At 39.3% G+C, this 144,179-nt stretch overlaps 3 protein-coding genes, 1 long non-coding RNA gene and 2 other non-coding genes across 7 annotated transcripts; 5 read left to right on the top strand and 1 right to left on the bottom strand.

Moving 5' to 3' along the window:
* Positions 1-36,536: 36,536 nt before the first annotated feature.
* LOC110873113 lies at positions 36,537-40,943 on the top strand. Of its 2 annotated transcripts, XR_002554949.2 has the most exons (4): positions 36,537-36,874; positions 37,638-38,157; positions 39,226-39,995; positions 40,506-40,943. It is a non-coding gene; the product is annotated as an uncharacterized LOC110873113 (long non-coding RNA). The 2 variants fall into 2 exon arrangements; XR_002554948.2 differs by having other exon boundaries at positions 39,226-40,943.
* Positions 40,944-41,676: 733 nt separating this feature from the next.
* Positions 41,677-43,685, top strand: LOC110873115 (peptidyl-prolyl cis-trans isomerase FKBP17-2, chloroplastic). The gene is made up of 3 exons (XM_022122037.2): positions 41,677-42,092; positions 42,984-43,028; positions 43,161-43,685. Exons 1-3 carry the CDS (start codon positions 41,752-41,754, stop codon positions 43,516-43,518), a joined length of 744 nt encoding a protein of 247 aa, XP_021977729.1. The 5' UTR covers positions 41,677-41,751; the 3' UTR covers positions 43,519-43,685.
* A 4,718-nt stretch (positions 43,686-48,403) lies between these two features.
* LOC110873117 lies at positions 48,404-49,636 on the top strand. The gene has a single exon (XM_022122041.2). The coding sequence runs from the start codon at positions 48,439-48,441 to the stop codon at positions 49,552-49,554; it is 1,116 nt and encodes a 371-aa protein (XP_021977733.1). The 5' UTR covers positions 48,404-48,438; the 3' UTR covers positions 49,555-49,636.
* Positions 48,784-64,766, bottom strand: LOC110873116 (potassium channel KOR1). The gene is made up of 12 exons (XM_022122038.2): positions 64,600-64,766; positions 54,216-54,440; positions 53,986-54,049; positions 53,527-53,866; positions 52,915-53,210; positions 52,336-52,416; positions 51,973-52,071; positions 51,538-51,759; positions 50,990-51,178; positions 50,645-50,720; positions 49,983-50,277; positions 48,784-49,863 (listed from the first exon to the last, which is right to left on the bottom strand). Exons 1-12 carry the CDS (start codon positions 64,752-64,754, stop codon positions 49,770-49,772), a joined length of 2,136 nt encoding a protein of 711 aa, XP_021977730.2. The 5' UTR covers positions 64,755-64,766; the 3' UTR covers positions 48,784-49,769.
* Positions 64,767-80,622: 15,856 nt separating this feature from the next.
* LOC118481470 lies at positions 80,623-80,729 on the top strand. The gene has a single exon (XR_004865679.1). It is a non-coding gene; the product is annotated as a small nucleolar RNA R71 (small nucleolar RNA).
* A 25,305-nt stretch (positions 80,730-106,034) lies between these two features.
* On the top strand, positions 106,035-106,140 carry LOC118481373. The gene has a single exon (XR_004865580.1). It is a non-coding gene; the product is annotated as a small nucleolar RNA R71 (small nucleolar RNA).
* The last annotated feature ends 38,039 nt before the right edge of the window (positions 106,141-144,179 follow it).

Here is a 144,179-nt window from a genome sequence, read left to right as displayed (position 1 = left end):
AAATTGCGCACCTTCAGTCGTGGTTGGCAGCGAAGCAAAGGCACCATCAACCGAACACATGAAATTGCCCTTGATCTGGTCATACCAGCTCTCCTCGTCATCGCGCAATGGGCGCACGCCCATAGACCCACCAAACGTGGCGAAGGCAGCTTGATACAGTTGCGCCTCTACACGTGAATGCAAATAAGTAACAATTAAAGCAAAATACTTGGAAAAAGAAAAAGGAGATAACTGACCTTGATCGCCGATCTTCAGCACTGGAACCTCCTTGCTGTTGGGTGACCACCGGTCACTCATCTTCGTTGCCACTAACACGTTTTCCCCAAACACCCGATTTGGGGTTGGGTTCAACTGTTGATACCACCGAGCATTCTTAGGGATCGGAAGGTCTTCCTTTGGTATCGCTTCAGTCCAATCCCGGAACGGCATGGCAATCGGCAACACTTCCTCACGGATGAAGAAAAATTTGGGTTTCCAGTCATGGAAACTCTTAGGAGGGTTTAGCAGAATTTTCTTCGCTGCACCTCAACTTGCAAAAGAAAAGAAACCCATCGTTCTTTGCAGTTGGTAGAAGGCTCGGAACTTCTCCACCGTTGGCTCGATGCCATGAGATTGGCATAGAAACTCAAAGTGACGGACTCTGACCATCCCAGGTGGGCTCATCTGAGAGAGATGGAAGTTGTAATGATGTAGTATACTACCCATGAAGTTTGTAGCCGGTAACCTAAAGTTACCCTGAAGAAAGAAATCTTCATATAGGGTAATATAACCCGGTGGTGCATCAGCTGCGGTTTGGCCCTGAGCCGGATACCGGGCGTCCCACTCCGGTGGGAATCGGAAACTCCGAACAATCTGTTCGAAGAGCCCAAGATCCCATTTGAGGACGGGAACGGGACCCTCCTCAGCAGCAACAGCCTCTTGATGTTCCTCACTCATTGTATCGAAAGAATTTCTGGAAAAAACTTGAAGATTTAAAGAAATCTTGAAGACTTGAAGAAATAATCTTGAAGTTCTGTGAAGACCACTTTGAAGATTCAAGAAGAAGAGGAGAGAATGGGAAATCAACGAAGAGAAGTGAGAACCTCTCACATCTCTTCGGATATATATACCCATCGCATTTAATGCGATGGGTAAACGTGCCGCTTTCGCCGCTAGGCTAACCAACGAGAGGCTGCCACGTCAAGAGGAAAACCAGGAGTGACGGTTACCACGCGCGCGTGGGCCTCACTCTCCTGACACGAAGTGTAACCGTCGCAGTCGGCATGATGACATCCGTGCCAGGGGTCAACTCAAATGTCGCACTCAACGACTTATCCCACCAACCTGTCAGAGTTCAAATTTCGAAGTTTCCCGCCATAAAAATTACAAGTAACTTTAGGCAAAAGTCACATGAGCCGCGCAAGCTAAACGTCGCCTTTAATAACCTTGCGCTTTGATCGGACAAACAATAAATCCCTCAACACCCGCCTTGGTAGCTGCGCAGTTGGAAACAACAATTTCCACATGCGCCACACCAATCAAGATCAAAAGAACATTTCCCCTTTACTCTTATTTCTCTTATTTTTATTAAGTCCAGAGCTCCAACCACTTGCGTTGCGCATGGTGCAGCACTGGACTGGGGGGACTTGAAGGGGTATGGTCCCAAAAAGGCCGCACAAACCTCCGCTCAGGTTGCGCGTGAGACCATACTCCTTATTTCAGTAACTTATTAATAAGAGCCTCGCGCGGCCTACACCACGCTCTAATCTATCCCGCGCGAGGCACGGCCCACAAGAGGCTCAGATATCAGCACTTAGCATAAAACAATGGAACAAACGAGCATACTAACCCCACGCGGGTTAGTTTGCTGTCCAACAAGAACCACACAGTAGGGAAGCGCACGGCTACCTACAGTGGTACACAAGGTACAAGTGGCAGTAAAAGGAGCCAATGAGCGTCCAGCAGGCTCTGGTCAATCGTGCGCCACGATCGCCTGACGAGAAGTACACAAGGACATCTACGTGGCACCAATCAGAGGACGGAGACAACTGTCCCACGATCTCCACTTGTCTGCTGATGGCAGAAGGACAGCAAGGCCGACAACAATGACACGTGGCTCCAATCAAGGTGCGCCAGCACCGAGGAACGTCTAGAAGCCACTAAGCGGTCGACGCTAGCGAGACAAAGAGCATATCCGTTATGTTGTCCGTTTCCGGCCCAAGGCCCATCAGCCCATAACCTCTTACACCTCTCCGGCTATAAATAGAGACCTCATTCCACAGGTTAAACATTCTATTCCCTCTACTCTCACTCTTAGCACTTAATTACTCTCAAAGCAGTTGCTTATTCTCACGCCGGAGCCTGGTTAAGAGGGAAACCCCCACATTCCCCTCTTAACGAGTAACGGTGTTCTGTTTTGCAGGATCAAACCATTCAGGTCGGAGCTCAAATATCCATAAGAAGATTAACCTCTATGATAGAAACATAAACCAAACCGATTAATTCCCTAATCAGTTTAGTGTTTCTTCAGACCCCAAAAGTTCACTAGTCCTATTAAATAGTTTTTTAGGACCCTCTTTTACAAACGTCCCACAGAAAAGGTCCTAAAAAGCCATTTTTGTTGTAGTGGATGGAGGCATTAGAACTAACCCTTTTTATTTATACACTATTATTTTTCTTTTTTTACCACCTACCCAAAATCCCCCTAGTTAACCTCTTTGAGCCTAAACCTTTTCATTTCTTAACCCAAAACAAAAACCCTTTTACCCAGCTAAACCTTTTTCATTTTAAACCCTTTATTTTAGTAACAAGGCTCGGTTTTTCTTATGACTCGCTTATGAAAAAAAATTGATGATGAAGCCAAAAGAAATAAACAAACAAGTTTATCAAAAACAACTTTGTTTGAAAGAAATGCTTCATCAAAATAAAAAGTTACAAAATAATAGCAAGTCTTACGAAAACCGACGCTTTTTACGCCTTTCGCCCTTTTACTAACCACTAACCCAACCACCCACCTTTAGCCCAAGCCTAACCCTTCACCCAAAAGTCCTCTTGATATTTACAAATGTATATAGTTAAAAAGGAAGAGGATTGATTGCTTGGCAAGCTAATGGTAGGAGTAAGTTCCATGTCGCTCTCGAGTGATTCACTAAAATACATCTTTGACCGAGTGTTGAGTGATCCCCCGTGAGGTATGTGAACTTGTATATAAATGGAATTTTAAAAAGGCATGTTATGCCCTAATAAGTAATTTATCTTATGTAATCTTTTTAATAAATCATGACGAATAGGATTGTAAATAAATAAAAATAAAACTTAATAAAGAATCTTGGAAATCCCGACACTCTATGACAAGCCCAAAAACCTTCTCTTCTACCCATTCCATTTGGGAGTGTAAAGCCACATTATAAAGAGTTTTGCTTGAGGACAAGAAAAGATTCAAGTGTGGGGGTATTTGATGTGCACAAAATGCAATATATAAATTACATCAATTGTGACATAAAACTAACTCTTTTTAGCACTAATGATGGAAAAAGCGTGTTTTTGTCTTCCTTTTGTATTTTCAGGATTAAATGAGCTCAAATGAACAAAAGAAGCAAAAAGGCAGCTAAATCTAACATAAATACAAGAAAAGGGATAAACATGGCATGCCCGACCTCCCCGACAGCATCTTCCCAAGCAAAACAAGAGAACAGAAGGCTGAACACGCCCCGTGCTCAATGAGCACGGGGGCGTGCCCAAGTGTCAGCAGAAAAGACAAAGTTGTAGAAGCTTGTATCGCCCACCACGGGGTCGTGCTCAGCGGACACGGGGCCGTGGTCAACTCTAAGATTCGCAGAATCTAGGGAAATCTTGATAGTACAGATACGCTTCTGCACACGGGGTCGTGCTCAACGGACACGGGGGCGTGGTCAACTAATGCAGATAAACTGCAATTAATGAAGAAAGAAAAGGAGGATGGACACGGGGCCCTGCCCAATGGACACGGGGCCGTGTCCGAGCTGCTGTTCAGGCTATAAATAGGGGTGCTTGGCTCATTTGCAAACCATCCCTTGGCACACCACCTCTCTCACACTTCACCCACCACCCACCACCATCACAACACCATCATCCACCACCATCATCCATCATAGAGTGTGTGAGTCGTCTCGAGATCTAAGATTGATCGTAAGAGTTCTTGACAATCAAAGGCCATGTTTGCCTAAGTCTCTTACATCACTTGGTGAAGACAAGTGTTTAGTGTAATACTTTTTATTTTTAATCTTTTCGCACTTTTAATTTGCTTATGTATTAATGACTTTAATAACTAGTTTCTTATGTTGAAGGTGATTCTTCCTTATCGTTTATCCGTGGTGTCTTGGCATTATTTTACTGTCTATATAAAATAAAAGATTTTCACAATTCATATCTCCACTGTCTATACGGAGATATGTTGGCTACCTGGTCGGGAGTTAAGGGGACGGTTTGGTGAGAGTCATGCCATTGTTCAGTGTATAGATCCTGCAAAGGACCTAGATCAAATTTAGTAGGACCTCCTTCAATACCCACCGGTATTGGATGGCGGGGGTCCAAACTCTTTGATCCCCTCATAAGTAAACTTCTATTAAAACTTTAACCCGGCTACTTAGGACTGTATCCCTGCCGACTCAGACTACTTAGCCGAGGGTAACGTCACCTTCAAAAGAGGGGCCTACCACAATATGCATTAATAACTTAATTAATTATCTTTCAATAATCCGACCCTTTAGGATTGTATCCTTGCTGACTTAAACTACTGGGTTGAGGGTAACGTCACCTTCAAAAGAGGGGCCTACTACAATAACTAAGATAATCTCTTAAAAAGTGCAAAAGTGCGGAAATAATCAAAGGTTACACTACACACGAGTCAGATCCAAGTGATTCATCTTGTCTATCTGTTTTTACTTTTATTTTACTTTTCAGCATTTTAGTTAGTTTTATTTTTCTAGTTTAAAAACCTTTTTTCTAACTTTTGATTTGATTAGACGCTGAGGATAAACCGGTACTAAAAGCTCTTATGTCCTTGGACGAACTCGGTATCTTACCAACACTATACTACGTCCACGATGGGTGCACTTGCCCATATGTGTGTTTAGTGTTAGTAAATATCGTGTTTTATAAATTTAAAACTGGGCTAAAAAAGTGTAAAAGGGCTTAAAATATACATTAAAAATCTATTACACTACACGCACATTAAGCTTTTGGCGCCGTTGCCGGGGACACAAGGATTTTAAGAAAGTTAGGAATCAACGGCCTAGTCGTTTTTTCTAATTTTTCTGTTTTTTTGGAATTTTCTTAATTTTCAGCTTCTGTAGAACTCAGCACGGGCCATGCCCGCTGAACACTCCCCGTGCCCAATCTTTGGAACTGGCAATCCTGTTTTAAGTCAGATAGTAAGCTTAACACGGGGCCGTGCCCACTCAACACGCCCCATGCCCAAGTTTCAGTTACTGAAAACAGAACCGTAAGATCACGACGGTTGGTAATTTCTGACACAAACATGAGTGATACTGATATTTTTTACTTTCGGCACTCTTATGGTACGTGGTGTCAATTATGTGGTGGCTCAAATAAAGAATTAGAATGTTATTTACTAAATTATAAGCCCCACTATATAGACCCAATGTTTTCCTGTAGCCTTAAGAGGGGCGAAAGTAAAAATAATCCCTATCTCTCCCTCGAATGCTCTCAACGGACCTTCTAGAGAAATGCTTCTTGATAAACTATTTCAATTAGAAAATCTAATTCTTAATTGGTTAAAAGAAATTAATATGGATTTCATTAATTCATCTCAAGACGATACCCAAGAAGAATTGTTGGGATCGCATTCGAATAAAAACAACTTCGTTGTTCCCGATAATACCTTTAACTCTAGTGAAGACTTGGGCGATAGTCGTCCCTGTATCGATTGTGCCATGAAGGAATATCCATCGACTTCGTTCGGTGCATACATAGACCTGAACGATTCGGAATACAATTTCTTTAATGAGAGCCCGGGAAAGGGTTGGACTTGTCCACCTACATTTAGCATAGGAATCACCCTCACCGACAACCTCTTGCATTCTCGTCTAAGTCTAGAACAATTTAGGTATCTTAGGCACTTTGGGGTTGTTCCATCTAGTAAGGAGCCGCCCGATCTGGATAAGTTCCTTAGAAATAGACAAAACTTCATAATCAGCCTTTAGACACGGGGTCGTGCCCAGGTCAACACGCCCCCATGTCCACCAAAAGATTTCTTTCTGACTTTTTGTCAGAATACGGACAAAATGTGTCAGGATCTTGCCTACACACGGGGCCGTGCCCAGCCGACACGAGGCCGTGTCCAGCGTGCTGTCGTTTTCTATAAATGCAGACAAGAATCCTGCACATTTGGACCATCCAGGGACAGAGATTTGAGAGGATCTTCTCACGTACCATCCTAGGTATTTTCTAAAAGAAGGTTCCATCAACCATCTTGTCCTTTCCTCTTTTATCCATTGCCTTCTTCTTCATCTTTCTTGCCTCAACACCTCCATTGAAGCTTGAGATCACCATGATTCCAAGCTATATTGTGATGTTTGTTATGTTTTTATTCAAGGAATCTTGTTAAAAATAAGTTGTACAACATTGTTTTAAGTTATTTCTGCTAAAAAATGCTTCATAAGTTGGAAAAATGATTTGAAACTCCAAGATGCCTTGATCCAAAAATTTGCAGAAAGGTAAACACGGGGCCGTGCTCAATGAGCATGGGGCCGTGTCCGAAGTTACTGTTTCATTAAAATAAACTATTTTTGGTTTGTTTTCGTAGAATGTCTAGTCAAAACAGTGGAACCTCTTCTACACATTCCAGAAACAGTAGAAGGGAAAGAAGGTCTTCAATTGAAGCAACTCTCGTACGCTACCTGTAATGGCATTACGTGAAGCTCTTGACGAGAGACTTCGGTAGAGGAGGTCCTTATAGACCGTATAAATTATCTTACGGTGGGGCAGGAAAACAGTTTTCAAGAAATTAACCTCTCGCACCAGAGGTTAAACATTCTTGTAACACCTCCCATGGAACCAATCCTCCCTCTAGAGGATTGGAACCTAGCACTTGGAATCAACAATCCTACCGGGTGGGAAGACGTTCCAGCAGAGCCTCCTCTTGAAGATCTACAAGAAGTCCCGGTGGAGGTTGCACCCCCTCAAACCGATGCCAATGAGCCCGCCTTTCTTCTCCCAAGGGAGATAGAGGAGTGGCTCGCCGACGTGTGAGGGACCCATGCCCGGAGAAAGAAGTTCTTCAAGCCGCATCCAACCAAGAGAATTATCTCTTTGGAAATTTTGCTAGTAGAATAAATGTTAGGCTAGAACTTCTTGGTTTAGATTTCATGTGCTTCTTTGACCTATTTATCTAGAATTTTAATTTTTAGGATTATTATGTAATTCTCTTTATGTTTTAATGAAAGATGGTTTTAGTTAATTTGGTGTTTGGATGATGTTGTAATGGATATAACACACTCGAGATGGTGAAGGATAACAAGGGAAACTTGCACCAGCACCCCATGCATGAAAACAGGGCCATCCGACAAAATTTTCTTCATTACAGCAAGTTCAGCACGGGCCGTGCCCGCCCAACACGGCCCCGTGCTGCACAATCTGCAGAAAATGCCCAGTTCAGGTAACTGGACACGGGGTGTGCTCACTGAACACGCCCCCTTGCCCAGGCTTCTGTTTCTTTTTACAAACTTTTGTTACTGGCGATCTGAACATGGGGCCGTGCCCGGACACCACGGGGCTGTGTCCAGACGCCCAGTAACATAAAATTTTGCTTTTTCACACATTTTTACACATTCAATCAACCTAAAAACTTATTGTTGGGACACATTGAGGACAATGTGTAATTTAAGTGTGTGGGGGGGGGATGCTAAAACCTTGAATCTTGCAAGTCCTAAATACAAGTCTTACACAAAACTCTATTGGAACCGCTAATCACCCCAAATTTTTTCAAAAAAAAAAATTCATTTTTTTACTTGTCTAGGTTTAAGTTGGGAAATTCAAGTTCTAAAAAGGTTATATTTTTACAAATTTACAACCGATAGCGTCGTGATAAAAAGAACCAACATAAGAAAATTATGAAACGGCATGACAAGTTTAGTTAAAATTTGATTATATATACTTGATCACATAAAAATCATTCCCACAAAAAGTGAGTTTTGAGCCTTTATTGAGCATACAATTACATATCTTTAAACTAAATGCTCATTTTTCGTTTCTTGTGTGAATAACCACTTGGTTCTTACGACTCTAGAACTTGCCACGACGATACATTCCCGGTCCTTAACAACTTAAACCCGAGTAAGTAAATGATGGAGGCATTAGGACTAACCATTTTTATTTCTACACCATTATTTTTCTTTTTTTACCACCTACCCAAAATCCCCCTAGTTAACCTCTTTGAGCCTAAATCTTTTCATTTCTTAACCCAAAACAAAAACCCTTTTACCCACCTAAACCTTTTTCATTTTAAACCCTTTATTTTAGTAACAAGGCTCGGTTTTTCTTGTTAGTGCATGCATCTGTCGACTTCGTCTTATATCGAGTCTTAGATTAGAGTGTATAGATCAGGGCATGTAGAACGAGAAAATGTCAAGTTTTATGTTGTGAAAATGCTGATTTCACTCGAATGGTTAATTCCGCTCGAAATGTCTTTAGACACTTTCGAGCAGAATCACATCATTCTAATTCCGCTCCAAATGGTCCTTGTATATTTTGAGCGGAATCAAGGCTAGTATAAATAGTCATTTAGAGCGAAATCATAGAAACAGTTCATGAATTCCATACCGAAGTGCTGCCGGTGTGAGGACTGATTGTATTTGCTGTCAAATCAATATAATCAGTGTTTAAAGTGAATTGCTTGCTGTATCTAAGTCTATTTCTTGTTTTCCGCACCTGAAATATATCAGAACCTCTCTGAACGACTCATTCGGGTTAATCGCACGATCCTACAAATGGTATCAGAGCTCAGGAGGAGGAGTTCTGCAGACTACAGCTAAATTTGATTGCATTTTCTATCTTCTACACCTTCTTTCTTCATCAGGACATGTTTTAACGGTCAAAACCAGATCAAATTTTCACAGATTGTATAAAATTGAACATAGACAAACCCTTGAAAGTTTCATGGTTAAACACGGCTTAAAAATGGACAAAATGGACCCCCGAACTGATTCCGCTCGAACAGATGCTTTCTGATTCCGCCTGAAATACTGTTTTTGGTGGACTAATTCCGCTCGAAATTGAGGTTCCGCTCCAACTAAGTGTTTGATTCCGCTTCAAGCTTTTGTTAATTTCGCTCGAGTGTACCAAATCACTGATTCCGCTCGAAAATTCCTGGTAATTCCGCTCCAGAGTGAAAGTTTGAGATTCCGCTCCAGAGTGAAGGTTTAGGATTCTGCTTGTAATCAACCTTTGCTATTTCGCTTGAAAACAAAATTCGGCTTCCGCTCCAAATTGATATTTGGGATTTTGCTTGAAAGGTTGTTTGCTATTCCGCTCGAAATTGTATCTGGGTTATTTCACTCGAAAGTTACTGTTTTTGAAAAACGTGATACGTAATCATGAGTGAAGAGTTCTACAACGCATTTGCTTCATCGACTACTACGGCTGTCATTGCTCAAGCCATGAATTTGGAGAACGAGACAGGAACTACTCAAAAACCCCCGAAGCTAATGAGCATTGAGGAGTATTACGGATGGAAAGATCGCTTCGAGAACTGGGTTCAAGCAAACCATCTTAGGTCATGGGAGTGTATATTGAAGAAGTATGTCTTGCCTAGAACTGATTTGCAAGTCGAGAAAGAAATATCTGAGTTTACAGTTCAAGAACGGGATATGTACAAAGCCGAGAAAATGATGATCAGTCTATTACAGCAGGCTATCAAAGAAGATATCTTCATATTGCTTCAGCACGAAAAAACTTCAAAATCAATATGGGATGCTCTTCGTGTCAAGTTTGAGGGAAGTGAGCACATGATTAAAAGCAAGAAGGCATTGCTTAAGAAAGAGTTTGATCTGTTCAGTAGTCTACCGGGTGAAGACACAAAGAAGCTCATTGAACAATACTGCCACTTGGTGCGATCCATGTCAATGCTTAGTATAACAAAAGATCGTGAAGAGTGGGTAGACAAATTAGCAGACGCTTTACCGCAAAAAGAATGGGGAACATACTTGATGATCTTGAAAAACACTGGGGTGTATGATGGGTTAACTATTTCTCAGTTTATTGAGAAGATTGAAAGTCAGGATTTGGAACAGCAAAAGATTGCGAGGATGAACAGTCCAAGTGGTCAACATGATGTAAAAATGTACTACAAAGGTAGTGTTCCACAAACTGAGAGAAGTCCGAAAATCCAGACTGCGTTTAGTGCTGGGGATTCAACGGAAAAAGCTGATCAAAGTTCAAACAAAAGCAGTGGATTCTCTTCATACCCGAGTGTCAATCCAAAAGATTCAACATCAAACTTCCATTCTCAAAGCACAAAGACTGGAAATGGTTATGTGATACAATGTAACATTGCCTTGAATCTTCCAGAGGGTCAAAGTTTTTCTGAAGAGGTTGCAAAGGATCATATGGCATTACTGGGTTCTGTGTTGTTATCTTATGAAGGTTTAGTTGCTGGAAGGATCGGAAATCCTATGCTCACAAAGGAGGATTAGGATCAGATAGACGTCGAAGAGATGGAACTAATGGATATCAAATGGTGTCTAGCTAGTGTTCTTAGACGAGCTGAAAAGTTCAAACTGATTACTGGGAGAAATGACTTTCTTGATGCACATGTTTCTACTTTAGGTTTTGATAAATCTAAAGTTACTTGTTTTAAATGCAGGGAGAAAGGCCATTTCAAACGGGAATGCAAGAACAGATAGGCAAATGATCCAAAGAATCCATTTGGAAAAGATGACTACTACCGGAAAGCCATATATCAATAGGTTGGTCAGCAACAACAGCAAGAACCACAGGTGGGTCATGGTAGAAAAGTGATCGAGGATTCAAAGAGAGCATGTCTGGTGGATTTTAACTGGAACGAATACATATCACCTGAAAGCAAAGTCTGTTTAGCCGATCAAGATGATGAAAGGCTACCTGAAGGCTTTAGCTGGGATATGTTTGCTGATGAAAAAGGAGAATTTAAAGCGTTCATTGCTAAGATCGTTAAAGAACCAGATATGTTTGCCACATGGATGAAGTCTATTGGTGAGACTGTGAAGAATGTGGAGGAAGAGTCTGTTGTATATGATGAAAGTTCACAAAGTGTAGATGAAAGTTTGCAAAGTAATGATAGTTCAGAAAAAGAAATTGTTTTTTATCAAACTCCATCTGATACTGGTTCATCGGATGATAGTTCTGAAAAATCTGTAGAGTTTGATCAGTCACCAACAGATGACAGCAGTGATGATGAGGAAGAGAAACATATTAATATTGCAAAATCTCATCTGTCTCCTGAAAGCTTTCATTTTTATTTTGCAGAGCGCCTTGAAAAGCTAAAGAAGAAACGAGCTGCAAAAGGACAACAAGAAATGAAGGCTGAAAGTGTTGCTCAAAGTGATGATGCTAAAAGTGTTGCTGAGGAGATTGTTGAGACTGAGCAGGTAGATGAACCAGAGAAGGTGACTAAAGCAGAAAAAGTGGTTGAAGTGGAGAAAATCGTCGAAGTAGAAAAGATTGTAGAAGTCTTCAAACCTTGCACAAAGTGTTTAGAATCATGCAAAGAATGTGCAGCCAAAGATGAGAAGTTGGCAGAGTATGAGAAGATGAAGGAGCAGTTACTGTTCAATCTCAATTATGTGAAAGAATCTTATGATGTCTTGAACAGAACGGTAACTGGTCTTCAAAAGACAAACTCTGAGAGAGAAGATGCTTTGACGATGATGAATGCTGTGATGATGTCAAAGCAAAAAGCTATCAACTTCTATATTGAAGAGAGTGCTAAGTGGAAGCAAGAGTTGGAAACAGAGAAAATTGAGAATGAGAGAATTAGACGTTTATTACAAAGCTATTCTAGTTCTGATTATCTCATTGATCGAATTTATCCAACTGTTGCAGGTTTCGAAGCTTTCCAAGATGACAAGCAAAAGAAGAAGGATACTGGTAAGAAACTGACTGTTAGCTATAACAAGTGTCCGCCTCCAATGTGGGAAGGTTATTCTCCCAAGAAACCAAACGAGGAGCAACTCGAAAAAGCAGTCAATATAAAGTTAAAAACCAACACAACTGATGAATTACCAGAAAATATTGACGTCATTTCACATCGTCTGACACTGATCATGAGTCTGAGTTAATCAAAAAGGTGGTCGATCAGGTGTTGGATACTGATGAGGAGTCTGAGTCAAAGTCTGAGTCTGGAGGTTCATGTCCGTCAGTCAACAGTCCAAAGTCGTCGGTTAAACGGGTTTATAGCAAAGAGTTTCTGTTAGAAAAATCAAACTTGAATGATGAAACATTCGAGGTAGCATATACTTTGAATGATTCTGACAAGCTATATTCTGACAAAGAGTTTCCAATAAGAAGTGTTCGGTTTGACATGATCAAAAAGGTTTTCAAAATGACAGAAATTAATATCTCTGAAATAAAAGATTTAAATCTTACTGGAAAACCTAAAAAATACACTTCAAGAGTTCAACAACATTTAAACAAGAAAAAGGGTTACAATTATGGTTCTGGTTTTCAAAAGAAACCAAACCATAATGGTAGCTACAAAAAGAAAGGTTTAGGTTTTATTCCACCAGAAAATTCTAAAAATGACAAAATTACTAAAACAAATACAAAATTTGTTTCAAGTGGGAGTGCTGAGGAAGAACAGAAGAAACCGTTCTGGAGACAATCAAACCAGGAGTTTTTTGCTGAAAAGAAAAGAAAAGGCACTGGAGTTTTTCATCCAAAAGAGACTCGAACCTGTTTCAAGTGCAATGAAGCTGGTCACATTGCATGTAACTGTCCGAAAAATGCTAAGACAAAACAGGGAGTTTCTGAAAAACCGAAAGAGATAGTTGTTGATGTAGAGCCACCAACCGAAAAATTCAAATTTTTTGAAAATTCAACTTATGAGGTTGGTGAATGTTCTAAAAAGAATTTTTACCAAAGGAAAGCAAAGAACAACCAAGTGTGGGTTGTTAAGAAAGTTGATGAGAAAGTCGGCGATGAATCTGGTTCCACAAAGCCAGAGGAGCCACAAGGTGAGATAAAAAAGGTAAATTCTGTGTTTTCAGTGAGTGATGATGAATTTCCATCACTGAAGTTTGAAGAAATTAAACAGAAAGTTGGTAAGGTTGAGATCTCAGATCAGTTTTATTCTGAGAAAAATGATTTTGATGCCGAGAAAACATTCAAAGGGAATGTTAAGAAAATTTTTGGGAAAATGCTTGATGGTAAAGAAAAAGGGGTTAAAGATTTTTACGCAACTAAAAAGGCAACTTTTAACCCGACTGAGCAAGAGCTAAAAGAGCTAAAAACACCCAAGGTTGGTCAGACTTGGGTGGAAATTCTTTTCCCTTAAAACATCTGACTACGCCGGAGATCCCAAGTTTGTAATCGTGGATCAGGAATCGGCATCATTCTAGTTTTTGAATAGATTGATTGAAAGATTTTGAATAAGTTTAAATTTTACAGGTTGAAGGACTATGCCGGAGCTTCCAAGTTGGTAAGTGCGAAGTAGGAATCGGCATCTTGTTTGGTAAATGATCTAGTGTAGATGTTTTATTCCTACACTGGACAAAGGTGATTGTTTGAACAATTGGTACAGAGGGTGCATACTTGCATATGGTAAATCAGGGACATTAATTTGGACTTGATCTACTACAAGTGATTGTTGAATAATATGATGAACCTTACCCCTAACTTACAAGTGAACCTACAAGTGGTTATAACAAACTTATTTTCCGGAAAAATCATTTTGATTAAAACAAACTTAAGTGTTTTGGAATCTAAATGAGAAAATAGTTTGTTGAAAGGGGGAGTTCTGATTGTTTATGCCTAGTGGATGGCGATTTGATGCGATTCGATATCGGTTGTCACTATTTCGGTACAGTTTGTTTTGAGTTTTCTCTGTAATTGGGTCAAGAGCTTAGATAGTTTTCGAATTTCTTTTAAATGTGTTTGAATTTTAGGGGGAGTAGAAAATTTCAGAAAATACAAAAACATTAGAAAATTTGAAAAAGACAAAAACATTATAAAATGTAAAAAGAGTTTTGTTGTATAAAAGAGGAAATGATAGTACATCAGTGGACTATCATAACATGCTAAAGAAATGGAAAGTTAAGATGTGATAAACAATCTCACTGTAGATGTGTCAGTAGGTTTTTGCACAATTAGTAGATTGTAACAAGATATAAACCTAAAAATTCAAACTTGCTTATTTTGTGGGTAACAACTTCTTGGATATATGGGTAACCCCCGAAATCTTGTTTGAAAGGTCCCTCTTTCTGAGATACTAGGTCTTTATACTTAGTGATATCTGGGGTATTATCTCGGGACTTCTGCTGAATGGAAATTCTGACCTAGTCCCCGTATAATACTTTCCGCAAATGCTTGAAAAAGCGCAGCCCTCAGCAAATTGATGAAACAATAAAATTGAAAGTCATTGCTGTTGAAATAAAAGATCCTCTAAAGGGGACACACCAAAAAGTCGACGCCGTCATCTCTCTGCGTATACGGAAGTATCGACCTGAGCTCTCACGGCCCTCGCACCCAACCCCTTACAGATTTCATCTAGGTATACTCACCTGTAAGACTGAATATTGGGATCTGGATACGGGAGTATATTCAAGTAGTGGGACACGCGAATAAGTTTAAGTTCTTAAGACTTTAATTTCGTATCTCGAAGCAATTGAAATTTGTGTGAAAATTTAAGTGGACAAATATACTGACAATCTAGGTGAATTGTTTAGAACTTAATATGAAATAAAGCTTAACGGTGTTGGTGACTTGTCTCAAAAACTGATATGATCCTCTTACACAAACTCACAAAAATATTGTTTGTAAATATTTATTTACTGCATTTTTTTACATTTCAAAATCCAAAAAGATTTTCGGTGTGTTTTAGCATAAACTTTTGAAAATTCAAAAAGATTTTCGACAACTGGTATTGAAAAGCTGATTTTCAAAATTCCGAGTGCTAAACATGATGAGCAAAATTTGAGGGGGGAGTTTGTACTTTGAAATCAAATGTTTTTTTTTATCAAATTAACAAATGGTTCATCAAAGAGAATGGTTGTTTCTGAGGGAAAGTCTGAGTGAGTGCATGTCTCTATATTTGAAATTTACACATGTATGAAATTTACTTTAAGGTAGAGAATGTGCAGGTGTACGTTTGACCCAGGTGATGATCCTAAGCTGGAAAAGAGCCAGTGACGATCTTGGAACAATCTCCTGAAGAGCCAGGTCATTCGATCCTGTCAAGCTTATGTTTAAAAGAGCCAGGTTACGATACCTGAGGACTCTGATTGAAGAAAGTTAGGCATCGATCATGGACCTGAGAAAGCCAGACAACGATCCTAAAGCTGATGATGCTGATGAACTGAAGGAATGCCAGCATATCGCAAGGGGGAGTCTGAAGACTTGCGAAAGAAGATAGAGAGAGTGAAGCCCAGAGACTGATAAAACTGAAGTTGCAAAGACTCGACACAGTCAGACTCGTCAACATCTGAGGGGGAGTCTGTTAGTGCATGCATCTGTCGACTTCGTCTTGTATCGAGTCTTAGATTAGAGTGTATAGATCAGGGCATGTAGAACAAGAAAATGTCAAGTTTTATGTTGTAAAAATACTGATTTTGCTCGAACGGTTAATTCCGCTCGAAATGGCTTTAGACACTTTCGAGCGGAATCACATCATTCTAATTCCGCTCCAAATGGTCCTTGTATGTTTCGAGCGGAATCAAGGCTAGTATAAATAGTCGTTTAGAGCGAAATCATAGAAACAGTTCATGAATTCCATACCGAAGTGCTGCCGGTGTGAGGACTGATTGTATTTGCTGTCAAATCAATATAATCAGTGTTTAAAGTGAATTGCTTGCTGTATCTAAGTCTATTTCTTGTTTTCCGCACCTGAAATAGATCAGAACCTCTCTGAACGACTCATTCGGGTCAATCGCACGATCCTACATTTCTTATGACTCGCTTATGAAAAAAAAATTTGATGATGAAGCCAAAAGAAATAAACAAACAAGTTTATAAAAAACAACTTTGTTTGAAAGAAATGCTTCATCAAAATAAAAAGTTACAAAATAATAGCAAGTCTTACGAAAACCGATGCTTTTTACGGCTTTCGCCCTTTTACTAACCACTAACCCAACCACCCACCTTTAGCCCAAGCCTAACCCTTCACCCAAAAGTCCTCTTGATATTTACAAAGGTATATAGTTAAAAAGGAAGAGGATTGATTGCTTGGCAAGCTTATGGTAGGAGTAAGTTCCATGTCGCTCTCGAATGATTCACTAAAATACATCTTCGGCCGAGTGTTGAGTGATCCCCCGTGAGGTATGTGAACTTGTATATAAATGGAATTTTAAAAAGGCATGTTATGCCCTAATAAGTAATTTATCTTATGTAATGTTTTTAATAAATCATGACGAATAGGATTGTAAATAAATAAAAATAAAACTTAATACAGAATCTTGGAAATCCCGACACTCTATGACAAGCCCAAAAACCTTCTCTTCTACCCATTCCATTTGGGAGTGTAAAGCCACATTATAAAGAGTTTGCTTGAGGACAAGCAAAGATTCAAGTGTGGGGGTATTTGATGTGTGACATTTATGCTTGTAATCATTGTAAACAATTCAGTTATCAATGAAATAAAGTTATTTGATCCCAATGTTTGTTTGTTTTTGTTTGATGTTTTTCATGTTTTGACTTTTATCCAATTTCAAACTCTATATCGCTTTCTGGAGAATTATACGCAAACTGGTGCGTAAACGTACTCAGTTTAATGCGACAAATAATCCGGAACATCAATTTATGCTTAACATACCTTAAATAACCTCTACATAACTTAGAAATAAGTTTTGAAGGCTTTGGTATAGCAAAATCAAGTTTATTCGCTTACAGGGACTAAAATTGACAAACTACGAAAGTATGCCAATTTGAACTGTAACAAACATTCCGGAACATGGTCATAAGTTAAACACACCCTAAATATCCTTTACATAGCTTAGAAATAGGCTTTGAGGGATTCGGTGTGCTTTATGCCCATTCAGGGACTAAAAGCGTCAAAAGTGCATAAGTTTGCATTTTCGCGCATAACTTAAGTTCTGAATACATCCGGTCATCCAAAAATTTATATAATCATTAAAATATTATTTTTTAGTGATTGGCTTGTCAAAAATCCATTCGTCGTGCAATTTGGACCGTTTTTGCGTCCGTTACGACTTCCGTCGTAATTAACCGAATAACGCAATCGTACGGCCAAACGAACCGACATCCGACATATTTTTGAGCCCATTTTAAGTTCCCTATACTTTAACTTCATATTTGAGCCTTAAAATGAGGTTAACGGGGCTTACACGTGTCAAAACGCATCAAAAACCAAGTTTGGAAGTGTAGGAGCCTTTTGTTTACACATTACATGACTTACACTTAACTTGGGTTATACTATGACTTTTGATTATTGGTTTAAGCATGAACATTATACATTGGTGGTTTGTTTGGGTGACTTGAATAACGAGACGCATGTAATATAATACAAGCATGGTGGATACGCCGCTGGTACTTCCTATATATAAGTGCTTATATGATATTACATATCGTAGCATTATTTATGCCATTCAGTTTAGACATGTTACTTTTACAACACATTTTCACTTAAACATTGTTTTACAAATAACTTGGTTTATACAACCTCTTTTTACTTGGTTACTCTTTTTAAACCATACGTTATTCTTTTACAAATACTTATCATCTGATTTTGCTATCGTTTTTCAAATGATTTATAAAAGAAAATACTTAACAAGGTTCATGACTGATTTTTATTAAACATTTTCTTTAAACTCAAGTCATGAATCCTATTTTCACAAAACCTATGTATCTCACAGGCATTTTTATGCTGACGTACCTATTTTCACATGTGTTTTCAGGTGTTGTTGCTTAGGATGATCATGTCATACTAGGGAGGACCTGTGCCTTAGAGACTTAAAATGAAGATAGACTTAGTTTAATATCGTGATGTACTTTTGTTTCTTTTATTTTAAGACAATGTGACTTGTTGGTTCTTGTTTTGAAACAATGTATTCCACCCTTGGGTGATGAATAAAATAGTATTTAATTACCATGGTTGTGGAACAATAATTCTGTTACATCACTCCCCAACGTTTCCGCCACGATTTGATATTTTACGTGGTCGGGGTGTGATAGAAGAGTTGGTATCAGAGCCAATGGTTATAGGGAATTAGATTATTAGTAATGCTTTAACCTAGACTATAACCTGTCTAGGACCCCAACACAAGTTGCCATGTGTTTAGATCTTAAAACATGCACTTTACCTATCCTTAGGTGATCACCAAAACAAGAACCCAGTTTTCTGAAACGATTTTTGAAAAATAATCTTCTGTTTTTAAATGATTTATTATATGGTTTTGAACCCCTTTTGATTTTTCAAATTGATTTTCAAATTTTAACATTTGTTTTTGAATGATTCTTTTGGCCTTGTGCCTTCCAAGTTTTCAAAATCTCGTCAAAGTTTTGGGTTCTAAATAGTGTGAACACGTGCAAACTTGAAGGGTGAATGCCTGTACCCTGGGTTTTCTGTCTAAGGCTAGAGTGTTCGTACAAATCCACATAATCGGACCAGTCACTCTTACCTGGGAACTCTTGGGGTGAGTGTTCACTTATAGGCGAGCATGTCTTCGTTAAGCATTATTTGTGGACCCATTTACTTTGATTAGTCACTGTGTGTCATTTGTTTGCTTTGTGATATGGACGAATGACCACCATCCTTGCTTTTGTTGATTTTGTTTCATCTCGTTCTTTTCATCTAATCATCTCACTCGTTTCCTCTCATGTTTCCTCTTTTTAGCATGCCTCCTCGACGTGAAAACCCGTTATCTAATGCCGAAATGGCAGATATTCTGGCACAGCACATGGCTGCCGCACTCCCAAACATTATCGCTCAGGTGAACCAAGCCAACAACAATCAGAATGCTCCTGGTAACTTCAAGAGCTTCAATTTAGCTAAACCACTCAAGTTCAGTGGTACCGAAGGGGCAACTGGGCTTCTTCAATGGTTCGAGAGCATTGAGAGTACATTTCGTCATGTTCTGTGTCCTGAGAACCGGAAGGTCGAGTTCACTTCTAGCGTATTTCAGAAGAGGGCTTTGACATGGTGAAACGGGATTATGAGAGACCGTGGTGCAGAAGTTGCTCTTGCACAAACATGGGCTGAACTGAGAACTCTTATGATGAGGGAGTTTTGTCCTCGTCATGAGCTGCAAAAATTGGAGAGGGAATTTGATGATCTGAAGCAGGAAAGTGGTGAGCACCGGGCGTATACAGACAGGTATGAGGAGTTAAGCTTACTTTGCCCGACAATGGTTACCCCACTCGACAAGGCTATCGAGAGGTACATCGATGGTCTACCTGACTCTGTGCAAGACATAGTTACTGGTAGTAATCCTACCACTGTCCGTCAGGCAATCGAGTTATCTGCAACGTTGACTAAATTGCAGATTCGAAAGGGTAAGTTGCACAGGAAGGGTAACAAGAAGGGTAAGAAGCAAGAGTCTGACAAGAAGGATAGCAAGAAAGGTAAAAACAAGCAAGGTAGGATGCGGGTTCCTCAAAGGGGTCTAGGAAGCGGAAGGCTTCCCAAAATTTTGCCCTTACTGCACAGACAAATCAGCCTACGCAACCGCTTGCCAAGAAACCATACTTTGGCAATGCACCTTTGTGCAATAAGTGTAACGGTCATCATCAACCACATCACCAGTGCCGTCAATGCACTAACTGTGGAAGACCTAGTCATCTTGCTGCTACATGCCGCATTCCTGTTAATTAGAATCGGGCAGCTCAGAACCCGGCTCAACAAGTTGCTCAGCCTCTTGCTCAGCAACAAGGTCAAGCTGCACGACCTCACTACCCACCAGGTTCTTGTTATAACTGTGGGGATCTGACCCACTACTGTAACCAATGTCCAAGATTAGTGAATACGAACCCGGTTCAGGCTCAGGCTCGAGGGCGAGCTTTCAATATGAATGCACAAGAGGCGCAAGCAGACAATGATGTGGTGAACGGTACGTTCTTTGTTAATAATCAACCTGCGTCTGTTCTTTTTGATTCAGGGGCCGATAAGAGTTTTGTGTCGTTATCTTTTGAGCCCTTGCTTCGCGTGTCTAGAACGAAACTAGGTAAGCCTTTGACAATCGAGGTTGCGAATGGTGAACCCGTTGTTCTTGATTCTGTTCTTTGCAACTGCCAATTGAACCTTAACAACCATCTCTTTCCTATTGACCTCACGCCTATGCAACTTGGAAGCTTCGACATTATTGTGGGTATGGATTGGTTAGCCAAGCATCGCGCAGAGGTAGTTTGTTTTGAGAAGATTGTTCGTGTGCCGCTTTGTCTGGTGAGATTCTACAGGTTCGTGGTGAGAAACCTGCTAGTAGCCTCAAGCTTATGTCTTGTTTTCAAGCTCGGAAGTATCTGCGAAAGAACTATTCGGCCTTCTTGGCACATGTTACAGCAGATAAGGGCCAAGGTAAGTCTATTCAAGATATCCCTGTTGTTCGGGATTAGCCGGAGCTGTTTCCTGAAGAGTTACCTAGTCTACCTCCAGCACGCCAAGTGGAGTTCCGTATTGATCTCATATATGGTGCAAATCCTATTGCCAGAGCTCCATATCGTCTTGCACCGTCTGAGATGCAAGAGTTGTCTAAACAGCTTCAAGAGTTTTCTGACAAAGGTTTTATCCGTCCTAGCTTTTCACCTTGGGGTGCTCCCGTTCTTTTTGTCAAGAAGAAGGATAGATCCTTCAGAATGTGTATTGATTATCATGAGCTGAACAAGCTTACCATTAAGAATCGATATCCCCTACCTCGCATTGATGATCTCTTTGACCAGTTATAGGGTGCTACTTGTTTTTCGAAGATCGACCTTCGTTCTGGGTATCATCAACTTCGTGTGCATGAAGAAGATATTCCCAAGACAGCATTCCGCACTCGATATGGGCATTATGAGTTCACAGTCATGCCATTCGGTTTGACCAATGCTCCTTCTATTTTTATGGACTTAATGAATAGGGTCTGCAAGCCTTATTTAGATAATTTCATCATCGTCTTTATCGATGATATCTTGATATATTCTAAGACGCGAGCTGATCATGAGCGACATCTTCGTCTTACTCTGGACTCCAAAAGAAAGAACAACTTTTTGCCAAATTCTCCAAGTGCGAATTTTGGCTTAAGGAAGTTCAATTTTTGGGACATATTGTCAACGAACAAGGTATTCATGTAGATCCCTCCAAGATCAGTGCGATTAAGGATTGGGATACGCCTACTACCCCTACTGAGGTTCGTTCCTTTCTTGGTCTTGCGGGTTATTACCGCCGCTTCATTGAGAACTTCTCGAAGATTGCAGTTCCTCTAACTGCTCTAACTCAGAAGAACAAACCCTTTAAGTGGGGTTCTAAGCAAGAAGAAGCATTTCAGACCTTGAAGCAGAAGCTTTGTGACGCACCTATTCTAACTTTGTCTGAAGGCAATGATGATTTCATTGTTTATTGTGATGCATCGAAATTGGGTCTTGGCTGTGTTCTGATGCAAAGGAACAAAGTCATAGCCTACGCATCAAGGCAATTGAAGGTGCATGAGAAAAACTACACCACTCATGATCTTGAGTTAGGTGCAGTTGTTTTCGCTCTCAAAATCTGGAGACACTATTTGTATGCCACAAAATGTGTGGTTTTCACTGACCACAAGAGTCTTCAGCATATCTTCAATCAGAAAGAACTCAACATGAGGCAAAGACGTTGGGTCGAACTCCTAAACGACTATGATTGCGAAATTCGCTACCATCCTGGTAAAGCGAATGTTGTGGCTGACGCATTGAATCGTAAGGAACGTACTAAGCTTCATTGTGTTCGTGTTCAATCTGCTATTCAAGCTCGATCTGATATCAAAGCACGCATTACTCAGGCTCAACAGTCTTGTGTTTCACAAGACTTGATGGGTAAGGAATTACCCTATCACATTAAACCTGATCTTATTCTAAAGGAAGATGGATCGTATTATTTCATGGACCGTTTGTGGGTTCCAAGCCAAGATGATCTTCGCGCCTTACTTATGGATGAAGCCCATAAGTCTCGTTATTCTATTCATCCTGGCTCAGACAAGATGTATAAGGATCTTCATACTCGGTATTGGTGGCCTGGTATGAAGAAAGACATTGCCTTATACGTTTCAAAGTGCCTTACTTGTCTTAAGGTTAAGGCTGAACACCAACATCCTTCTGGTCTTTTGGAGCAACCAGAGATTCCAGTTTGGAAATGGGAAAACATCGTTATGGATCTCATTACTAAACTTCCGCGCACTAAGAAAGGTCATGATGCCATCTGGGTAATTGTTGATCGTCTTACTAAATCAGCGCATTTCTTGCCAATCCGTGAGGATTTTTCTGCTGAAAGGCTGGCTAAAATCTATGTGGATGAAACTGTATCTCGACATGGTGTTCCCTTGAACATTATTTCTGACAGAGATGCTCGCTTCTCTTCTCGTTTTTGGAGAACCATGCAATCTGCTATGGGGACCCAACTCAATTTGAGCACAGCATATCACCCACAAACAGATGGCCAAACTGAAAGAACAATCCAGACTTTGGAGGATATGCTTAGAGCTTGTGTGATCGACTTTGGTGGTAGTTGGGATTCACATCTTCCCTTGATTGAATTCTCCTACAACAACAGTTATCACTCCAGCATTAACATGGCTCCTTTCGAGGCTCTCTATGGTCGAAAATGTCATTCACCAGTCTGTTGGAATGAAATAGGTGAGGCTCAGCTTACTGGACCTGACCTCATTCTAGAGACAACTGACAAGGTTAAGAAAGTTCGTGATAACCTACAGACAGCTCGAAGCCGTCAAAAGAGTTACGCGGACCGACGACGCAAGCCCTTGGAATTTCAAGTCGGTGATCGTGTATTACTTAAGGTCTCACCTTGGAAAGGTGTGATCAGATTTGGAAAGAAATGAAAACTTGCACCTAGATATGTTGGACCATTCAAGATCGTCGAAAGAATCGGCAAGGTAGCCTACAGACTTGAATTGCCTCCTGAACTTGGTAATTTTCATCCAACCTTCCACGTATCCAATCTCAAGAAGTGTTTAGCTGATGAGAACCTCCACATACCGCTTGACGAGATTCGTGTTGATAAAACACTCCATTTTGTTGAGAAACCTGTGGAAATTTTGGATCGTGAAGTCAAATGGCTTAAAGGCAAGCGCATTCCTTTGGTTAAAGTTCACTGGGAATCTAAACGTGGACCTGAGTTTACTTGGGAACGTGAAGATCAAATGAAGGCGAAGTATCCGTATCTTTTCCCACGAGTTTCCTCTAAACAAATTTCGGGACGAAATTTCCGCAAGTAGGGGAGACTGTGACATTTGTGCTTGTAATCATTATGAACAATTCAGTTATCAATGAAATAACATTATTTGATCCCAATGTTTGTTTGTTTTTGTTTGATGTTTTCATGTTTTGACTTTTATCCAATTTCAAACTCTATATCGCTTTCTGGAGAATTATACGCAAACTGGTGCGTAAACGTACTCAGTTTAATGCGACAAATACTCCGGAACATCAATTTATGCTTAACATACCTTAAATAACCTCTACGTAACTTAGAAATAAGTTTTGAAGGCTTTGGTATAGCAAAATCAAGTTTATTCGCTTACAGGGACTAAAATTGACAAACTGCGAAAGTATGCCAATTTGAACTGTAACAAACATTCCGGAACATGGTCATAAGTTAAACACACCCTAAATATCCTTTACATAGCTTAGAAATAGGCTTTGAGGGATTCGGTGTGCTTTATGCCCATTCAGGGACTAAAAGCGTCAAAAGTGCATAAGTTTGCATTTTCGCGCATAACTTAAGTGCTGAATACATCCGGTCATCCAAAAATATATGTAATCATTAAAATATTATGTTTTAGTGATTGGCTTGTCAAAAATCCATTCGTCGCGCAATTTGGACCGTTTTTGCGTCCGTTACGACTTCCGTCGTAATTAACCGAACAACGCAATCGTACGGCCAAACGAACCGACATCCGACATATTTTTTAGCCCATTTTAAGTTCCCTATACTTTAACTTCATATTTGAGCCTTAAAATGAGGTTAACAGGGCTTACACGTGTCAAAACGCATCAAAAACCAAGTTTGGAAGTGCACGGGCATGTTCTGCCAATTGCTGAAAGTTACTGCCAGCAAATAGGGTCCTTACGGACCGTATGGAGTTGCTTACGGTCCGTAAGCCACTCCCAGGTCAGAAAACTTCATTTTATTAAAACCCAGCTGCTCCCATGGTTGCAAATGGTTTCAAGGTTTCTATGGGCTGGTTTTGAGTGCCCCTAGTTTACCAAATCAGTGTGCCCACTTGGATGGTTGAGATTAAAGCTCGGTTTACGAGAAACGATCTTAACGGTTCAAGGAAATCTATAAATACCCCCACCCATTTCATTCTTTCCCCACTTAAATTCTGAGATTTTCTCTAAGTTGAAGTATAGAACACTTCATACCTAAGAAATACTTGGAATATCAATCTTGCGGGACCTTCTGTAAGTATTCTTTCGCGTTTTTCGTTCGTTTTAGCATTTAAGTCAAACTGTGTTTGACTTTCTGCATTGACCAGTTTATGGTCAACGCGAAGTTCGTTTGAACTTCATAACGTGAGCGTAATCACGATGGTTATAGTCCCTAGTGACTATACCTACTGATTACCACGTTATCAAGGCTCAGTGACGAGTCGTGGTTTCGGCCCAAATGCGTTTTCTCACATATTTTGTAACCAAACTACTCTAGGGTATTAAAACCGTTTGTTTTAATACCAAACCTGTTTTCTAACTTAACTAAACATGTTCTAGCATGTTTAGCTCGTCGCTTTTTAGAATTGTGCTTGTCTAGGGTCGTAAAAGTAAGCGATCTAATCAATCGCTTATACTTTCGAACCCGACCCATTTGGTCGATCATTAGGATCCGACCAAATATTTTAGGTGACCATAGTTGTATATGGAATAACCTTCCGAGGTTATACCTTATGGTCACATCATTTAAGTAGTTATATGATAAGTAGTTCTTATGCCTTAGGAAAATTACCAAAATACCCTTTTTGCGCCAAAATTCATTTTAAGCCTATGTAACATAACTTTTGACATATAAACTGATTTGGCAACAATATTAAACATGTTAAGGCATATCTTGCTTGTCATAGGACTAGTTAGGCATTCCGAACGCGTTTTACGCGGACGACACGTTAAAGTAGCATAAGCTACCTAAACGGGTCGTAATGGGTCAAAAGCACTTAGGATAGGTTTCGTTTTAGTATGTAGGCTTTGTCAAACCATATTACATAAGTTCCCACACTTATTTGGTTTACAAACCCTCGTACTACCCGATCCTCCGAAAGGTCCGTTTATTAATGTAGATACCTATATTAGGTGCCGTTTGAATCCGTGATCTTCTAGCTTTGCTTGGTGGATATCTAAAGTCTATTGAGCAATCTCAAGTGAGTACATAGTACCCCTCTTTTACTGTTTTTCAAACATGTTGGGGTGAAACACATGTGCCTACTTGTTACTTTCATGCTTTCCATGTGTTCACAACCTATGCTTGCTAAGTTCATTAGTACACTTATAGTACATGATTTCATTATGTTTTGCTACGTGTGTTTACTTTACTTGCTAGCACATTATTTTACATTACATTTCTTTTGCTACGTATGTTCATTTAACATGCTAGCACATTGATTTACAAGACTTTTCTGCTTTGTATGTTTACTTGGCATGCTTAGTACATTGTTTTCACATAACTTGTTTACATTTGGTATAACATTTGGTTTGTTTAACGGTTCTTTATTACATTCATTAACACCGATCATGCCACTCGGTAGTAAGTAGTGGTACCATAGGACTTGACAAATCCCGTTCCTGACATCTTAGGTTTATTTGGGTGTAAGGAATGACTGAATCCGAAAACATTTTACTTTGATAACCTTTGCTCTAAGGTTATCCTGCTGTCTCAAGGTTTGGATGTATGTGTTAACTTACCACATAAGTGTTTGTATCAATAAAACATGCAGTTATTTTACAAAACATAACTTTTGATTTATTTCAAATACTTGTTTTGTTCATTTTTACTTATGGTTTAAGTAGTCTCATTTTTACTTACCATACATAACTTTTGTTTACACATTACATGACTTACACTTAACTTAGGTTATACTATGACTATTGATTATTGGTTTAAACATGAACATTATACATTGGTGGTTTGTTTGGGTCACTTGAATAACGAGACGCGTGTAATATAATACAAACATGGTGGATACACCGCTGGTACTTCCTATATATATAAGTGCTTGTATGATATTACATATCGTAGCGTTATTTATGCTATTCAGTTTAGACATGTTACTTTTACAACACATTTTCACTTAAACATTGTTTTACAAATAACTTGGTTTATACAAACTCTTTTTACTTGGTTACTCTTTTTAAACCATACGTTATTCTTTTACAAATACTTATCATCTGATTTTGCTATCGTTTTTCAAATGATTTATAAAAGAAAATACTTAACAAGGTTCATGACTGATTTTTATTAAACATTTTCTTTAAACTCAAGTCATGAATCCTATTTTCACAAAACCTATGTATCTCACAGGCATTTTTGTGCTGACGTACCTATTTTCACATGTGTTTTCAGGTGCTGTTGCTTAGGATGATCATGTCATACTAGGGAGGACTTGTGCCTTAGAGACTTAAAATGAAGATAGACTCAGTTTAATATCGTGATGTACTTTTGTTTCTTTTATTTTAGAGTTAACTGCCATTTTCGTCCCTGTGGTTTGGTCACTTTGGCCATTTCAGTCCATTTTTCAAAAATGCGCCATTTTCCTCCCCGACATTCTGGAAAGGTGCCATTTCAGTCCAAAAATCATAACCCAGTTAAGTCGGTTAGTAAATAAGGACTGATTGTGTAAATTTGTAACATAAAGGACTGATTGTGTAAATTTGTAACACCACCACCACTAGCCCTGCCACCACCACCACTCCGCTGCCACCACCACCACCACCGCCACCACAGCCACTGCCACCACCACCACCACCGCCACCACAGCCACCACCGCCACCACAGCCACTGCCACTTCACCGCTGCACCATCACCATAACCCACTACCACTTCACCGTTGCACCATCACCATAACCCACCACCACTTCATCGCTGCACCATCACCATAACCCACCACCACGTTCCATCGTCTCCTCACCGCTGCACCATCACCATAACCCACCACCACTTCACCGTAAACCACCGTTCACCTCTGTCATCACCTCCGTTCACCGCTGTAAAACCGACAACCTGCAACTCATCTTCATCAATCATCATCACAGTCGGAGAGAGAGAGAGATAACGACGAGAGAGAGAGAGAGAGAAGGAGTGGTGGTGGTGCAGCGGTTGTGGTGGCAGTGGCTGTGGTGGCAGCGGAGTGGTGATGGTGCAGCGGCTGTGGTGGCTGTGGTGGCAGTGGCTGTGGTGGCGGTGGTGGCTGTGGTGGCGGTGGTGGTGGTGGTGGTGGCAGTGGCTGTGGTGGCGGTGGTGGCAGCGGAGTGGTGGTGGTGGCAGGTCTAGTGGTGGTGGTGTTACAAATTTACACAATCAGTCCTTTATGTTACAAATTTACACAATCAGTCCTTATTTACTAACCGACTTAACTGGGTTATGATTTTTGGACTGAAATGGCACCTTTCCAGAACGTCGGGGAGGAAAATGGTGCATTTTTGAAAAATGGACTGTAATGGCCAAAGTGACCAAACCACAGGGACGAAAATGGCAGTTAACTCTTTATTTTAAGACAATGTGACTTGTTGGTTCTTGTATTGAAACAATGTATTCCACCCTTGGGTGATGAATAAAATAGTATTTTAATTACCATGGTTGTGGAACAATAATTCTGTTACAACACTCCCCGACGTTTCCGCCACGATTTGATGTTTTACGTGGTCGGGGTGTGACATGATGTGCACAAAATGCAACATATAAATTACATCAATTGTGGCATAAAACTAACCCTTTTTAGTACTAATGTTGGAAAAAGCGTGTTTTTGTCTTCCTTTTGTATTTTCAGGATTAAATGAGTTCAAATGAACAAAAGAAGCAAAAAGGCAGCAAAATCTAACATAAATACAAGAAAAGGGATAAACGTGGCATGCCCGACCTCCCCAACAGCATCTTCCCAAGCAAAACAAGAGAACAGAAGGCTGAACACGCCCCGTGCTCAATGAGCACGGGGGCGTGCCCAAGTGTCAGCAGAAAAGAAAAAGTTGTAGAAGCTTCTATCGCCCACCACGGGGTCGTGCTCAGCGGACACGGGGCCATGGTCAACTCTAAGATTCGCAGAATCTAGGGAAATCTTGATAGTACAGATACGCTTTTGCACACGGGGTCGTGCTCAGCGGACACGGGGGCGTGGTCAACTAATGCAGACAAACTGCAATTAATGAAGAAAGAGAAGGAGGATGGACACGGGGTCGTGCCCAATGGACACGGGGCCGTGTCCGAGCTGTTGTTTAGGCTATAAATAGGGGTGCTTGGCTCATTTGCAAACCATCCCTTGGCACACCATCTCTCTCACACTTCACCCACCACCCACCACCATCACAACACCATCATCCACCACCATCATCCATCATCCATCATAGAGTGTGTGAGTCGTCTCGGGATCGAAGATTGATCGTAAGAGTTCTTGACAATCAAAGGCCATGTTTGCCTAAGTCTCTTACATCACTAGGTGAAGACAAGTGTTTAGTGTAATACTTTTTATTTTTAATCTTTTCGCACTTTTTATTTGGTTATGTATTAATGACTTTAATAACTAGTTTCTTATGTTGAAGGTGATTCTACCTTATCGTTTGTGCATGGTGTCTTGGCATTATTTTACTGTCTATATAAAATAAAAGATTTTCACCATTCACATCTCCACGGTCTATATGGAGATATGTTGGCTACCTGGTCGGGGGTTAAGGGAACGGTTTGGTGAGAGTCTTGCCATTGTTCAGTGTATAGATCTTGCAAAGGACTTGGATCAAATTTAGTAGGACCTCCTTCAATACCCACCGGTATTGGATGGCTGGGGTCCAAACTCTTTGATCCCCTCATAAGTAAACTACTATTAAAACTTTAACCTGGCTACTTAGGACTGTATCCCTGCTGACTCAGACTACTTAGCCGAGGGTAACGTCACCTTCAAAAGAGGGGCCTACCACAATATGCATTAATAACTTAATTAATTATCTTTCAATAATCCGACCCTTTAGGATTGTATCCTTGCTGACTCAAACTACTGGGTTGAGGGTAACGTCACCTTCAAAAGAGGGGCCTACTACAATAACTAAGATAATCTCTTAAAAAGTGCAAAAGTGCGGAAATAATCAAAGGTTACACGACACACGAGTCGGATCCAAGTGATTCATCTTGTCTATCTGTTTTTACTTTTATTTTATTTTTCAACATTTTAGTTAGTTTTATTTTTCTAGTTTAAAAACATTTTTTCTAACTTTTGATTTGATTAGACGTTGAGGATAAACCGGTACTAAAAGCTCTTGTGTCCTTGGACGACCTCGGTATCTTACCAACACTATACTACGTCCACGATAGGTGCACTTGCCCATATGTGTGTTTAGTGTTAGTAAATATCGTGTTTTATAAATTTAAAACTTGGCTAAAAAGGTGTAAAAGGGCTTAAAATATACTTTAAAAATCTATTACACTACACGCACATCAAAGACTGCTTATTATGGCTCTTATAGCCTTAACCTTTAATTTTGTCACTAACTCTCATGTTAGTTATTTGTTGACTTCTGGTAAGGAAACGTTTAGAACTAGAGTCAACTAATCATGTGTTAATAGGAATACTAAAATTAGCAGACTTAGATATCATTAGTAAGTGACTACCTAATTAACTTATCCGACTGTACTTTTGAATAATGGATAGTCCCGTTGCTTATGCCTAGTCGAATGGCATAATTATGCAGTGAGATTCTCCCTTGAAGAACCTTAGAGTTGGAATTTTGTACTTGTATTTTGACTATGGACCTTAGAACAATCCTCTTTTAAGGTTTCAGTGGTTGTAAGGTGAGTAACATCTTATTTTCCAGTTTCAAACATTTATTTCTTTGTACCTATGTTGCTTACCAACACACTCATTTTTCTTTTGGTACTTTTGACTGTTATAGTTGATTTATAAGGCATCAAATTGTACAAGTGAAAATTTTAGTATGTAATGTACTGGAAAATGTACTTATTTCCATGCGTAAGCCCTTAACTTTATAGGTCATGGTACTATACATTATGATGTATTCATGAATGCCACTTAACCTTATAGTTTAGAGTTTTAAATGAAGGCATGCATCTTAGGAGTTCTGGTGATTATTCCACAGATAATAGATTAGTCTTAGGAAAGACTTAATCTGGAATAACTTTAGTGATAACATTTATGTTAGAATGTTCTTGATTATCATAAGAGACATCATGTTCGATTTATCCTATTCATCATGCTCTAATTTTCTTCTGTAGTACTTTTATCAGAAGAGAGCAATAGGATTATCGTGTCTTAAGAGATAATCAAGGATTTAATTCAAGAGCTAATCTTATAGAAACTTTAAATACAACAAACATATTAGGTTTGGGAATTAGAGTAGATGAGATTTTGATTTATAAAAGAAAATTATAGTGAGTAAAGTTATGGGTACTTAAAAAATTAAGGAGACAAAAAAAATGATCATAAGATTAATGAAGGGTCATTAATATGAGGATCATTATATGAAGAAGTTGTGATATGTCTATTACTAACATCAAAATAATAGACTTAGTTAAAATTCTACTTAAACGAAGACAAATCAGCTTTGGCCAGAAGTGTAATCATTTAAGCATGCGTGCAAAGTAATCGTGACAAATCAGCTTTGGCCAGAAATGAGACAATCACTTTAGTTATGCACTTGTTAAGTATGCTAGACATGAATGAATTAAATCAGCTTTGGCCAGAAATTAAGACATTCACGTTTGTAATGCATACTCAACATAGCTTTTATAATACTTGAACAATAAATAGTTGTATTAAACCAGCTTTGGCCAGAAATGATACATCAGGAGCTCACTCAAGTTAAGCTATATAAATGTGGTTTTGTGAAACGTTATCTGATTCTGATTAAGTAATTAAGTGTTTATAAAACCAAGTATTTTAGTTCACATTAACTGCTTAATAAAGTAATGAGATTTCGAGTGAGTGACTTATGAGATTTCGAGTGAGATCTCGACTCAGTTATGAGATCTCGACTCAGTTATGAGATCTCGACTCAGTTATGAGATCTCGAGTGAGGTCTCGAGTGAGGATCTTATGGTCTCGAGTCGGAACCTCATGGTCTCGAGTCGGAACCTCATGGTTTCGAGTCGGAATCTTACTCTCGAGTTATGAAGACTGAAACCTCATGGTCTCGAGTCGCAACCTTATGGTCTCGAGTCGGAATCTTATGGTCTCGAGTCATGAAGACTGAAACCTTTATGATTTCGAGTCGAGATCTTGATCTCGAGTCATGAACTTTATGGTTTCGAGTCACAACCTTAGTCGAAACCACCTAATTTCGAAACTTATTCTCCAAGTCTCGAAATCTACTGATTAAAAGCTGTTAGTTGTGATAAGTTTGAAATTCGAATTTTTAGGGATTATGGGATTTAGTTTCCTATTTTAATGGTAATCTAAATTTATCAAAATATTTCAAAATAATATCCATTTAACTTTATAACAGATTTCGAAATCTTAAGAGATAAAATTTAGATCAAAACTAGGAAAAACACCCAATAATCTAAATTTAATTCCAAAACTTAGGGAATTTTCGAATTTCTCATAAGAACACAAGATGAACCCTAAAATTAAAAAACATAATTCTGGAATCCGAAATCTGTTATTTTAATGATTCCGGAAAGGTGAATTAATATGTTATAATTTCAGAACAGTTATAAGACATCAAAACATAAGATCCAAAATTTTTTATGAAGAAAAAAACTCGAAACAGGGTTTCGAATTTATGTTTTTTCCAAAACAGTGAATTCGAGATACTTGGTCTCGAAACAGACTTTTAAATTTTATTAAATTTTCAAAACTCTGTTTTCCAGATTTCAATCCTAGAATAATGGATACGAAAACAGAACTGAATTATCAACATATGCTCTGATACCACATGTTGATCAGTTCTGTTTAGACATAATGGAAAACATGAAAACATACCTTTGATTGCATCACTACAGGCCAGCAGAGAATCCAGACGGAGACGCAGCTATAGTGTTTGACATGATTGTCAGCTTGATCTGGTTCCTCCTTAGGGTGCAATCTAATGATGGTGATGATGAAACCGAATAAGGGACTTCGGCTATGGAGATGAGGTCGATTGTGATGTTAAGTTTATTAGGCTATGTGTCTAACCTTAGAACCTCTACATTAGTCTCCTTATATATGCACCCAAGAGGAAACCCTAATTAGTTAACAAGGGTAATTTGGCCCATCAACAATTACCAACTAATTATTTAATATGTTGTTATATATTTTGATCTATATAATGTAAATGATTATAATGGCTACTAGATTAAATATAAAATAAAATATATTTAATCTTACAGTATGATGTATGTAAGCTGGGAACTATGGGTGCAAATAAGTAATTCGAGCCGGGGTTCAATAGCACTTAAGCTTAAACATGTTGGGAATTCTGAACAATAAAACTGATTTTGCGTGCAAGGCTCAAGGAAGGCTTTAAGGAGTGGATAGTTACAAATTATTAAATGTGATTATGATTTAATAATTATTTAGTAATAATCAAGTCCTAGTTAATTGATTAGATATCTGTTTTGGTCAAAAATCTGATTAAGGATAATGTAACCAAATTTGTAAAGTGAGGTAGAGTGCTTAGGTTATGAACAATGGTAAAAATGAATGTTTAATGAATGAAATGATGAACACAATGATTTATACGAGGAAAAGCCCTTGATCACCGGTAGATCGCCGGCATAAAAACCTCGGATAGTACTATCGAATATATTGAACAAAAAAGATTATAACTTTGGATGTTGATCAAGTGTGATACAATCGAATACTAAGTGTATGAGAGCTCTGGTTTGCAGTGTATACGAATGTGTGTGTGTGTGTGTTCGTAATTGTGATTATGTTAACTAATACTTGATCAACCCCTTTTGAATTAACCTAACAACTAAGTCTGACTTTCTTGGAAGACCACGTTCAACCCCCATGACCGTTTGAAGAATTGGCACGTGAAGCATCTCAAACGAATAATGCCCGAGATTCCAGCTGAGACTTAATCCACGTCGTTCATAACCTGCACATGGCTCATTTAAGAATACGGACACCGTGTAAGGTCACTCAGAGGCATATTTTTAGCATGTTGACACTTTTAATCCCTCCGTAGACATAGTTTTCAATTTTGACAAAAATAGTCTCTCTTAGCCAACTTTTGACATAATTAGGATTAGGGACACGTGTCAATACATTATTGGACATGATTTTATGAGGTGTTACAACAGCCAGCAAAGGTCCCGTGCCTCCATGACAAGTAAACCTAGACCTAATAATCTTCACTTCCGAGCACTCCAAATAAGTCTAGTGCTCCACCTAATGCTTGCACGCAGAAGCAATACTAGACTGGGGGACTTGATGAGGTATGGTATTTGACCCGACTTAAATGGTCAGATGTTCCTTTACTTATCACTTTTTATTATGTTATTTATTACTGTATACTAACCCGCGAGACCAAGTGCGATATAGTTTACACGACACTAGGTTGTGGGCTTGTAGAGCCAACTCCTAACTAGGTCTGGTCCATTGAGGTTAGGGTGATATATGTCTCCTATGGTCTTCACCTCATTATTAGGGAAAGAGACATGGGGGCAAACATACTTTTTGTAGCTGGAAAAAGGGGATTCTTCACCTATCGGTCATCTCTACATCTCCACTTTTCTCTCTTCTCCATACAGATCTAGAGATTTAAGACGAAGAGAAAGGTTGGATTCTCGGTCTCTTAGAGAAAGCGGTTCCAATCACCCCGGCGGTGATTCTGTCTTTCTTCAGCCAATGTTTGCCGTCATTACGGTCGTGTTGAACCCTGTTCGAAAGCGGATCACTGACTAAATTAAAATCGCTCGCGAATAGACCACTCGGATTGGCTTTTGACTTGGATTCCTAGATGATGGATATGTTTTGCATGGAGCTTTTAGGAGCTTCTAGCTTTAAGTTTTTTTTAAGAAAAAGCTCCTACTCGATAAAAAGTCTTGTTTGGTTGAAGGAGCTTGAAATTTTTAGGTTAGGAGCTTGAAGATCTTGGTTGAACGCTCCTACCAGTAGCATATAGAAGGAGCTACAAGCTTTTAGTGAAAAAATGACTATTTTAACTAGGGCTGTAAACGAACCGAACGAACACGAACAAGGCCTTGTTCGTGTTCGTTCGTTAAGGAAATAAATGTGTTCACGAACGGTTCATGAACACTTACCGAACGAGATTTTATGTTCGTGTTCGTTCATTAAGGAAATGAGTGTGTTCGCGAACGGTTCACGAACACAAACGAATAAAAATTAATTTGGCGAACGCAACAAAGGATAAAGGTAGATGGCTTAGAGAGTAGCACTGGAACTTGAATCCCTTATTGTGGACCGGAGGTCGACTATATTCGCCGATATAAATAATGAGAAATGAAAAGGAAATGGTGCATAAACAAGGTGAAAGAGAGTTTCCTAGTTTAATTGTTAGGGTAACAAATGAATAAAAGTTTAATAATATAAAAATTATTGATAAAATATATGAAAGTACAAAAATATTCAATTAAAACACAAACATACAAACATAAACAAATGCAAATGAACGAATGTTCACGAACACCTTACCGAACGTTCACGAACACAATCGAACGAACGAGACCTCTGTTCATGTTCGTTCATTTAACTAATCGAACGAAATTTCATGTTCATGTTCGTTCATTTATTAAACGAACGGACATAAACGAACTTCCCGCCGAACGGTTCACGAACTGTTTGCTGAACGTTCGGTTCGTTTACAGCCCTAATTTTAACCTACAAAGACAATGAACTTTTTAATACACCAACTTTTTAATTTTTTTTCTAAAAATAACTAAAAATCAAATTGTTAGGTATCTTTTAAACAAATTCTTTGATTATATATACACGACCTTCGTATGTTGTTGTTCTTATAGGTTCTTCTTCGATCGTTTCATTTATCACCTATTTTCTGGTACGTTATCTCTTCTCTTACACGTGAAAATTTTGACTTTATCTATTACTGGAACTTGTTGTGTGTATAAAGAATATCTTGGTTGATCAATATATAATGTTTATTTGATTAGTTTTTATCCACATTGTTTCATATATATTGCATAAAATGACTTTCTGATAATTATTTAATTTGTATTTAATTCATCTTTAGTTTATTAGTAATAATATAATTAAACACAAATTGACCTATCTAGATTAGATTGTTTGAAATTAATTTAACTATTATATTAAATTGTAAGCAATATTCAAGTTACTAGATGAACTCCAAAAAAGAGAAAGGGTAAAGAGAAAGTTGGACAAAGGAAATGCTATTAGAGTTATGTTTATTTTGATCACACTACAAAAAAAATGCCATCTAGTGGCACACACTTTTAATGACATTTAGCTTTTGTGCCACTAATTTAGAATTTAATGGCACTTTGAGTATGCTGTATTTGCTTACTACACATTTTTAGCGGCATTTAGCTTTTACAACACTAATTTAGGTTTTTAGTGGCACTTTGCATGTGCCACTAAAATTATCGAGCACTTCTTTTTAAACTTTCTTTATTCCCTCCTTGGTCCCTTACCCTAATTTTTATATTTTTCTCTCCAAATAAATTTACAATACACACACATAATACATAAAACTAGGTTTGATGAAATAGGTATACCCATCACTCTATTTCGCTATTGTGAGTATATGTAACTTTTATCATGTAAATTATACTAAAACTTATAATTAATGATTTAAATTAAAAAAAATATTAACTAGACAGGGTTACAAAAATACAAGTTGTTTTATGTAAATTAGATTAAGTTATAAAATAAAAAAAAAATATTATTATAAATAATTAGGTTAATTTTAAATATATTTTTTGTTTTTTTTACTCCTTAAATTTCATCATCCCTCTCCGCAAAAATTTATTATTCCCGCTTGTTTTCCAGCCCAAAAGGCAATTCATTATCCCTCTCAAAAAAATTGTATTCCCGCTTGTTTTCCATCCCCAAAAGGTCAAAACTACCCAAGCTCAGTTACATCCATCTTCTTCCCACTGCACCACATTTATCCTCTCAACCCTAATTGTAGCCGTCGTCAGCCATGGTCGACCCAAATGTAGGGACGTACATAAAAAGCCTAATAATTCACCCTAAAATCGCTCAAGTCGTGGCGGAGGAGAAGCGACATTATTGAATCGTTCTCCAATTGCAAGGTTGGCCAACTCCAATATGAGTAGCAACGCGTCAAATCAACTATTCTTCATTGTTTGTGGTTTTCTCTTAAAAAAATCATCAACAGGTTGTGCACCGGAGGAAATCTGCACCTTCTCTCTGAGGTATCTTATTCTTTGATCTCTTGTTTGATGACATGTTGCTTAATTGTTTTTCTCACGTTTTTAGATTGCTTATTTTTTTCAATTTCGCCAGATGAAGTTTTAGGGTTTATATACAAGAAAATCACAAGTTCTGAATGAAATTAGTGTTTTTTTTTTTAAATTAGTTGATCTTTTCGTTGTGAAGTTTGCCTGAAAACGTAATTGTTTGTTTATAAGTTGTTAACTGATCAATACGTAAGATCTGTAAGGTATGATTGCTCTCGTATCTAATAGGTCAAATGATTTTTGAAAATTTGTGTGTATTTCAGTGGTTAATACGGGTAATGATTGCTACTGAACTGAACCAGTGGCTAACTTTTTACGTTTATTAGAATTCGCAAAACTAAAAGAATTAGAAAAAAAAGGCCTTAATTTTATCTGATTTTGGCCTTTAATTGACTGAGGTTGAAGAAGAGGTGTATTTGGAGTTGTTATATACAAGAAAATCACAAGTTCTTGAAGTATGGTGTTTGCACACCAACTGTTCGACAAAATGTTTCTTATAAAGGGTTCAACCAAGCTTTCAAGAGGTGCGATCGGGATTTTAGCCTATAAAATACACTAAAAAAATATTTTTAAGGGGGGCGCCCACCCATAAACTTGGGTCCGCCCCTGCAACCACGTATATGATATCTTATACAGTAACTCAAGTTTTGGCAGAATTGTTATTATTTGATTTTGAATTTATTTCCCTTTTTGAAAAAGAACTGAAATGCTTCTGCAGATTCAGTAGAATTTAAGTTCGAAAACGAGTTTTTAAGAGATATCCCAGAAATGGACAACGCAGACAGGAAGATATTGTATGAAGTTGTTGTTGAAGGGTGGTGGTGGAAAGCAAAATACATATTATAAATCCATAAAAGTGCAGCCACAGTGGCAATCAATGAAAATGCTGACACGATCCTTCAAATAGCAGTTGAAATGGGGCAGAACTATTTGTAGAAAAACTGGTGGAGTTTTTAAAAGACGTAAAGATACTGAAACACAAAATTCTAAGGGTCAAACAGCCCTACACATTGCGGCAATGGTTGGTAATATGCACGCAGCCCAACTCTTGGTTCAGAAGAAGAAAGAGGAGCTGCTGGTGATTCTAGATAGCAAGGAAGAGTCACCATTAGATATTGCTTATGCCAATAAGAAGATCAATACATATACATATTTCTTGAAATGCCCTGATCTAAGCCTTTCTTCAGACTAGTGTCAGGAAAATGCTATATTGGCTGCTATTTTAGTAAAACAATATGGTGAGTAGCTAGTTAGTACTAGGGGTGGTAATCGTGTTCTTGGGGTTGACTGTTGAAATGGGTTGGATTTTAGTTTCAGGCTCGGGTCATGTAAAGAATCACGTACCACTCCTAGCTAGTTATTACATCGTTTTATGGTAATTTAACGGGACAATAGTCGGAAGACTTGGCATTTATAGCGAAAACGATGTAATAACTAGCCCACTCCTAGCTAGTTATTACATCGTTTTACGGTACCGTTTCGGTACCGGTACCCGGTACCAAATGAAGTTCATCGTGACGTACAATCCTCAAAAAACACTGAACATTTTTTTAAATTTTTAAATTTTTTTTTTTGATATTTCTAATATTTTTTATTTTTTTTTATTTTTAAATGTTTTTGATTTTGTTTTATTTATTTATATTTTTAGCTTATCATGCCCAAATCCATCTTGATAAAACACATCTTGACCTAAACCCATCCTAAAGAATGAATGGTTGATTTAATTAATATAGCTATACAATAGATATTGGGAGGAGATAAAATTTAAGCTGCTATTTTTTTTCTTTCTAATTAGATAAACCCAATGAATTGTGTCAAATAAAGGAAGGGCTATATAGAGTCCATACTATACAGAACTAAAAGTCAAAGTGATTATATTCCAAAACCTTTGGAATATAACACTTAAGCTTTATTTTAGCAATTAATAAGAACCCAAACATGTTTGATCTTTTACCTCTTCTTTTAGTCCCATTAGAGATAGTGATTTCACTTTGGTATCGACTGACTTGAAATATTTTTATTATAATATGTAATGGGCGTTGTGTATTTGTTAACAAGATTAGTTAAAGATATGCCGAATGTGTAGTTTTTTCATAACGGGTTAATTTGGGTTAAACAGCTTTAATGTTTGCATAATGGGTCAATTTCTATTTATATACCAAATTATAAGTTTGTGTATAGTATTAAGACTTGCTAAGCTTAATAGAAATGGTAAAACAGAATAGTTATTTTTAATTTAATCTGGAAATGAACAGATGAAACCACGAGGATCAAAGTCGTTAAACCTGTTTGTTTCATTGTTTGAGGCGAAGACAGGTAAAGAGGTGGATCAGCTATGACTATTGACGATGGGGCAACTATAGGAGTTGCAGCCGTTGCTGTGGATGGAGCAACTGCAGGAGGTGTTGCGGCTACTGGAGGAGCCACTAGAGGGGCACTAGAAATTGCGGTTTCATGACCGGTAGTTACAGACTTACAGGTGGTGGGGATGCTGATTCCGTCTCTCCATCTCTTTAAATAGTAAAAGAAAATAAGACAAAACTTAAAGTAATGTAACAAGATAGGTGGGTTAAGAGTGGTATGTTAGGTTGGGATAACAAGTCCAAACAGGCATCTTTTATTTTCTTTTTTACTGGGCTGGGGATTTAAAACAAACAGGTCCAGATCGACCAAAAACACTCTTATGTCCAAAATTAAAATTTCCATATTTGTGAACAGTATATTTTGCTCCTAAATGCAAAAATTAGAGTGGACGGTGCAGAATGACGGTTATATTATGTCATTTCAACTTATGCACTCTCGGGATTGTTCACATGTATATAAATCTAGAAACCATGGATATTGATGTTTTTTATAGGCTCATTTTTTTGTTATGGAATAGTAAGCAACTGAATTGCATTAATTTTAAGTTTATTTTGAATTTCTGATGAATGCTTGATCATCTTCATCCCTAAATCTGTTTTGCACAGCACACTGCACCCAGCACTTGTCGCTACCACACCCCGGCTTGCTATTGATTTTGACCAAGCGAAACATGGAGATTTTGAATTCGTGACACACATGACTTGTGTCTGAGGTAAATTTTTAATCCTTTTTTTTGCTAATTGTTGAAAGTCATTAGTGTTTCGTTGAATAAAACCTATACCTCATAAATTTGTAGAGTTGTTCATATTGATTTTGAATTCAAGTTTGTTTTCCTGAAAGTCATTAGTGTTTTGTTAAATAAACACTATACAATAGCATCTGCACTTGAAACTTCAAGACCGACATCATCATGGGAAGGTAGAGGTGGCAGAAGGATTCGATGGAATTTTTCTAGGGGTCAAGGTTTTGGACTGGCAAGGGAATCACTTATTTCATACCTTGCTGATGATGATCTGTTTCATCCGCTGCTAATGCTGGGACATGATCAACGGGTCATTGGCAAATTTATCAGATGTTAGTAATTGGGATCATATGAAGTGGCTCTTGGAATGTTTAGAAATTGTTGATACTTCTGTTATTTTATTGCCACTATTTTTTTTTTGGTAATTTAGGACTAATCTTGATAAGGCTGCTGTATATACTGGTATTTTTGCTTTTGCAGATATTATTGACTATGTTTGGAATGGGCTGCTAATTTCTCTGATCAGGTCGATGTAATCTTCTATGATTTGTGAAGGTGAACCCAGCCACAACGCAGCGGATATTACTAGTTATCAACGTAAAGATTCTTATCATGAAGCCTCTTTCCGTTAGGTGATGGCAATTCAGATAACTGTACCCACTCAATCTTTGGTTGGAGAGCTTAAAGTGATGTCAAAGAAGTGAATTTGTCATTTATTAATTGCTCTTACATCATACTTGGCTGATGCGTCGGCCATAAGCAATAAGTGCAGGGAACAACTATATATGAAGTGAGAAAATGATGATTATTTTACTCGTATGAAGATTGTGAAAGAGATTCATGAACGCAATGAAGTTTTGGTATTTTGTTCTAATGTTTATTAATTATTTGTTTTGTATGTTTGATATTTAGACTTAGGTCGACACTTATTAAATATTTATTTGTAAACATTTGGAATCTTTGAAAAATGATTGATTGAACTTTTTATTTGAAGTGATTATATTATGATTTCTACATTTTACAAATTTATTTTTATTATTTAATGTAAATAATAATAAGTGTAATCAATAAAAAATTATATGATAAATGTCAATAGTATTTAATTTGGTATGATTTTTGTGGCAAAAAATATGTGCCACTAAAAGCCCAAAAGTTTGTAGTGGCAGATAAAAAAGTGCCACTAAAAGCCTAAAGACTTTGTGCGGCAGATTGAAAAAGTGCCACTAAAAGGCTTCAGCGTCAGCACTTCTAGCGGCACTTTTTTTGTGTGCCGCTCATTCCTATAGTTGTTTATAGTGGCACTTCTTTGTTAATCTGTGGCACTTTTTGTGTGTCACTAGATGGTAATTTTTTTGTAGTGTCATTTTATACATTTTATTAAAATATTTAGCTACTCTGTCAAACACCTAAATATATCTAAAAAGCTACGGCTTTCAGCCACAAACCAACAGCCATCAGCTAGTTTTGCCAAACATACCCGATATGTAGTTTTATTTGCTTTTGGCTTCCTGCTCTTTGTAAATCAAAAATAGCCAAGTTGATTTATAACTTAATGATTTGAGCAGTTTGTACTCTATGCATGCCCGGTTATACATTGTAGTCCATGCATTATTTGATAAAGGAGATTTTAATACCCTAAAAATCTTATCACAAATATTGAGATAAGGTAGGGACCATTAGTATACATATTGCACCAGAACACCTTAATGCGTTTTCAGATCAACCCATGGCAACTTTCTTTGGTTCTCCACCAATTGTGTCTCCTCCGGTGGTAAGAACTCACCATTTATCTTCATCATCACAACCACCACCACCACCGCCATCTCAGCCACCATCACAGCAGCCATCCCTCAGTAAGAGTTCACAACCACAAGAGCCATTGGTGGTGGCTAAAGATAAGGTACAACGAGGTGGTAATGTGGATTCAACAGATTGGATAGCTTCGAGCTTGACAAGAAGATTTGGTCTTGGTGCCGGGCTGGCTTGGGCGGGTTTTTTAGCATTTGGTGTTGTCTCTGAACAAATCAAGACCCGTCTTGAAGTCAGTCAGGAAGAAGCTAATACAAGGTTTGTTAAGCTGCAGCTTTTGGAATAAACAATGATATTAGGATTCTGCAAACAAACATGAACCTAAAAGATAAACCCGAAACATTCAAGACGTGCATCTAATATATCTATACGGGTATGGGATGAGTACGGTATTACATGATACCTAGTCCAGTTACCCGAAACATAAATACGTGCTTACCCTAATCATACCCTTAAAATTTCTATTTTATTTTTAGTATTTGTCCTTGGATAATAGAGAGATTTGCTAATCCACTGACTTTTTTTTATTTTAGTATTACCAATTTTCATGGCTAATAAAATTTGGAATAGTAAGAAATGAATAACAAATTAACGGATATACCCACTACCAGAAAGTGCACTAATTTTAACGTTATTTTACTAATCTCGTGAAAATAATGTTAGAGGGGAGTGGTTAATCATGCATCATGTGGTGGCGTTGATAGTCGAAAGACAAAGGAGTACATGTACTAATTGGCCTTTGTCTTAATTGCCGAGTGTTATGTGCCTTATGTCCAAGACTTGATGCAAAACTACCATCGAGCCGGGGGTCTTACTGGAAGCAGTCTCTCTATTCCTACGGGGTAGAGGTAAGGTTGTCTACATCTTACCCTCCCTACCTTAGCTTTGCTATTGGTGGGATTTACTGAGTAAGATGATGATGATGACCCACTCCACTACCAGAATGTTGTTGAGTAATATGGTATTCGATGGGTACTAGACACGGTTTAATATTCGAGTATAAGATTGGGATTACCAATGCCCGTGTATATTCATCCCTACTAAGTTTCATCAAATGCTTTGTCCAAACACTATATATTCTGTATTATTTCACATTTTTTTTAATATCTTTCATCTAAGCATTGCATCTTTTTTGTTGGATTGATACAGAGATGTAGAGAAGGAAGAGGAGGTGGTATTACCTAATGGCATAAGGTACAACCATCCCATAAAACATGATGTTGGTTTTAAAGTATTTTATATTTCAAAATAATAATATAAATGTTTTAAAATGAATAATATATGAAAAGATTATTGAATGAATCTACAAGGGTTTTTTTTATGTAGGTACTATGAGTTAAGAGTGGGTGGTGGTGCTATACCAAGGAAAGGGGATTTAGTAGTTATAGATATCAAGGGAAGTGTGGTAGGAGATGGTGGTGTGTTTGTGGACACCTTTGGTAGGGACAAAAAGCCATTGGCTCTTGTGGTAGGATCAAGGCCTTATAGCAAAGGAATGTGTGAAGGGGTGGAAACTGTTTTAAAAACGATGAAGAACGGTGGAAAGCGAAGAATCATAGTGCCGCCTGCTCTCGCCTTTGGAGACGAGGGTGCAGATTTTGGTTCCGATCATGTAAAGATTCCTCCTTCGGCGACACTTGAGTACATTGTGGAGGTTGAAAAGGTTTCAATTGCACCTTCTTGACTGATTTTTCCATTTTTTTTCTCTTGTTGATGATATGAATCTCAAATAACTATCATTTCTAATTCTTCAAAGAAAAAAAATAAGTAAGATATTATGTACATCATGATCCGGTTTGCTAGACAGTTGTAGAAAAACAGTAAACAAAATCAAACAGGTTTGTTGGATAAGGTGGATGGGCCAATACAGTTTGGTTAGATTTTTTTTTTTTTTTTTTTTGTTATTTAAAGTTATTGAAGTGAAATAAGGGGTATATTAACTAAAAGGCAGAATCAATTTATAAAAACTATTATTTACTATATAAGTATAGAGGATTAGAGGGCTGGCTCAACGGTTTCGAAGGCCCAAAGCGAACTAGAGATCCGAGGCCCTACACCCTTGCCAAAATTAATGTTATTATAACCTTAAATTACTATTACTATACAATAAAAAACCAACTTGAGGTATGTTTAAAGATCGCGTCCCTGCTTCATGAGTTAAGAAAGCAACTGACACCGGTTGGCATTTTAAGGCATTTATAACCGTCCAAAAAGCAAAATAGGTTCCAAGTATTGCGTCGGTTCCAATGACGGTTCATAAAAGTTATGTAATACATTAAATTATTAAAAACAGGTTGGTAGTTTCTACCACTTCCACGTATTAGAATTTTAAACCGACACGCCCTTTCAAATAATTAGGATAAATGATGTCACACCCCAACCGATGGAGGAAACATCGGGGCGTGGCACTGAGCGAAACAGATTGTCCAGAAGTTTCCATAACAACTATAATTACCAATTATTTAAAACATCATGTACCATACCATGACATAAAAGTAGTACAATTATTATAGACGAAATCTAGTCAAATTGTTCTGTTCCGACAACTCAGATTTCAAATACAGACAATTCGTTTATTCGTTTCTAGACCTTTCCTAGCCTCGATTTCACAGCAAGCAAAGCATTCAAACATCTTATGCACCTGCCACATACGTTAAAGTAAAAGTCAATACACATAGTGTAAAGGTGAGCATACAAGTTTAATAGATATAATAGAGTTCGAAATCGATTACGCATAACCAGTACGTACACAGTGTGAAATGAAGCACGTTAGTTATCGGCATGAACCTATCGATACCAATGACTGCGGGTTGACTGCCCAAGGCAGTTCGTAATACACACTCACCACTGTGAGCCATGTAACAAATGGGTCCTTAACAACCCCTGAGTAAACAGGTGTTGAGTCCAAACAATAGTACTATCGTTGCTAAGGCAGGTAGACAACATTCCATGTGTAAACATAACAAACAAGCATTCATTAAGTCACGTATAACATGCGGTAACGGTTAGCGTTAAATTCTAGAGTAGTGTGTTCGATGTGATTTAGAATAAGTAACGTATGTAACACCCAAAGGTGCGTAAAGCAAAAAGGTATCGAGTATACTCACAGCGATGATGGATTGAAGGGAGCGCTTAGAGCGAGTTTAGCCTGATCAGAACGATAGCATAAAAGATAAGCGGCGCGTAAACGGAGCAATGAGTCAAGGGATCGGACAGTAATCCGATCGGGTATCAATCCGATCGGGTGGCCGGTCGATCGGGTGACAATCCGTTCGGATGGTCATCCGATCGGGTGACCATTCGATTGGATAGTTACCTCGTTTGGGATGGATGTGTTTGTGTATGATGGCTTGTGCTTTGAAGTTTTCGTTGTAGCATTATGAAAACAGAGAAGTATCTCTACCTTTCAGGTCGGTCGATCGAACGGCGGTCCGATCAGGCGACAATCCGATTGGTAGGACACTTCAGTGTGAACAAGTTCACAGCAGTTTGTCACTCAATCGGATTGCAATCCGATCGGGTGAAAATCCGTATGTATTGAACATGTTGAAAATTGTTTAAGGTGTTGAAAGTCTAAACATTACATAGTCGAGTGGCAATCCGATGGGGTGGTAATCCGATCGGACGGCAATCCGCTCAATGTCAAACCTCAAATATGAAATAAAAGTTAAGTGTGGGGCCAAGGTGCAAGCCGATTGGGTGGCAATCCGATGGGATGGCAGTCCGATCGGGCGGTCACTCCGTCCTGGTCAACTTGATCGTCTTACACTTGGTTGTTTTTTATGGTTTGTAGATTTTCTCGAGACGTTGAGACCACGTGCTAAGCAACAGAACCTCGCCAAGACGCTTGTGGCCCGACCGGACAGGAATCACCCAAATCCGACCCGTTCATAGATCTGTGACGGTTGTTCATGCTTAACCCGGAATCGATTGTCTCGTTGGTAGAACTCAGATCTTCAACCAACACATCACCAAGAAGGAGTAGAAGGTTAGAACAACGTCCGATTCTATCGGTTTTGAGTGCATTGAGTGTAAAAGAGTTTAAAGAAAGTTAGAAAACCATCTTTCAATCCTTTTCACCATGAATATGTGCAGATCTATGCAAGATCTTTGTTTATTTATGTGGAATCCGTTCAGATCTAAGTTGTTCTCGAAGGATTGAAGCCAAAACATGAAGTTCATAAGAACACCATGATGACATCATCCTAGAACACCTCAAAACTAGTTATTTCACGGTTAAAAGTTAAGATTAAAAAGATAGAAAGGTGTAGGAGTGCGTGTAGATTAAGAAAGTACAAGATTTAGGTTGAAAACTTACAAGAATCACGAGAAATCCGAAGAAAAGTGGGCAAGAAGCGCTGGTCGGACGAGAGGTGCAGAAAAGGTAAGTTTGTGATGTTGACAGGGGTATTTATAGGATTTCCATAAAAGGAAAGGGGGAGGAGAGGGCTGGTCGATCGAGTGGCAGCCCGGCCGGGTGGCTGCTCGGTCGGCTGGCCACTCGATTCGAGTGCACGGCGCGGCGAATTTTGCGGGTTCGATTGTGATTGCGAGCGTTGCGATGCGATAGAGTTTCTTATTCAAATTACTTTTAATCCGAACTACTATATCTAACACACAATCATCCTAAATTACTTGCGTTTAGCGATTACGATTCGATTGCAATTGAGTTTCGATTGCGTTTCGATTAATCACCACACATAACATAAATAAACATGCACAAGTAACACATAAGTAGCACACACACGTAAAACAGTATCCAGAATGCGTAATTCGAGTTGCGAGTGCGATTGCGATAACACAAGCGATAAATAGCGATAAACATCGATAAAATCTCGATTATTAATAAGTACTCCACATAATACAACTAACGTAAAAGCATAAAAAGACTATCTACAAGTCAAAGAAGTCAAAACAGGAATTTAGCAAGGAGTGACAGATCGCAATTAGCAATCTTTTCTTCCTTTGACTTAAATCTTGATTTTGACTTTCGAAACACGGGGTGTTACAAATGAAATGCCATTAATTGAAGCATCTCGGTCGCCATTTTTATAAACACCGTCGCCATTGTTTGAATCGCTCTCCATCCATTCCTTCCATCATCAATCATCATCATTTCCATCGAATAATCAAACACACTTATTCAAGTTTTATATGTTCGTTTTTTTTTATTTTGAATAAATGTTGCTTATCATTCAGATTTGTGTTGCTAATGAAGAAACAAAACATCTGCATAGAAATCACTTTAACCAATTCTGAATGTCTGCAGAGGAAAACAAAATCTTCAGAAATAAGAATTAAATGTGAAAGTTTTATTGGAATAAATCATAGCTTGTTTTGTTAATTTGAACAAAAGCGATGCAACCATACAATAGTCCTCTTCTAATGGTATTATGAATATTAGCATCTCGGCGTACGATGATGGTTACTTTATCAGTTATCACCAACATAATTTTACCAACAATCCTCTTCTTCATCCTCATACGCAACATCATCAATAAAGTCGGATCTCTGCCGCTTACAGTCTCCGTCGCCGCGACTGCTGTCGTCATCGTACTCATCTATCCAACGAGAGATCGTGTGTTTGATGATTTTGGATTGATATTGTAGATTGTGGTGATTGTATTGAATCGCTTTGGTTGTGATTTGGAATTTGGTGTGTAATTGATGAAACCTTAGAAACATGAACAATGTATTTAAGCGTGCATGTTTTCAACTGATGAACCGATGTAATTTAAATGCGAATGACATGATTGTGAAAATGTGATATAAGACAATCGCTACATTTGTTTCAAACATCCGATTTTCACACAAAGAAAAGAATGTTTTGAATAAACTTAAGCAAACATCCGATTTTCACACAAAGAAAAGAATGTTTTGAATAAACTTAAGAATTTTAACATCTAAAACAATGATACTAAAACACTCATAATCAACTACCCGTCGCAACGGACGGACTTGCGTTAACTTGTTAAATAACAATAGAAAAAAATTTAAATCAAATTGTTGCGTAGAACTTGTTTTATATAGTTTACGAAGAACATTTTGTAACTTGCACTCGGATAGTAAATTTATTACATTTTATTTAAGATTTAAAGGTCATTTAAGTATTAACAGATTATAATAATTATATTAATAATATATTAATACAATGAATTAGTCAAATACAAGTCAGCTCATCCAACGTCACACACAACTCATAAGATAAGGACGTTGACATAGCAAAATAGATCTTCTCTATCGACATATCTAAGTTAGGAAAATGATCCATTAATTAATAATATTTTTTTATCTCAAGGAATGCACATATGCAAAACGTAATATCACAAGTATAGCATTTATTTTTCTTAAACTATTAAAAAGAAGTATATCAAATTTTATGTCATTTTAACTAAACGGGTAAATGAAATAAACTCAAGTCTTTAACGTGTTTTTTGAGTTGTTGACATAGCCCCCTTTCCTATTGGCCACTAACAGGAACCAAACATGTAATGAGTTTACTTTGACAAAGTCAAATGCATCTAAAGTCAACTCCTCCAGCCTGCCTATAACATTATTCTTCACTAAATGCAAATCACCACCAATTGTAGAGAGAGAGAGAGAGATGGGTAAGTTGATGCACAACACACAAATCAAGCACTCAAGCCACCCTCATCTCCTGCAGTTATCATCCAACCTCCAACTTCAAAACAATATCAGTTGTGCAGGCTGCAACCACCCCCTTACTTCATCAGACCACCTCTACGCGTGTAGACCGTGCAACTTTTTCTTGCACGCGTCATGCTCTAAGTTTCCAGAACTCATCACCCACCCGTCCCACCGTCAACACACACTTTCCCTTCTTCCCACCTCTATCTACCCCGGTGGTTTCTTTCGATGTGATGCCTGCACTCAGCAAGGGACTCGCTTCAGCTATCATTGCCAAATCTGTGATTTTGACTTGCATGTGTTATGTGCTACTAAGCCTCTCTCGGTCAACCACCCGTTCCATCAACACCCGCTTGTCCTTACTTTTTCCTCTCCTTACGGCGAAAAGTTAGGCTTCTCCTGTGATGTATGCCGCAGTGTCGGGTCGCCTGACCAGTGGCTCTACCGCTGTGTTGCTTGTGAGTTTGATGTTCATTTACACTGTGCCACTGCCAAGGCTCTACAGCACAGTCACTCGTATCCAGCTCCAGGTTCTGCCTCCCATCAACCTCAGCCGCTTGCACATAGCATGAGCACAGGTCATGCTCAAACTTACTGGCAAACACCTGTGGGCGTTCCAAGTTACCAGCGTCCCCCGCAGCAACAAGCACCTGCTGGTTTTCAAACTTACCAGGGTCCCCCACAGCCACAGCCACAGCAACAAGCACCTGTCGGTTACCCACAGCCACAGCAACAAGCACCTGTCGGTTACCCACGGCCACTGACACAGCAACAACCACCTGTTGGTTTTCAAACTGCACGACCACAGCAGCCAGCACCTGTCGGTGGTCAAAATTACCAGATGCAGCCGGCACCTGCTGCAGCCAACCAAAGTATGGCAGATGTGATGGTGACAGGATTTGTCGATGGCATGATGCAGCAGATTGGCCAGAATTTTGTACAAAGTCTTACTGGAGGTGGGGGTGGTGGCGGTGATGTGGTCAACGTTAACGTTGAATGCAGTAATACGAATGACTATGAATGCGCTACTGTGAATGACTATGAATGCAGTACTGTGAGTGAAGACTATTAAGAAGTTGTGAATGTAACAAAGTTTGGATTTGTATTCCCTGAGTGTAACCTACTTATGCAAATTTTCTATTCTGCTTGTGACATGATCTTTCTGGTGCAACGTTACCAATTATTCAAAGGCTACATAAAATCTCAAGGGGCAGCTTATTTTACAACACTAAAATTTGATATAGTGAAATACTTTAGAAAATCATTGAATAAATACAGACATAAATATCATGCAACCTTATCTGATATTGCATCTTCAAGTATCTTTATCAGTTTCTTACTTCCGCCTACTCGAGCTTCATCAAGAGGCGTGTTACCCCATCTGCAACCAAACCAAACAGTTATTAGTCACATCTGAATGAATGTTTCAGAACCCTTATAAAAAATACAAGGATCAACTCATGTGGTTTTATGAAAGAATATGTGAAGCTTAACACATACCTATCTTTGGAAGATACACTCCCTCCAGCTTCTAGGATCAACTTAGCAATCGAATACAAGCCTTCTGCAGCAGCAATATGAAGTGGTGTACGAAGATCATAATTCCGGGAGTTGGGATTAACACCGTTATCCAAAACTCTTTTTAAAAACTCTATGTCCCCCTTTGCAACAGCCATACAAAGACAATTCCCAGCATTGTCCATATCCAAAAACGCTCCGGCTTCCACAAGCATGGAAACCACCCCATCATGCCCGTTCTTGATTGCTTCAAATAAGGGAGTATTTCCATTATTATCTACATCACATGTTTAAATTGTTCTTAGTTATATGTCGCATCATGGGGGCAGTGGCGGATCTTGTCCGTTGAACGTGCCAGGGCCGAAAGACACGGGTACTAAAAAAAGCCCGGGCCAAACATAGTATATATAAAAAATCTCCATCAAAATGTGGAAAATTAGCACTACGGCCGAAAAATTTGCCCGGGCCGTGGCCCTGCCATATGCCTACTAAGAACCGCCCCTGCATGGGGGGGTCAAAACATGTTTGGATTGGAACAGGTCACTTTGTTTAGATCGGCCCATTTATAACTAAATGGGCTGAAATTTTCCACCTTGGTTGTAGCAGTACTAACACAACACTCAACACTGCAAACAAAAGCTTGCCTGTAGCATTGATTCTTGCTTCCTTTTGCAAGAGAAACTGAACAAGGTCTGCAAATCCCTTGATTGCAGCAATATGCTGTGAATAGATCATTAGTATGCCATGTTAGACGATTATTAATATACTTGCACTGCTTGAGAAAGAAATGTTTCCCCTTAGCAACAAATCATTAAACACAATTATCAAAATTAATATATTATTGGTAATTGATATAAATCAACTTAAATAAAAAAAGAGTAAATACTGAAATATTCAATGAAATAAATTCACAGAAACTGGTCTAGCATCTTAAATAACTGTCAAATGTGGTATTGAAAATTTAAAAAAAAAAAAATCAGCAAAAATACCAAAGGCGATCTTCCATCATAATCTGTGTTATTGGGATTTATCCCAGATGCAACCAAACGCTTTACACGATAGAGGTCACCACTATAAACAGCAAAATTTAACCTCAGAGCCAACTCAGATTCATGTTTTGCTACATGAAGTGTTAAGTCAGACTCCAATATCTTTTTACGAAGGCGTGTTTGATTTCCCTGATAACAGCAAATGGGATGTTAGACAAGAACTTTTAACTTGAAAGTTTAAAAAAAAAAAAAAAACTGTATATCGATTGTAGTTTAATTTTCAAATACATGTTATGCATTAATGAGAAACGAACACCTGCGCTTAAAAAAAGCTTCTTGCACGGTTGCACTAAATAAAGATTAAGGAAATCATTCACAATGTTTTGGTTGAATTAACTTTCTAAATCAATATTTCTAAATCATTTTACATACGCACGCGTGCGCGCACACACACACACACACATATATATATATACACTACCAAACGTACCCAGTATAATCCCACTCATATATTGCACTGGAGAGGATATTAAACTGAAGTAACTGACCTCAAGGAGGTTATCTAGAATGATCCTCCCATCAGCAAAATGTATCTCCAATATATCTGTAAGAGATTGCTTATCAATGCGCAGTAGCTTTGACAGCTCCGCAACACGAACCGTATCAGGTACTGGAATGTTACAAAGAACAGACAATTCATTCAGAGAGCTGTACATTTCCAATGTCCTAACACATTTTTCTGCTTCATTCTCACTTCTTTCAACATCCTCCTATACAACAATATTATCACAGTTAATATTAGTCCTTTTTATAAAAGACTCACAGATTCTCTGTTATGTTTGACCCGATTCCATTTCAGCGAACCCGTTTTTTTACCCTTTTGACATGTAATGTAACCCGGTTCATAAGAGAATGGAAAACTGTTACCTCCAAAAGAAAATACAAACATTTAATAACCGTGAAGAAATGGCTGAAACACGTACCAACTTCCCGTAACAAACAATGTAAAGCTGGTCTGCTATATTTCCTTCTTCAATAATCACTTCTCCTGGTAGAAAAAGTTCTTCCTGAACTTTAATTGCCTACAAGATCAAAAACGAAATAAGTTATAAGTGAGAAACATGAGTGTCACAAATTTTAATGAGTTAAAATAGTTTTGTATTAATGTTATACACACCCCTAAGAGGGGGCCCACATGTGAAGTATAAACATGCAGATAGCATTTTTTTTATGTAAAACATGACCGGTTAACAGACCTTCCGAATAACCGAACAATAAATTGCATCTTCAAAATGCAGAAAAGAGTTTGCAATCACAATGTAAAATTGTTGACAGAAACAACTTACTATCTGCTTGATAAATGGAAGTGAGCATCCCTTGAAAAGAGGAACTTCTTTGATGTAAGGTTCATATAACTTTTGTGAGATCTGTAAAACACAACTATTAATGCAATAAACTCATCTGATTAGTAGAAACCTAAATCTCACATTCAAGTTCAGAATAAACATTATAAAGATCTAGTCAGGTTGTCAATATGTTGGCTCATTTCGGTTGTATGTTAGAAACAATGGGTAAAATGAAAAAAAAAAAAAAAAAAAAAAGAAAAATCAATCAAGGAAACGGGTCAAATGGAGCAGAGGAGTTAAACGAGTCAAAAGCTTTCTTGGTGCATCTAAAAACTTTAAAACCTCCAAAATCATTTTATTTAAAGAGTATATAGTTGTTTTTCCGTAACACAATTTTTGTAACCATATCTGACTCAATGTTTACCTATAAAATTCAGAAAAATTGACATAGGTCAACCCGGCCCAACCTTGACCAAAACTTAAGGATGACCCATTGTGACCCAACCCGCCCTACCTGTCAATTTTACCAACTTTAGTATATTACAACAACTTTAAAACACGGTCTGCTTCATATTCCACCTTGGCTTTGAAAGTAGCAGGAATATCCTGAAGAACAGAAGCTTCGTTGTAGCTGGTCTCATACTGTAAGCGCACATGGCCTTTGATCTCTTTACTTATCTGCTTCCCAAGATCATGTTTATTCATATATTTTATAATATCCGTCATTTTATCCCTGAACCTTTCTGTTCTTGATCCTTTCACAATTAGTGCTGCCATATTACCTAGTAAATAAGCACCAAGAATCATATCACCCGAAATATACATGATTATGAATATCATTTCCCTATTGTTCACAGCATGTATATCTCCGTAACCTGCAGCATATGCAACAAATTGCAGGAATCAGTTAAATCCAATAAAGAATGGCACCAAATATTTTGTCATATGCTTCGTTCGTGAGACACGTGCACGAGGCGTTGCTCTATGTACAACCAAATAACCTTTATTTGCAACCAAATATTTTGAGGCGTTTTCCATCTCGCCTTGCGCATCAGGCACGCCTTTTAAACCAAGCCATATATACATAATATATTAAAGTAATGGGATAATAAACTAAAAGCAATTGATTTGACAAGGGTGTAAAAATAGCAACAAGCAAGCCATAATAAAAAGGTGTTAGTGTAGGCTGACCAACAGTTGCCATGGTGACAATGGCGAAATATAGAGAGGTTATATAGCGTGTCCACAAGTCTATATCTCGAAATTCGGAATAATTGTAGTCTCCCATCTTCAAACTCCCTATCCATGTGTACCCTTCTTGAGCTGGAGGCAGAGTGGTGGCCAGGTAGTAGAAGAAACAGGCAGCCGTGTGTGTACAATACAGTTCAACAACAAAAAGTTTAATAATTCTTGTAAACAGGTAGTTGATTCGAATATCTTTCTCCAATGCCTCAAAGAATTCAGTCACTCTAAGAGCCCTACTTAGCCTGATCCATAGCAGGTACCTCACAACTTCGTTTCTGTTACAAGCCTGTTGTTCAAATGCATGCAAACAATATACATACATACATATACTCTTGTGAATAGAATAGAATAGAATAGAATAAAATAGAATAGAATAGAACAGAATCGAATGTAAGAAAGAAATACCTTGTAAATGGCATCGAGCGGCAAACAACCAAGAAAGTCAAGTATGAAACGAGATTTTAAGTAGCTGCAATGCGACAGTGTAAACCGAAGGAATCAAAGGATGGCGAAAGGACCCAAACCATGCATTCTCATAACACGAACCATAACAATAACATATATAGGTATTTCTTTTAGCAAACTAACGTGTGTAGACGGATAACAAACATGAAAACTGAGGGATGAGTACTAACCGAATGGCGATTTGATTATGGTTAGAGACAAGGCGATGGGAATGGGGGTCCTTAAAGGCGAGGAAGAAATGCAGGAAAATGTCGATGAAAAAAGCAAGTTGGCCGGCACTGTCCAGGAGGAATAACTTCTCAGGTAACCCTCGGAAGAATCCGAACTCAAGGGGTGTGAAGAAGGAGGAATATACCGCCCATATCAATATGAATTGCTTCCATCCTAGATACCACCTGCATTTTCATTAAGGGACCAAAGTCAAGTGACCGTTTTTTTTTTTTTTTTTCATTTATAAATCACATGTTAATTAAAAATCATTTGATTCACTAGTTTTCCGAACATAGAGCTTTCACGCCCCATCCCACTCCGTCCTTTTTAGCATCATGCCACTTTTTTAACAATTGTTGACGTGGCTTCCACATAACGCTTTATTCCCCATTTTCATACCTCCCGTCACGCACTATTTAGTAAAAAGGCTAAAAAAATGGATATATTAGTCCTTTTGGTTCTCACTCTTCCCATTTTTTAAGATTTTTGGACAACAATGGAGATTCCATAGACGGATCCGGTTACCACACGGACATTTTACATTTTGTTATTTTAGTTTGAATTTGGTCATGAGAATTTGTAACATCCTGTTTCTTTGTAATTGTATATATGAGATTATTATGTTTTAAGAACGAAAAAAGCTGTCATTTATCGTTGTTGATTTGCTATATAAAACTAGTGAATTGCTCCGCGTGTTACGGCAGCGTCGAAACGTAAAGTAACCTGAACTTATATCGTCTAATTGTTAACTTTTCTTAACTTTTTTTTTAAATTGATATTCCAATCAACATGGCAAATTACATAAGGATAGCAGGTAGACGAGTAACAAACTGCGCAGTCATCCCCTTCTGAATAGAAAAACCTAATCTATTAAAAACAAAGTCTCGCCCCCTAAGGGGTCGAAAAGTTGATGTGGACCACACGCTAAACTCTAGCCAAGAACCGAACCGCCTCTGGCAGCAAGGAGCCGAACGTGTCAAACGCCAAGGGGACAAAAGCATGCTGATTATATTTGACCAAACTCGTTTCCGAACAAAAGTTACGTCAAAACGTAGATCAACTGAAAATATATATAAAAATAAGCATGAACGTATTATATTTGACCCCACTTATTCATGAAAGAAACTTACGTTGAAACGTTAATCAACTTGAATTAATACCGACACGTACATCAAAATAAGCAACACGTAAGAAAAATATGTTTTTTAGTTAAATAAAGGTATGGCACGTTGCGGCGGCGGCGAAATGTAAAATAACTTAAATTTATATCTTCTAATGAAAACGTATTATATTTGACCCAATTCATTTTATAACAAAAATTATGTCAAAATGTAGACAAGCTAAAAACGTACATACAAATAAGCACAAAAACGTATTATATTCGAGCCTACTCATTTCTAAAAAAAAATTACGTCTAAACTTAAATCAACTGGAATTTATACTGATACTTAAAAAAAGTTATAAAACTTTTACAAACTTGAGGAGTTAGTTGTACTAAATGTTGTAAAAGTAAAAGAAAAAAACAAAAAGAAGAAAAACAATTACTGTAATATTATATACGTACTTCAAATTGTAGTTATATTTAATGTAATGTAATATAATATAATATAATGTAATATTAACGTTAAAATTGTGAAGTGACCAACATAATCAACCAAAGTCAAATTGTGCAGTCAAAGTTGACTAAAACCAACAAACCAAGTTTGTTTTATTGTTAAATCAAAACCATAAAAAAAATATAAAAAAATAGAGGGGTCAAAGTTAACTTTAAAATTGAGGGGTTAAATCTGTCTTTGACAAAAGGTTAATTCTAGAACTAATAGAATTAAGATAGAAAGAGTGTTGATCGCATCAGACATTCTTCGAAAAAATTAAAGCGTTCAAGTTTACGTATGATTGAATTTCATACTTAAATGATTGCAAACGAAAGATGGGTATCGGTTTCTAGTCTATAGTACAACTATTAGAAAGCGTTTTCCGTTGCAAGTTTTCTTAATTACAGACTCTTCTTTGGTTATAAGTGGGTATTGTGCTTAAACACTCAAAAATGGGTCTTGAGAGGAATTGCGGCGTTCATTAGTCTAAAAGGTTCTTACATGCTATAAATATTTAGCCTTGATTATTTAACTTGTTCAATATTTATTTTTTTTAACGGCTAACGAATCCTTCAAATAGAGTTTTTATTTTTTTTTATTTTTGAACTCCATAGTTCTAAATATGGCATGTTAGTTATATTATTGGTTATAAATAGAACATGGGCAATTATAAATTATAACTTTTCTTTTCAACCTTTCGTAAATGAAAATATATTTAGTTGGTGGAGGTTTACGTCAATTCAACTCAACAATATTAATAGGCACACGTGCATGAAATAGAATGGGCAACCGTTTTACTTCAGTTTTTGTTTGTTGAATATAGTAATTTTAAATTTATATTAATAACTACAAATTTAAGTTTACTTAGTTTATATAAAGTAATGTTTTGGTTTGTATTATAATATAATATAATATATTAAACTACATCATTTTAGCTATAATTAGGTTTTTTCTTTTGTATTTTGGTCATCAAAACTTTTTATTTTTGAATTTTAGCCACATGAAATCCAGGCAATTTTTTTTATATTATATATATACATATATATATATATATAGAATAATTATAGTTTTATCTCATTTTTATTAGATTTATTTATTAACTGTAATTAATTTGGATATGTCACGATTTTACTCGAATTTAATTTAGGCACTAACTTGTTATTTGCGAATATACCGTCACATGTATTTTTATCTACATTTCGACACAGGTGTTTTTATCTACATTTGTACAGTTTTCCTCGAGTTTAATATACGATGTGACGTACCGTTGCAATGTGCGAGAAATTTTGTATACATTCGAATGGTTTTCTTCTATTTGTTACATTGTATTAAATGTTTGGTTATTTTACACATTTATATTTTGTAGCTTTGTACTGGTCTTTACCATTTGGTTTGTACGCTAATTCCCCGCCACAACGCGCGGTGGGAAATTCCTAATTTATTGTTGTTGTTAGTATCATTATTATTATTATTATTCAAAGTTTTTTAATATGTTTGATTTATTGTAAATGTATATAATTAGGTTGCATTAATGTTTTTAGAAGTGTTAAAATCCCATATAATTTTACATCGGTTTTAAAATGAGACCTCAAAATTTATAAATTACAATCATCGTTTCACTTGTTCTCAAACTTCATATAAATTGATCGGAAGGAACCAATAGATATACGCTAATGTCAAAAAAGAAGTTTAATTGTGACCCCATGTTACACATCGTATACTTACCCGTGAACCAATAGTCAATGCTTGAAAAGTAATCTACTTTTAGCATTTCTATTTGACTTTTCATATGTTTAGTAAGCCTGCACGCGTTGCGGCACGGGCACATCGCAAATATCGAATAAATTGGTCCAAACATTATATGACGCGTTAATCATACGAAAACGTGTGTCTTCGACGTATTCAAATGAACTCAGTATAACCTATATAAGCATTGCGATTGGATCCAAACATAAAGTAAATCGAATTAATACTGTATAATCATAACGTATTATATACATATTTTATGGGATATATTAGAGGTTTAAAAAAAGAAAAAAAATACAATTTGACTCTACTCGTTTCTGAAAAAAAATTTACGAAAACATACATAAAAATAAGCATGAAAACGTATTATATTTGACTTGACTCGTTTCCCAAAAAAAGTTTACGTCGAAACGTAGACCAACTCGAATTAATACAGACACATACATAAAAATATGCACATAAAAATGGTTTTAAACGAAAATGTATTATCTTTGCCTGACTTGTCTCAAAAAAAAAATTACGTCAAAACATAGACACACTCAAATTTATATTGATACGTACATAAAAATATGCACGTAAAAAATGTTTTTTAAGTAAAAGAATGATAGAGATAAACAAAAGAATTTAATAAACAAAAGTTATTAATGGAAAATTAAATTAGTAAAAAGGTAGGGGTTAAAAATGCCAAATGCCAAAGTAGAGGGGTAGTAGAAACAACTCCAAGAATGAAAGGGCCAACCAAGGGTTAATGGATTTAATCACCCTCGACTATTGCCATTTGGCCGCTGGCACTCTCAACTTTGACTTTGGCTCACACCACTCCCAACTTAACACATTGTTTGTCATGGCAACCCCCTCGTTAAATAATCACTAACCTAGTTAATAAAATTGGCCTATGTGTCAATTTAAGCTGATGTGGCATGTATGACGTGTCAATTATACTGATTCATCATCTTTAAATGACACGAAGAATCACTTGAACCAAAACTCAAACCAAAACAACACACGGTCACGGTGTCGCCGGCGGCGGCACCTCGCCAGCTCTGCCGGCTCATTCCCTTCTTCTCCGTTCTCGATCAGCCCAGTCTTACCAACCTTATCATCACCTTTAACAACGAAGCACCGCCATCAACAGAGATTTAACACGATCTTTGATTAAATTCGTTATCGGTCAAAGATTCCTTCACTGCCGGAATCAATCTGATTTTGTCAGTGAAATTTGGGGGTTTGGAGTTGTTGGAATCCGGATTGTATAAACCTCATGAAATTTGGGAGTTTGGGGTTGTTGGAATCGGGATTGGATAAACCTCGTTACCGGTCAAAGATTCCTTCACTGCCGGAATCAATCTAATTAAATTCGTTACCGGTCAAAGATTCCTTCTCTGCATAAACCTCATGACATCCGACTGCTTCTTCCTCCATAGCTCCGATACATAAGTGTACGCACCTGTAATCAATCACCAACCAACATTTCATCTGATTAAAACCCTAATTATCCGCATTTAACCAATCAGATCGATCAATCAGTAATTAAACACCCCTTTACCCGCCTGTGGCGCACATCAGCAAACTCGAACCTGCTGTATATAAGCTCCATGTTCGCCGTCGACGCCAACCAGAGGTCGCCGGTGAATTTCCGACGGTAAGTGCCGCCGTCGGCCAGTTCCGACTCATCATCTTCCTCACTCAGCAGCACCATCTTCATAGTCGGCAGCCGGAAATTTGTCATACAAACACCACCGTCATCAGAAAAACGAGAAAGGGGGGCGCCGTTGAGTGTCGTGCCGTTGAGATCCGCCACCGTGAGCGGCAACGCCACTTCTAATCTGCTGGTTTAAGGGTAGCGGAGAAGGATAGGAGTAAAGGGGTGCTGTTGTCGGGGGGGGGGGGTGTCGGCTGGATGTTGGTAGGGATGTTAGGGTTTTCTTCACAAAAGGAGATGAAGGAGAAGCATATAGTGTGGCTGGTTTGAGCGGACGTGGAGCTTATATACATGCTGATGTGTGTGTATATTGGATCCAGCAGCATGCCACATCAGCAAATATTGGCCACGTCAGCAAAAAGAACTAACCCAGTTAGTGTTTATTTAACGACGGGGTGACACAGCAACCCAAGTGTTAAGTTGGGAGTGGTGTAAGCCAAAGTCAAAGTTGAGAGTGCCAGCGGCCAAATGGCAATAGTTGGGGGTGTTTAAATCCATTAACCCAATACCGCCAACCAAAGCCGGTGGAAACCCCACCAACTTTGGTTTTTAAGATATACAAATTCAAATACTTACAAGTATAAAGTTAGGTAAAATTTTAATGTAAAAAATATTGATAAGAATATCTAGAAAAATATTAGGTAAACAAATAATAAGAAATATAAAATAAATATATTCAAGTTAAATAATAATAAAATATAATTAATTAATTTCAGTAAATCAAATATGGAACAACCCATATGTGAGTCATGATCCATACATAAAGAGTGTGATTTACGTTATTGTTTTAGATTTAAATGAAAACGTAAAGTTTTGAGGATGTTAAGGGGTTAGTTGTAATATTAGTATATAAAAGGAAATAATAACAAAAATATAAAGGAAAAACAATGATCTCAATAACACTTAAAAAGGAGTGGGTGATTAACGTTATTATTTTAGATTTAAACGAAAAAGTAAAGTTTTGAGGATGTTAAGGAGGTTAGTTGTAACATTAGTATATAAAAGGAAATAATAACAAAAGTAAAAAGGAAAAACAATGATCTCAATAACACTTAAAAAGAAGTTGGAGATGGGTCGAACCCCTGACCTTTTAATTACAACTAGTAATAAGACCTGCGCGTGTTGTATCGTGGGTACATTGCAAACATCGAACAGATTATTTCAAGCGTTATGTGATGTGTTAATCATATAATAATGTGCGTTCGAAGTTTCCGACTGAACTTAATGTAACCTACAGATGTGTTGTAATTCGATTAAAATGTAGAGCAAATCGAGTTTATAGTGTACAATCATAACGTATTATATGCGACTCGACTAACTACAATGTATACCATCAAGTCAAAACGTATTATATGTGAACCGATTCATATGTAGAAAACATACAAAATAAAGTACGAAAGCATGTACCAAATTTACGTCAAAATGTAAAAAGAAAAGTTTAAAAGTTGAGGGGTCGGTATAAAGCATATGTGAAAAAAACGTAAATTACCAAAGTATAGGTAAAAAATGCAAGTAACAAAAGTAGAGAGTAAATAAAAGGAAAATTCTATATGCAAAAAATATGAATTACAAAACTATAAGCTAAAAGTGGAAATTTTGAAAGTCAAAGAGGAGTGGTTTCACTAACTTTGTACTTTAAGTAATATAAAAATTAGTAAAAAGCTAAGGGCTAAAAATATCAATTGTTAAAGTAGAAGAATAGTAAAGTTAGATAAGAGACTAAAATTAACTACTCTAAAAGTGGAGGGGTCATAGCAAGCTGAGGGGCTTGAAATGAAATATTGAAAAAGTTTAAGGGAGTAGTAAAGGTGAGTGGCTTGAAACACAAAATAAAAAAACTTTAGGGGTGTAAGGCAATACCGGTAGTCACCCTACCGACATAGCCTTTAAAGTTATAGTAGAATTATGACAACAAACCACCCAGACCAGCTTAGTATTTTAGTTTCTATAGTGCTAAACATTTTTATATGTACAATAAGGCGGTGGCATGACAGCCGCCAACTTTTTCTTTTAAGTTATTATAGAATATAACTTAATTAAAAAGATATTTTCTCTAATTTTTTTTTTATTTTCAAAATTTTTGACATCCTACTCTATATTCATATCTCTGTCTTACTTTTAAGAGTAAATTGTCATTTTAATCCTTAAGATTTGTCTTATATTGTCACTTTAGTTCAAATAGTTTTTTTTCTTCTCTAAGTACCTGTATTTTTTATTTTTTTTTCCATTTTAGTCTAACCCACTAACTTCGTTAAAAATGTCAGTTAACTCACACTAAATAGTTTGGTAGTTGCCATTTTCATCCAAAAGCCATTTTTTTTTTCTTTTATTCAGTTATATATATAAAAAAAGTTTAAGTGAAAAACCCTTAAACTAAAAAAAATAGATAAAAATCTTTAATTTAAAAAAAAGAATATTAATTAATATATATTAAAAACCCTTTAATTTTTTTATATATAATAAAAATCCACCAATCCCCAACCCACCCTCTCTCTCTCCCTTTAATTTTTTAAAACATTTTGTATAAAAAGTAATATACAAAATTTTTTTAATAAAAAATATTAAAGGGTTTTTTATAATATAAATAAATTAATATATTTTTGTTTAAAATTAAAGGTTTTTTTTAATATATTAATATGTATTTTTAATTTTTTAGTTTAAGGGTTTTTGGGGAAGGTTCAAATGAAAACCACTAGTTAACGCGAAAACTCGAAAACTAATTAAAAAAAGCCAAAAAAACATGCAAAAAAATTTTTTTTAAAAAATTTTTTTTTTTTCAATCAAATTTTCGCAGGTTTTTTTATTAAAAAAAAAAATTTCAAAAAAAAAAAAAAAAAAAATTTTTTGTGTAGTGCACATGTGTAATACTGCACATGTGTCTGTGTACTACACATGTGTATTATTACACATGTGCACTACACAAATTTTTTTTTTTTTTTTTTTTTTGAAAAAAAGTTTTTTTTTATATATAAAAACTAGCGATTTTTATTAAAAAAATTGAAAAAAAAAAAAAAAAAATTTTTTGTGTGTTTTTTAGGCTTTTTTTAGTTAGTTTTCGAGTTTTCGCGTTAAAAGTGGTTTTCATTTGAACCATCCCCTTTTTCCTTAAAGTTTATATATATATATATATATATATATATATATATATATATATATATATATATATATATATAGGATAATGCTAGATAAAAAACCCTAAAATTCTTAGAAAACTCTGGAAACCCAAATGGGAAGCCATTTTTACCCAACCTCCCGACATTTTTTTTTTTTGAAAAAAATTACACATGTAATATACATGTTTTAGAGTGTTTTGGGCCAAAAAAAACAAAAAAGCGCCGAAGGGATTTTTTTAAAAAAAATAAACAAATTTCAGCTCCTAACACGTGTTAAGCAAAAAATCCATAATTTCGCTGAAAATTGCTGAAACTTGTTTTTTTTTTAAAAAATATCCCCTCGGCGCTTTTTTGATTTTTTTGGCCCAAAAGTCTTAAAAACATGTATATTACATGTGTTATTTTTTTCAAAAAAAAAATGTCGGGAGCTTGGGTTTTCTCGGGTTTTTTATATATATAGGGTTTTCTATCTAGCCCTACCCTATATATATATATATATATATATATATATATATATATATATATATATATATATATAAAAGAAAAAAAATGGTTTTTGGATGAAAATGGCAACTACCAAACTATTTAGTGTGAGTTAACCGTCATTTTTTAACGAAGTTAGTAGATTTGACCAAAAAAATGAAAAACTTAGGAACTCAGAGGAGAAAAAAAATTATTTAGACTAAAGTGACATTTTAAAACAAACTTCAGGAACTAAAATGACAATTTACTCTACTTTTAAACTATCTTACTTTTAAACGCTTTTTTTGTTACTTTTTTTACTATCCACTCACAATAAAATACAGAGGCTTGCATGTAAGTCTCTAAATATAAAAGTGTATTTTAATTTATATTTTTCTCTATTATAGAGAATTCATGTTTTTATTTTAATCTCTATTTATATATTATATAAAATATAAAATGTATCAATATAATTTTTCGTTTTTGTGTATGTTTGTATCTCATGAGCTATTCAAACACTTTACATATGACTTGTGCTCGCAATCAAAATTTGTATCACATTGGGATTAAGTTTTTAAAAGTTTGTGTTACGTAAATACAATATTTTTCCCATACTTTATTTCAAATTAAAACACTTTATACCAGTTCCTAGGAGGGATAGAGTGGGTGACCGTTTAGGACTCGTTTTCTCTTAGGGTTTGAATCTTTAAAATAAATATCTCTATTTTTAAAAAATTATATGTTTTATTTTTTTTATTTTTTAAAGGACTATTTTTTTCTGCTAGCTTCAAGCTCTATGTTTCCGAAAATCCTCGTGGATGGCCTAGTTGTTTTTATTGTATCGAACAAATAATTTGTGGTTCAAATTTTGTTGGGTGAAGACTTTTAAGTGGAACTATGTGTCATGTTCTTTTAGCATAGGAATACTTTATTGGTTTCTCAAATTTAATTAAACAATCATTCCTTATAGATAAATTGATTTTTGTTTTTTATCATCAATAGGGCATTTAAACTTGAGCTTTACTAATTGCGGATTTTATTTCAAGCTTAACCACGGCTTACAAACGATTGATTAATTAATTATTTATTTATTTAAATTTACAACAATACCTATATATTGTTTTTTTTTAACGGCAAACAAATTCAATCCCGAGCACTCTCGGGGCATCCACTGGACAAACGGAGTACTCCGAGAGTAACCCGAGTCTACCACCAATTCCGGGGAAAACCCGGTAACTTACCCGCCCGTAGGCACGACAGTGAAATTACTGGTAAAACCAGTTTGGCTCAAAGATCCAACCCAGGTTTCCCTGGGTCTCCTATTATTGTCCACCAGTACCTCACTCTGAACCAAGTGGGAGTCGAACCTGCATCTCTCAAGAGAAATGCAAGCCCTCTACCACTTGATCTAGAGATCATTGGCTACCTGTATATTGTTAATTTACTTTTTATCCTATTATATTATATGTGATTTGATTCCGTCTTGAACTCTAGCTTGTAAGCTCGATTTGGATTCAAATTTTTATCGAGTTAGTTATGTACATACGTGACTCATTCAAACCAATAAAAGAAACTTTTTTGTACAATAATGGAAGTAAATTAACAATTTGTTTTATCCAAAATTGTTTTTTATCTGCCGAATATTAATGTAACCAAAGTTTTCTCCATGGAAGTTCACAATTTCAAAAGTAATATATCCTAAAGATAGTAGTGGGTGACGTCATACCAATTTTGTGGATGAATAATAAAGCGATTGGTGGTGGTGCCACCATCACTAGGTGGTCGCCACCTCGATGGGCCGTTTTGCTCCTCCTCCTCTTCTTCTTCTTCAAACTCAACTACATCTCTTGTGCTTGACTCCATTTTCAAACCTCTAATCATGATTAAACTTACATGCCCATGCATGCATGCATATATATAATAATTGCTTTTATTAAGAATCATGCTTTTATAAAAGGAGATGAATAAAATATATTCTTAATTAGGGGACTTTGTAGACTCATTTTTATTTTTTTATAGGTTTAATTAATCCATTTAAATTAAACCAAGACTATATTGTATGTTTATATATGTTTTAGCGTTATTTTTTTTAGTGTATCGATCATATATGCCAAATGAAAAAATACATTGTTTGACAACTTTGGAATATTATACTTCAACTAATAACAACGTATTATGTCAATAAAATAATAACATCAAGCTATTTATTGTACGATAAAACTAGTGGTAATTTTGATTGTCTTTGACAAGAAGAATATAAAACAAAATATAGTGGTGAATACTCGTGAAAGAATATATACCCTCTTATCATGTCGATCTCAAATAACTAGCGTGTGTGAAACAGGGGTAACACGTTAGCCTCTTGAGATTTATTATTAAAAAGCTTAAAATAAGCCGGAGGTGACTATCTCCAATGCTATCCTTACAAATCCTTAGAACCCCTAATTTCATCTTTAACTAGTGATGGATTCAGAAATTTTGGTGAGAAAGTGCCAAAACGGGTCCAACCAATAATGTATATGGATTTAACTATGCATGGAGAAATGGTCTGGTCAGGTCACATATCAAAACGGGTAAGGTCACAACATGTCATTTTATAGCGGATTTGGTTATCCGTACATTCCCCCATTTTATTGTACATCCCTCGAACCTTATAGGAATCGTATAGGGCAATACGGTTCCTCTGGGTCCAAGCGTATTGAGCTATACGTGTTAATCAGTTCTTTTAAGATCTAATGGAAACACTTTAGGGATCTTGATATACCTGACAATCCAGTAGTGGTTAAAGATGAAGAGGAAGCCATCTTGATCGGTTCCCGTTTAGAGTGAGCAGTTAGGATGGAGGGGGATGATGATAGCAGTTAGATCATTTGAATACGAATTTGGTTATTGTAGTCAGGGAGGCTGAAATTTAGAGTGTGTATTTAGGGTTCCCCAATAACCTGTATTAATATGCTTCAACCAAGGGAAACCTCTAATTAACTAGTATCGGCCTTTACGTCCATCAAATAAAGCTCTGTTAATTTTATAGGGATATTAAGGTAAATTGATCTAGTTATTAGATAAATGATCAATAAGGGCACCATAAATTATTTATTAAATAATTTACGCTAACATTCTCGCACTTGGCCGAGTGATCACTTATTATAAGTATTAGATAAGCCTGATCAGGAGTTAATACTCATTTTAGTTTTAAACCAAAATTGTAGTAGAAAAATACAGTCGTTGAGTCAGTTATTCAACTCAGGACCCCCATTAATCATACTACAGTCCCAAATTTAAAACCTAAGCAAAGTAAGGATCAATTTACAACTAAGCCCTTAAACGATGATTTGTAGTATAATAGTCTTTACGTCATTAGGCTAGCGAAACATAGTTAGAGATAAACAAATCAAATGAGGAAATTTTTATCATTAAAACGCAAGTAAGTACAATATGCATTTAAATAAGGTCTTTACAAAAACTCATCTTCAAAACATGTTCTTCGAATACTTTAGGTGGGAGACCTTTAGTCATCGGATCCGCAAGCATATTTTTCGTACTTATATACTCAATACAAAGCTTATTTTCCTCAACACGTTCACGTACGAACAAATAGTTTGTATCAAGATATAATCCAACTCCGGTCGAATTGTTACTATTCGAGAAGTTAACGGCAACTGAGTTATCACAATACAGCTTCAATGGTCTAGATATGGAATTAACAACTTTGAATCAAATTCTTTAGCAACATTCCATGACAGGTAGCGTTATATACAACAATGTATTCTGCCATCATAGTGGATGTTGAAGTTAGCTGTTGTTTATGACTCCTCCATGAAAGAGGTCCGCCGGCTAACATAAAGATATACCCTGAAGTGGATTTATTGTCATCTTTGCATTTAGCAAAGTCAGAATCATATAACCAACCACTTCCAAAACGTCACTTCTTCTATAAGTCAGTTTATAGTCTTTCGTCCCCTAAAGACATCGAAGTACTTTCTTCGCTGCTTTCCAGTGATCAAGGCCAGGATTAGACAGATAACGGCCTAGCATCCCTGTAACATAAGCGATATCTGGACGAGTGCAGACTTGAGCATACATGAGGCTCCAAACTACTGAGACATAAGTTATCATTCTCATTTGCGCCTTTTCATCCTCAGTTTTCGGACATTGAAAAGAACCGAAAATATCACCTTTAACTACTAGAGCTACAGAGGGAGAGCTGGGTTGCATGTGTTATATCGACTAAGGACATGATCAATGTAAGCCTTTTGTGATAAGCCCAAAATTCCATTACTTCTATCTCAGTGTATTTCGATGTTAGTAACGTAAGAAGCCTCTCTAAGATCTTTCATGTCAAAGTTATGCGAGAGAGCGCTTCGATTCATGCAACTGATGCGTGTGTAGTGTAATATATTTTTAATGTATAACTAAGCCCTTTTTTACACCTTTAGCCAAGTTTTAAATTTATAAAACACGATATTTACTAACACTAAACACACATATGGGCAAGTGCACCCATCGTGGACGTAGTATAGTGTTGGTAAGATACCGAGGTCGTCCAAGGACACAAGAGCTTTTAATACCGGTTTATCCTCAACGTCTAATCAAATCAAAAAGTTAAAAAAGGTTTTTAAACTAAGAAAATAAAAACTAACTAAATGCTGAAAAATAAAAATAAAATAAAAACAGATAAACAAGATGAATCACTTGGATCCGACTCGTGTGTTAGTATAACCTTTGATTATTTTCGCACTTTTGCACTTGTTTAAGAGATTATCTTAGTTATTGTAGTAGGCCCCTCTTTTGAAGGCGACGTTACCCTCAACCCAGTAGTTTGAGTCAGCAAGGATACAATCCTAAAAGGTTGGATTATTGGAAGATAATGAATTAAGTTATTAATGCAAATTATGGTAGGCCCCGCTTTTGGCGGTGACGTTACCCTCGGCTAAGTAGTCTGAGTCAGCAGGGATACAGTCCTAAATAGCCGGGTTATAGTATTAATAGTAGTTAACTTATGAGGGGGTCAAAGAGTTTGGATCCCCGCCATCCAATACCTATGGGCATTGAAGGAGATCCTACTAAATTTGACCCAGGTCCCTTGCAGGACCTCTAAACGCTGAACAAGGGCAAGACCCTTACCAAACCGTTCCCTTAACCCCCGACCAGGTAGCCAACATACCTCCATATATAATGCCAAGACACCACGGACAAACGATAAGGAAAGATCACCTTCAACATAAGCAACTAGTTATTAAAGTCATTAATACAAAACCAAATAAAAAGTGCAAAAGATTAAAAATAAAAAGTATTATACTAAACATTGTCTTCACCAAGTGATGTAAGAGACTTAGGCAAACATGGCCTTGATTGTCAAGAACTCTTACTATCAATGTTGGATCCCGAGACGACTCACACACTCTATGATGGACAATGGATGATGGTGGTGGATGATGGTGTTATGGTGGTGGTGGGTGGTGGATGAAGTGTGAGAGAGGTGGTGTGCCAAGGGATGAGTTGGAATGAAACCAAGCACTCCTATTTATAGGCTGAACAGAAGGCTGGGCACGGCCCCGTGTCCGCTGGACACGCCCCCGTGCCCGTCTGACACCCTCTCTCTTCATTAATTGTAATTCGCAATTACAATTAATGCGCCTGCTGTACTTTCGCCACGCCCCCGTGCTCACTGGACACAGCCCCGTGGTGGGCAATAGAAGCTTCTACAGGTTTGTCTTTTCTGCTGCTTCTTGGGCACGGCCCCGTGCTGGCTGAGTACGGGGCGTGTTCAGGCTTCTGTTTTCTTTTCTTTGCTTGGGAGGATGCCGTTGAGGGTTCGTGCAATCTACTTTTGTTCCTTTTCTTGTATTTATGTTAGAATTAGCTGTCTTTTTGCTTCTTTTGTGAATTTGAGCTCATTTCATCCTGAAAATACAAAAGGAAGACAAAAACACTCTTTTTCCAACATTAGTACTTAAAAAGGGTTAGTTTTATGCCTTATTTGATGTAATTTATATGTTGCATTTTACACACATCAAATACCCCCACACTTGAACTTTTGCTTGTCCTCAAGCAAAACTCTTTAATATGTGGCTTACACTCCCAAATGGAATGGGTAGAAGAGTAGGTTTTTGGGCTTGTCTTTGAGTGTCGGGAATCCAAGATCTTTATTGGGTTTTATTTTTATTTATTTACAATCCTATTCGTTATGATTTATTTAGAACGTTTCATAAGATAAATTACTTATTTGGGCATAACATGCCTTTTTAAAATTTCATTTATATACAAGTTCACATACCTCACGGGAGAAATCACTCAACACTCGGCCGAAGGTGTATTTTTAGTGAATCACTCGAGAGCGGCATGGAACTTACGCCTACCATAGGCTTGCCAAGCAATCAATCCTCCTCCTTTTTAACTTTATACCTTTGTAAATATCAAGAGGACTTTTTCGGGTGAAGGGTTAGGCTTGGCTAAAGGTGGGTGGTTGGGTTAGTGGTTAGTAAAAAGGGCGAAAAGCGTAAAAAGCGTCGGTTTTTCGTAAAACAATTTGTTTTTAGTGACTTTTTATTTTGAAGTATTTCTTCAAACAAGCTTTTGTTTGCATAGCTTTGTTTGTTTTTAACTTGATCATATTTTTTTTTTCAGTCTCATAAAAAACGAGCTTGCGAAAAATCGAGCTTGTTACTAAAATAAAGGGTGAAAAATAAAAAGGTAAAAAGGGTTTTGGGTAAAGAAACGAAAGGTTTAGGCTCAAAGGGGTTAACTAGGGGGATTTTGGGTAGGTAAGAAAAATTGAAAAATAATGGTGTAGAAAGAAAAATGGTTAGTCCTAATGCCTCCATCATTTACTTACTTGGGTTTAAGTTGGTAAGGACCGGGAATGAATCGTCGTGGCAAGTTCTAGAGTTGTAAGGACCAAGCGGCTATTCACACAAGAAACGAAAAATGAGCATTTAGTCTAAGGATGTAAATTTGTATGCTCAATAAAGGCTCAAAACTCACTTTTGTGGGAATGGGTTTTTAATGTGATCAAGTATATATAATCAAATTTTAACTAGATTTGTTATGCCGTTTCATAATTTTCTTATGTTGGTTCTTGTTATCACGACGCTCTCGGTTGTAAAATTTATAAAAATATAACCTTATTAATCTTGGGATTCCTAACTTAAACTTTAGACAAGTAAAAAAAATGAAAATTTTTTTGAAAAAAAATTTGGGGTGTTTAGCGGTTCCAATAGAGTTTTGTGTAAGGCTTGTTGTTAGGACTTGCAAAATTTCAAGGTGTTAGCTTTCCCCCCACACTTAAATTACACATTGTCCTCAATGTGTCCCAAAAATAAATTTTTAGGTTGATTGGATGTGTAATGTGGTGTTAAAAAGCAAAGATTTATGTTACTGGCAGTCTGGACACGGCCCCGTGTCCAGTGGACACGACCCCGTGGTGAACTGCCAGTAATGAAAACTTACAGAAGGTGAACACGGGGGCGTGTTGGTTAGACACGGCCCCGTGTCTGGCAAATAATTGCAGGTCAGTAACCAAACAGCAGGTCTGGGAGATGAACACGGGGGCGTGTCGGCTGGACACGTCCCCGTGTGGACAGTCTGTAAGCCTGAAAAAACAGGTTTTTCTCCTGGTTTCTCCATTTTGGGCCTATTAGTGCCAAGGTCTAGCACTCTAAGCCTCTGTTTGTACCTGTTTCATTACTCAATACCACACCAAGCAACATAAAACATCCTACATTACCACAGTTAATTGTCTCCAAGCATAAAAGAAAAATAAAACGAAAATAAAAAGTAGTCAAGGAAAGTAAATTGTTCAACAAGTGGCACGCAGGCCATAAATTGTTCGATAGAAAAGGGTACTTAAACCTGTGGGCTCACCATCAAACCGCTCCTTGTCCCTTCAAACCTCCTACTCCATGTCTTCATCGCTATCCTCACCTCCACCCCCATGCCCCGCCATATACTCCCGGATGCTACCGATATCATCTTGTATATCGTTGATGTTGCGCTCAATAGCTCCGACCCAGTGGTATGTGTTGTTGGCGAGATTGTAGGTGTTCCTGGTACACATGAGGTTTTCCTGCAAAAGATCATGTAAACTTTGAAAGTTAGGAAAACCGCCTCCTTGTGAGGAGGATTGACCCGGATCGCCATGGGGTTGGTACTGGTATTGGGGAGGTGGTGCATGAAGAACTAGGGCCTCCTGTGGGTTCCATGCATAGCCTTGTGTTCTTTGGAAGCTCACCGTCCCGTCTTCCGCCTCATAAAGTAAGTTCATGGCTCGGCAAATGTGGTAGTCAACTCGTCCCGACCATGGACTTCTTTCAAAGGACCTTGGAATGTTTGTGAAGTGCTTGAAAAGACGGTACACCCATCCCCCAAAGAAGATAGGTGTTGGAGCGCGAGCAAGGCGATTGAGATGCATGTTTCGCAACAGGAGATATGGAACATCGAGAGGCTTCCGGTTGTGGATGCAGTGAAGGACAACCAAATCTTTCAACCCCACAACGCCACTACTGTCTTGACGCTGGTTCAGCGAGTAGGTGAGGAGCCTATGAATGTAGCGGTATAGCGGGTCCCTCAGTTTGGTACTCTTGGTGCTGCTAGGGTTGTAGATTCCTTCACCGATTTGGGCCCATGTGGCTTGACGTTCGGTCTCATCCAAGTCTCGTAATCCCCCAGTGTTTTCCTCATTTCCCGACTCCTCTTCACCGTATAGTCCTATTATAGATCCAAACTGTGCCATGGAGATTGAGTACTTTGTCCCGCCACACCGAAATGCGACCCCTTCATTGTCAAATGGGTTACACCTCGAATTGAAGGCAAAAGTACTGTAAAATTCCATTGTGCATTGATGCACCGACCGAAGCCGAGTGTTCAATGCAACTGCTAGTGGCCCTGTCACGATGTTGTTGAATCGGTCTAGTTGGTTTACCATAGTTAACAAGTCCGTACATGCTCGTCTAGGGTACTCCTCGGGTCTTGTTTGGAGTATCTCATATCGTGCCCTAGCATCGAGTTCGCTTGCATTGAACCTTGTGAACTTTGACATCTGAAAGAATACACCAAAAGTTAGTACAAAACAAAGAAATTTTTAAAGAAACTGCAAACAGTGGGCTGGACACGGCCCCGTGTTCAGCGGACACGGCCCCGTGTCCAGGCGTCTGTAACCTAAAAACTTCATTTTTCGTCCCGGTTCCGAAAACCTGAAAATGTTTAGCCAAGTAGTTGCGGTTTCCCCCGAAAATGAAACCCTAAGTGTCGTTTTTCCCAAAACAAACCGTTTACCCTTCCAATTTCGTCTTTTTCGGTTCAAAAACAAGGGTTTGAGATTTTAGTAGGAAACCGAACGAATCCATCAACAATACATGTTTATTTACTTCCTACTACACTAACCTAAAACTACTACTAACAGATTGCATCAAAGATTTGAAGTTCGATCCGGATGAACACGAAGAACCCTAGATTTTTCCCCAATTTTTGATGTTTTAACTATATGCAAGTACTAATCTAACTACTAAAGATGATAGAATCATACCTTGATGTTGTTAAACGTGGTAGTGACGTCGAAAATATGCGGAAAATCGCCTGGAACCAGAGCGTTTTCGGCAAAACGGGGTGTATGGAATGAGGTAACTGTTATGAAAAGAGGGTTTTATCCCGACAGTCGCCTCGACACGGCCCCGTGTCCAGCGGACACGGCCTCGTGCCGAGCAAATTTTTTTTTTTGTGCTCGTGTGCATGCCCCTTTTTTTCCGAAAATGGTTAGAAGACGTACCGGTTTTTGATGTACAGTTGCCTGTTCGTAACATGTTGGGTATGTTGTTTGATTTTATTCGTTAACCGTTTGAAGCGAGATCTCCTCTTCCTCATCCTCAATGGATCCTCGGTAGAGTTTTAGCCGTTGGCCATTGACTTTAAATGGTATCCCATTTCGAGCTTTAATTTCTACTGCACCATGAGGAAAAACATGGGTGACGGAAAAAGGTCCTGACCACCTAGATTTTAGTTTACCAGGAAATAATCGAAGTCGTGAATTAAACAACAGAACTTGATCTCCTACCCGAAATTCATTAGACTTAGGGGCTGTTTGGCTAAGCTTATTTTAGTGACTTATTTACTTATTTACTTTTTGAAAAGTTAAAAGGTGTTTGGGTTAGCTTATTATGTGAGAGGAATAAGTAAATAAGTCATTCCATTATGACTTATTTGCTTTTCAAATAAGCAAATAAGTAAATAAGTCATTCCAATAAGCTTAGCCAAACAGCCCCTTAATATATTTATCATGTAAATTTTTCATTCTTTCTTTATAAATTTCGGAGTTAGAATACGCATAGTTTCTTAGTTCGTCTAATTCATTCATTTGACAAAATCGATTTTTACCGGCAGTTTCTAAGTCCAAGTTTACATTTTTTATTGCCCAGTAGGCTCTGTGAGCTATTTCTACTGGCAAGTGACAACTTTTTCCATAGACGAGCTTATATGGGGTCGTGCCTATAGTGGTTTTATAAGCAGTTCGAAAGGCCCATAAAGCATCGTCTAATTTGTCGGCCCATTCCTTTTTATTTAGTCCTATGGTTTTTTCAAGTATTCGTTTTAAACCTCGATTAGTCACTTCGGCTTGCCCATTTGTTTGAGGGTGATACGCTGTTGAGACCCGGTGATAGACCCCATACCTTGTTAATATTTTTTCGAGTTGATGATTGCAAAAATGAGTACCTCTATCACTTATCAAAGCTTTTGGTGTCCCGAAACGAGAAAATAATTTTTTCAGAAATTTTACCACTACTCTTCCATCATTTGTTGGAAGAGCTTCGGCCTCTGCCCATTTAGACAAATAATCGACTGCCACAAGTATATATTTGTTTCCTTTTGACGGTGGGAAAGGTCCCATGAAATCGAGTCCCCACACATCAAAGATTTCACAAACGAGAATGCCATTCTGAGGCATTTCGTTTTTGGAAGAAATATTACCTGATCTTTGGCAAGCATCACATGTCTTTACAAGGTTTTGTGCATCCTTGTAAATGGTTGGCCAATAAAATCCTGAATCAAATACCTTTCGTGCGGTACTCGCGGCACCATGATGTCCTCCGTATGGACCTTCATGACAGTGACGGAGAATTCTTCGTGCTTCATTGCCATGGACACACCTTCGGATAAGCTGGTCGGCACACATTTTGAAAAGATAAGGGTCTTCCCAAAAGTAATGCTTTACATCAGCAAAGAATTTCTTTCTTTGATGATGCGGCCATCCTTTGGTGACTATACCGCTAGCTAGATAATTAGCATAGTCAGCATACCATGGCTCTTGTCTACTCTCCATCATCTCCAAGGATTCTGTGGGAAATTTCTCGTTGATTTGCTCGTCCCTGGTCGCTTCCAAAGCTGGGTCTTCTAGGCGTGAGAGATGATCTGCAGCAGTGTTTTCTGCTCCTCTTTTGTCCTTGATTTCGATGTCGAATTCTTGGAGGAGTAGAATCCATCTGATCAAACGGGGTTTTGCGTCTTGTTTCTTGAAGAGGTACCTGATAGCTGCATGGTCTGTATAGACTACAGTTTTAGAAAGAACAAGGTAAGAACGGAATTTATCAAAAGCAAACACCACTGCTAGTAATTCTTTTTCTGTAGTTGTATAATTTTCTTGTGCATCATTAAGCGTTTTACTAGCATAATAAATTGGGTGGAAGTTCTTTTCTTTTCTTTGTCCCAAGACTGCTCCAACGGCAAAGTCACTTGCATCACACATGATTTCGAAAGGAAATTTCCAATCGGGCGCTATCATGATGGGTGCATTGACTAGCATTTCTTTGAGGGTTAGAAATGCTTGATTGCATTCCTTGTCAAAGATGAAAGGTGCATCTTTTTCAAGTAATTTTGTTAGAGGTCTTGAAATTTTCGAAAAGTCCTTGATAAATCTTCTATAAAATCCGGCATGTCCTAAGAAACTTCTGATTGCTCTTACGGAGGATGGTGGAGGTAATCGAGAAATAGTTTCTATTTTTGCTCGACCGACTTCCATTCCTTCGCTCGAGATTTTGTGAACGAGTACTATCCCCTCTGTTACCATGAAATGGCATTTTTCCCAGTTAAGGGCGAGGTTAGTTTCCTCACATCGGGATAACATTCGTTCAAGATTATCGAGGCATTGGTCATATGAGTCTCCAAAGATGGAAAAGTCGTCCATGAAGACTTCCATTGTCTTTTCTATCATATCATGGAAAATGGCTACCATACAACGTTGGAATGTTGCAGGTGCATTACATAGACCGAATGGCATGCGTCGATATGCGAAAGTTCCGTAGGGGCATGTGAAAGTTGTTTTCTCTTGGTCTTCTGGTGCTATCGGTATTTGAAAGTAACCTGAAAAACCATCTAAGAAACAATAAAATTTATGACCGGATAGTCGTTCTAACATTTGATCAATGAAAGTCAAAGGAAAGTGGTCTTTCCTTATTGCTTCATTTAATCGCCTATAGTCTATACAAACTCTCCATCCTGTGACGGTTCTTGTTGGTATTAATTCATTTTTCTCGTTAGTTATTACCGTCATACCTCCTTTCTTTGGGACTACTTGGACGGGACTTACCCACGAACTATCGGAGATAGGGTAGATTAGTCCGGTGATGTGTGTTGGTGTATATATAATTTATATGTATAATTAAGCCCTTTTTACACCTTTAGCCAAGTTTTAAATTTATAAAAACACGATATTCACTAACACTAAACACACATATGGGCAAGTGCACCCATCGTGGACGTAGTATAGTGTTGGTAAGATACCGAGGTCGTCCAAGGACACAAGAGCTTTTAATACCGGTTTATCCTCAACGTCTAATCAAATCAAAAAGTGAGAAACATGTTTTTAAACTAAGAAAATAAAAACTAACTAAATGCTGAAAAATAAAATAAAATAAAAACAGATAGACAAGATGAATCACTTGGATCCGACTCGTGTATTAGTATAACCTTTGATTATTTTCGCACTTTTGCACTTGTTTAAGAGATTATCTTAGTTATTGTAGTAGGCCCCTCTTTTGAAGGCGACGTTACCCTCAACCCAGTAGTTTGAGTCAACAAGGATACAATCCTAAAGGGTCGGATTATTGGAAGATAATGAATTAAGTTATTAATGCAAATTATGGTAGGCCCCGCTTTTGGCGGTGACGTTACCCTCGGCTAAGTAGTCTGAGTCAGCAGGGATACAATCCTAAATAGCCGGGTTATAGTATTAATAGTAGTTAACTTATGAGGGGGTCAAAGAGTTTGGATCCCCGCCATCCAATACCTATGGGCATTGAAGGAAATCCTACTAAATTTGACCCAGGTCCCAAGCAGGACCTCTAAACGCTGAACAAGGGCAAGAACCTTACCAAACCGTTCCCTTAACCCCCGACCAGGTAGCCAACATACCTCCATATAGACCGTGGAGATATGAATGGTGAAAATCTTTTATTTTATATAGACAGTAAAATAATGCCAAGACACCATGGACAAACGATAAGGAAAGATCACCTTCAACATAAGCAACTAGTTATTAAAGTCATTAATACAAAACCAAATAAAAAGTGCAAAAGATTAAAAATAAAAAGTATTATACTAAACACTTGTCTTCACCAAGTGATGTAAGAGACTTAGGCAAACATGGTCTTGATTATCAAGAACTCTTACTATCAATCTTGGATCCCGAGACGACTCACACACTCTACGATGGACAATGGATGATGGTGGTGGATGATGGTGTTATGGTGGTGGTGGGTGGTGGATGAAGTGTGAGAGAGGTGGTGTGCCAAGGGATGAGATGGAATGAAACCAAGCACTCCTATTTATAGGCTGAACAGAAGGCTGGGCATGGCCCCGTGTCCGCTGGACACGCCCCCGTGCCCGTCTGACACTCTCTCTCCTCATTAATTGTAATTCGCAATTACAATTAATGCGCCTGCTGTACTTTCACCACGCCCCCGTGCTCACTGGACACGGCCCCGTGGTGGGCATTAGAAGCTTCTACAAGTTTGTCTTTTATGCTGCTTCTTGGGCACGGCCCCGTGCTGGCTGAGCACGGGGCGTGTTCAGGCTTCTGTTTTCTCTTCTTTGCTTTGGAGGATGCCGTTGAGGGTCCGGGCAGTCTACTTTTATTCCTTTTCTTGTATTTATGCTAGAATTAGTTGTCTTTTTGCTTCTTTTGTGAATTTGAGCTCATTTCATCCTGAAAATACAAAAGGAAGACAAAAACACTCTTTTTCCAACATTAGTACTTAAAAAGGGTTAGTTTTATGCCTTAATTGATGTGATTTATATGTTGCATTTTACACACATCAAATACCCCCACACTTAAACTTTTGCTTGTCCTCAAGCAAAACTCTTTAAATGTGGCTTACACTCCCAAATGGAATAGGTAGAAGAGAATGTTTTTTTGGCTTGTCATAGAGTGTCGGGAATCCAAGATCTTTTTGGGTTTTATTTTTTTATTTATTTACAATCCTATTCGTTATGATTTATTTAGAACGTTTCATAGGATAAATTACTTATTGGGCATAACATGCCTTTTTAAAATTTTATTTATATACAAGTTCACATACCTCACGGGAGAAATCACTCAACACTCGGCCGAAGGTGTATTTTTAGTGAATCACTCGAGAGCGGCATGGAGCTTACGCCTTCCATAGGCTTGCCAAGCAATCAATCCTCCTCCTTTTTAACTTTTTACCTTTGTAAATATCAAGAGGACTTTTTGGGTGAAGGGTTAGGCTCGGGGTAAAGGTGGGTGGTTGGGTTAGTGGTTAGTAAAAAGGGCGAAAAGCGTAAAAAGCGTCGGTTTTCGTAAAAAAATTTTTTAGTGACTTTTTATTTTGAAGTATTTCTCCAAACAAGCTTTTGTTTGTATAGCTTTGTTTGTTTTTAACTTCATCATCATCATATATATATATATATATATATATATATATTTTTTAGTCACATAAAAGAACGAGCTTGCGAAAAACCGAGCTTGTTACTAAAATAAAGGGTGAAAAATAAAAAGGGTTTTTGGTGCGTAAAAAGGGTTTAGGGCAAAGAAACGAAAGGTTTAGGCTCAAAGGGGTTAACTAGGGGGATTTTGGGTAAGTGGTAAAAAAAAATGAAAAATAATGGTGTAGAAAAAAAAATGGTTAGTCCTAATGCCTCCATCATTTACTTACTTGGGTTTAAATTGGTAAGGACCGGGAATGAATCGTCGTGGCAAGTTCTAGAGTTGTAAGAACCAAGCGGCTATTCACACAAGAAACGAAAAATGAGTATTTAGTCTAAAGATGTAAATTTGTATGCTTAATAAAGGCTCAAAACTCACTTTTGTGGGAATGGGTTTTTAATATGATCAAGTATATATAATTAAATTTTAACTAGACTTGTTATGCCGTTTCATAATTTTCTTATGTTGGTTCTTGTTATCACGACGCTTTCGGTTGTAAATTTTATAAAAATATAACCTTATTAATCTTGTGATTCCTAACTTAAACTTTAGACAAGTAGGAAAAAAAATGAAAATTTTTGAAAAAAAATTTGGGGTGTTTATCGGTTCCAATAGAGTTTTGTGTAAGGCTTGTTGTTAGGACTTGCAAAATTTCAAAGTGTTAGCTTCCCCCCCACACTTAATTTACACATTGTCCTCAATGTGTCCCAAAAATAAATTTTTAGGTTGATTGGATGTGTGGTGTGGTGTTAAAAAGCAAAGATTTATGTTACTGGCAGTCTGGACACGGCGCCGTGGTGACCGGGCACGACCCCGTGGTCAGGTGCCAGTAACAGAAATTAAAGAAATGAAACAGAAGCCTGGACACGGGGGCGTGTTTGGTGAACACGGCCCGTGTCCAGTTACCTGAACTGGGCGTTTTTCTGCAGGTGGCTCAGCACGGGGCCGTGTTGGTTGGGCACGGCCCGTGTTGAGCCTTCTGTGATGGAGATTTGTGTCGGGTTGCTCTGTTCCTTGTGCATGGGGCCATTTTTCTCGTTCCCCTTTTCATCCATTACCACCATGAGTGTGTTTTATTCCTGCAAATTAAAACTAAAAGATTAAACTAAACTAAGGATAGTTCCGCGGAATGCCTCCGTGGTGCGCCACGTTTATAAGGGTCCTTGGCTAGACCCAATGCGAGGTTATATGTTTTCTGAGTGGGATGCTTGGCGTCCCATGTTACACCGTCGGAGAGCAGCATCCAAGCTCGAATCAATAACCTTCATATAGTTGACCGGGTCGTCGTCCTCTATTCTTTTCCCGACTCTGAATGTTACTTCATCATCCCCATATCTCAAAGTGAGTGTTCCGTCATTCATATCTACCACCGCTTGGGCGGTGGCAAGAAAGGGTCTTCCTAATATGAGGGGGACCTCGGTGTCTTCCTCCATATCTAGTATAACAAAGTCGGCTGGATAGACGAATCTGCTTACCTTTACCAAAACGTTTTCGATGACACCTTGTGGAAATTTGACGGAGCGATCAGCGAGTTGTATGCTCATTTTTGTGGGACTCGTGGTTCCCAAGCCGAGTCTTTTGAACATAGATGAGGGCATGAGGTTAATGCTAGCCCCAAGGTCGGCTAGAGCATTACGAACGGGGGATTCCCCTATTGAACAAGGAATCGTGAAGCTTCCGGGATCGATTTTCTTTTGGGGAAGTTTATTGAGTACGAGTGCAGAGCATTCTTCGCCTAAATTGACTAATTGCAAATTTTCAATTTTCTTTTTATGCGTAAGGAAGTCCCTCATGAATTTAGAGTATTTGGACATTTGGGTTAGGACCTCGATAAAAGGAATATTGACATGCAATTGTTTTAATAGACTTTCGAATTTTGCGAATTGCTCATTGGTCTTTTGGCGAATTAACCTACCGGGGAACGGAACGCGAGGAGCTTTGGTAAGCTCTGGTGACGGAGGGGAATTCTTCTCCTGCAGAGGTGTGGGTATTGTTTCTTCGGTTGGCGGCGGCACTTCTGCAGGCCCTATGGTGCGGTTTCGTAGTGTGATGAGGTGAACTTGCGCTTTTGGGTTTGTTTCGGTATTACTAGGTAATGCGCCTTGCGGTCTCTTGGCAAAATTTTGAGCTATTTGATTTAATTGTTTTTCTATGTTTTGAATACTAGCTTGTTGATTTCTAAAATTTGATTCTAATTGTAGAAATCTTTCCGAGTTTTTCTTTTCAGTGTCGGAGATGAGGCGAGATACAGTATCTTCAAGCCTTTCTCTTCCACTTTGTTGTTCAGTGAAATTTTGTGACTCATTTCTTGGTTGTTGAAAGTTTGTTCTTTGGGTTTGTTGGTTACTACTATTGCCAGGTTCTCTCCAACCAAGGTTTGGGTGGTTTCGCCATCCTTGGTTGTAAGTTCCCGTTGGGGGACCCGACGGCCTAGGTCTATTATCAATGTAGTTTACCATTTCTTGTTGATCGTCCTTTTCTTTCATACAACTCCAATTTTCATGTGACCCACCACACCCTTCACAAGCCATAACCGAGACTGTTTTTGTCATTTCCAAATTTTTTATTTTCGAAGAAAGGGCCTCGAATTGGGCTTGTAAAGAAGTGCTTTCATCGACCTTATGGGCGCCTGGGGCAATAGATTTATTCCCCCGGGGGGTGTGCCATTGAAAATTGGTTTGAGCAATTTCCTCAATTTGATTATATATTTCGTGCGGGCGTCGATTACCTAAAAGTCCCCCGGAGCTAGAATCAAGTGTCTGCCTTGTGTGTGGCAACAACCCATTATAGAAAGTGGATACTTGTTGCCATATCGCAAGGCCGTGATGCGGACACTTGCGTAATAACTCCTTGAACCTTTCCCAAGTTTCATATAAGGATTCCCCGTCCTCTTGTGAATATGTATTGATTTCAGACATTAATTTAGCAGTTTTAGCGGGAGGGAAATACTTATATAGAAATTTTTGGGCTAGTTCATCCCAGGTGTTTACCGATCCAGCTGGGAGGGCGTTGAGCCAAGCTTTCGCTCGGTCTTTCAGTGAGAAAGGAAACATACGGAGGTGGATGGCGTCATTTGATGCTCCGTTGATCCGAAAGGTATCACATATTTCTAAGAAATTGGTGATATGTAGATGGGGATCCTCGTCCGCAAGCCCGTGGAAGGTTGCGGAGTTTTGGAGCATTTGTATCAAATGCGGCCGAAGTTCGAAGTTATTAGCTTCGACATTCGGAGCATTGATAGCGGCGCCTAGGTTACCTACGGTAGGTCGTAGATAATCCATGAGGGTACGTTGGTCCGCCATTGGAGGTGGATCACCCGAAACCTTCTCTTGATTTTTAGCTTTTAATCTTTTTCTGAGAAAGCGTTCGCGTTCTTCTAGAGGTTCCTTTATGTCCTTATTAGAACTGGAGCTCATACACTATGTAAGTTTGGCGTCGGGTTCCAAGTCCTGCAATAAAAAAAAAGAATGCTGGTCAGAAGGTTTACCACGGCCCCGTGTTCAGCGAACACGGCCCGTGGTCGGAGTTACAGTTAATGTTTTCCAGATCCCAGTTACTGGAAGTTGGACACGGCTCCGTGTTGCACCGACACGGCCCCGTGGTCAGCCTTCTGTAACCTGAAAAACTAAAAACTGCCAGTAACGATGCTGGGCACGGCCCGTGTCCGAACAGGCACGGCCCGTGCTGAGCTCTGCAGAAGCTGAAAAAACTAAGAAAATCCTAAAAATTAAAAAGAAAAGTAAAAATATGATTAGGCCGTTGATTCCTAACTTTCTTAAAATCCTTGTGTCCCCGACAACGTCGCCAAAAACTTGATGTGTGTTGGTGTATATATAATTTATATGTATAATTAAGCCCTTTTTACACCTTTAGCCAAGTTTTAAATTTATAAAAACACGATATTCACTAACACTAAACACACATATGGGCAAGTGCACCCATCGTGGACGTAGTATAGTGTTGGTAAGATACCGAGGTCGTCCAAGGACACAAGAGCTTTTAATACCGGTTTATCCTTAACGTCTAATCAAATCAAAAAGTGAGAAAAATGTTTTTAAACTAAGAAAATAAAAACTAACTAAATGCTGAAAAATAAAATAAAATAAGAACAGATAGACAAGATGAATCACTTGGATCCGGCTCGTGTATTAGTATAACCTTTGATTATTTTAGCACTTTTGCACTTGTTTAAGAGATTATCTTAGTTATTGTAGTAGGCCCCTCTTTTGAAGGCGACGTTACCCTCAACCCAGTAGTTTGAGTCAGCAAGGATACAATCCTAAAGGGTCGGATTATTGGAAGATAATGAATTAAGTTATTAATGCAAATTATGGTAGGCCCCGCTTTTGGCGGTGACGTTACCCTCGGCTAAGTAGTCTGAGTCAGTAGGGATACAGTCCTAAATAGCCGGGTTATAGTATTAATAGTAGTTAACTTATGAGGGGGTCAAAGAGTTTGGATCCCCGCCATCCAATACCTATGGGCATTGAAGGAAATCCTACTAAATTTGACCCAGGTCCCAAGCAAGACCTCTAAACGCTGAACAAGGGTAAGACCCTTACCAAACCATTCCCTTAACCCCCGACCAGGTAGCCAACATACCTCCATATAGACCGTGGAGATATGAATGGTGAAAATCTTTTATTTTATATAGACAGTAAAATAATGCCAAGACACCACGGACAAACGATAAGGAAAGATCACCTTCAACATAAGCAACTAGTTATTAAAGTCATTAATACAAAACCAAATAAAAAGTGCAAAAGATTAAAAATAAAAAGTATTATACTAAACACTTGTCTTCACCAAGTGATGTAAGAGACTTAGGCAAACATGGCCTTGATTGTCAAGAACTCTTACTATCAATCTTGGATCCCGAGACGACTCACACACTCTACGATGGACAATGGATGATGGTGGTGGATGATGGTGTTATGGTGGTGGTGGGTGGTGGATGAAGTGTGAGAGAGGTGGTGTGCCAAGGGATGAGATGGAATGAAACCAAGCACTCCTATTTATAGGCTGAACAGAAGGCTGGGCACGGCCCCGTGTCCGCTGGACACGCCCCCGTGCCCGTCTGACACTCTCTCTCCTCATTAATTGTAATTCGCAATTACAATTAATGCGCCTGCTGTACTTTCACCACGCCCCCGTGCTCACTGGACACGGCCCCGTGGTGGGCAATAGAAGCTTCTACAAGTTTGTCTTTTATGCTGCTTCTTGGGCACGGCCCCGTGCTGGCTGAGCACGGGGCGTGTTCAGGCTTCTGTTTTCTCTTCTTTGCTTTGGAGGATGCCGTTGAGGGTCCAGGCAGTCTACTTTTATTCCTTTTCTTGTATTTATGCTAGAATTAGTTGTCTTTTTGCTTCTTTTGTGAATTTGAGCTCATTTCATCCTGAAAATACAAAAGGAAGACAAAAACACTCTTTTTCCAACATTAGTACTTAAAAAGGGTTAGTTTTATGCCTTAATTGATGTGATTTATATGTTGCATTTTACACACATCATCCGGCGTCAAGTAGCTTGATGACTTCATTTTTAACCACTTCTTGAACATTAGAATTCACTCTTCGTTGTGGTTGAATTACTGTTTTGTAGTCATCATTCATTAAAATTTTGTGCGTGCACATGGAAGGACTTATTCCTTTAATATCTACAAGCTTCCAAGCGATCGCGTTTTTGTGTTTTTAAGAAGATTAACTAATTTCTCTTTTTCTATGTTACTTAATTTAGAAGAAATAATTACCGGTAAACTACCATCTTTGTCTAGAAAAGCATATTCCAAACCTTTAGGAAGTTCTTTGTGCTCAATGGGTGGGTCTTTAGAAGACACCTTATTTTGTGGCTCATCTAGATCAAGAACCTTAAAGGTTTGTTCTATGACGATCTCTTCTTCAACAAAGTGGTCATCTTCTTTAGTTGTATCGGGGGGTTCAGCTTCATCTTCAATTAGGGGGTCATTATTGCCAAAAGGATATTTCATTGAACGCTCAAGATCTATGCTCCTTTTGAATGCCCCTAACTGAAGAGGTAGATTGTTGAATTTCCGGTTTTCAAAGCTTTATGAGTTTGTACAAAAGGTTTTCCCAAGACTAAAGGAGCGTCATCAAGGATGACAAAGTCGGTTAGGATTACCATTTGATTTGTTTGAACCAAAACATCTTCAACTACACCGATTGATTTTATCACTTTTCGATCAGATAGAAAAATGGGTATTTGAAGTGAAGAAAAACCACTAATACTTAATTTTTCAAAAATGTAGTTAGGCATTATGTTAACACAAAGGTCTTTATCAATGGTGATATTACTAATAAATGAATTTTGAAAGAAACATGGAACCGGTGTAATGCTAATTTCAAAAGGATCTTCTTTTATTAGCGAAGTTTGATCATTAGTTAACTTAACACTCACTATTTCTTTGATTTTAGCACTAGTGTTTAACTCTTTTAAAAACTTGGCATGAAGGGTTACTAAACAATGATTTTCGAAAGTAGGTGACAAGAGATTAATTTCTTTAAAATTAGACTCTTCTTGCATTTTAACATTATCGGACTCACCTTTTCGTTGTTTAACTCATGTGTCGGTTTTTCATTTTCTTGTTCTTCCATTTTTACACTTTCAACTATCTCTACGTTATTATTACAATTTAATTCTTTTCTTGCGCGGGACTCCTCTTCCCTTGCGCGAGATTCTTTCATGTAACGTTCGATAGTTTTAATGTGTTCTAATATCTTATTGGTCACTTTGGTGAGAGAAAAAGAATTGGGATCCTCAAAGCTTGAATCCGGTTGTTCGATCCTTGGTTCCTCATAGTACTCATATGAAGTAGATGGTTCACACCATTGTTCTTCATTGTAAGTATATGATGGATAAGGGTCGAAACTTTGTTCTTCATAGTACTCATATGAGGTGGGTTGTTCATGCCATGGTTCCTCATAATAAGAGTATGAAGGTGGTGGCTCATATCTTGAGTCATCAAAGTATGAGTATGAATGCTCATACCTTGGTTCATCAAAATATGAGTATGAGGGAGGAGGTTCATACCGTTGGTCTTCATAGGATGTGTATGAAGTTGATGGCTCGTACCTGGGCTCCTCATAGTGGTTGTATGAATTGGATGGTTGATATGAGTTATTATATTTAACCGAGCGTGTGTTACGACAATTAGCGCAATAATTACCCCTATAATCATCCTCATCATAGGTGTAGTTGTAACCTCCTGAGTATTGATCCATAAGAATCACTCAGCAGACCACAACTGAGTCTCGTGACCAGAAAACAAAAATAAGGACGGAAACAGAAGCTGGACACGGCCCCGTGTCTGGTGAGCACGACCCCGTGTTCAGGGTCTGTATCTGGGCGTTTTAATTAAAGTTACTGGTCACGTTGGACACGGGGGCGTGTTCAGTGAGCACGGCCCCGTGTTCAGACTCTGTATCTGGGTATCTAACAAAAAATATGCAGCACGGGGGCGTGTTCAGCGAGCACGACCCCGTGTTCAGGCTACTGTAAATGCAAACTAAACTAAAATGCAGAAAAATGTGCGCGCGTTTTGAAAAGGTTTTGAAAAACTGATTAGGCCGTCGATTTTAAGCTTTCTTAAAATCCTTGTGTCCCCGGCAACGGCGCCAAAAACTTGATGCGTGTGTAGTGTAATATATTTTAATTGTATAATTAAGCCCTTTTTTTACACCTTTAGCCAAGTTTTAAATTTATAAAACACGATATTTACTAACACTAAACACACATATGGGCAAGTGCACCCATCGTGGACGTAGTATAGTGTTGGTAAGATACCGAGGTCGTCCAAGGACACAAGAGCTTTTAATACCGGTTTATCCTCAACGTCTAATCAAATCAAAAAGTTAAAAAAGGTTTTTAAACTAAGAAAATAAAACTAACTAAATGCTGAAAAATAAAAATAAAATAAAAACAGATAGACAAGATGAATCACTTGGATCCGACTCGTGTGTTAGTATAACCTTTGATTATTTTCGCACTTTTGCACTTGTTTAAGAGATTATCTTAGTTATTGTAGTAGGCCCCTCTTTTGAAGGCGACGTTACCCTCAACCCAGTAGTTTGAGTCAGCAAGGATACAATCCTAAACGGTTGGATTATTGGAAGATAATGAATTAAGTTATTAATGCAAATTATGGTAGGCCCCGCTTTTGGCGGTGACGTTACCCTCGGCTAAGTAGTCTGAGTCAGCAGGGATACAGTCCTAAATAGCCGGGTTATAGTATTAATAGTAGTTAACTTATGAGGGGGTCAAAGAGTTTGGATCCCCGCCATCCAATACCTATGGGCATTGAAGGAGATCCTACTAAATTTGACCCAGGTCCCTTGCAGGACCTCTAAACGCTGAACAAGGGCAAGACCCTTACCAAACCGTTCCCTTAACCCCCGACCAGGTAGCCAACATACCTCCATATAGACCGTGGAGATATGAATGGTGAAAATCTTTTATTTTATATAGACAGTAAAATAATGCCAAGACACCACGGACAAACGATAAGGAAAGATCACCTTCAACATAAGCAACTAGTTATTAAAGTCATTAATACAAAACCAAATAAAAAGTGCAAAAGATTAAAAATAAAAAGTATTATACTAAACACTTGTCTTCACCAAGTGATGTAAGAGACTTAGGCAAACATGGCCTTGATTGTCAAGAACTCTTACTATCAATCTTGGATCCCGAGACGACTCACACACTCTACGATGGACATTGGATGATGGTGGTGGATGATGGTGTTATGGTGGTGGTGGGTGGTGGATGAAGTGTGAGAGAGGTGGTGTGCCAAGGGATGAGTTGGAATGAAACCAAGCACTCCTATTTATAGGCTGAACAGAAGGCTGGGCACGGCCCCGTGTCCGCTGGACACGCCCCCGTGCCCGTCTGACACTCTCTCTCTTCATTTATTGTAATTCGCAATTACAATTAATGCGCCTGCTGTACTTTCGCCACGCCCCCGTGCTCACTGGACACGGCCCCGTGGTGGGCAATAGAAGCTTCTACAGGTTTGTCTTTTCTGCTGCTTCTTGGGCACGGCCCCGTGCTGGCTGAGCACGGGGCGTGTTCAGGCTTCTGTTTTCTTTTCTTTGCTTGGGAGGATGCCGTTGAGCGTTCGGGCAATCTACTTTTGTTCCTTTTCTTGTATTTATGTTAGAATTAGCTGTCTTTTTGCTTCTTTTGTGAATTTGAGCTCATTTCATCCTGAAAATACAAAAGGAAGACAAAAACACTCTTTTTCCAACATTAGTACTTAAAAAGGGTTAGTTTTATGCCTTATGTAATTTATATGTTGCATTTTACACACATCACAACATATCTAAGATATTACTTGCCAATGGTATATCATCTACGTAAAGGACAAGAAATTGCTCCCACTCATCTTGAGGTAGGTGCATTGATCCACTTGGTTCTTTATAAAGCCTTGCGTCTTCATGACTTCATCAAACTTAAGATACCATTGACGTGACGCTGCTTCAAACCATATATGGATTTCTTCAGTTAGCAGACAAGATGTTCTTGACCTTCAAGTTTGAACCCTTCAGGTTGCTTCATGAACGCGTCTTCATACAAGTCCCCATTGAGGAAAGCAGTCTTGACATCCATCTGATGCAGCTCTAAATCAAAATGAGCTACTTGGGCCAAGACGATCCTTAAGGAATCTTTTTGAGAGACATGTGAAAAGGTCTCTTGATAATCGATTCCCTATTTCTAAGTGTAGCCCATTGCAACCAATCTTGCTTTATATCGTTCAACGCCTCCATCCGGATCTAGTTTTGTTTTGAAGACCCATTTACATCCTACGGGTTTAACACCATCGGGTAATTCAACCAAATCCCAAATGTCACTTTTCTTCATAGAGACAAGCTCGTCAATTATAGCTTTGTTCCATTCAGAAGACTGATCACTACTAATGGCTTTATTGTAAGAGGTAGGATCGGTAAACTTTCCATCATCTAATACGGCTTCAGCTAGGTAGGTTTCATAATCATCAAAATTAGTGGGCCTTTTCGCCTTAGATGATCTCCTAGGTTGATTCTAACCTTCGACATTTGAGGGTCCTTCATTCTCAGGTACATGTGGAGCAACATTTAATTCTGAATGAGTTGGAGGTACTGCAATGACATGCGGTGTAGCATTGAGTACAAAAGGATTAGTAATAGGAGGTAATGAAATGGACGAGTGTCTCCACCCCCCCCCCCCCGCGTCTTGTACTTCTTGTAAATCATTATAAGGATTTTCACTGCTCCCACTGACCTTAAAGTTCTCAAGAAACGCGACACGCTTGGTTTCTACGATACGAGTAACATGGGAGGGACAATAGAATCTATAACCCTTTGAGTGATCCGAATATCCAATAAAGAAACAACTTGTTGTTTTCATATCCAGTTTCTTTAAGAAAGGGTTATAAAGTTTAGCTTCGGCAAGGCAACCCCATACTTTCATATATCTAAGACTCGGTTTCCTTCCTGTCCAAAGTTCATACGGAGTTTTAGGGACAGATTTCGAAGGAACTCTATTGAGTATTAGAACAGCTGCTTTTAAGGCCCCGGTCCAGAGGAATAAGGGCAAACCTGAGTTGGCTAACATACTGCATACCATGTCCATTTGGGTTCTATTTCTTCTTTCAGCAACATTGTTCTGCTGAGGAGTACCGGGCATAGTACATTGGTTCACGATCCCCTGGCCTTTACAAAACTCATAAAATGGACCAGGAGCCTGACCCACGTCAGTATGTCGACCATAATATTCACATCCTCTATCTGATCTAACAACTTTTATTTGACGATCTAATTGTTTTTCAACTTCAGCTTTACAGTCTTTAAAAGTTGTGAGAGATTCAATTTTTTTTAGTGAGATACAGGTACATATAACGTGAATAATCATCATTAAACGTGATAAATGAAGTGTGTCCAGTTATGCCAGCGATGAATGAGTTCTAATAAATTAGAGCTCCTAGTGGCACCTTTCTTATTCGCTGATATCATTTTACCTTTAAGGCATTTGACACATGTTCCAAAATCATTGAAACTGAGAGGTGATAAGACCTCATCCTTCACGAGTCGAGTTAAGTGTTCTCGTGAAATGTGGCCTAAACGTTGATGCCACCACATGGATGAAGTTTCTAAGTCTCGTTTGCGTTTTCTCTTTGTTAAGTTCTCATTAATATTATATGATCACAAAGACTTGGAAAATCATCATCTAATTCTAATCGATAGAGACCACCATCCAAAAAGCCATAACCAAATATTTGAGAATTAAAACTGATAGTAAGTTTAGCATGACCATGAGAAACAAGAAAACCGTCTACATCTAACTTTGGTCCTGATATAAGATTCTGAGTAATCTCAGGAATATATAAGGTATCATAAAGTTTAATAGTTAAATCAATTTTCATAACTAAATCTAATGCTCCCACGGCCTCAACTACTAGCGGCTTTCCATTTCCCAGCTTAAGCGTTCTTTGGTTTCTTTCCAGCTTCTGGATTGTATGGAATCCCTGTAAGGAATTTGTTACATGAACCATAGAACCAGAATGAAACCACCAAGTATTGGATGGAACATTTACATTTGGACTCAAGTATCACGAAAAGATTATCACTTTTCTTGGCTAGCCACTCCTTAAAGTTCGGGCAGTCCTTCTGCTTATGTCCCACCTTATAGCAGAACTTGCAGTGAATCTTCCCTTTGGAGTCAAATAGAGCCAGAAGCACTTGCACCTGCATCCCGCTTTTGGACCATTGCATTAGGCTTCATATTGTAGTTCCCATTCCTTTTCTTCGATTCAGCAGTCATCAGGTAAGCAACATCGGTTTTCTCCAGTTTCAGACATTCTTCTTCTTACACGCACATGGCAATCAACTCGTTCATCTTCCATTGGTCCTTCTGAAGGTTATAGTTGACTTTGAATGCTTTATAAGATGCGGGTAGAGACATCATGATAAAATGCACCAGGAAGTCATCACTAATCTCCATGTTTAATCCCTTGAGCTTTAGGGCCATGTCATTCATTTTCAGGATGTGCTCACGAATACCGCTGACCCCTTTCATACTCTATAGTCACCAATTTCAGAATGAGGGTGCTCGCTTGCGCCTTAGACGTCCCTTAGAATTGAGCCTCCACATTAGTCAGATATTCCTTAGATGTAGTAGCGTTAGGAATGGCTCCCCTGATAGCAGGACTTATCGAGTTTTTCATGAAGATAAGTGTAATGCCTCGCTTTTCGCAGCTTTCCGTTTTTAGAAAGTTCATCTTGTAATCCTATTTTCGGAAACTCGTTTCCTTTGTAATCGTTCTATTTTCGAATCATTGTAAATCCGAGACTTGATTGTAATAAAATTGGTCCTTTGTGAGGAATATGCATCGTTTATACATGTTTATACATTGATACGTGCATTCGTTTGTGTAAGACCCGTCTCATTATTTAAGATTTTAAACAAAAACTCGGATTTTTTAAAAACCAAATTACATAATTATCAAAACTTAGTTATTAGAACTAAGTTTACATAGTTATGATGTTCTTATACAACCAACCAACGAACTAGTTTAAGACATTCAACATTAAGTAGGGTTTACAAAACGAACATTGTTTAAAACAAGACTATATTAGTGCGGAAGCTACAAAACTTTGTTTTCGGTTCTTGTATTCTTGCTTGATCGGCATCCAGAATGAGATAAACATCACCTAAGGTCAAAACCACAATAAATGTTAGTTTTGACATGATTAAAATACGTATAAACAGGTTCTAGTATCATACAATTGAAAACAAAAATAAAATTTCAATTCTTGGTCTGTCGCGCCACGCGACAGACTCCATTAGATCCTTCGCGCCCCACGAGCGCTCTCGCGTGTCACGCCAGAACTAGTGTTCCCTGCCGCGTGCCGCGGGGGAACCCAATTTCCAGCGGGTTCAGGTTGATTTCCTGCATTTCTGCCCAGCCCCGAATTTTCCATAAATCTCAACTTTAAACTTGCATAACTTTTTATCTACATGTCCGTTTTAGTCGATTCTTTTTCCTACGTGTCTGTAATAAAATTACAAATCTAACCATGTAAATTTTACATAACGAAACACAGTTTATGAATGAATGGTTCACAAAATCCTTATTTGGATTATCCGACCCATTAGCTATGTGTGCATATTTTTCATCATCCAATTTTTTTTGGCATACTAGACTTAATTACCCATTCTCCGGGCTTGTAAATCTTGGCGTATCTGCACCATTACATGGCTTTACGCTTGCATTAGAATTTCATGCTCATTTTCTCATAATTCAAGCATGCTGCTTTATGCAACTCTTGCAATTGATTTCTAACCGTTCGACCTGATATAACGGATTCATAAACTTAACTTAGTATAACCAATCTATTGGCGTATTGCTTTCTAACACTAGCATATTATGAGACTTTCAAGTCTCTACACACATCATCGTTTTAAAACCATTGTTTTGACCCGTTTGGTTTTCAAGTGAAAACCTTCACTTTGATGATTACCAAAATTCATTCAGATTAATCCGTTTGATCTATCGAGTGAACTTCGTCACTTCAATGATACATCAAATAATCTTATTACACTACAACAACATTTACAAAATAATCTAAGCATTTCTTGTAACTAAGTAACGGAACTAATAGTTACGTACCTTTAGTGCACTCCTTTCAAATGCGTATCCGCTCCGGCTTGTCCACTTGACGACCCGGACTCCTTGCCTAAAGAGTTCAATTCACGACCGTTTGAGAAACCTTTGTATAAACTTTAAGGCATAATTTGTCATAACAATCAAACATTCGTTTTCATCTGATTTTTAACACTTAATTCCTCACTTAGGTATTTTAACGAACACCTAACGGGTTTAATTTTTACATAACTAGAATCAAGTTCATAACTTATTATTTTTGCCAATTATAATCACACATTTCAATCCCATCATGTCAAACATGCATACCATTATCAAAATCATCATATAGAAATCAAGTAATACTACTTTTGATAGTTATAATTCTTGTGTTCATCCTATTTTGTAAAACCCATTTAACCTATGAATGGGTTATCATAAATTTCATAATTTTGAACATATTTCCTGCAATTTATCAACTAGGATTACTCCTAAACTTGTTTTCATTACAAGTTTCATTTAAACATCACATAATCAAGCCCCAATTTCGATTTCATCATTTACTAGGAATTTGAGTTGAATCTAAACAACATAATTTAGCATACCTTATGATCCCTTCACCGAGGTGATCACGAATTTGTGCTTGAAAATCGATTTGGAACTGATTAGGCCCTTCAATTTGATGGAAATTGCATGAACTAGCGTTTGTGGGGAACCCTTGTGTCGCCCTTGTGTTTTGATCGACCAGACACACACTTAAATGTGTGTTTGGTGCAATTATTTTTGTTTTATTAATTTAAGTTTCAAGTTTAACAACTTTAGTCCCTCAACAATTGTTTAGTTCATATTTTAGGTGTTTTAACCCACTTACATGTTACCACAAGACTCATGACTAACCGGGTTATTTATTCCTAGTTAGTTTATTTTTATTTATTTTATACTTTATAATTCTGATATTAAGTTTTTTATTTTCGGGGTGTTACAAGTCCACCCCCCTAAAAAGGGTTTCGTCCCCGAAACCAGAGTACGTACTGAATAGTGTAGGGTAGAGATGTCTCATCTCTTCTTCGGACTCCCATGTGGTATCCGAACCTTTTCTGTGCTCCCATTTGACCTTCACTTGGTCAATTTCTTTGTTCCTTGACGTGATGTCGTGATCACAATCAAATTTAATCCAATTATTACTAAATAGTTAGTTGCAAGTGGGTATCGAACATAAGGAGTTTGTGGAATATGTGTTATTTAAAGGTTTATCTAAATTAACTAGAATTAAGCTAATTGCAACAAAATTAAATTCAAGCATTGATTTGATTGAATTGGTTTTAAAACTAAAATTACTAATGTAATTGCAAAAATGAAAGTATTGGTTGTAAGCAAATTAGAGACAAATGACCATCTTTAGTTTCCGGTTTGCTTTGACATTTATGCTATCATTCCACTAGAAAGAACTACATAGACATAGTTCATGTATGATTGATTGCAGTGATGAAAGGGAACTAAGTACTCTGATTCCTAGAATGTGAGGTTGTTACCCGATAATCAATCAACCCTTACCCAAGCCTAACTTTACCCATGATATCTCGATTGCCAACGGCACCAAGAACGTATGGTTTCTAATTAGTTTAACATAAGAATCAACAATTTATTAACAATCAATCACACACCATAACAAGCAATTCAATAAAGATAAAGATTGTTATTCTTGAAATAAGGAATTAAACATAAAGTCTCATGCAAACCTTCAACCAAAGATAGTCATCAAGAGTTTAGACACTCATGGCTTGAATCATCATCCTCACATAAGTTTCAATGTTCATAACATTTAAAAACACAAACTGAATGATTGGAAATTTTCTTTAAGCACCAAGAACACTAGAAATCGCCCCTAGAACTATGTGTAACCGAATGAGAATGATTAGAGGTGAAAAGACACCATAAATCCGCATTAAAAGGTGGAAGTTACACATTTACGCAGGTCAGCGCCGTAAGCTACGGTGGCCACCATAGCTTACGGTGGCTTGGAATGGCTTACGGTGGCTTTAAACTGTCATACGGTGACAAAAAGTGCCAGTCGGCGCCGTAAGCTACGGCAAGGGCGGCGCCGTAAGCTACGGCAAGGGCCGTAGCCTACGGCAGGCTTCAACATGAAAACTTGTTTTCAGCATAACTTTTTCGTTTCAACTCCGTTTTCTTCACCGTTTTTGCCTACGTTCTCGTAATTTCGTCCTCTATCATGCTATCCTCTTAATTCTTCAATTACAAAAATTGATTTTTTCATTTATTCTCCGTGTTCCTTCCATTTTAAGCTCTCGTTTGTACCTGAAACACAAACAACCGTAGTTATCTAATTCTAGACAACTACCCGATTAAATTTAGGATTTTATTATCATTTATACCACTTAAGGGTTGTCCTACAGACTACCCGTCACATCCCCACACTTAACCGTTGCTTGCCCCAAGCAACCCGTTCAACAAAACACAATTTATTCAAGCGATCAAGCACAAACCAAGCAAACAAATGTCCTCATTTACTAATTCTTTCTTAAAACCGCGTATAACACACCCCTCACAATAACTCTCCTCTCAGTGACAAATAATACTAGCAAAAATGAGCTAGAACACACTTAAGGTAAATGGGTAGTTGAACAATAATATGCTTGTACTCAAATCGGTCCTTCGCCTAAAGAATTTGCTAAACATGCATGCGAATCAAAGGGACTTAAAGGTTGTAACACGGCTAGGCATATGGGTAGGAAATGGAAATATATGTAGTAGCTAATGATTCGACCCGGTCTTTTATTTCTATCTAAACATAACATCTATATACAATACATCAATCTCTTTTTCTCTTTTTTTTCATTGCTTTTTCTCTTTTTTTTCTTCTTTTTTCATATCTTTTTTTTTTCTTTTCAAACATAACAAGATAAACATACTAATATGAGATGCAACACTAATAGACCGGGTCAAATACGGGTTAAATTTAGAGGAACTAGGCACGGGTTACATATGATCGGCTTTAAGCTCAAATGGGCTACTAAAGTCCAAACCCCCGCCCCTCTCACTACCATGCTCATATACATAATTTATGAGGTCCAACCCCCCAAATCCCACACTCACACTCACCATGACGAGGCTACCTAAATGCCCTTATCATTTTCACATTCACGCAAAGCTAAGGCCTCAAACTGCATCTAAGCACAAGTTCTAATGTACCCCCACCCATTGCCACTCTCATCAAGAAAAAAATGTATTCTAATAAATTCAAGTAGTGGCTCAACTCTCACCAAGAAAGAACAAGGGGATGTGGGTTGCCGGTGTGTCATGCAATTTAATAATCAACTGTTCAATTTGGACCATTTTTCGCTTGATTTTTAAAAGATTCACAATTTTTTTTTAGATTTCCCCTCATCCCCACACTTGGATACATTGTCCCCAATGTATGGTTTTGAAGGGAAGATCGCTTAAACACCAAAAACATCAACTTTGTTTTTTTTTTTTTATAAACAAAAGCAAACTAATAAATTAACAAGATTTCAAAGCTAAAGAACATGACAAGTCTAAGGAAAAAGTACATTGACCTGGTGAAGTTTGACACAACAGATATTGTAAATGATCCAATTTACTATCACCACCTTCACATAAATATCCGCACATCTTCCCCACACTTGAGTGTTGCCATGGCCCTGAAACATAGAAAACTAAAGAAATAACAAGATCAGTAAAAAACCTCGGGTCGCCTCCCGAGCAGCGCTAAGTTTTCAGGTCTTCAGCCAGACCGTGCCACCCCCATTTAAGGTGGCTCAAAGAAGCGGTTCCTGCCATCTCCATCACTTCCTCGTGCCATTGAGCAAAATGCATCCGTCTCGTTTCGACTCAGTGGGTAATCAAATACACTCTTGCTTGAACCCATATGTTTTTCTTCACGGTCCGGTGGGTGATTTCTTCACATTCTTTGAAACACCTTTTCACTAAACCCGCTATCCTTCGCCTCAACAAAATCATAACTAATCATCTTAGTCTGAACATTAAATGACAACTTACGGTTCTTTTCGGTCATGGTAATGATTCCTCCTTTATAATCGACTTGAGCATTTTTCGTATAGAGAAATGGTCGACCCAAAATCACCCTTTGTTGTGACGCCATCATGGTAGTAGCATAATCTAAAACCAGAAAATCCACCGGGTATTCGAATTCTCCCAACCGAATCATAATATTCTTAACCATTCCCCGTGGGTGCCTCCAACTTTCATCCGCCAAACTTGTCACACCCCCAAAATCCACACGCGGAGTATCACCGCTTGGGAGCGTGACTGACCAGGATCAAGCCACCAATCATATTGAACATATAAATGAGTTATAAAAGTTTCCATCAATACGAAAGGTGTTTATCAAAACCAACAAGAGTAAATATAGCGGAAGCATTAACGTGGAAAACCCAACATAAGTATTAACGTATGAAAAGTAATAAGTGTTTGTTCACGATCCAATTCCCACAACGACCTGCTCCTCCTTGTGCAAGCTCCAATAGTACCTAAGGTCCTGCAAGGCATGCAGCAGAGAGTCAACAACTAGTTGAGCGAGTTCACAGAAAGTAAGTTCAGTAATAGTAATTGTATGAGTCGTATTATGTTCGTTCATTGTTCATGTATAGTATTGGTTTCCATCGCGGGCCCTTTCGGCATGTATGCGAAGATTTGGGTTAATACTCCCAAATATCCTAGACTATGTATATTTGTATCGCGGCCACCCTGGCATCACTTGCGAAGATTTAGTCTCTATAGTTCGCAGCCTCCCCGAAGCATGTGTGCGAAGATCAGTCATAATTATCGCAGCCAACCCTTGGCGTGTGTGCGAAGATCAGTTCAAGTAGGTATACTAGTCTAGCCGTATCTTATCATTTACCATCCTCACCCTGAGGACTATCTCATTTGGTTCCATTAACTAAGTACGCACGAAATAATCATCCAATCCCATTCCCACCCTGGGAACCCCATGCCTTGGCTGTGTGAACTCACCTTGGTTTGCTCGCCAGATACACAGAAAGTTTTCTTGAACTAAGGGTGGTCAACCTCGTCCTAACAGGGTTACCATACAAGTCAGGTTTTGACTTAAGTAATGCACGTATGTTTCACATAAGCTAGCAGATAAAGAACACACACTGATCATGGCAACATACACTAACACGTTCAACAGTTAATAACGTATGTAAGATTTGGACTCGCACAAGCCCAACATCCTTGTGCGGTCCACCCGATGAAGTTCAATAGTACCCGGCCCAGCAACATAAGTAGCCCAAAATATATCGGCCCAAATACAAACAACGTATAAGTGATTTGTGCGATCCGGGAATCTTGTACGATCGGGACGCCTTGTGCGAGTGGGGACTTGGGCTGTCCGGCCCAACAGCTTAGCAATATTTAACATATGTGTGTGTGTGTGTGTGGCCCAACATATAAGCAGACATTTCGACTTGTGCGATTCATGCAATTCATATAACCTTGTGCGATCAGTGTCCTTTGTGCGATTGGCCTTTGGGCTGTGCAATAGGTATGTGCGGCCCAATTATAACACTCGGCCCAGACATATTCGGCCCAAAAGCGTGATCCGCCAAAAGTGAGCCTTGTACGACCGGGCTGCACTTGTGCGACTGAACCTGTTGTGCGATTGTAGGTGTGTGATTTGGACTTGTGCGATTGTTTAACTAACTTCCATAATTCAAGCAATCGGTTACAATTATTCAAAGTTTCCAAGTTTACCAAACTAATTAACAAATCAATCAACACCATTCTAACAAATCTGATAACACAAAATCGATCAAACATGCATAATTCAAATGCTTTCACAAGAACCCTAATCATAACCAAATCATGAACGATCCTCATAACACTTAAACATATTATCACGGTTCATAATCTTGATTACTAGCATGAATTTACTACCATAACAATTTCACAAATCATCCGCACAAGAACTCGTTACAGCCGATTAATATGATGTTCGGTTCTAATTCTAACTCATGTAGTTCAAATCGTATGAACATCATCAGGTATGCATGTAAGCCGATTATCAAGAACACTATATATCATCAATTTACATTACAATCAAGCATATATCATCCTTAAATCACCGTGTAATACAAATAGATCAAAGCATCATTCAACACAGAATCGATAACTATAAACACTAACCGGTTGAGAGGTAATGTGAGACGATCCAAACAGTGAACCTTGGTGCCGTCGGCTTCGAGTGAGAGAAAAGAGAGCTAGGGTTTCTTTGTGTGTGTTGTGATTTGATAAAAAGTGGGGAATGGTTACAACTCTCCCATGTGTTAATCGGTTAAGGGAGGATGGGCCGAACCCACCACTTGGGCTGCCCTATAGTCCGAGTACAAACAATACGGCCCAATGGCTTTGTGCGATCAGTTGTGTGTTGTGCGGTTCGGGTTCTACGTTGTGCGTTCAGTTCACGTATCATGTACACATATTACACATAGCATTCATATAATATATCATGCATTCATATAAATAATATAGTTCACGTAAGCATATAACATTACACAAGATAAGTTCGAAGTACGAGTTGTCACATTATCCCCAACTAAAAAGAAATTTCGTCCCGAAATTTGGTATGCACTCACTGAGGAAGCTAGGTAAGTTGTATCGTTCACTGGTTTTCCTGGGGTGTCACATCCTCCCCCCGTTGATCTGGAATTTCGTCCCGAAATTCCGCAGTAGTAGCTTCAGCCTCAGTAGTGGTTGCATTGGTTCTGAATAACTGGGGGTACTTTTTTGTCATCCTGTCTTCGCGTTCCCAGGTGTACTCTGGGCCATGACGAGAGTTCCAACGAACTCGAACAAGAGGGATTCTCTTGTTTTTGAGGACCTTAACATCCCGGTCCGTGATTTCAACTGGCTCTTCGACGAACTGCAACCGCTCGTCGATGGTGAGTTCCTTGAAAGGAACTATGAGGGTCTCATCTGACAGGCACTTCTTCAGATTCGACACGTGGAATACATTGTGAACTGCACCGAGTTCAGCTGGTAGATTTAGCTTGTAGGCTACTTTGCCTACTTTCTCTAAGATCTCGAATGGTCCGACGTACCGCGGATTTAGTTTGCCCCGTTTGCCAAAACGAACCACACCCTTCCAGGGTGAGACTTTGAGTAAAACCCGGTCCCCGACCTGAAATTCCAAAGGCTTTTGTCCGCGTAGGCTTTCTGACGGTCGCGTGCTGCCGCCATGCGTTGTCGTATCTGTGCAATCTTTTCTGTGGCGTCCACTACAATCTCTGGACCCGTAATCTGACTATCCCCCACCTCTGCCCAACAGAGAGGTGACCGGCATTTACGTCCGTACAATGCCTCGCTTGGAGCGGCTTGTATGCTGGTGTGATAACTGTTATTGTATGAAAACTCCACCAAAGGGAGGTGCTTTTCCCAGCCGTTGCCGAAATCAATAACACATGCCCGAAGCATGTCTTCAAGAGTTTGGATCGTTCGCTCAGACTGCCCATCCGTCTGAGGATGATATGCTGTGCTCATGTCTAACCGTGAGCCGAAAGATTTGTGCATCGCTTGCCATAGTTCTGAAGTGAATCGTGCATCCCGATCCGAAATGATGGAAGTGGGCACTCCGTGCCTCGAAACAACTTCTTTAAGATAGACGTCTGCGAGAGTGGAGAACTTATCCGTTTCCTTTATAGCCAGGAAGTGTGCAGACTTTGTGAGTCGATCCACGATCACCCATATGGTATCGTTCCCACGCTGGGATCTAGGTAGGCCTGTAACGAAATCCATGGAAATTTCTTCCCATTTCCATTGCGGTATCGTGGGTTGCTGAAGTAGGCCCGCTGGTTTCTGGTATTCCACCTTGACTCTCGCACAGGTCAAGCACTTGCCAACGTAAGTAGCGATGTGGGCCTTCATGCTAGGCCACCAGTATGTTGTTCTGATGTCGTGGTACATCTTGTCCGACCCTGGATGTACCGAGTAGCAAGACTTGTGTGCTTCGTCCATTACAAGCTCTCGTAGACCGCCATAAAGTGGGACCCAAATACGCCCCGTTACATAGTAGGCGCCGTCTGCCTTCTGTTCTAACCGCCGTCGTGAGCCGCGTAGGGCTTCAGCCCTGATGTTTTCTGGTTTCAATGCTTCTGCCTGAGCATTTTGTATCTGTGCTTGGAAGACTAGACTGTATAGTGAGCTGCAAGGCTCGTACGCGTCTAGGTAGAGTGTCCTTTCGACTGAGGGCGTCAGCCACAACATTGGCCTTGCCTGGATGGTACTTGATGGCGCATTCGTAATCGTTCAGTAACTCGACCCATCGCCGTTGACGCATGTTCAAATCCTTCTGCTTAAGGATATGCTCGAGACTCCTGTGATCGGTGTATATTGTGCACTTGGTACCGTACAGGTAGTGTCGCCATATCTTAAGCGCGAAAACAACAGCTCCCAGCTCTAAATCGTGCGTCGTGTAGTTCCGTTCGTGAATCTTAAGTTGGCGTGAGGCGTAAGCAATGACCTTGTCGCGCTGCATTAACACACATCCAAGACCCTGAATGGATGCATCACAATAAACCACGAAGTCGTCTGTGCCCTCTGGCAAGGAAAGGATAGGTGCACTGCAAAGTCTATCCTTTAAGTGTTGAAAAGCAGTCTCCTGAGTGTTGCCCCAACGGTAGGTGACACCCTTCTGTGTCAGTAGTGTAAGCGGCTGAGCAATCTTTGAAAAGTCTTTAATAAACCACCTGTAGTAACCCGCCAAACCCAAGAATTGGCGTATTTCCGTTGGCGTACGTGGTGCAGGCCAGTTCCTGATCGAGTCTACCTTGGATGGATCGACATGGATCCCATCCTTGTTCACTACGTGACCTAAGAAGTGGACTTCACGAAGCCAGAAGTCGCATTTTGAAAACTTAGCGTACAGCTGTTCCTTCCGAAGGAGTTCCAAAATAAGGCGTAGGTGCTGCTCGTGTTCCTCCTGACTCTTAGAGTAGATCAGGATGTCGTCGATGAAAACAATGATGAACTTGTCAAGATAGGGTTTGCACACCCTGTTCATAAGGTCCATAAATACGGCAGGTGCGTTCGTTAACCCGAATGGCATGACAAGAAACTCGTAGTGGCCGTAGCGAGTTCTAAATGCTGTCTTGGAGACGTCCTCATCCCGGACTCTCAGCTGATGATAACCAGACCTCAAGTCTATCTTGGAGTAGTAACACGACCCTTGCAACTGGTCGAATAAGTCGTCTATGCGTGGAAGAGGATAACGATTCTTCACCGTTACCTTGTTCAGTTCACGGTAGTCGATACACATCCTGAACGTACCGTCTTTCTTTCTCACGAATAACACTGGAGCTCCCCATGGCGAAGAGCTTGGACGATTGAAGCCCTTTTTCCAAGAGCTCTTGTAGCTGCTTTGACAGTTCTTCCAGTTCAGTTGGAGCTAAGCGATACGGTGCGTGAGCTATGGGTGCTGCTCCTGGAGCGAGCTCGATTTGAAATTCGACCTGACGGTGAGGCGGTAAACCAGGTAAATCTTCAGGAAACACCTGAGGGTAGTCGCGTACTACTGGAATATCCTCCAGTTTCTTTTCCTTCACTGATGCATCTGAAACGAGTGTTAAGATTGCGGTGTGACCCTTCCGCAGACATTTTCTGAGCCTTCAAGAAAGAGATGATGCCAACCACGGCACCACTCTTGTCGCCTTGAACTTCGAGAGGTTCTTGACAAGAACGGAGAATACGAACAATCTTTTCTTTGCATAGGATTTCTGCTTGCTGTTGCTGCTGGAGATTCTGATTTGCAGGCCGTGGGCTCCTGAATCCTTAGCTTCATGGTCCATCTTGAGACACCTCTGGCAACGTCCCTCGTTGCACTAACCACCATGGTGTCTGTTGCATTAATTACACATTGGGTGAATTCCCCGATATCCACCCTGCCCCTAACTTCTAGAAGTTGGCTGACTCGGCTCTGGTGATTACTATTCTTGCGCTGCTGCTGTGCTTGAGACTGAACGGTAGCGGAACCCTTGTTGGAATACTCATCCCATTTCCGCTTGTTGTCACTAGTAGTAGCGGGAGTAGCAGAAGTGATAGCGGTAGTAATAGCGCTGATACAACCAGGCAGCCTGTTCTGTTCCACTGCTTGATCAGTGAGGTGATGAGCAAGACGCTGAATGTCTTGGTTATTGTCGAGGTTAGCCGATGCAGCATGGCTCTGAACCTCTGAGGCTAGACCCTTGAGGTACAATTCGATACACTTGCTTGGAGGGTCCACCATGGTTGGACACAGGATGGCCAGTTTGTTCGACCGTTTCGTATGAGCTTCAATTTCTGACCCCGTCATGTTCAAATGGTAAAGCTCCACTTCCAACTTGTGGATGTCATCACGCGTGTAGTATTCCCTTTTAATGCGTTCTTTGAATCCGTTCCAGGGTGTGGCGTTAGCAGCTGCCAACCCTAGTATCTGTACTTGCGTGTTCCACCAGGTTAGCGCGATTCCTTCCAAAGTACCGGTGGCGTACTTGACCCTGCGAGCCTCAGGGCATTCACACATCTCAAATACTGACTCGAGCTTCCCAAACCAATGGAGTAGTCCCACTGCTCCTTCTGTGCCATTGAATGTGCTTGGACGACAGTCCATGAAGTTCTTGAATGTGCAAACAGGTTGCTGTGCGTTCTGACACGTTGCGCGAGAAAGATAGGTCAAGGTTAAGCGCGAGAGTTGGATCACGAGAGTAGGATCTAACATCCTAGGATAGGTTTGGAATAGCAGGTTATACCTCCTGCTTGTGCGGCTGCAAGCGCCGCAACAACTTGTTCGTTAATGAGCGCCGTCAACTGGGCTTGAGTCATGTTAACACGTCCAGACATGATCGAGTAGTAAAAGTAGCGTACGTGAGAATGGTTCGCGAGTAGGGCGATGACAGAAAAGCGTAAGCACGTAGGTGTTCTCAGGCAATAGTGTCATGTGTATCTAAGTGTACTACGAGCAAAGTTCTATATAGTTCTAGCATGCAGGTAATAAACATAAACCTTATTACCTAGGATGTCGAGTCTTGCACGTGGAGCGAAGCGTCGTTGTGGATCGTTGAGAGCACTGTTCTGGTTATAGTCTGGTTTTAATAAAAACGTTTTCCCATATTAAAACCAAGTTCTCTATAACCAATGGCTCTGATACCAATCTGTCACACCCCCAAAATCCACACGCGGAGTATCACCGCTTGGGAGCGTGACTGACCAGGATCAAGCCACCAATCATATTGAACATATAAATGAGTTATAAAAGTTTCCATCAATACGAAAGGTGTTTATCAAAACCAACAAGAGTAAATATAGCGGAAGCATTAACGTGGAAAACCCAACATAAGTATTAACGTATGAAAAGTAATAAGTGTTTGTTCACGATCCAATTCCCACAACGACCTGCTCCTCCTTGTGCAAGCTCCAATAGTACCTAAGGTCCTGCAAGGCATGCAACAGAGAGTCAACAACTAGTTGAGCGAGTTCACAGAAAGTAAGTTCAGTAATAGTAATTGTATGAGTCGTATTATGTTCGTTCATTGTTCATGTATAGTATTGGTTTCCATCGCGGGCCCTTTCGGCATGTATGCGAAGATTTGGGTTAATACTCCCAAATATCCTAGACTATGTATATTTGTATCGCGGCCACCCTGGCATCACTTGCGAAGATTTAGTCTCTATAGTTCGCAGCCTCCCCGAAGCATGTGTGCGAAGATCAGTCATAATTATCGCAGCCAACCCTTGGCGTGTGTGCGAAGATCAGTTCAAGTAGGTATACTAGTCTAGCCGTATCTTATCATTTACCATCCTCACCCTGAGGACTATCTCATTAGGTTCCATTAACTAAGTACGCACGAAATAATCATCCAATCCCATTCCCACCCTGGGAACCCCATGCCTTGGCTGTGTGAACTCACCTTGGTTTGCTCGCCAGATACACAGAAAGTTTTCTTGAACTAAGGGTGGTCAACCTCGTCCTAACAGGGTTACCATACAAGTCAGGTTTTGACTTAAGTAATGCACGTATGTTTCACATAAGCTAGCAGATAAAGAACACACACTGATCATGGCAACATACACTAACACGTTCAACAGTTAATAACGTATGTAAGATTTGGACTCGCACAAGCCCAACATCCTTGTGCGGTCCACCCGATGAAGTTCAATAGTACCCGGCCCAGCAACATAAGTAGCCCAAAATATATCGGCCCAAATACAAACAACGTATAAGTGATTTGTGCGATCCGGGAATCTTTTACGATCGGGACGCCTTGTGTGAGTGGGGACTTGGGCTGTCCGGCCCAACAGCTTAGCAATATTTAACATATGCGTGTGTGTGTGTGTGTGGCCCAACATATAAGCAGACATTTCGACTTGTGCGATTCATGCAATTCATATAACCTTGTGCGATCAGTGTCCTTTGTGCGATTGGCCTTTGGGCTGTGCAATAGGTATGTGCGGCCCAATTATAACACTCGGCCCAGACATATTCGGCCCAAAAGCGTGATCCGCCAAAAGTGAGCCTTGTACGACCGGGCTGCACTTGTGCGACTGAACCTGTTGTGCGATTCTAGGTGTGTGATTTGGACTTGTGCGATTGTTTAACTAACTTCCATAATTCAAGCAATCGGTTACAATTATTCAAAGTTTCCAAGTTTACCAAACTAATTAACAAATCAATCAACACCATTCTAACAAATCTGATAACACAAAATCGATCAAACATGCATAATTCAAATGCTTTCTCAAGAACCCTAATCATAACCAAATCATGAACGATCCTTATAACACTTAAACATATTATCACGGTTCATAATCTTGATTACTAGCATGAATTTACTACCATAACAATTTCACAAATCATCCGCACAAGAACTCGTTACAGCCGATTAATATGATGTTCGGTTCTAATTCTAACTCATGTAGTTCAAATCGTATGAACATCATCAGGTATGCATGTAAGCCGATTATCAAGAACACTATATATCATCAATTTACATTACAATCAAGCATATATCATCCTTAAATCACCGTGTAATACAAATAGATCAAAGCATCATTCAACACAGAATCGATAACTATAAACACTAACCGGTTGAGAGGTAATGTGAGACGATCCAAACAGTGAACCTTGGTGCCGTCGGCTTCGAGTGAGAGAAAAGAGAGCTAGGGTTTCTTTGTGTGTGTTGTGATTTGATAAAAAGTGGGGAATGGTTACAACTCTCCCATGTGTTAATCGGTTAAGGGAGGATGGGCCGAACCCACCACTTGGGCTGCCCTATAGTCCGAGTACAAACAATACGGCCCAATGGCTTTGTGCGATCAGTTGTGTGTTGTGCGGTTCGGGTTCTGCGTTGTGCGTTCGGTTCACGTATCATGTACACATATTACACATAGCATTCATATAATATATCATGCATTCATATAAATAATATAGTTCACGTAAGCATATAACGTTACCCAAGATAAGTTCGAAGTACGAGTTGTCACAAAACTCACCATGGTGTCTACATCCTGAAGCGGACCAAAATCATACATGTCGTATAGATCACCTGGTAACACACTCATGCTCGCCCCATAATCCAATAATGCATGAGGAATTTTTAGTTTCCCCACTCGGATAGGAACGATTGGCGCTCCATACTCCTTATCATTCACGACTTCGGCATCTTTTTCCAAACCTGCATTCACTCGATACGAAGAAGTTAGCAATGTTTCATTAAATTTAGTATTTGGAACGGTGCTTACCACATTGATGTTAATGCTTTTTGTGTTCTTGGGATTTATCACCGTGTCACTTGGTAATTGACCTTTTGCTTTCTTCAATAATGCCACGTCACTTGCAAGTTGACCCATTTGAGTGGTCAACGACTGAATCGCTTTGTCACGGATTTCATCTTTTTGCATGCGAACATCATCCATTTGATTTCTTCACTGCATCTCTAGTTGCATTCCCTTGAGCATCTCCATGACCTCATTTCCGCTTGATGAAGTTTGACCCAAACCATCTTGACCCGTTTGGTGAGATTGCCCTTGGTAGCCATAATTCTTTCCACCTCGATAGTTCCCTTGATTGTATTGTTGGCGAGGTGCAAAATTACCTTGAGCTCCTTGAACATTTGGGTTGGCTTGATTCGAGGGATTCCCGTAGCGGAAGTTTGGATGGTTTCTCAAACCGGGGTGGTAAGTGTTAGAATTCATATTGTAATTTCTACCACCCCCTCCTTGCCCTTGCAGAGCATTCACCTCCTCATATTGCCCTTCCACCACTACTTGGCAATTTTCAGCCGCATGTCCTAACTCATTACAAAGTGCACAAACATCATAAATTTGATTAGAAGTTTGAACATTACCATCGTCTACTGCGTGCACTTGAGTTAGGGTAATGGTTGGTCGTGCCCTCCTTGATGATTGAGCTTTTCTTTTTTATGTGACCGCCATTTGCTCCAAAAATTCCCAATCTTCATGCTCGTAGTTTGTGCCAAAAGTGCCATTGGTAATAGACATTAAATCACGAGCATCTTCGGCACTTAACCCCTCATGGAAAGCATTCATCAATTCCCAAAGTTCTATCCCATGGTGAGGGCAATTCTTGATTATCATGTTGAATCGTTCAAATGCCTCATGAAACATCTCACCTTGTTGTTGTTGAAAACTTCTCAACCCTTTTCTAGCATCATTAGTCTTTTGAGTGGTGTAAAATTCATCTAAGAAAATTTGTGCATCTCCACCCATGTATAGATAGATGCTGAAGGTAGAGTGTAAAACCACTTCTTCGCCTTGCTTCCAAAGAAAATTGGAATAGTACCAATTTGACATCATCGACCAAAAATCCTTGACTCCCAAGAGTGTTGCAAATCGGGTTATAAGCCTCCAAATGAAAATAAGGCTCCTCCGTTGCTAGACCCTTATATTTTGGCAAGCTTTGTAATGAGTTGGTTCTCACTTCAAATGTCCTCCCTTGATTATTGTGAGGAATAACTACCGGTGAAGGATTGTGAGTGATTACCGGCCTAAAATGTGCTTCAATGCCTCTTGCATATTCTCGAAGATGTCTTCTTGGTACACCCAACCGACCCCTTGGACGAATAGGACCCATTGGTCTTTGTATAGGCCCTTGTGGTGCGAATGGTGGTTGAAATTGTTGTTGAATCGGTTGTTGTTGAATTGGCCTTTGAAATTGATGTTGTACATTTTGCGGACGAACTTGTTGTATCGGTGTTAGGGATGGCAAAAATACCCGAGCCCGACGGGTATACCCGAAACCCGACACAAATGGGACGGGTATACCCGATACCCGACGGGTATTGGGCGGGGTATGGGTTTAGTTTTAAAAAATTTCGCGGGTATGGGTCGGGTATGGGATTAGGTGATACCCGACCCGATTACCCGAAACTACATACCCGTTTACCCGAACTATATACCCGAAGTTTTTAATATATATTTTTATTTTCCATTAACCCTTATCTATTAGTGATTTATTTTAGTATGTTCATAATGTGAAAAAAATAAATTTTCTTTTAGCATATGTATTTGATGATAGTATTTATATTTTATATGTTGTGAAGTATATACATATAAGTGTATAAATATTATAAAGTTATTATTAATTTATGCTAAAACTTATATCTATGTAATGTATATTTTAATTTATAATAGTTGTTGCATAAATAAAATTATATAATAATTATAATAGTAAAAAATATATTTGGAAATCCCAATGTATATTTTTTAACAAACTAATGGGTATACCCGATACCCGTGGGTATACCCGGTACCCGACGGGTAATTACCCGACATATACCCGACGGGTATTGGGTCGGGTATGGGACACGATTTTACAACCGGGTATGGGTATGGGATTGCCAATACCCGACCCGAACCCGACCCATTGCCATCCCTAATCGGTGTAGGATGTTGCAATTGTGGCCCTTGTGGCCTTGGCCGAATATGTTGTGGTATAATTTGTTGTTATGGAATTCCACCAACACTTGGCATTCCTTGAGTTTGACCTTGTACATAAGTAAACTCCCCTTGATCTCCATCACCCCCATATGCATATCCTTCTTCCTCATAACCCTCAAAATCTTCATACCCTTCATCATACCCATCTCCTCCTATACCTGAAAATTGCCCAAATGGATAAGACGAATATTGAAAACCCGATTGGTTCGATGGTCTAAATGAAGAAGTGGCATGAACAACAGTTGACTTTGTGGTAGTGAATGAGTTGAAGATGATTGTCCCGTAGCTGGAAAGAAATGGGAAAATGGTGGAATTGTGGTAGAAGGTTTAAAAGTATGCGTAGGTTCAACTTGGGTAGTGATAGGTAATGTGGTGTTGGTTGGTGTAACATCATGTGGTGGAGTAGGGTTGGTGGTGATGTTAGGCATGGTGGTATTTGGTGAAGGTTGTGTTGATGATGGTACGAAGGGTGGTGTAAGCTCACCCGCAGTGGGTGGTGGTGGTGGATCCATGTATCGAAGTGTTATAATTGGTGTAGTTGGTGTTGTTGGTGAACCGCTGATTCTGTTTTCTCTTAACAAGATTCTGTTTCTTCTCAAAGTTTGTTCAATCTCTAGATCAAATGCCAATGGTGATAGCTTGTGAGAGCTTCTAGTACGCATGCACCTGTAAATACCTGCACACTAACACACCCAGCGTAAACCAGAAAAATAACAAACCTAAAAAGATCAAAAATAACACACGTTGCGCACTACTCCCCGGCAACGACGCCAAAATTTGACGTGATGTCGTGGTCACAATCAAATTTAATCCAATTACTACTAAATAGTTAGTGGCAAGTGGGTATCGAACACAGGGAGTTTGTGGAATATGTGTTATTTAAAGGTTTATCTAAATTAACTAGAATTAAGCTAATTGCAATAAAATTAAATTCAAGAGTTGATTTGATTGAATTGGTTTTAAAACTAAAATTACTAATGTAATTGCAAAAATGAAAGTATTGGTTGTAAGCAAATTAGAGACAAATGACCATCTTTAGTTTCCGGTTTGCTTTGACATTTATGCTATCATTCCACTAGAAAGAACTACATAGACATAGTTCATGTATGATTGATTGCAGTGATGAAAGGGAACTAAGTACTCAGATTCCGAGAACGTGAGGTTGTTACCCAATGATCAATCAACCCTTACCCAAGCCTAACTATACCAATGATATCTCGATTTCCAACGGCACCAAGAACGTATGGTTTCTAATTAGTTTAACATAAGAATCAACAATTTACTAACAATCGATCACACACCATAACAAGCAATTCAATAAAGATAAAGATTGTTATTCTAGAAATAAGGAATTAAACATAAAGTCTCATGCAAACCTTCAACCAAAGATAGTCATCAAGAGTTTAGCCACTCATGGCTTGAATCATCATCCTCACACAAGTTTCAATGTTCATAACAATTAAAAACACAAACCGAATGATTGGAAATTGTCTTCAAGCACCAAGAACACTAGAAATCGCCCCTAGAACTGTGTGTAACCGAATGGGAATGATTAGAGGTGAAAAGACACCATAAATCCGCATTAAAAAGTGGAGTTACACATTTACGCAGGTCAGCGCCGTAAGCTACGGTGGCCACCGTAGCTTACGGTGGCTTGGAATGGCTTACGGTGGCTTTAAACTAACATACAGTGACAAAAAGTGCCAGTCGGCGCCGTAAGCTACGGCCCTTGCCATAGCCTACGACAGGCTTCAACATGAAAACTTTTTTCAGCATAACTATTTCGTTTCAACTCCGTTTTCTTCACAGTTTTCGCCTACGTTCTCGTAATTTCGTCCTCTATCATGCTATCCTCTTAATTCTTCAATTCCAAAAATTGATTTTTCATTTATTCTCCGTGTTCCTTCCATTTTAAGCTCCCGTTTGTACCTGAAACACAAACAATCGTAGTTATCTAATTCTAGACAACTACCCGATTAAATGTAGGATTTTATTATCATTTATACCATTTAAGGGTTGTCCTACGGACTACCCTTCATTCCTCAAACTCTTCACCTTATGATATAAAATCGCAATCGGCTTCACTGCGTAGTTGAAACTATTATCCACCTCGATGTCGTCGTAGTGGATATAAGCAGTTTCGTCAGCTAGACATTTCCGGAGATATGATACGTGAAACGTGCTATGTATTCCCCTCAACTCCTCGGGTAGTTCGAGACGGTATGCGACCTTACCAACCCGTTCGATGATTCTAAACGGCCAAATAAACCTCGGGCTTAGCTTCCCCTTTTTTCTAAATCGAATAACCCCCTTCGAAGGAGATACTTTTAGCATAACCTTGTCACCAACTTGAAATTCAATTGGTCTCCTTCTTTTGTCTGCATATGATTTTTGTCGATCCTGAGCCGCTTTCAAATGGGCTTGGACCAAATCAATTTTCTCATTCATGATTCGGACTACATCCTTATGTGCAAGCTCAAGTGGACCAACCTCATCCCAACACATCGAGGTTCATTTCCTACCGTAAAGCATTTCGTACGGAGCCATACCGATGCTTGCATGGTAACTGTTATTATATGAAAATTCGACCAATGGTAGATAAACATCCCAACTTCCCCCGAAGTCGATAATACATGCCTGTAACACATCTTCCAACGTCTGTATTGTCCTTTCACTCTGTCCATCCATTTGTGGATGGTATGCTGTGCTAATGAACAATTTAATTCCCATTTGCTCTTGGAATTTGCGCCAAAATTCAAAGTGAACCGAGTATCTCTATCGTACACGATGGATATTGGTACTCCGTGGCGTGCCACTATTTGATTGGTATACACCCCTGACATCTTTTCGGACATATAAGTCTCACGAATCGGAATGAAGTGAGCACTTTTTGTCAATCTATCCACAACTACCCATGTAGCATCGTATCCGCGGTTGGTTTTGGGCAGTTTGCTCAATAAATCCATTGTGATTTGTTCCCATTTCTACACTGGGATGTCCAACGGTTGCAGTTTACCATATGGCTTTTGGTGCTCTGCTTTGACTTGCAAACAGGTCAAGCACTTCTCTACATACTTTACAACATCTCTTTTCATTCCGGGCCACCAATAGTTTTGCTTTAAATCGTTATACATCTTGGTTGCTCCCGGATGGATAGAATAACGGGATTTATGAGCTTCGTCAAGTAGAAGCGTCTTGACTCCACACGAATTTGGGACCCATATTCTTCCGAAACGAGTCTTTAACCCGTTGTTACCATCCACCAATTCTTTCAATTGGCCCACCATTCTTTCTTTCTTCAAGTTTTCCTCTTTCATTGCTTCAACTTGAGATTTTTGGATTTGTTCAAGTAGACCCGATGTCACAATTAGTTGCATCGATCATACTCTAATTGGTGTATAGTCTACCTTTTGGCTCAACGCATCCGCCACCACATTAGCTTTCCCGGGATGGTAATGTATATCACAATCGAAATCTTTGACTGTTTCTAACCATCGCCTCTATCTCATGTTTAATTCCTTCTGATCGAAGAAATATTTCAAACTTTTATGGTCTGTAAAGATAGTCCATTTTACCCCATACAAATAATGCCTCCATATCTTCAAGGAAAACACCAGCGCCGCCAACTCGAGATCGTGTATAGGGTATTTCTTTTCATGAGTCTCCTGTTGTCTCGAGGTATAGGCTATAACCTTGCCTCGTTGCATCAAAACGCACCTGAGCCCCGAATGTGACGCATCCAAGTAAACAACCATATCATCAACTCCGTCCGGTAATGTCAATAGCAGAGCATGGGTCGATTTTTCTTTAAGCGTTTGGAACGCTTTTTCTTGATCATCACCCCATATAAAATTTTCATCTTTATGAGTTAATTTGGTCAACGGCGTAGCAATCTTGGAGAAATCTTGTATGAATCTCCTATAATATCCCGCAAGCCCCAAAAAGCTTCTGATTTTTGAAGGATTCTTTGGAGGATTCCATCTCGCCACTGCTTCTATTTTTGACGGGTCTACCAGCACCCCGTTCGCACTAATAATGTGCCCGAGAAATTGCACTTTTCGTAACCAGAAAGCGCATTTCGAGAATTTCGCATATAATTTCTCTCTTCTGAGCGTCTCCAACACTTCACATAAATGGCTTGCGTGTTCTGCTTCTTTCTTTGAATATACCAATATGTCGTCGATGAATACTATCACCGACTTGTCCAACATCGGCTTGCAAACCCGGTTCATGAGGTCCATGAAAGCCGCGGGCACATTGGTTAATCCAAAGGACATCACGAGGAATTCATAATGTCCGTACCGTGTACGAAAGGCCGTCTTCGGTACATCCTCTTCCTTGACCTTTAACTGGTGATACCCCGATCTAAGGTCAATCTTGGAGAACCAACTCGCACCTTGTAGCTGGTCAAATAGGTCATCAATTCTTGGGAGCGGGTATCGATTTTTCACCATGAGTTTATTTAACTCCCGTTAATCGATACACATTCGCATGCTCCCATCCTTCTTTTTCACAAATAGCACCGGTGTGCCCTACGGAGACACACTCGGTCTAATAAACCCCTTGTCGAGTAGGTCTTGAATCTGAGACATCAATTCTTGTAGCTCCGATGGTGTGAGCCGATATGGTGTCTTGGCTACAGGTTTCGCACCCGGAATCAATTCAATTCCGAACTCCACCTCCCGTTCAAGCGGTATTCCCGGTAAATCTTTCGGAAACACATCTGTATATTCGCATACCACTGGTACGTCTTCGATTTTTGGCGATACCTCCTCTGGTTCGTTTGCGTAAATCATGAATGCTCTACATCCGCGCCTCATAAGTTTGTGAGCCTTTAAAATTGAGCATATTACGAGATTACCCCCTTTTTGCCATAAATGGTAACGTGCTTTCCACTTGGAGATGTTACTTTTATCTCCTTGCGGAAACACACAACCTTCGCGTGATGTTTGGATAACCAATCCATCCTGACCACTACTTGTAATTCTCCCATTGACATCAGGATAAAGTCTATTAAGTACTCTTCGCCATCGATACTCATCTTACAATCTTGACACACGTCACACACGATAAACTTTTGGTTTCACCTATTTCTACTTCTAAAGGCATAGGTAATTTCATCAATATAAATGAAGGATGTCGAATAAATCCATGTGAAATAAAGGATTTATTCGCACCCGTATCAAATAACACATGTGCGGGAATTGAATTTATGGAGAATATACCTGAGACTACATCGGGTTCCATCCTTGCCTCGGCCGCGGTTAACTGGAAGGATCTGGCCTTTGCTTTGGAGTTTCTGCTTGCGAATCCTTGCCATCCTTCTTTCCGACTAACTCCGGGCATTCTGATTTCGTATGACCCTGCTGGTAGCATTTATAACAAACCGACACTTTTCTCGGGCATAACGCAGCCGTATGCCCTGTCTTCCCGCATATAGGGCACGACTTATCTTTGAACCGACATTCGCCCTTGTGCCCTTTACCGCAAACCTTACAACTCGGCGACCCACTTTTCCCCTCCTATTTCTTAGACGACTCTGTTGTACGCGCCTTCTTTGTAGGGCTTGGATTAGCAACCTGTGCCCTACGTTCTATTTCTCTTTCCCGAGCTGTGTTTATGATCTCGGTGAGAGTTTCATATTTCGAGGGAGTCATGAACTCCCGATACTCGGCACTCAGCATATTGTAGTAGTAATACACTTTCTGCTCTTCGGACGTCACCAACTCGTTACAAAACCTCAATTTGTCAAGGAAGATCCCCGTGATTTTATCAATAAATTCACCTTTTTGCCTTAGCTGAATAAATTCTTCCTTGATTCTGTTGATGACTGCCTTGGGACTGTGGTGTTTAAGGAATGGTGCCTTAAACTCGTCCCATGTCATCGCACTCGCCGCTTCATTCCCAATCTCCTTTTTCTTGTTATCCCGCCAATCTTTTGCGTGGCCTCTAAGCTGACCCGTGCCATAGGCTAGGGTGTCATCTGTGTCACAGTGGGTTCTCTCAAACACCCCCTCAATATCACTTAGCCATCGTGGGCATATTATCAGGTCCACCTCTCCATTATAAAGTGGTGGTTTACACGCCATGAATTCTCTGTATGAGCAGCCCTTGCGCTCTCCGTATTTTTCGTTTGCTACGTTAGTACTATCTTCCAACTTCCTAATTCGCTCTTCGACTACTGAAAGTACCGTTTTTTGGATCTTTTCTATAAAACCGGATAGGCTATTCTCGATTGCCTTTCCTACCTCCTCGGCAATCACTTCTTTCATTTGCTCGGTGACTATCGGCACCGCACCGTTGTTACCATTTTCGTCATCTTTGAAACTGAAATGTTTATACCAATTGTTAAACATTTCATTTATAACATATACTTTATTTACTTCGGTTTAGCCAAGTTCATAACTTGCTTTAACCGTTCTCATTTAGTGCACTTTTTCGGGTTTGAGTGTGTTAACACGCCCTTCCCATGCACGTCAATTCATATTTCTCTTCTACATTTAATAAGTCTACTAAAGCAATTAATTCTTACCGAATGTTTGATCAAGCTTGAACCGAACACACTTTGTTAATAACCTTGAGCTCTGATTACCAACTTGTAAGACCTATCTCATTATTTAAGGTTTTTAACAAAAACTCGGATTTTTTAAAAACCAAATTACATAATTATCAAAACTTAGTTATTAGAACTAAGTTTACATAGTTATCATGTTCTAATACAACCAACCAACTAGTTTAAGACATTCAACATTAAGTAGTGTTTACAAAACGAACATTGTTTAAAACAAGACTAGATTAGCGCGGAAGCTACAAAACTTTGTGTTCGGTTCTTGTATTCTTGCTTGATCAGCATCCAGAATGAGATAAACATCACCTAAGGTCAAAACCACAATAAATGTGTTCATCCTATTTTGTAAAACCCATTTAACCTATGAATGGGTTATCACAAATTTCATAATTTTGAACATATTTCCTGCAATTTATCAACTAGGATTTACTCCTAAACTTGTTTTCATTACAAGTTTCATCTAAACATCACATAATCAAGCCCCAATTTCGATTTCATCATTTACTAGGAATTTGAGTTGAATCTAAACAAGATAATTTAGCATACCTTATGATCCCTTCAACGAGGTGATCACGAATTTGTGCTTGAAAATCGATTTAGAACTGATTAGGGCCTTCAATTTGATGGAAATTGCATGAACTAGGGTTTGTGGGGAACCCTTGTGTCGCCCCTGTGTTTTGATCGACCAGACACACACTTAAGTGTGTGTTTGGTGTAATTATTTTTGTTTTATTAATTTAAGTTTCAAGTTTAACAACTTTAGTCCTTCAACAATTGTTTAGTTCATATTTTAGGTGTCTTAACCCACTTACATGTTACCACAAGACTCATGACTAACCGGTTTATTTATTCTATTCTTGTTTATTTTATACTTTATAATTCTAATATAAAGTTTTATTTTTTAGGGGTTGATGTGTGTTGGTGTGTATATAATTTAGATATATAATAAAGCCCTTTTTTACACCTTTAGCCAAGTTTTAAATTTATAAAACACGATATTCACTAACACTAAACACACATATGGGCAAGTGCACCCATCGTGGACGTAGTATAGTGTTGGTAAGATACCGAGGTCGTCCAAGGACACAAGAGCTTTTAGTACCGGTTTATCCTCAACGCTAATCAAATCAAAAAGTGAGAAAAATGTTTTTAAACTAAGAAAATAAAAACTAACTAAATGCTGAAAAATAAAATAAAAATAAAAACAGATAGACAAGATGAATCACTTGGATCCGACTCGTGTATTAGTATAACCTTTGATTATTTTCGCACTTTTGCACTTGTTTAAGAGATTATCTTAGTTATTGTAGTAGGCCCCTCTTTTGAAGGCGACGTTACCCTCAACCCAGTAGTTTGAGTCAGCAAGGATACAATCCTAAAGGGTCGGATTATTGGAAGATAATGAATTAAGTTATTAATGCAAATTATGGTACGCCCCGCTTTTGGCGGTGACGTTACCCTCAACTAAGTAGTCTGAGTCAGCAGGGATACAGTCCTAAATAGCCGGGTTATAGTATTAATAGTAGTTAACTTATGAGGGGGTTAAAGAGTTTGGATCCCCGCCATCCAATACCTATGGGCATTGAAGGAGATCCTACTAAATTTGACCCAGGTCCCAAGCAGGACCTCTAAACACTGAACAAGGGCAAGACCCTTACCAAACCGTTCCCTTAACCCCCGACCAGGTAGCCAACATACCTCCATATAGACCGTGAAGATATGAATGGTGAAAATCTTTTATTTTATATAGACAGTAAAATAATGCCAAGACACCACGGACAAACGATAAGGAAAGATCACCTTCAACATAAGCAACTAGTTATTAAAGTCATTAATACAAAACCAAATAAAAAGTGCAAAAGATTAAAAATAAAAAGTATTATACTAAACACTTGTCTTCACCAAGTGATGTAAGAGACTTAGGCAAACATGGCCTTGATTGTCAAGAACTCTTACGATCAATCTTGGATCCCGAGACGACTCAAACACTCTACGATGGACAATGTGTGACAACTCGTATTTCGAAATTATCTTGTGTGACATTACGTGTTTATGCGAACTTTACTAATTGAATAAATGCGTGATTATGTGATATGTGATTGTGTATATTTTTACATGAACCGAATATTTATCCGACTACACAACCCACTCGGCCCATGTATGTTTGGCCGACTCGAGACCAAGAGGCAACCCAAAGATGGGTTCGGCCCATCCCCCAAATCGCATAACATGTGAGGTGTTGTAAACATCTCACATTTGTACCAAACATACACAAAGTTTACAAACCCTACACACTCTCCTTCTCTCTCTCTTGAAACCGGCGATAACTTCCTTGTTCACCCGAGACCTTTCTTGTTCATCCTCTAATCCGGTTAGTGTCTTATTATCGGCTTGTATTTTATGTGATATTGTGATTAATTGGATTTCATGATCGGTTAGGGTTTATGCTAGTAACTCGGTTCATATGTTGCATGGTATGTTGTATGATATGTGTATGCATGATAACCGGATCGAAGTTTGCTATCCTTGTTATTGTTCTTGTTGTAAATCGGATTGACTTCATGATGGACCGAATCATATGAGTTGTAGTTATTGTTTACGCTTTGGTTATGGTTGGGGTTCTTATGAATAAGTTGATAAATGCCCTGTTTGATCGATGGTATGCTAATCGGATGGTTGGAAATTTGTTAATTGATATGAATGTGTTTGAATTCTGAATTGAATGTTGATTGATCTGAATTGTGAAACTGCCAAATCTGTTTGCTGATCTTACGGAACTGATTGAACTGATATTAAGGAAACTGTTACAAGCTGCTTAGTCTTGACACAGGTTGCGAGTCGAGAACTCCTAGTCTCGACTCGAGATCACAACACTCGCACACAAACAGCACAACTCGAGACCAGCATTTGCGAGTCCGGTTGCGACTCGAGACCGTGTAGTCTCGACCGGACCATGATGACTCGAGACCTCCTTGTTGCGACTCGAGACCTCGAAACCAGTATAACTCGAGACCGCTTAGTCTCGACTCGGATCGTTAGTCTCGACTCGAGACCGTGAACACTTGCACATTATTATTGGACTTGCACTGTCACGAGCCCAATTGATTTGGGCCGGATACTTGGACTTGTTTACGTGACTACTATTGGACTGCTATGAATACTTGTGTATGCCATGATTATATTTGCCACAATACGTGTAGAACCTATGTGCTATATTCGAATACGAACCTGACTTGTATGATAACCATGCTAGGACGTGGTTGATCACCCTATAGCTTACTCGAACTTTCTGTGTATCTGCCGAGCAAACCAAGGTGAGTTCACACAGCCAAGGCATGGGTTCCCGGGTGGGAATGGGATTAGATGACTTATTGTATATACTCGAATGATAGAACCTAACGACAAGATACGACTAGACTAGTAACACTTATTGAACTGATCTTCGCACACCTGCCAAGGGTTGGCCGCGATATTATGACTGACTTCGCATACCTGCCTTAGGAAGGCCGCGAACTAAATTTACTAATCTTCGCACACCTGCCTGGGGGGCCGCAATACAAATAAACCTAGTCTAGAATACTTGGGAGGAACATCCCCTAATATCTTCGCATACCTGCCTGGGAGGCCGCGATGGAAACTGATACGATATATGACATAACGAATGAACATAATGCTACTCACACTATACTATTACTGAACTATTAACTGTGAACTCGCTCAACTAGTTGTTGACTCTCTGCTGCATGCCTTGCAGGACCTTAGGTACTTATGGAGCTTGCATAGGGAGGAGCAGGTCGTTGTGGGCAATTGATCGTGAATGCTTATTAACCGTTTATGACATTACACACTTAATACTATGTTTGGGTTTTTACATTAATGCTTCCGCTACACTTGATTATGTTGGTTTTGATAAACACCTTTCGTATTGATGGATAACTAATACTACTTATTTACATGTTCAATATGATTGGTGGCTTGATCCTGGTCACGTCACGCCTCCAAGCGGTGGTACACCGCGGGTGGATTTTGGGGGTGTGACAGATTGGTATCAGAGTCATTGGTTATAGAGAACTCGGTTTTAATATGGGAAAAACGTTTTTTATTAAAACCAGACTATAACCAGAACAGTGCTCTCAACGATCCACAACGACGCTTCGCTCCACGTGCAAGACTCGACATCCTAGGTAATATGGTTTATGTTTATTGCCTACATACTAGAACTATATAGAACTTTGCTCGTAGTATGCCTAGATACACATGACCCTATTACATGAGAATACCTATGTGCTTACACTCTTCTGTCATCGCACTTTACGCGAACCTCTCTCTTACCGATGTTATCTTTGTTATGAAGATCATGTCTGGACGAATTAACATGACTCAAGCCCAGTTGACGGCTCTCATTAACGAACAAGTTGCTGCGGCATTTGCAGCCGCACAAGCAGGAGGTATAACCTGTAGTCATAACTCACACTAGGATCTTTACATCCTACACTCCTAGACCAACTCTTGTGTTTAACTTTGCCCTACTCGTACACAATAGGTCAGCACGCACCGCAACCAGTTTGCACTTTCAAGAACTTCATGGACTGTCGTCCAAGCACATTCAGTGGCACGGAAGGAGCAGTGGGACTACTCCATTGGTTTGAGAAGCTCGAGTCAGTGTTCGAGATGTGTGAATGCCCTGAGGCTCGCAGGGTCAAGTACGCCACTGGTACGTTGGAAGGAATCGCGCTAACCTGGTGGAACGCGCAAGTTCAGATTCTAGGGTTGGCAGCTGCTAACGCCACCCCTTGGAACGATTTTAAAGAACTGATCAAATGAGAATACTGCACGCGGGATGACATCCACAAGTTGGAGGATGAGTTTTATCATTTGAAAATGACGGGGTCAGAAATTGAAGCTTACACGAAACGGTCGAACGAACTGGCCATCTTGTGTCCAACCCTGGTGGACCCTCCAATCAAGCGTATCGAATTGTACCTCAAGGGTCTAGCCTCAGAGATTCAGAGCCATGTTACATCGGCAAACCTCGACAACATCCAAGACATTCAGCGTCTTGCTCATCGCCTTACGGATCAGGCGGTGGAACAGAACAAGCTGCCCAAACGCGTCAGTGCTACCACTACTGCTGTCACTACTTCTGCTACCCCCAGTGACAACAAGAGAAAATGGGAGGGGGATTCCAGCAAGGGATCAGTTTCTGTTCAGTCTCAAGCACAGCAGCGCAAGACAAATGACTACCAGAGTCCGAATCAGCAATCATCAGGCAGTCAGGGACAGGGTGGATATCGGGGAACTCACCCATGGTGTAGTAGGTGCAACAAACACCACAGTGGAAGATGTCGCAGGGAACGTTGTCAAAGATGCCTCAAGATGGGTCATGAGGCTAAGGATTGTAGAAGCTCACGGCCAGCAAACGAGAACCAGCAACTCCCACCGCCAGCTCCACAGAATCAACAGCCGCAGCCACAACGTGGAAACCGGGGGTGTTTCCAGTGTGGGGCAGAAGGCCACTTTAAACGTGATTGCCCTCAATTGAACCAGAACCAAAATCGCAACAACAACAATAACCAGGGCAACGGAAACAACAACAATTGAGGAAACAACAACAACAATGGCAACGAAGCTCGAGGTCGTGCTTTCGTGCTAGGTCAGGGCGACGCAAGGAACGATCCCAATGTGGTTATAGGTAAGTTTCTTCTCGACGATATTTATGTTACTGTTTTGTTTGATTCGGGTGCTGATACAAGTTATATATCATTGAAAATGAGTAAAATGTTAAAACGTACACCCACACTTCTAAACGCCAGACATGTTGTAGAATTAGCTAAAGGTAAGAGTCTAGAAGCCACGCATGTAGTCAGGGGTTGTAATATTGTCTTAGCCGGTCAAGCGTTCTCCATCGACCTTATTCCCATAGTCTTGGGAAGCTTCGATATCGTTATAGGGATGGATTGGTTATCCCAACATCAGGCAGAGATCTTGTGCAGCGAGAAGATCATCCGTATTCCCCGTTCTGGTCAGGAACCTCTCGAAGTTCAAGGCGATAAGAGTGGTGCTGTGGTTGGCATCGTCTCTTTCCTAAAGGCTCAGAAATGTTTGCGGAAGGGTCACACCGCTATTTTGGCACTCGTTACTAACACATCAGCGAAAGAAAAGAAGTTGGAGGATATTCCAGTAGTACGCGATTTTCCTCAGGTGTTCCCTGAAGATTTACCTGGCTTACCGCCTCATCGTCAGGTCGAATTTCAGATCGAGCTCGTTCCAGGAGCAGCACCTATAGCTCGAGCACCGTATCGTTTAACTCCAACTGAACTGGAAGAACTGTCAAAGCAGCTACAAGAGCTCTTGGAAAAGGGCTTTATTCGTCCTAGCTCTTCGCCTTGGGGAGCTCCAGTACTTTTCGTGAAAAAGAAGGATGGCACTTTCAGGATGTGCATCGACTACCGTGAACTCAACAAGGTGACGGTGAAGAACCGTTATCCTCTTCCACGCATAGACGACTTATTCGACCAGTTGCAAGGGTCGTGCTACTACTCCAAGATAGATTTGAGGTCAGGTTATCATCAGCTGAGAGTCCGCGAGGAGGACGTCTCCAAGACAGCATTTAGAACTCGCTACGGTCACTACGAGTTTCTTGTCATGCCATTCGGGTTAACGAACGCGCCTGCCGTATTTATGGATCTTATGAACAGGGTGTGCAAACCCTACTTAGACAAGTTTGTGATTGTTTTCATCGACGACATTCTGATCTACTCCAAGAGTCAGGAGGAACACGAGCAGCACTTACGCCTTATCTTGGAACTCCTTCGAAAGGAACAGTTGTACGCCAAGTTTTCAAAATGTGACTTCTGGCTTCGTGAAGTCCACTTTCTAGGCCACGTAGTAAACAAGGATGGGATTCACGTTGATCCATCCAAGGTAGATTCGATCAGGAACTGGCCTGCACCGCGTACACCAACGGAGATACACCAATTCTTGGGTTTGGCGGGATACTACAGACGGTTCATCAAGGATTTCTCAAAGATTGCACAGCCGCTTACACTACTGACACAGAAGGGTGTCACCTACCGTGGGGGCAACACTCAGGAAACTGCTTTCCAGCACTTAAAGGATAGACTTTGCAGTGCACCTATCCTCTCATTGCCAGAGGGCACAGACGACTTCGTGGTTTACTGTGATGCATCCATCCAGGGTCTTGGATGTGTATTAATGCAGCGCGACAAGGTCATTGCTTACGCTTCGCGCCAACTTAAGGTTCACGAACGGAACTACACGACGCACGATTTAGAGCTGGGAGCTGTTGTTTTTGCGCTTAAGATATGGCGACACTACCTGTACGGTACCAAGTGCACTATTTACACCGATCACAGGAGTCTCGAGCATATCCTTATGCAAAAGGATTTGAACATGCGTCAACGACGATGGGTTGAACTGCTGAACGATTACGAATGCGCTATCAAGTACCATCCAGGCAAAGCCAATGTTGTGGCTGATGCCCTCAGTCGAAAGGACACCCTACCTAAGCGCGTGCGAGCGCTACAGCTTACGATTCAGTCTAGTCTTCCTGCACAGATACGAGATGCTCAGGTAGAAGCATTGAAACCAGAAAACGTAAGGGCTGAAGCCTTACGCGGCTCAAGGCAACGATTAGAACAGAAGGAAGACGATGCTTACTATGTAACGGGGCGTATTTGGGTCCCACTTTATGGCGGTTTACGAGAGCTTGTGATGGATGAAGCACACAAGTCTCGCTACTCTATACATCCAGGTTCGGATAAGATGTACCATGACATCAGAACTACTTATTGGTGGCCTAGCATGAAGGCCCACATTGCCACTTATGTCGGCAAATGCTTGGCCTGTGCAAGAGTCAAGGCAGAATATCAGAAACCAGCAGGCTTACTTCAGCAACCAAAGATACCACAGTGGAAATGGGAGGAAATTTCCATGGATTTTGTTACAGGCCTGCCTAGATCTCAGCGTGGTAACGATACTATTTGGGTGATCGTGGATCGACTCACCAAGTATGCTCACTTCTTGGCAATCAAAGAAACGGACAAGTTTTCCACACTTGCAGACATATACTTGAAGGAAGTTGTTTCGAGGCACGGGGTGCCCACCTCTATCATTTCTGATCACGATGCACGATTTACTTCAGAACTATGGCAAGCAATGCACAAAGCTTTTGGCTCACAGTTAGACATGAGCACATCATATCACCCTCAGACGGATGGACAATCTGAACGCACGATACAAACTCTGGAAGACATGCTTCGGGCATGTGTTATCGATTTCAGCAACGGCTGGGAAAAGCATCTCCCTTTGGTGGAGTTTTCGTATAACAACAGTTACCACACCAGCATCCATGCCGCTCCATTCGAGGCATTGTACGGGCGTAAATGCCGGTCACCTCTATGTTGGGCAGAGGTGGGGGATAGTCAGATCACGGGTCCAGAACTTATAGGGGACACCACGGAAAAGATTGCACAGATAAGGCAACGCATGGCGGCAGCACGCGACCGTCAGAAAGCCTATGCGGATAAGCGTAGGAAGCCATTGGAATTTTAGGTCGGGGACCGCGTTTTACTTAAAGTGTCACCCTGGAAGGGTGTGGTTCGTTTTGGCAAACGAGGCAAGCTCAATCCACGGTATGTCGGACCATTCGAAATTATAGAGAAAATAGGCAAAGTAGCCTACAGACTAAACCTACCAGCAGAACTCGGGGCAGTTCACAACGTATTCCATGTGTCGAATCTGAAGAAATGCTTGTCAGATGAGACCCTCATAATTCCTTTGAAAGAGCTCACTATCGATGAACAGTTGCACTTCGTCGAGGAACCAGTGGAAATCACGGACCGGGATGTTAAGGTCCTCAAGCACAAGAGAATCCCTCTTGTCCGAGTTCGTTGGAACTCCAAACGTGGCCCAGAGTACACCTGGGAACGCGGAGACCGGATGACAGAAAAGTATCCCCAGTTATTCGAAACCAATGCAACCACTACTGAGGCTGAAGCTACTACTGCGGAATTTCGGGACGAAATTCCAGATCAACGGGGGGAGGATGTGACACCCAAGGAAAACCAGTGAACTATACAACTTACCTAGCTTCCTCAGTGAGTGCGTACCAAATTTCGGGACGAAATTTCTTTTAAGTTGGGGATAATGTGACAACTCGTATTTCGAACTTATCTTGTGTGACATTACGTGTTTATGCGAACTTTACTAATTGAAAAAATGCGTGATTATGTGATATGTGATTGTGTATATTTTTACATGAACCGAATATTTATCCGACTACACAACCCACTCGGCCCATGTATGTTTGGCCGACTCGAGACCAAGAGGCAACCCAAAGATGGGTTCGGCCCATTCCCCAAATCGCATAACATGTGAGGTGTTGTAAACATCTCACATTTGTACCAAACATACACAAAGTTCACAAACCCTACACACTCTCCTTCTCTCTCTCTTGAAACCGGCGATAACTTCCTTGTTCACCCGAGACCTTTCTTGTTCATCCTCTAATCCGGTTAGTGTCTTATTATCGGCTTGTATTTTATGTGATATTGTGATTAATCGGATTTCATGATCGGTTAGGGTTTATCCTAGTAACTCGGTTCATATGTTGCATGGTATGTTGTATGATATGTGTATGCATGATAACCGGATCGAAGTTTGCTATCCTTGTTATTGTTCTTGTTGTAAATCGGATTGACTGTATGATGGACCGAATCATATGAGCTGTAGTTATTGTTTACGCTTTGGTTATGGTTGGGGTTCTTATGAATAAGTTGATAAATGCCCTGTTTGATCGATGGTATGCTAATCGGATGGTTGGAAATTTGTTAATTGATATGAATGTGTTTGAATTCTGAATTGAATGTTGATTGATCTGAATTGTGAAACTGCCAAATCTGTTTGCTGATCTTATGGAACTGATTGAACTGATATTAAGGAAACTGTTACAAGCTGCTTAGTCTTGACACAGGTTGCGAGTCGAGAACTCCTAGTCTCGACTCGAGATCACAACACTCGCACACAAACAGCACAACTCGAGACCAGCATTTGCGAGTCCGGTTGCGACTCGAGACCGTGTAGTCTCAACCGGACCATGATGACTCGAGACCTCCTTGTTGCGACTCGAGACATCGAAACTAGTATAACTCGAGACCGCTTAGTCTCGACTCGGATCGTTAGTCTCGACTCGAGACCGTGAACACTTGCACATTATTATTGGACTTGCACTGTCACGAGCCCAATTGATTTGGGCCGGATACTTGGACTTGTTTACGTGACTACTATTGGACTGCTATGAATACTTGTGTATGCCATGATTATATTTGCCACAATACGTGTAGAACCTATGTGCTATATTCGAATACGAACCTGACTTGTATGATAACCATGCTAGGACGTGGTTGATCACCCTATAGCTTACTCGAACTTTCTGTGTATCTGCCGAGCAAACCAAGGTGAGTTCACACAGCCAAGGCATGGGTTCCCGGGTGGGAATGGGATTAGATGACTTATTGTATATACTCGAATGATAGAACCTAACGACAAGATACGACTAGACTAGTAACACTTATTGAACTGATCTTCGCACACCTGCCAAGGGTTGGCCGCGATATTATGACTGACTTCGCATACCTGCCTTAGGAAGGTCGCGAACTAAATTTACTAATCTTCGCACACCTGCCTGGGGGGCCGCGATACAAATAAACCTAGTCTAGAATACTTGGGAGGAACATCCCCTAATATCTTCGCATACCTGCCTGGGAGGCCGCGATGGAAACTGATACGATATATGACATAACGAACGAACATAATGCTACTCACACTATACTATTACTGAACTGTTAACTGTGAACTCGCTCAACGAGTTGTTGACTCTCTGCTGCATGCCTTGCAGGACCTTAGGTACTTATGGAGCTTGCACAGGGAGGAGCAGGTCGTTGTGGGCAATGGATCGTGAATGCTTATTAACCGTTTATGATATTACACACTTAATACTATGTTTGGGTTTTTACATTAATGCTTCCGCTACACTTGATTATGTTGGTTTTGATAAACACCTTTCGTATTGATGGATAACTAATACTACTTATTTACATGTTCAATATGATTGGTGGCTTGATCCTGGTCACGTCACGCCTCCAAGCGGTGGTACACCACGGGTGGATTTTGGGGGTGTGACACAATGGATGATGGTGGTGGATGATGGTGTTATGGTGGTGGTGGGTGGTGGATGAAGTGTGAGAGAGGTGGTGTGCCAAGGGATGAGATGGAATGAAACCAAGCATCCCTATTTATAGGCTGAACAGAAGGCTGGGCACGGCCCCATGTCCGCTGGACACGCCCCCGTGCCCGTCTGACAGTCTCTCTCCTCATTAATTGTAATTCGCAATTACAATTAATGCGCCTGCTGTACTTTCACCACGCCCCCGTGCTCACTGGACACGGCCTTGTGGTGGGCAATGGAAGCTTTTACCAGTTTGTCTTTTATGCTGCTTCTTGGGCACGGCCCCGTGCTGGCTGAGCACGGGGCGTGTTCAGGCTTCTGTTTTCTCTTCTTTGCTTTGGAGGATGCCGTTGAGGGTCCGGGCAGTCTACTTTTATTCCTTTTCTTGTATTTATGCTAGAATTAGTTGTCTTTTTGCTTCTTTTGTGAATTGGAGCTCATTTCATCCTGAAAATACAAAAGGAAGACAAAAACACTCTTTTTCCAACATTAGTACTTAAAAAGGGTTAGTTTTATGCCTTAATTGATGTGATTTATATGTTACATTTTACACACATCAGGGGTGTTACAGTTTGATACATGATACATAATTCCCATACACATAAGTTTAACTCGTAGACAATGATCGTGTATTCGTTATTCTTAAACATTCCTTTCATGCAAAACATTTGGTTATTCGAATACGAGACTTGTAATTATTTAACACATCATTATATGTTACAAAAACTTGTTTAAACCTTTCAATATTTCACTTAATTCTTACAACATAAAAATCGTGTTTGCATCCTTGTTTTAACACTTGATTTCATGTCTTGTATGCACTTTAGGACTTGTAACATGTTGTTACTACATTAAACATTATGTGACACACTAATGTACAACAATTATACAACTTATAATGTTAAAAAAAAGATTAGAGACAACAGAAGTTCCGATCAGAACATTCAGCCTGCATTAACTCCTTTTTTTGTTTAATTAACCTCAAACCACTAATCTTAAATGTCCAACCACCTAAACCCTAAACCCCTAAGTATAAATACCCTCTTATTCTAGCCTTTCGACAACTTTTGCTACACTTAAACACTCTCAAAACTCTCATAAACTCAGCTCTATTCCAGCAGAAACAAACAAAAAGTTCCAGCCCTTTTTAAGTGAGTTTAACTCACTTCTTCTTCTATTTCTTCTTTGTTCTTTGCTCTTTCTTCTAAAACACTTGGATAACCTCTAGTAAGGGTTTCACAAGTTTGCTTGGGCAAACTAAGGTGAAACCTCACCATTTATGAGGCCCAAAGTGCGACAAACTTTCTACTAATTTTTATTTCTTTTTGTGTTCATGTTTTGATAGAAAACTTGGTGGAATCTTGTTCCCACCAAGCTCCCAACTTAGTCTATGGTTGTGGGTTTGTGTTTAGGGGATTTCCATCAAAGCTTTTGGGTTCAAACATGTCACAGCCCCCGACCCCACCCTGGGAGCGAGAGCCGCGAACCAGTCAGACGGTATCGGTGTTTATTAATTTGGCAGCGAAAATTTTCATCAGGACCGTAGCTAGGAAATATTTTTATCATAGTTAAACACCAAAATGTTTAAATTATATGAATGGGATAAAACCCAAGTTTTGCTGATAATACATTTATAGGGATAAACCCTTTTTATTGAAAACAAAGTCTCCTTTTTATTTAGGTAACTTTTGTAGCCACTTTTCTAAACCTTCAGTGCTCTCCAGCTGGCTTTTATTGGCTATCACATTGTGTTACCTGAAATGCATTTTAAAAACATTTTATCAGCAAGAAATACTGGTGAGTACATCCCAATTTATAAAACATCAGTTGTTATAACATTACAGTATTAAGGGTGATAACAATGTTTATATCTACACAATTACTCGGTCAGTACGTGTCACTCGACGGATCTGTGACTATGGTCATATCACACATTGGATACCCGTGCCCAATTGTGAAGGTTATCAAGTACGGTATACATACCCCATAATACTGGCAACAATTGAAGAATTACAAAGACTTAATCACTGTAGTTATAACTGATATATATTTATAGTTTTGGAAAACATTTGAAATAAGGGCTCACAAACTGTGAGAAAAGAGAATGGACTCACATTTGTAGACTTAGGTATTTCTACAACTTCCTGGTTAAATTATAGCTTCCTGTTGTTTCTCCTGGTTATTATTTATTAAATAATGCACATGTGTTAATAAGATAACCCAAATCACATTAACCGTACAACTCGAGACAGAACTCCAATGACTGAGTCAGGCAGAGCCTTGACGTGCATTACAGAATCCTAGATCAATCGAGTGTAACACGAGACAGAACTCCAACGACTAAGTCGGGCAGAGCCGACATGCGTTACGAATTCCTAAATCGATCGTGTAGGGTAATAGCAGGGTTATAATACTTACAACGAGGCAGAGCTTTGCTTATTAGGGGTATTATTTCCCGAGAGTTTTAGCTAATCAGAGAATTGAGAGAAAGAAAAGAAATGAACGATGAAGAAATGAGGCTGAAGCCTCTTATATAGGCTGGTCGAGGGGTCCCTCGCGCCCCGCGAGGACCACCTCTATCTTTGTCGCGGCCTGCGAGGGCCATAAAGGCGGCGATAGTGTTGCTGACTCAGCGAGTAGGGTTGCCATGTGTCAGGGCACGTGGCTTGTTGGGTGTCCGGCAAGTTACCTGTAACACCCCAGTGTTTTGAAAGTCAAAGTCAAGATTGAAGTAAAAGGAAGAAAAGATTGCTAATTGCAATCTGACTCTCCTTGCTCAATTCCTGTTTTGACTTCTTTGACTCGTAGTTAGTCTATTTTATGTATTTCGTTAGTTGTATTATGTGGAGTAATTAATTACAATCGCAGTAATCGCATGTTTATTGCTACGAATCGCTTTACGACTGTGAATAATAGGAAGTAACAATGCAATAAAGTTAACTAAACGCTAAACGAACTAATCTAATAATCATCGCGCTCGCAACTCGAATTACGCAAATAGGTGATTGTTATACGTGTGTGTGTGCCTTATGTGTTACTTGTGCGTGTTTATTTATGTTATGTGTGGTAATCAATCGAATCGCAATCGAAACGCAATCGAACTCAATCGAAATCGAATTATAATAATTAGTAGAGAAGAGACAGCGCGCAATATGAATAGTTGGAATTAAAAGTAATTTGAATAGTAAACGCTATCACATTCGCATCACTCACAATCGAAATCATAACAGCAAAACTCGTCACACCGAACACTCGAACCAGGCGACCGATCGATCATCCAACCAGCCGATCGACCAGCCGTCTGACCGGACTGCCGTCTGATCGGACAGGCTGTCCGATCGAGCTGCCTGGCCGATCGGCCAGCCCTTTCCTCTTTTGGAACTCTATAAATACTCCTGTCACATTCATTCTTTCTACTTTTGGAAACTCTCTGACTGAACAGCACGCTCTCCTCAGCTTCTCTCAGATTTCTCTCAATTCCGGTAAGATCTCGTCCTAAATCTTGTACTTTCTTGATCTACAAGCACTCCTACACCTTTCTATCTTTTGAATCTTAACTTCTAACCGTGAAATCACTAGATTTAAGGTGTTCAAGGATGATGTCATCATGGTGTTCTTGAAGGACTTCATGTTTTGGCCTCCATCCACCAAGAACAACTTAGATCTAACCGATTTCCACATAAACAACGAAGATCTTTCATAGATCTAAACATATTGACCGTGAAAAAGGATTGAGAGAATGTTTCTAACTTTCTTTCAACTCTTTTACACTCAATGCCCTCAAAACCGATAGAATCGGAACTTGTGCCGACTTACTACCCGATCTGTGGTCGTGTTCGCTCAAGATCCGGATCCTATCCACGAGGTTTACCGATCTCGGGTTAAATGTGAACCACCGTCTCGAACAGTTCACTAATCGGATTTGGGTGATTCCTGTCCAGTCAAGAGAACCAAGTATTGACCAGGTTCCGCTGTTTGAATCGTCATCAAAATACCTCGATAAAATGACAAACAATTAAAAACAACCAAGTGTAAGACGAACGGGACGACCAGGACGGGGTGCCGTCCGATCGGACTGCTGTCCGAACGGACAGCCACCCGAACGGCCGGTCAGCCGAACGGCTTGCACTATAGGACCCACACTTAACCAACTTCAACTAAAGTTTGAGTATTGAACGAACTACTAATTGATCGGACAACCATCCGATCAGATTACTCTTCGGATCATGAGATACTTGAGCTTTAACACTTAATCGATTTTGACATGTTCAATGCACTAGGAATGCCACCCGATCGAACTGCCGTCCGATTGAGTGACACCCTGCTAAGGATTTGTTCACCTGAAGTACCCATCCAAACGGGCTGTTGACCGATCGAACGACCGTCCGATCGACCGGCCTGGAAGGTAGAGATACTTCCATGTTTTCAAATGCTACAACAAAAACTTCAAAAGTCAGGCCATCATACACAAGCACACTCCTCTCAAAGGAAGAAACAATCCACTCGAACAATCGTCCGATCGGACTACCGTCCGACCGGATAACTGTCCGAACGGACTGTCACACGCACGGCCAGCCGACCGATCGGACAGCCATCCGATCGGGCAGCTGACCGATCCATCAACACTTGTTTCCGATCTACACGTTACTTATCGTTATGCTACCGAACTATTCAGGCTAACCCTACTCTCAAGCACTCCCTTCAATCCATCAACCGCTGTGAGTATACTCGATCCCTTTTTGCTTTATGCAATTTTGGGTGTTTCATACGTTACTTATAAAAAATCACAATCGAACACACTACGCAATACTTTAAACGCTAACCGTTACCGCATGTATTACGTGACTAATTGAATGCTTGTTGTTATGTTTACACGTGGAATACTGTCTACCTGCCTTAACGACAATAGTACTATAGTTTGGACTCAGCACCCGTTCACACGGGGGTTGTTAAGGACAATTATTTGCATGGATTATGGTGGTGATAATGTATTACGAACTGCCTTGGGCAGTCAACCCGCAGTCATTGGTATCGATAGATCCATGTCGTTCCTCTGTGTACGTGTTGGTTATGCGTAAACTATTTCGAACTCTATATGCTATTATCAAACTTGCATGCTCACCTTTACACTATGTGTATTGACCTTTATTTTAACGTATGTGACAGGTGTTTTGGATGCTTTTCTGCTAGGAAAGCAAGGCTAGAATAAGTTTCTAGAGGCCAACAAATAGTTGTCTGTACTAATGAAGTCAAGAGTCTCTAGAAGCAGATAAACAATTGCTATATTTGTAAAATCTGAGTTGTCGGAATAGAACTACTTGCCTAGATTTGTCTGTAATAATTTGTTTACCTTTTGAGACATGGTATGGGACATGTTACTTTAAATTGATTGGTAATGATAGTTGTTATGGAAACTTCTGGACAATCTTTTCGCTCAGTGCCATGCCCCGATGATTCCGCCATCGGTTGGGGTGTGACAGATTGGTATCAGAGCCATAACTATAGGGAATTAGGCAAGACTCGAGCTAGTCCGGGCCGATGTCTTAGAGACCTAATCTATAGTTAGGACCCAATAGATCGACTCGTGCATGTCCAGTAGGGACTATGTATGGGCTTACTGCTATACTTCGCCATTCTCGCCTACACTACACTATCACTGCACTCGAATTTTCAATAATGAAGAAGCGATTTAGTCGAGCTTAGGTGTGAAAACCGCAAACTCTCGACTAAAATTTGCTTGATCAATCCGTATTTTACTTATCAACGGGGAGAATTATACCAAATCAGGAGTGAAATCCATATTTTGATGAATAATCTCCTCTAATTTATTAAAAATAGGAATGAAGTTGTTAAGCCAGGGGTGAAACCCTAACCTTGACACCTTGTTTTGACTTTTATTTGGTTTTACAAAACTCTCACCAAGGCCTCGACGGACTCCAACGACCTGAACTCACAGTATGATTAGAAGGATGTGTGCCGGATACCCAAGAATAGAGGCAGAGGCCCCATCCTGAAAGTCAAAATGTGTACGCCAAGTCATTGAGAATAGTCCAAGTCATTGAGAATAGTCGAGTCACTTTGGATAGTCAATGTCTAATAGCCGCAGACAATCTATTTCTCGATTTTTGTGTGTTTCGATTCTGAGCCTGCGACTGCTGACTCTGATGATTCATTGATTTTGTGTGTTTTATGCGAAATTGCCTGTTTATGTGTTTTTGGAGACTTATTCGATTTTTGCTCTCCCTACGATCGACACACACTACCCGCATTACTCTTCTATCTCAAAGCGTCAACAAATCGTTACTGCTATAAGGAAATGTTGTACGCTAGGATGCTCGCTATACTACACGCTTATACTATATTAACCGCTAAGCTAAACGCGATCACTATACTCGAACAATTGCGGACTTTGAATGATAGGTTTCTGTATTCTGACTGCCTCTGTGATCACGTGCGTATGTGTTTATGTGTTTCTGTGCTTCCGTGACCTACGTGCTTACATGCTTATGTGCTACTGTGTTTATGTGATCTGTGATTTCGTGCCTACGTGTTTAATTGATTACTCAACTGTATTCCTAAGCTTTAGTAAGTATTAGACGTGTGAGGTGAGATCCGATTATGATGTGTCTGAGACCTATGACGATGTCTGTTGCAGACAATGTCAACTGGACCGTCATCAAGATCCCGTCACCTGCTTTCTCGCCAAGAAAAGAGAGACAGACGTCTTACTGCTATCGCTACTAAGCAAGTAGCAAAAGCTGTGAGCGACGTCTATGAGAATGTCAGCAAATCATCTGAGGAGTCGAGAACCGAAACTCCTAAAGCTACCCCCAAAGCTGCCTTCAGTTTCAAGCAGTTCAAGGCTTGTGGGCCAAAGGAATTCACTGGCGAGGAAGGCCCTACAGCGTTGTTCCAATGGTTTGATTCCATTGAGGTCACTCTACGATAGAGCGGTTGCCCTGACGACCTCCGTACTCTGAATGCTTCCGGCGTCTTCCAGTCCCGCACACTAGACTGGTGGACGGCCGAGAGAAACAAACGAGGGAACGATGCAACCTACGGTCTGTCGTGGGACGAACTCAAGGAGGTCATGCTGGAAGAATTCTGCCCTCCTCATGAACGTCAAAAGTTAGAAGATGTATTCTGGCACATAAAACAGAAGGATGGAGAAAACGCTGCTCTAACTACACGATTCAAGAAGCTCAGCATCATCTGCCCTGATCAGGTGAAGACCTCTGACATGGCAATCAAGAAGTATATCCGAGCCCTGACTGACTGCGTTGCAGATTTCGTGCAAGCAGCTAAGACTAAGACGATCGAAGAGACCTACTTACTCGCCGCTGAAATCAATGATAAGCGGGTCAAGGCTGGTGTATGGGATAAAACTTCGAAGCACCTGCATTACGCTACCACCGCCGCTCCAACTGCCGAAACCGCCGTCGCTCAACCGTCAAAGTCCTCACGCCGAAGAAAGAAGAACAACAACAGCAGCTCCAGCAACAAGAACTGTGCTGTCACTTCCACTGCTACTCCTCTCTAGGCCGTACCGGCCCAGCAGCAGCACCATCACCGTCCAGCACTAACTACTTATGCACCACCGGCAAAGCGTGCATACACAGGCCCCCACCCGGTTTGCCTAACATGCTCATATCATCATCCGGTGGGTCTTTCCTGTTGTTTCTGCGCTCACTGCAACATGTACCGCCACTTCACTACCAACTGCCGTACTGGTCCCCGTAACACCACAACTCCTGCCACTTTTCATCAAGCTCTGCTCCCAGCCCCGCAAGGTCATCAAGCGGCTCAGGCACCCGCGGTTAACGCCCGAGTCTGCTTCGCATGTGGAGATCCTAACCACTTTGCGAACATGTGCCCAAACAGGGTGGTGAAACAAGAGCCCCAGCAGCAGCAGCCTCATCAGCAGCAGCAGCAGCCTCAGCAGCAGCAACAAGCCGCACGCGCCAGAACTTTCAACATCAACGTGCGCCAAGCCCAGGCCAACAACAACGTGGTCAATGGTACATTCCTTGTGAATGGTATTTATGCATCATGTTTGTTTGATACTGGAGCTGATAATTGCTTTGTGTCGTTCGAATTTGAGAAGCACTTTAGTCGTAAGCGCTCCTATCTCTCCTCGACATTCGATGTTGAAGTCGCTACCAGAAGAACTGTCGCCGTAAATTCTGTTCTTCGTGATTGTACTCTTGAGCTCAACAATCACATCTTCCCGATCGACCTTATTCCAATGCAACTGGGAAGTTTTGACGTAATAGTAGGCATGGACTTTCTTCGCGAAAACCATGTTGAGGTGGTATGCTTCGACAAGATGATTCGATTCTCGCTCGCAAATGGTGATTTATTATGTGTCTATGGCGAAACTGCTTCGAAAGGTCTCAAGCTCATGTCATGTGTCCAAGCTAGCAAGTATCTCCGTAAGGAATACAGAGCTTTCTTGGCTAACATTGTAGTAGCGGAGGAGGAAAAGAAAAGGAAGATTGAAGTAAAAGACGTCCCTGTGGTTCGAGAATTTCCTCAAGTGTTCCCTGATGATCTTCCTGGTTTACCTCCAAGTCGTGATATCGACTTTCGAATCGACGTCATTCCTGGAGCCAACCCTGTCGCCAAAGCTCCTTACCGACTCGCGCCGTCCGAAATGCGTGAACTCTCAAACCAACTCCAGGAATTACTTGAGAAAGGCTTTATTCGCCCGAGCGCCTCTCCTTGGGGCGCGCCAGTCCTTTTCGTCAAAATGAAGGATGGGTCGTTCAGGATGTGCATCGACTATCGGGAATTGAATAAGCTAACCATCAAGAACCGCTATCCCCTGCCCCGCATCGATGATTTGTTTGATCAGCTACAAGGTGTTACGTGTTTCTCGAAGATCGATCTACGTTCAGGCTATCACCAGCTACGCGTTCAAGAGGAAGATATACCCAAAACCGCATTCCGCACTCGTTACAGCCACTATGAGTTCGTCGTTATGCCTTTTGGTTTAACTAACGCACCCGCGGTTTTCATGGATCTGATGAATCGCGTGTGTAAGCCATTCTAGACCGCTTCGTCATCGAGTTCATCGACGATGTCTTGATCTGTTCAAAGTCGAAAACCGAACACGCGCAACATCTACGTTTGGTTCTCGAGTTACTCCAGGGGAATCAACTCTACACCAAGTTCTCCAACTACGAATTCTGGCTGGAGGAAGTTCAATTTCTGGGTCACATCGTAAATAGTCAAGTTATTCATGTCGATCCTGCGAAGATTGAAGCAGTTAAGAGCTGGATTACGCCTAAGAATCCGCCTGAAGTCCGTTCTTTTCTCGGACTAGCGGGCTATTATCGACGATTTATCGAAGGATTCTCAAAGATCGCTGTGCCGCTTACCGCTCTCACGCATAAAGACAAGCCTTTTGTTTGGGGAACCGAACAAGAGTCTGCTTTCCAAACCCTCAAGCACATGCTCTGCAATGCTCCTGTTCTCACATTGCCTGACGGAAACGATGGCTTCATTGTCTATTGTGATGCTTCCAACCTTGGTCTTGGTTGTGTTCTTATGCAACGGGACAAGGTTATAGCGTACGCATCTTGTCAGCTCAAGATCCACGAGAAGAATTATACAACCCATGATCTCGAGCTAGGCGCAGTTGTTTTTGCATTAAAGATTTGGCGACACTACCTATATGGTACCAAGTGTACGATCTTCACCGATCATAGGAGTCTACAACACATCTTTGATCAAAAGGAACTTAATATGCGTCAACGCCGATGGGTAGAACTTCTCAACGATTACGACTGTGAGATTCGTTATCACCCAGGCAAAGCAAATGTTGTTGCCGACGTGCTCAGCAGACGGAGTTATTTGCTCAGCATCCGCAATACCCAAGCCCAATACGATCTCGAAACTCTCATTCGCGAAGCCCAACATGCCTGTTTCAATGAACACACTCTGAAGAAGGAACGAATCTATCACGATGGAGCTCAACTGGTGAACAAGTCGAATGGGATATTCCATTTCCTAGACCGAATTTGGATCCCTAAGCGGACCGATTTGCGACAGATTTTGATGGACGAAGCCCACAAATCCCGGTATTCAATTCTTCCTGGTGCCGACAAAATGTACCAGGATCTTCGCTACAAGTACTGGTGGCCGGGCATGAAAAGGGATATTGCTCTCTACGTTGGGAAGTGCCTGACTTGTGCTAGGGTCAAGGCTGAACATCAAAGGCCCTCTGGCTTACTCGAACAACCCCCAATCCCTATGTGGAAGTGGGAGAGTATAGCTATGGACTTCATAACAAAGATCCCGCACACGTCATCAGGTTACGACAGCATTTGGGTTGTTGTTGACCGTTTGACCAAATCAACCCACTTTCTGCCAATACGGGAAGACTACAAGGTAGAACGATTAGCCCGAATCTACATCAACGAGATCTTCTGTAATCATGGTATGCCTCGCGACATCATCTCCGACTGTGATGCTCGGTTTACCTCGCGACTGTGGGAAACGTTTCAAGCTGCTCTTGGTACTACGCTTAACCTGAGTACCGCATTCCATCCTCAAACCGACGGACAGACTGAAAGAACAATCCGTACTCTTGAAGACATGTTCCCTTCGTGTGTTATAGACTTCGGTGGTAATTGGGATAAATACCTGCCGTTAGTCGAATTCTCGTATAACAACAATTATCATACCAGCATCCAAATGGCACCATTCGAGGCTTTATACGGAAGAAGATGTCGATCGCCTATTGTATGGCACGAGATCGGTCACTCGCAATTAACCGGTCCTGAGCTATTACAAGAAACGACTGACAAAGTCCTCCAAATTCGAGACAACTTGTTGAAAGCTCGAAGTCGACAGAAAAGTTACGCCGATAGAAGACGCAAGGCCCTTGAATTTGACATTGGCGACTACGTACTCCTAAAGGTATCCCCTTGGAAGGGTGTGGCCAGATTCGACAAGAAAGGGAAACTAGCGCCTCGATATGTTAGACCTTTTAAGATTCTGGAAAGGATCGGAAAAGTCGCCTACAGACTAGAACTACTGGAGGAACTCAGTAACGTCCACCCGACTTTCCATGTGTCAAACCTCAGAAATTGCCTGGATGAGCATGATTTAATTGTACCTCTTGATAACCTCCAAATAAATGAGACACTACACTTCGTGGTGATGCCTGTCAAAATCATGGATCGCCAAACCAAGCAACTCAGACGCTCGCATATTCCTATTATGAAAGTCCGATGGGAAGGAAAATGAGGCGCAGAGTTCACTTGGGAACTCGAAAGCGACATGAAGACGAAGTACCCGCAGTTGTTTACGGCTTCGACCTAATTTTGGGACGAAATTCCCTAAACAAGGGGAGGCTGTAACACCCCAGTTTTTCGAAAGTCAAAGTCAAAGTCAAAGTCAAGATTGAAGTAAAAGGAAGAAAAGATTGCTAATTGCAATCTGACTCTCCTTGCTCAATTCCTGTTTTGACTTCTTTGACTCGTAGTTAGTCTATTTTATGTATTTCGTTAGTTGTATTATGTGGAGTAATTAATTACAATCGCAGTAATCGCATGTTTATCGCTACGAATCGCTACGAATCGCTTTACGACTGTGAATAATAGGAAGTAACAATACGATAAAGTTAACTAAACGCTAAACGAACTAATCTAATCATCATTGCGCTCACAACTCGAACTATGCAAATAGGTGATTGTTACACGTGTGTGTGTGCCTTATGTGTTACTTGTGCGTGTTTATTTATGTTATGTGTGGTAATCAATCGAATCGCAATCGAAACGCAATCGAACTCAATCGAAATCGAATTATAATAATTAGTGGAGAAGAGACAGCGCGCGATATGAATAGTTGGGATTAAAAGTAATTTGAATAGTAAACTCTATCACATTCGCATCACTCGTAATCGAAATCGAAACAGTAAAACTCGTTACACCGAACACTCGAACCAGGAGACCGATCGATCAGCCAACCAGCCGATCGACCAGCTGTCCGACCGGACAGCCGTCCGATCGGACAGCATCCGACCGGACAGCATCCGACCGGACAGCCGTCCGATCGGACATGCTGTCCGATCGAGCTGCATGGCCGATCGGCCAGCCCTTTCCTCTTTTGGAACTCTATAAATACTCCTGTCACTTTCATTCTTTCTACTTTTGGAAACTCTCTGACCGAACAGCACGCTCTCCTCACCTTTTCTCAAATTTCTCTCAATTTCGGTAAGATCTCATCCCGAATCTTGTACTTTCTTGATCTACCCGCACTCCTACACCTTTCTATCTTTTGAATCTTAACTTCGAACCGTGAAATCACTAGATTTAAGGTGTTCAAGGATGATGTCATCATGGTGTTCTTGAAGGACTTCATGTTTTGGCCTCCATCCACCAAGAACAACTTAGATCTAACCGATTTCCACATAAACAACGAAGGTCTTTCATAGATCTAAACATATTCACGGTGAAAAAGGATTGAGAGAATGTTTCTAACTTCCTTTCAACTCTTTTACACTCAGTGCCCTCAAAACCGATAGAATCGGAACTTGTGCCGACTTACTACCTGATCTGTGGTCGTGTTCGCTCAAGATCTGGATCCTATCCATGAGGTTTACCGATCCCGGGTTAAACGTGAACCACCGTCTCGAACAGTTCACTAATCGGATTTGGGTGATTCCTGTCCGGTCAAGAGAACCCAGTATTGACCAGGTTCCGCTGTTTGACTGGTCATCAAAATACCTCGATAAAACGACAAACAATCAAAAACAACCAAGTGTAAGACGAACGGGACGACCAGGACGGGGTGCCGTCCGATCAGACTGATGTCCGAATGGACAGCCACCCGAACGGCCGGTCAGCCGAACGACTTGCACTATGGGACCCACACTTAACCAACTTCACCTAAAGTTTGAGTATTGAACGAACTACTAACCGATCAGACAGTCATCCGATCGGATTACTCTTCGGATCATGAGATACTTGAGCTTTAACACTTAATCGATTTTCGACATGTTCAATGCACTAGGAATGCCACCCGATCGAACTGCCATCCGATCGAGTGACATCCTGCTAAGGATTTGTTCTCGTTGAAGTACCCAGCCGAACGGGCTGTTGACCAATCGAACGACCGCCCGATCGACCGGTCTGGAAGGTAGAGATACTTCCATGTTTTCAAATGCTACAACAAAAACTTCAAAAGTCAGGCCATCATACACAAACACACTCCTCTCAAAGGAAGAAACAATCCACTCGAACAGTCATCCGATTGGACTACCGTTCGACCGGACAACTGTCCGAACGGACTGTCACACGCACGGCCAGCCGACCGATCGGACAGCCATCCGATCGGGCAGCTGACCGATCCATCAACACTTGTTTCCGATCTACGCGTTACTTATCGTTATGCTATCGAACTATTCAGGCTAACCCTACTCTTAAGCGCTCCCTTCAATCCATCAACCGCTGTGAGTATACTCGACCTCTTTTTGCTTTATGCACTTTTGGGTGTTTCATACGTTACTTATACGCTAACCATTACCGCATGTATTACGTGACTAAATGAATGCTTGTTGTTAAGTTTACATGTGGAATGATGTCTACCTGCCTTAACGACGATAGTACTATAGTTTGGACTCAGCACCCGTTCACACGGGGGTTGTTAAGGACAATTATTTGCATGGATTACGGTGGTGATCATGTATTACGAACTGCCTTGGGCAGTCAACCCGCAGTCATTGGTATCGATAGATCTATGTCGATAATTAACATGCTTCATTTTCCTCTGTGTACATGCTGGTTATGCGTAAACTATTTCGAACTCTATATGCTATTATCAAACTTGTATGCTCACCTTTACACTATGTGTATTGACCTTTATTTTAACATATGTGACAGGTGTTTAGGATGCTTTTCTGCTAGGAAAGCGAGGCTAGAATAAGTTTCTAGAGGCCAACAAATAGTTTTCTGTACTAATGAAGTCAAGAGTCTCTTGAAGCAGATAAACAAGTGCTATATTTGTAAAATCTGAGTTGTCGGAATAGAACTAGTTGCCTAGATTTGTCTGCAATAATTTGTTTACCTTTTGAGACATGGTATGGGACATGTTACTTTAAATTGATTGGTAATGATAGTTGTTATGGAAACTTCTAGACAATCTGTTTCGCTCAGTGCCATGCCCCGATGATTCCGCCATCGGTTGGGGTGTGACATTACCCTCTATCGCGCCCCGCGACAGACTTGAGGGTCTTGGTCGCGGCCCGCGAGCGACCCATTTTGCTTGTTTTATTTGATTTTAATTAATATAAAGCTTATACGGGTTCATTTATCGCATACGGGGTGCATTTAGGAGCGCTTTTGGGTGTTTCTCGAGGGTTGTTACATCCTCCCCACCTTGTTTTAAATCTCGTCCTCGAGATTTGGGCTATGATATCTCCTCGGAGTTATGTCACGTCTTTAAATTAGTAAAACAGTATATCAAGGTATCTTGAAATAAAATCAAAAGAGAAAATATAAAATATCATAGGGTAATTGGAATTCAATGGTCCAGAAATTTGTTTCAGGAATCAATGTTAATTGAATGAGATGAAATGATACAATCACCAAGGTGACTGAGTTTCACAAATCAATCGAAATATAAGAATCGAATGACTTTTTAGATACAATAGGATTCAATGTCAAAAAAGAACTTACTTTGATCGTTAATTGAGGAAGACTCAAAATCAATGATAGAAGTATGAAAAATGATTTGTCAACTACCAAGCCAGAAATTTGTGAAAATTATTTGAATGGCAGAGATACACCGAAATGCAATAGATATTAGTGTATCGTTGTCATGATACATAATTGTATCAAGAGCATTTAAATGATGAGTTGGGCGAAAGACGTATGAATTGATATGATCATGATTTGTTCAGGCTACCAATTTATAGAGACACCACAAGGTGTTTGTAATGATTGAAAGAATTCAATGATTATGGAGACCGAACGATTTTACCGTTCTCGAAGTTAACGGAAAGTTTCGAGGAAGTGAATCTGGATATTCAAAAGATAGGATGTTCAAATGAAGGAATAAATAAATATCGAAGGATTGATCAAATATGAAAGAAATGTTGGATGTACATTGGAATAGGAATTTAGGTACCTTTATCTTAACACATAATTGTATTAGGACTGGTTTAGGATAATAAACCAACAGAAGATGGATAATTTTACACCTTAGGTGTGGAAATGAAATGAATTCAAATTTCAAAGAGAATATCACCACAGGTTGCCATGATTTAACAAATGAGTTGTTGGAGTTGAAGACTTTAAACAAGTCTACTATGACTCAAACAAATGAAGGGTTAGTTGAGATTACCTCGAATATAATGATCTCAATTCATCATATGGGATTTTGAATTGAATATATATATGAGCAAGTTCAAACAATTTGAGCTTTGGTTTGGACATAGTCCAACAATGGATATATGTATTGACAAGAAATGGTTACAATGAAATCCGGTAAGAAACTTTGAAAAGAAAAGGAGTTTTCCAAGAAATTTGTTGACTTGATATCATAAGTCAACGTTTTTGCAATCATAGGGATTGTCAAAAATGAGTAGAATAAGATCCGAACTCGTGAATAAAAGATCTTTTGAAATGAAATCACGTGCGTAATAAGCAATGCATGTACGACGTAGGAATTTGTCAAGAGATGAGACAAATGAGTGTTGGCTTTATGAAAGAAAAATACAGACCTTTTATTTATAAAATTTTGATTGGAATCAAAAGTTAACTAATACTTTAGTACAGACAAAACGTACAGGTGCTTATGTTAGAATTTGCTATTGCTTCCTGTGTCGTAGCAATTTATGCGTTCTCCTTAGCTTCATCTAGGTTTCTAGCCTTGTTGCTGGGTGCTTTAGATAGTTTCGGACAGTAGAGACGGATGTGACCTGGTTCTCCGCATTTGTAACAGATGTTATTTTTCTTTCTACATCCTTCCTCTGTATGTCTAGTCTTCTTGCAGAAGTTACAGTGGAGTGTCTTCCTAGAATGGCGTTTTCTTGAACGCTTTTTGTTGTTGCAGGTAGATTGCGCTATTGCTAGTTCCATTCCTTTGTCCTTATATGATATGTCAGAGCGGAATTCCTTATAAGAGTAACTATAGGTTGTGGTTTTCTTATGGTTGGAAGATGGAGTTTTGATACGAATATCATGACCTCCATTGATACTAGGTTTAGGTTTGAAGTGATGAATATGCCTACAGTGGATAGTAGGATTCTCGTTTATAGGCACAGAAATTTTAATAGCTTCAATGATCGAAGATATGGCATTAGATATTCCTTGAGCTATTATATTTTCTATAGTATTCCTATCTAAAGAATTTTCATTACTAGACTGAATTTCCTGATTACATGCGATTTACTTTGACATCTGAATTGCAAACATGTTCAGATATAATTATCACAGAACTAAACAATTACACAGATACATTTTATTGCTTATATTACATTAGCATAATTGTAATCATACCGGTCAGTATTATGCGCTGATATATATATATATACATATATACATATTATATTTTACTATTTACTTTCATATATATTTTATCAAAATATAAGAAAAGTATATATATTATATTATGTGTTGTTTCTTTCTTGTTGTACTAGCTTTTCTCCACATCGCCTTAGCTTAGCTATATTTTCAGAGCGTATGGATGGATAGGTATTCGGGATGTATGGTGAAGATTTATGATTGTGATGGTGGCTAGAAATATGGGTCTTATATAAGATCCTGAGATTTCCCGTCATTGGTCCTATCATCGTTCCCTTGGTGCTAATACAGGGGTTCTTAGGGTTTCTTTTTGGGTTAAATGCGGTTAAGGGTTTGAAAAATCATTTGGAGAGATTTGGGGTAAATATGTAGGTTTGTTTCTTCTATAAAAGCTTGTTTCTCTATATAAAATATTGTATATACTATCCAAATATTTTGTCTTGTATATGCATACGCATATAAAATTTTAAATTTCCTGTAATATACATATACATATACATACATACATATATATATATATATATATATATATATATATATATATATATATATATATATATATATATATATATATATATATATATAGTGGAGAGTTCAAATGAGAAGAAATTTTTTGTAAGAAGAAAAAAATAACAAATTTCAACCAATAAGAATGCTTTATTTTACTTCATTTAATATAACTATCCAATTATATAACTGATGGTATTAATTATCCTGCTTATTCCCATAACTTTATTTATTCCTTTATACTAACAATAGTAATAGTATATTGAAATAAATTTCTATTAAATTTATTGAACATAATATTTTGGAATAAAAAGGGTAAATCACCAAAAGAAATGAATTTAATTAAAATATAAATTTTCTGGATTCTTTTAGAAAAAAATTATTTTTGACTGACAGGTCAAATCATTTTGGTTGTAAAATACTAGGACTTGATTTTTAATTTATCATTTTTATTTATTTAAAGAATCATAATATATAATACAAAATTGGAGTTTCTAAATTTGATCCTTAATGTATTAAGTGGTGAAGTATTACTCCTATCTCAGAATATATATACATATGACTCAAATATAATTTAAGGGATGAGTTAAATTATTAAATAGTAAAAATCCTTAAGTTATTTCCTATCGATATGTATGTGTTGTGTACATATATTTTAAATCATCTAGTTATACAATACCAAATATTTTTGTACTTATTTGTATGAAATATCATTTGTTTCATTAATATAGGTTATAAAATATAAAATATTTTATATATATATATATATATTTGCATACTTTTCATATAGATGAAAATGTACATGTGCTTATAATATAACATAATCATATGGAATAATATTTTCATAGGGTTATTATGAAAATCTTGTTTTTAAACATGTTTAAGTATACTAAAATATTATATTTTAACAAAATTAATATAATTATATGTTTTGTCAAAATTTTGACAAAAATATATATCTAAGTAGAGTAAAATTTTAGATTATATCATAAATCATAAAACATACTACTTGCATCGAATAATATTTTATATTATGATATTTCAGAGATATTATACCTAAAGGGTGTTATCTTATATATTTGATTAAGATATTAATGTCAGTATCATAATATTATTATAATTTATATTGAATTGTATTCACATAAATATATGGGTATGATATATATCACAAAATTTAATATTAATATATTATGAATATATCTCCTTTATATATTTATAGCATAACATACTGTAAGATACAAATAGGGGTTACACATATTGAGAATTTAAATGACATAAAATCATTTAGGTATAATACATGAATTGTATTATTTTTAATATTTATGATATTTTCGAAGTATCATTCCTGAATTGTGTTATCTTATATTAATATTAAGATATCAAAGTTAATATCGTAATATTATTATAATGTTATAAAATTTATATTGAATTCTATTCATATAATTATACAGGTACGATATATATATATATAGGACAAAGATCCGTTAGGAACCACCCTTTATTGCGAGAACCGCGAGAACTAATGTGAACACAACCAAAAATGCCTAAAAATAGCTAAAAAAAACACAAAATTTTTTTTTAATATTTTTTATATAAAAATCGCTACTTTTACTAGCAAAAAAAAAATTTTAATTTTTTTGGCTACTAAAAGTAGCGATTTTAACATAAAAATATTAAAAAAAATTTAGATTTTTTTTTTAGATTTTTTTAGGTTTTTTGGGGGTTTAATTTTTAGCATTTTAGCTTGAGAGAGGGGGGGGGGGTTAGGTTTTTTTTTTGGGGGGGAGGGGGGGTTTTAGGTTTTTGGGGGGTGGGGGTTAGTTTTTTTTTAGCTATTTTAGGTTGTGTTCACATTGGTTCTCCCGGTTCTCGAAATAAAGGTGGTTCTCGCATGAA

Source organism: Helianthus annuus, chromosome 8, assembly GCF_002127325.2.
Source record: "Helianthus annuus cultivar XRQ/B chromosome 8, HanXRQr2.0-SUNRISE, whole genome shotgun sequence".
In the NCBI taxonomy this organism is placed as follows: Eukaryota; Viridiplantae; Streptophyta; class Magnoliopsida; order Asterales; family Asteraceae; genus Helianthus; species Helianthus annuus.
Note: the sequence above shows the minus strand (reverse complement) of the source record. Positions and strands in the feature narration are given on the sequence as shown.

Coding starts and splice junctions, on each gene's coding strand:
- LOC110873115 (XM_022122037.2), top strand. CDS start 41,752: ATGGCAACTTTCTTTGGTTCTCCACCAATTGTGTCTCCTCCGGTGGTA. Junction 42,093..42,983: donor CAGGAAGAAGCTAATACAAG/GTTTGTTAAGCT, acceptor GGATTGATACAG/AGATGTAGAGAAGGAAGAGG. Junction 43,029..43,160: donor GTATTACCTAATGGCATAAG/GTACAACCATCC, acceptor TTTTTTATGTAG/GTACTATGAGTTAAGAGTGG.
- LOC110873117 (XM_022122041.2), top strand. CDS start 48,439: ATGGGTAAGTTGATGCACAACACACAAATCAAGCACTCAAGCCACCCT.
- LOC110873116 (XM_022122038.2), bottom strand. CDS start 64,754: ATGATTAGAGGTTTGAAAATGGAGTCAAGCACAAGAGATGTAGTTGAG. Junction 53,211..53,526: donor TGTCACCATGGCAACTGTTG/GTCAGCCTACAC, acceptor CATATGCTGCAG/GTTACGGAGATATACATGCT. Junction 50,721..50,989: donor ATGATGGAAGATCGCCTTTG/GTATTTTTGCTG, acceptor ATCTATTCACAG/CATATTGCTGCAATCAAGGG.